Source organism: Salvia splendens, chromosome 8 (genome assembly GCF_004379255.2).
Source record: "Salvia splendens isolate huo1 chromosome 8, SspV2, whole genome shotgun sequence".
Classification (NCBI taxonomy): domain Eukaryota; kingdom Viridiplantae; phylum Streptophyta; class Magnoliopsida; order Lamiales; family Lamiaceae; genus Salvia; species Salvia splendens.
Genome location: NC_056039.1, coordinates 5125153 through 5266288, shown reverse-complemented (window position 1 = coordinate 5266288; position 141136 = coordinate 5125153). Strand labels below are relative to the sequence as shown.

Genomic DNA, 141136 nt, shown 5'->3' with positions numbered 1-141136 from the left:
GAGGCCTTGTGTTACCTTTCCCGGATAGTTCAACGTAGTGAAAAAGCTTTACTTCCTCTTACGACTCCGATTCACGACGAAGGGGGGTATCACCTTGAGGAATCCAAGACGATGATGAGAGGGAGTGAATGAAAAAGATGAGAACCGAGAGGGAGAAGGAGAGAGGGAGCTTACCGGTGTTGAGAGCAATTGCAAGAGAGAAAAGAGAAAAACCGATGTGGGGAGAGATTGGAAAGGGGATGATGTATCGGTTAAGAGGGAGTGGGGAGGTTGAGAAAGTAGTGGGGAGGGGGAGAGAAACCGAGAGAGATAGAGATTTAATTTTAATTAGGATTTTTAAAAACATGGCTTAATTAATTATTTAATTACATTTTAATTTGCCTAGGTAGAAAATACCACATCCACAACAATCAAATAAACACAAAATATTTTCCACACCATATTTTAAACACAAAAACATAAAGAAAATTTCATCCTTAATTAAAAGAATAAAATTCCACAAATTTTCGGGTATTACATTCCTCCCACCTTAACAAAAATTTCGTCCCGAAATTTGTTAGATTACTCAAACAGTTCTGGAAACTTCTCTCTCATCTTATCTTCTGATTCCCATGTTGCCTCTTCGGTTCCATGATTCCTCCACCGTACTTTCACCGAAGCAATTGACTTATTCCTCAATTCTTGCACTCTTCGATCCAAAATGGCCTCGGGCTTCTCCTCATAGCTTAGATCGGGATTTAGGACCATCATCTCTTCTTGGTGAACTATGTGTGTGGGGTCAAACACGTACTTCCTCAATTGTGACACATGGAAGACGTTGTGCACATTTCCAAAGCTTGGTGGTAGGGCCAATCTGTATGCCACCATGCCGACTCTATCCAAAATCTCGTATGGACCGATGAATCGGGGTCTAAGCTTTCCTTTCACTCCAAAACGAGTTATTCCCTTAGAAGGGGAAACTTTCAGAAAGACCTTTTCTCCGACCTCGAATTGTAAATCGGTCCTTCGAACATCCGCATAAGATTTCTGTCGATCCTGTGCCTCCTTGATCCTCCCACGGATTTGTCGGACAATCTCTATCATCTCTTCTACAGAGTCTGGTCCGAGAATTCTTCTCTCACCCACTTCATCCCAATAAAGTGGCGACCTACACTTCTTTCCATACAATGCCTCGTATGGGGCCATCTTGATAGTCGCCTGGTAACTATTGTTGTACGCGAACTCTACCAAGGGCAACACTTCTTCCCAACCTACGCCTCGATCTAGCACCACGGCTCGCAGCATATCCTCTAAGGCTTGAATTGTTCTCTCCGACTGCCCGTCGGTTTGTGGGTGGAAAGCTGTACTGAAATTCAACTTAGTCCCCAACTCGCGCTGCAGGCTTGTCCAAAATCTAGAAGTGAATTTAGCATCACGATCAGATGTGATTGTCGCTGGAACTCCATGCAAGCGTATAATTTCCCGTACATATACCTTAGCCAACTGCTCGGATCCATAAGTGGCACGAACCGGCACAAAATGGGCAGATTTGGTGAGACGATCTATAATCACCCAAATCACCGTGTTCCCTCGCTGGGATTTTGGCAGTCCTATCACAAAGTCCATTGCAATATGTTCCCACTTCCATTCCGGAATCTCGAGGGGTTGCAATTTCCCATAGGGCCGTTGGTGTAGCGCCTTTACTTGTTGACATGCCAGGCATCTCTCCACATATGCCGCAACATGTTTTTTCATACCGTTCCACCAAAACTGTCTTTTCAAGTCTTGATACATTTTGGTGCTCCCAGGATGGGCAGCGTATGGGGTTTCATGTGCTTCTCTCATGATTTCCATCCTCAAGCCTTCATCCTTGGGCACACACAACCTTCCCTTGTAGGTGAGACCGTTATCCGCTGCCTCACGGAAACTTCCGGGTTCACCCGTCCTCACTTCTGAGCGAAACCTTTCTAGTAGCGTATCTCGCCGTTGAGCTTCCACAATTCTGGCTCTTAAGTCGGGTTCCATCACCAACGTGGCTACTATCCCTTCCACAGTCTCGGGCATTCTCACCACTTCCAAGCGCATCTTACTGAACTCTCGGATTATACTCTCCTCGATAGTAAGAAAGGTGGCCAGCTGAGATTGAGACTTCCTACTAAGAGCGTCGGCCACTACGTTTGCTTTTCCCGGATGGTAATTTATACCACAATCGTAGTCCTTCACCAACTCGAGCCACCTACGTTGGCGCATATTCAGCTCCTTTTGCTCAAAGAAGTACTTTAGACTCTTATGGTCCGTGTATATCTCACAACGGACTCCATAGAGATGGTGTCTCCAGATTTTCAAAGCATGCACCACAGCTGCCAGTTCCAAGTCATGCGTCGGATAATTCAGTTCATGGGGCTTCAATTGTCTCGATGCATATGCAATCACTTTCCCCTTCTGCATAAGCACACATCCTAGTCCCACCTTCGACGCATCCGTATATACCGCATAGTCAGTCTCTGGCTCCGGCACAGCTAGGATTGGTGCGGTGGTCAATTTCTCCTTCAACAACTGAAAGCTCGCCTCACATTCTGGCGTCCAAATCATCTTGACTCCCTTTTTCAGTTGTTGCGTCATTGGCCTTGCTATCTTCGAGAATCCCTCGATGAATCTTCGATAATAGCCCGCCAGTCCTAAAAAGCTTCGGATTTCGTTTTGCGTAGAAGGTGACTTCCACTCCTGCACCGCTTCCACCTTGGCCGGGTCCACACGAATTCCATCTGAAGTTACTACATGTCCCAGAAAATTCACTTCCTTGAGCCAAAACTCGCATTTACTGAACTTGGCATATAGTTTCTCGTCCCTTAGAGTTGCTAGGACGGTTCTCAAGTGCTCTTTGTGCTCCTCTTCGTTCTTCGAGTAAATGAGCACATCATCGATGAAAACCAGGACAAACCGATCCAGAAATGGATGGAACACGCGGTTCATAAGGTCCATGAACACTGCCGGGGCGTTCGTCAGTCCAAAAGGCATTACAACGAACTCATAATGACCATATCTTGTTCGGAACGCCGTCTTGGGTACATCTTCTCGCCGAACCCTCAACTGATGGTACCCAGACCTCAAATCCATCTTAGAGAAGACTCCTGCCCCTCGAAGTTGGTCAAACAAGTCGTCTATCCTTGGTAGTGGATACTTGTTCTTTAGCGTTAGTTTGTTTAGCTCCCGATAGTCGATGCACATCCTCATCGTTCCATCCTTCTTCTTTACAAACAACACTGGTGCTCCCCATGGTGACACGCTAGGTCTAATGAATCCCAATTCCAGTAGCTCTTGCAGTTGCACCTTAAGCTCCTCCAACTCTTTTGGCGCCATTCTATAAGGTGCTTTGGATATTGGTGCCGATCCGGGCTCCAGATCGATCGTGAATTCTACCTGCCTGTCGGGTGGGGGTCCCGGCAATGCATCGGGGAAGACATCGGGATATTCACTCACTATCGCCACATCTTCTATCTTCCTGTCTTTCTTCTCCTCCCCATTCAAATAAACAAGGTACGCTGGACATCCCTTCCTAATCATTGTAGTGGCTTGCAGCGCAGAGATAATGGACTTGCGTCGGCTCATTGGGATTCCGTGAAACTTCGTCGGCTCTTTTCCGGGGGTTTCAAACGAGATTTCCCTATCTCTACAATGAAGGGTAACGTGGTTCTCCGCTAACCAATCCATACCCAAGATTATGTCTACGCTACCCATCGTCATTACTTGCAAATTATAAGCCACTAAACTGAGTTCACCTATTCCAAAGTTCACACATGCACAAGATCGGGATATATCTATAGTCCCGCCTACCGGTGAGGTCACACTCATAGTGGGTTCGGTCTTAACAGTAGGTAATTCCAAAGTATCCACACAAGACGTTGATATAAAGGAATGCGACGCACCCGTATCAAACAAGACAACTATAGGCATATTGAGAAGTGCGCCCATACCTGCCAAGTTTCCTTGCCCAAAGGTTTCTTTCCCGTTTGCCGGCTGCTTCCCCCTCAAGGCGTAGGCCCTTGCTTGCGATGGTAATCCTTGGCGGCGTTGTTGCGGTGGAGGTGCAGGTAGTGCCTGGGATTGTGGACGGAAACCTAGCTGGTTCTGTCTCGTTCCCGTTCCCATGTGCTTGTTTGGGCAATTTCGGATGTAGTGGCCACTCCCACCACAGTTGAAGCACCTAGGGTCTCGACACTCCCCGGTGTGATACTTGAAGCATCTCCCACATTGAGGGTTCCTCGGCGGGAAATTTGCCCTCGGTTGAAAGGTATTCTGTCTTCCGCCATTGTAGGGTGCGTTCCTCATGTGTTGTGGCCTCTTGCCACCATACTGAGTTTGATCACCATCCCACCTCCTCTTCTCTTGATGACCTGGCTGAGCTTGTAGAGGTGTCGCGTTTGTTGTCGCCACAACTCTTGGTTTAGGGAGTGCATCTTCCACGTCCAGTGCACAAGTCAAGATCTCCGAGTAGGAGAGTTCTCCTCGACAGGCCAACGCGGCCTTTATCTCATCTCTGAGCCCGGCCCGGAACTTCACCGCCCATTTCTCATCGGTGTCCATCAACTCGGGCGCATATCGTGCCATCTGCGCGAGGGCTCGGTCATACTCGGTCACAGTCATTCGGCCTTGGCTTAGCGTGTGGAATTCTACCACCTTGGCCCGTCTGTACGTCTTTGGGACATACTTGTTGTCAATCTCCACCTTAAACTCCTCCCATGTTAGCGCTTCCAGGCGTGCAGGATTCATAGTCCTTTGCCGAGTCTCCCACCAATAATCGGCATCACCCGATAGTTGAAAGGTGGCGCAAGCAATGCGCTCCTGATCTGTGCACTCCATAACCCTGAAAATACGTTCGAGGCTGCGTATCCACTCTTCGGCTTTTGATGGATCTCCTTGTCCATCGAATTTTGGGGGATTCTGCCTGGAGAACGTAACTATGAATCTTTCCTGCTGAGGCGGGGGTGGAGGTGGTGGTGGCGGTGGTGGTGGAGGTGGTGCCTCCACGTTGGGTCCTTGTCGTGGTTGGCGTGCACGTCTTGGCGGCATTCTGATTCAATATCCAAAAGTGTTACTACAATTCTCATCCAAAATTACCACTTTCTCAAAATTTTCTTATAAAATCTTCATGTAGTATAAGATGCAACACATAGGATATAAATCAAAATCAAATTCTCATTAAAAGAAAGAAGGCCAACATTGTTCCCGAGAGTAGATCGTACTGAAAGCAAAAACTGAAAAGACAACGAACTATTCTAATTCTAGACTACGACTCTATCATCCTCATCCATAGGTCCTTCCTCTGGGTCTTCGTCATCGTCCTCCTCGGGGTTCTCTTGCTGAGCCTCCTCGGGTTCTTCCCCGTAGTCATCTTCAAACCCTTGCTCACCCTCGTACATGCTCACATACTTGTCCTGATACACGACCCTCTCTTCCACATCCTGTGGGGGCTGTTCCTCTCGAGAGTCTACCAGTGCACAATACACGGCCTTCCGAAAGCCAGCCATGTCACCCACCATGTCATCGGTAGCGGGCTCATGCCACGTGTACCTCCTCGCCGTTCTTTCGGCCCACTCTTTCCAGCTGTCGGGGAGCAATTCTATTAGCTTCTCAATGCCGTCATGCTCTGTCACTCCGAACTCCTGAGCTGCCCTCCAGAGGGTGTCGAAGTGTGCCACGAACTCGATCAGCGGTACGTGATCCTTCTTCCGGTACACTCTATAATCTCTGAGCACCCTCTGTGCCCTAAGTCTATCGCGATCACTCCGTCGCGGGGTTCGGAACATACGCGCCATCTATAGAAAAACAGAAACAACCGCCTCGCGTATAAAAACAGAGTACATAACCGAAGAAGAGAGGGAGATAAGTGTATACAGACGTATCGATGTTCTAACTCCAAACCTGCTGGTGTTCAAAGGCCAAACGTTCTTATCTACTATAGGTCCAAAAAGCACTAGTGAAATCCTATCACGTCTAAGTTCAAACATTCAAAAGGCCAACACATTCTCCCATAAAAGCTCACATCTACATTCACGTCATCATATCATCACACATCAGCCACATGCTTTCATATAAATTCATCATACATCAACAGTTCATAACACCATAACAGTTCACAACTCAAATAATTTCCAACTTTTCCACATCACTTTGTACCCTTCCACATGTCTCAACATTTACTTAAACTTTACATAAAACATTTTCAACACCAAAATCACAATTTCCTCCACTTCCATATACTTTCCAAAATTTCGAAATTTTCATTACCTCATTTCAGGTTGAGTGCGATGAGTCGGATGTTGAGCCAATGACACTTTTGAAAACTTAGTCAATTATTTATTTTGACACAGGGATACAAACTAAATCAAGACAGAAGAGACTCTTAGGTCCAGAGCAGAAAGAAAAACCTAGGCTCTGATACCACTCTGTCACGCCCGCATTTCCTAAGGATAGGAAGTACGGTGGACCGCGACTAGGGGAGGAATAAAGAAGCGGGGAAGAAAGGGGAAAAACAGGAATATTTGACCCAAAGACATTTGATAAAAGGAAATTCATTTTAAAACCAGGTACTGTAGCGACATTTCTAGAGTTAATGTAAACAGAGTTAAATAAAACATTGTATCGGATTACAAAGCAGCGGAAAAGACCCAAAGACAGATGATGCCGGGTATGACGACACGACACCATCCAAAAGACCAAGTAAAACACTCATTTGGCTTTCACTGCTCAACATCCGTCATCCCCATCGCCGCTCAACCTGCACATTAAGAAAACAACATGCAGGGCTGAGTACTTATTGCACTCAGTGGACACACGCCAAAATCATAGTTTGTCATGCCATAACAGTGTAACCTTGGGGTTTTAAGTGTAAGAAAATAACCCAAGTACACAAAAATATATTTTCATAAATTCGACTGCGCAGTCATTTTCCGATATTGCCACCCTTATTCCCTCAATCATACACTATCTGATCCCAACGGTGACAAGGGGCGTGGCCACACCCCAGGTCACTAGACCGGCCAACTTGCTCTCAGATGGCACCCAGTCTCGTGTACACTAGCCTGAGGGTTCGCAGCCCAACAGACCCGAATTCGATTAAACATATGTGGTAAACCACTTCAGATAGGTTTCAAATCAAAACATTTGGCAAGACAAACAGTTCACCTCCATAAACAATTCCGGAACAGAGTCCGTATTAAAAACAACCCACGTAAAAGTAGGGTAGAAAAGCCCACCTCGATTGCTTAGCTTTTAAAAAGGTTCCCTTCAACCACACTTTCCTCGTAAAAGATCACCCTTTTGAAAGATAAATTGTATCATGATTAGAGTCAGAAAAGACGAGACTTTAAACGACAATGCATGATTCCTACGTGGACGACTTCAATATCTAGCACGTTACACGTACATACACTTAACAACATGTTACAAAACAAACACACAAAGTCACACGTTCGAAACACACCCCGCATGCAAACGACGTACCCAAAACGCGCACACGACACACGAACACAGCACTCCAAGTCCTGGCATACCCTTACTATGCAAACGGCTCACTTGGCTCGGAAAAGGTTCGGAAAAACTCGGAAAAAGGATCGGCGTCTCGACATGGCTCGGTGTCTCGGCCGGTGGCTCGGCACCTCGGCCACCTGTTCGGCACCTCGGCCGCTGGCTCGGCACCTCGGCCGCCTGCTCGGCACCTCGGCCGCTGGCTCGGCATCTCGGCCGCCTGCTCGGCCGCTGGCTCGGCACCTCAGCCGCCTGCTCGGCACCTCGGCCGCTGGCTCGGCATCTCGGCCGCCTGCTCGGCACCTCGGCCGCTGGCTCGGCACCTCGGCCGCTGGCTCGGCATCTCGGCCGCCTGCTCGGCACCTCGGCCGCCTGCTCGGCACCTCGGCCGCTGGCTCGGCACCTCGGCCGCCTGGCTCGTTCCGTGCACACTCACTTTCCTCCAACTTCCGATTCTCAAACCCTATACAACATTCACACCACACATTCTCGGTCCCAAAACACACCCAGACACCTGGGATCATCCCTTCCAGACTCTCCACAAATCTGCCCTAGGCTGAACCCTACAACTCTCGGCCAACACACACGAAACCCTCGAACCAAACACTGATTTTCCGAGCCATCTCTTGGCCAAACACACCCACATACATCACAAAAGCACAACACTCAGAAACCCAACCATTGCACATGAAAACATCTCCCAAAAACACACAACACGCAGAACTGCGCAGTTTACTTGCAGAAATCATAATAAAATCATACGACCTCCAAAGAAGCTGAAATTTACACACCACACAGAAGACACACCAAAGTTTATACAGCTAAAAAATTCGTACCAAAAGGAGATCGTTTGCTCAGTCAAAAAGGGGTCGGAACCCACTGTCAGTTATCACCGAAAACATGTTCAACACAAGCACATAGCCACAAATCCTATTCAACATCTAACCCATCCAAAAACGTCCTACATGCATGTTTTTCGAATTAAACGAGAGTTGAGGCCTTGTGTTACCTTTCCCGGATAGTTCAACGTAGTGAAAAAGCTTTACTTCCTCTTACGACTCCGATTCACGACGAAGGGGGGTATCACCTTGAGGAATCCAAGACGATGATGAGAGGGAGTGAATGAAAAAGATGAGAACCGAGAGGGAGAAGGAGAGAGGGAGCTTACCGGTGTTGAGAGCAATTGCAAGAGAGAAAAGAGAAAAACCGATGTGGGGAGAGATTGGAAAGGGGATGATGTATCGGTTAAGAGGGAGTGGGGAGGTTGAGAAAGTAGTGGGGAGGGGGAGAGAAACCGAGAGAGAGAGAGATTTAATTTTAATTAGGATTTTTAAAAACATGGCTTAATTAATTATTTAATTACATTTTAATTTGCCTAGGTAGAAAATACCACATCCACAACAATCAAATAAACACAAAATATTTTCCACACCATATTTTAAACACAAAAACATAAAGAAAATTTCATCCTTAATTAAAAGAATAAAATTCCACAAATTTTCGGGTATTACATTTGATGCTCGCATATATTGGTGAAAAAATTCACAAGGCCGAGCACTTTCGGTGCGCCATAGTTCCCTAACTAAATTGCCAAGCCGAGCGTGTTGACCATGCTCGTATTGCTCGCAAGTTAACGCACCCGTTGTTGATATTTCCGAGCACCGTTAGATATGCTCGGTATTTTTTCGAGCACAAGTGAAGGTGCTCGCTATTTTCTGAATTCTGAGCCTATTTTTCTGTGCTCGGTATATTTGGTCAATAAAGAGTGATTTTTTATAAAAATAATGCCATAAAACAACACAAATTTGGGGAATGATTTTTTGGTGATTTTGCAATCAACTCAAGAAGTTTCCAGACACAAACTCTGAGTCAATATATATAAGTGCATGGAAATTGGGACAAGTTGTATTAAAGTTAGTTATTATTAATGAATATAATTGGATAGTGCATATTTCGTGGTCCTACGTAGAAACGTAGTAATGAAATAATGTTGACATGAATGGTGGAAAGAACAAATAATTAAAAGTCAATATCTATTGCCAGCTCTTACTACTTTTGTGTGAGTGAGTTCGACACTATCAACATGCTCAGTGCTCACAGTGATTTCATTTTATTTTATTTTACGAGTTTTTAAATACACTATAGTGCGCATATATCTTTAAATGTCAAAGAATAAAAACATGTCACAAAATATAGCATCATTTGAAAATGAAACTAATTTTGTGCTATGTCTAAGTGTACAATTTTGTACATGTGACCATTTTTAATTACAATATTATATTTATGATTAGTTGTTGAGAAATAATATATTAATAATAAAAGAAACATAATACCAGAATCTTTGTCAGTATGTGTGTGTGCATGTATATAGATGTGAGAGAAATATATTTGATTGTTTTAGATAAAATACATTTAGTTACATAGATATAGATGTTAGTACAATATTCCTATTGTGGTAGTTATTTTTTTTATGTGTGAAAAAAATATACAAATACACCCATTTAGATGGTAGTCTCTTCGTTTTAAAATTCGTGCTGAACTACAGTGATTCATTTTTAACAGAGTGGATAAGTATTTTTAAAGTATAAATTTGTAGTGAATAAAATGTGAACTATAAATTTACTCCCTTTTAACAATCATTAAATGGGCCAGCCAGTATTGTAGCCCAAACCATTATAGGGTCGATTTGTTTTTATTGGGCTACCCCTCCCTCAAAAGAAAAAGTACCCATACAACATATGTGAAGCAAAAACATTTCGGCTTATAGTAAATATTGAATAACCCAAAGAAACTTTTATTATATTGAATATTTCACGCCTCGTGTTAATTGTTTTATTACTATATGTTTTCTTTTTAATTGAGTTATTCAGTTTCATGAGCATGAATGGATAAATACTTTGTTCGAATGTAGTTTGGTTGATCAATCATCAATTGAGGCATTGAGCACGACTATCGATCAGTACTAATTCAGAATCGAGTATAGAGATGAATCTGTGTGTGATGGGAAACACTAATGTAATAAGACCAAAAGGAATGTTAAATTCTCTAAATTCTGTCCCACTTGGTGAAGATCCCATCTAATATAGTATAAGTGTGGATAACTCTTCCCCTTATAAAGCCTTTTAAGGGTGAGCGGCCCATTTCTAATATGATATCAGAGTAGGCCCAAGCCGATGATGGATTTCTCTTTATCTCTTATCTATCTACCTCACGAGTAGAAGACCTATGTTCTTTCCGCCCACATCGACGATGGTTCTCTTATCTCTTGCATTGCCTACCCACATGATGGAAGACCTATGTCATTTCTAATAAGGAATGCTATATTTGTTTGTTTTGATTCTCCGTGTTAAAAAAATATTTTGATTCTTTTTATTCTTGATATATATATGCATATATTGATCAAGCATCCGGTATAGGAATGGTTCCGAGATTATTGAATTAATTCAGATGTTCCGCGTGACGAATTTTTTATTGTTGCTCGACAGAGATTTGATACCCCTCCATCATCCTCGACGATTACAATGTTAAATATTCCAATAAATATTTTAAAATAGAATTGATACTGTATTATTAATTTCAACATACACAAGTAAATATACATGAATAAAGCTGATCAGGTTATGGGTACTGTTAAGTGAGGAGTGTAGATGTAGGGCATGAAGAGTAAAAATGATTGAAGTAGTTAATTAGAAGGGGTTTCGTCGGCAAGTAACCGGTGGAGCTCGTTAGGGCGGCAAGGAAGGTTGAGGGCGGTGAAAGCCGTATTCTTGGGCAGCTTGCTCCAATAGCCGCAAGAATGAGGGGTGTGTCAGGAAACTCAAGGGCACAATAATCCGCTCGTCCACTGCCACCACCGCAAAGTGCCCTTCCGGAACCCTCATTTCCTTCTTGCCGGAAAGTAGACTCTTTTGTAGCTTCTTCAGGTTTAGCACCTCAACGATTTTCTTCTTCGTGTTTGGCATCATTCCCACAAGATTTTTAACTATCATACTGATTTATGTGGAATCATTTATTCCTTCTATTTCTTTTCACAAGATTTATAATTAATTCGTATCTAATTTTTTCGGTTCATTGTGCGCCGACTGTATTGCAAGAGGGTTTATATTTAACCAATTACTATTAGGTCCAAACTCAAATCATTTTTTAATATCTCACACCAAAAATAATTTTACTCTAATCATTTACATTAAACTTAAATTTTACATCATTTATGAGTATATGTCTCACAAAATTTTTGCAATAGACCCATATTTAATGTTGTTACATTGAAAAAACGCAAAAATAGGTTTGGATTATAATTGGAAAAGTTTACCACACCAAAAATGAGATTAGATGACATTATTTTTCGAAGCATAGTAGTACAAATTATTTATTTCAAAACACAGAAAATTAGTAATTAGCCAGACAATTGATACGACGGATTAGGAGATATTTTATAAACTTAAGTAATTAGCATCGAGAGAATCTCCATTTTTGTGCGATTAGTTAATTTCAGTTAATTGGGAATCAAAAAGACTCTTCTTAATATCTTAATTTCAGTTAACTATTTAGGATCGTCCACTGCAATATTAGTTTGATATTGTCCGCTTTGGGTCAAGCCCGCACGGATTTGTTTTTGGGTCACTCCCAAAAGGCCTCAAACTAATTGGGGTTGGACATGAATTATATACACCTTCCAACTTCCCCCCTCATCCGATGTGGGATGAGTTTGTAACCCAACAAACCTCCCCTCAAACCGAGACCACATCGGGAACGCAGTCGACACGAACATGGGTTGTTCCAGCCCTGGCCCCTGGGTCATCCTGTGCCCGACTCTAACCCGAGTCCTTCAGGGCCCGACCCTAACCGGGGCTCATCCAGGCACAACCCATAGCCACCTGGGCTCTGATACCACTTGTTAGGATCGTCGACTGCAACATTAGTTTGATATTGTCCGCTTTGGGTCAAGCCCGCACGGATTTGTTTTTGGGTTACTCCCAAAAGGCCTCAAACTAATTGGGGTTGGACAGGAATTATATACACCTTCCAACTTCCCTTACTCATCCGATGTGGGACGGGTTTGTAACCCAACAAACCTCCTCTCAAACCGAGACCACATCGGGAACGCAGTTGACACGAACATGGGTCGTTCCAGCCCTGGCCCCTGGGTCATCCTGGCCCGACTCTAACTCTGAGTCCTTCAGGGCCCGACCCTAACCGGGGCTCATCCAGGCACAACCCATAGCCACCTGGGCTCTGATACCACTTGTTAGAATCGTCGACTGCAACATTAGTTTGATATTGTCCGCTTTGGGTCAAGCCCGCACGGATTTGTTTTTGGGTCACTCCCAAAAGGCCTCAAACTAATTGGGGTTGGACAGGAATTATATACACCTTCCAACTTCCCTCCCTCACCCGATGTGGGATGGGTTTGTAACCCAACAAACTACAGCTTCAAATAAATATCTTAGTTTCAGTTTAATGTGCATTGGAATAAATTAGTTTAAAGTTTAATTAGGTCCCGATAAATTTAGCAAGTTTTAATTATAAAAAATGAAAGAGGAGGTACATGTTTACCAAAATGAAATAAATATCGAGACAAAATACTCTATGGCCATGTGGCCAGGTATGTAGACAAAAATGAGTTTAAAAAGTGAAGTAAAGCTCCAAAATAATGTCTCGTGCAACATTATTTATTAACAATGAACTCACACTACAGATATATGACTAATATGAGCTGGAAAGGGCAAAAGGTATCACAAAAGTTGGAAACCAAATTAATTCGGGAGAGACATAAGTCTCCTAAATGGGAACACATATAATCAAGCAGCCATTGGTAACTAACTAGATGAGAATAACTTGTTGTGGCAAGTTTATATAGGTCAGTATTTCATTTCATACAAATAAAATAAAATAAAATAAAATAAAAATCTATATATAAAATCTATATATATCTGTTTGGGTAGATGGACTGGAAATTAGAATGGTTCCAACACATAAGTTGGACATGCATGTCTGCCTCAATAACATGGCATGAATGAAGGGTCGGTTTTATTTGCATTATTTTGAAATTAAGCCTTGTCAAGCGGTTTAACCATTAACTCTTCTCCTTTCTTTCTAACTTTTGAAGGAATACGAATTTTAATGAACAATTGATAAAGTAAAAACTGAAAGGAGAAAAAATACTAGTAAAAATAATGTTAGTGGGCAGTGAGGTTCACATTATTAGTAATGTTTAGTTGGACTAATTTAGAAAGTTCATAATTTTAAGAGACGGTTTAAAAAGAAAATATTTCAGGGCAGATGTAATAGTATGTAGTTGGAGTAATCGCTCTAACTTTATATTCCAGTGTGTTACATATATATGCCCCCTTGATCCCTTGATGGGTTATCGTTATTTATGGCTTACAATATGAGCCCTACACTTCAATGTACCTAAATTTTTTGACAATAACAATTAATTCTAGGGTGATCCAATGAGTCCTTGCAACGTGCCTTTCCTAGAATCATGCATATCTAATGTACAGCATTTGAACTAGAATTGTATGGGGCCTAATGATTTTATGCCTTTGTCGTAGTTTCATGACTGAACAAACAACAATGATTATTGCACATGCCATATTTTAGCTCAGGTCGAATTGTACCCTTTTTAAGCAAGAATCGAATTCATATCACATTATTCAAGAAAAAAATAGAACTGGGTTCATACAAATTAAACTAGGTTACATCCTCGGACGTCATGTGCTAATTTTGACTCGTATACTAAATAAACTATTGGTACAACATACTCATCCCATCTATAGCTAAGATGGAGGGAAGTAAGAACACTTCTCTATATCTATGACAGTGATACTATTTTGTTACTTATATACAAGAAAAAATGAGCAGCGGACTTATCTGTGAAGTCATGTATGAGCTCTTGCAAGCCGAGTGTAATTTCTTGTTGCATTTATAAACACAGCATGCTATAGAAAACCAAAGGTATGAAGGCATTATCGAGCTGTGCTGTGTAGGCCTCTAACAGCCCGCTGGTGGTCACCGCTACGATCAAAGAAAACCAGTGCTGCACCAACAGTGCAAACGACCATGAGTGCATGAAAACACAGGGAGCAAGACATATATACTCACGTATGAGTGAGTGAGAGAGAGAGAGAGAGAGAGAGAGAGAGAGAGAGAGAGAGAGAGACCATAGTAAAAATGTAACCAGTTGCTGCTAAAAGTGGAAGTATAACAAAGCAAGCAGCAAGAACAGAAGTAATGCCCGCAGCAGTGCCTTCTATTGTTTTCTCTGGCAAAAAAAAATCACATGAGGTGGTAAAGAAAAATTAGTTATTAGTTTTGCAGAAAAGATATAACATAACATAGGAAAGGGAGATGAAGAAAGTACTTCCAGTCTTGCTCCACCTAAGAACTCCATACTTGTGTCCTACCATGGATGCCTGATACAACCATCAGACAAAACATTTAGCATAAGCAAAAGAGTGGTGAGAAGTCATTCACACTATAACTCGGTAATTGAATGAATCTTCATCTCTAATTCTTTGTTGGTTTTTACAATTTACTTTAGATGAAAATATTTAATAGTATGCAAAACAACATTCTAGATTCAGGAGCAAATCCACCAATAGATTTATCGGCAGTTACAGATGTGGTGGTGAACATGGGCTTGCTTGAAGGTGTAGCATGAGTTTCTATGCCCACAGGCCACAGCGTCTTGGCACTTACATGAATCATGCCCTTCATCCCAAACTCCAATTGCTTTTGTATTTTTTTAGTTATATAAAAATATATAAAGGCTTATTACTTGTAGTATTATTATGATTTAATTATATAATTATTAATAACTAATTATAAAAATACTATTATAGGAGTAGTATTTATTTATAAAATTGATCTGATTAAGTGTAGTATTTACTATATTTATTTAAATAAATAAATTTATTTTGTTGCTAAAATTAAAATTTTATTCATACTGGCGTTGGCATGAGGAACTAGTTCAGTTTATCACTTGATTAGTTGTATCATTTGAGTAATCAAATTGCCATATCAAGTTATAAATTAAATGTAGCCTAAAAAAGCCATAGGAGTTTACCATTGTATCTCCAATACCAAGACTCAGAATTCCAGCAAATGGTGCAAGTGGTCTATCAGTAAAACCAGAAGCCAACCAAATAGGAATTGCGCATCCCAACAACAGAGAGAAGTGGCTGCATGAGAGATAAGGCAGGAATTAAATCGATCAATGTGGGACACATCTGGTATAACAAATATGCAATGTTGGCAATAATCACGCACCTGACAACAAGAAGATCAGAATCACGATGATCTGTAAAAGCGTTCATGAATTGATGAACTAGATGACCTAATGGCCAGATTTTCCATATCTGCACAGTAACATCAAAGTTAGTAAAAATCAAGGTACGTCAATAAATGATACTCCATATGTCCCCCAAAATAGTGCAAGTGGCACAGGTTTTAGTAAATGTCACGAAGAATGTGTTGTGAGCAGAGTGGAGAAAGAGCCACACTTCATTAGGTAGACATGTGTGGTAAAGTTGTAAATAAGTGGAAAAAGTGAGCATAAAAATAATGGAAATGTAGGCAAAAATGGCAAAAAGAAGAAGTGAGCACTATTTTGAGTGATGGATGGAGTATAATAAGCATAAGTAGAATTAATTACAAATAAGCCAGAGGACCAACACATAATAAAAAACAAGAGTCAAGTAGTCAACTTCTATTCCCTCTTTGCTGAAAAAGGATCAGAGGTGAAAAGAACTAAGTTGTGAAAATCATAGAGAGGTAGCTCGAACAACTCCACAATCAATTATATATTGGTGTATTAAGAGATGTAGATAATTTCTGTCATCTATGATTTATAGCCGAGTATCTTTCCCATGAGATTTGGCTGAATATTTCTAGTTTCCAAGGTGAATCCATCTTTACTAGTATGTCATATAAGGAAAAGATATGTGATAGAGAGGGACAATGCAGAAAATAATCCAACGCCACATCCACATGTGAAAGAGTCAAGTTTCTACTCTTTGCACCATCACCAAACATCATGCAACCAAAGACCTATGCAAATTACAAACTGCTTAGAACTTAGAAGGAAACTATGTAGCCATACATTGTATGTTAGGTCAAGAGAGACGTCCCAGTAATAGTTTCCTTTATAAGTGTACTTAACATATAGAAAATGGTAGTTTGATGAATGAGTTCCTGACAACAAGAAGTTTCTATATAGGCTAACTTAAATATTTCAGATTTCAGTAGCTATTGAACTCCAACCATAGGATTCAGCATTTCATATGAATAATAATAAAACCCAAGAAACTGGAAGAAACAAGAGCTGCTTTCATCAGGACTTACTCGAATAGTTTCCAACAAGAGAAAAACTGCCAAAGCTGCACCAAAAGAAAGGTCAAGAAACTTCGGCTGAAAAACAAAATAAGGCATTAGCAACGATTAATTACAGGGAATTAGAGATGCAGAGAATGACTGATAAACCCATTGTTTGAACCCAAAGCACCTGGAATACAAGGGCAGGAACAAAAATTGCAACAGCCATGAGATGATAATATTTGCGAAGAAGTATTCTCTCGGTTTTACTGTTTTTTGATATGCTGTAAAACCGTCTAACGGACACAGATATGATGACCAGCCAATAGACACATAGAGTAAGTCTCTTTAGCGGTTCGGATAAAACAAAATCAATGACCCTGATTAAAAAAGAGGTTGAGGACAAGTGTTATAACCAAGCTAATTCAGTAAATTAAGTCAATACTTGCAATTATCCAATAAGAGAAAATAATTCCTAGTGAGCAAATAGAGATAGCATCTTTGCTAAACTGCTAAACTGCCCAGGTCCGAACACAGGTCAGAGTATATCATAACTTCTGGAGACATTATTGAATCTATCCTACGAACGAAATATATCACAGCCAAGTCCATTATCAGAAAGTTCAGAAGAGCATTACAAGAAAAGATTGAGTTTTCTCAAGAAGTTCCTTACACTTTAAAACTGAACCATTGGCAACTTATCTTAAGTCTGCAATTCAACTTCATCCTTTCAGAAAATTCTAACTACTTTCCATTGCAAGTTTCTACTGTACACGCATGCTTTTGCAATTAAATAATTGCCCCCATATTTAGATTGGAAAATTAAGTTAACTATGCAGACCATCTTTCATTGTCAAAGACTATGAAAATCGACCTTAAAACAATCAAGGGCAAGCAAACTGGGAGTTAATTTACCCCCTTGAATGTTTGAGTATCATCTTCAGTTCTTCACCAATCTCAACTCAATTTTTAGGATACCAACAATTCTTCTTATGATGCCCTAAGTAATAATTGATTTAGAGCTATTACAGTAAATTGCTGAAGACTAATTCTGGGGTTCCAACACATAGGCTTTATATCAGTTGTCCACTCTGTCCTTGTGACATACTTGTCCACTCTGTCCTTGTGACATACTTTATACTTTCATTCAATACGAACAAAACTATGGAAGAAAAAGCAGCAGCATATTGAAACCAAAATCTGTGGGTTACCCACCATAAAAGAGGATGCATGTGGAAAGCATGCACAAATTGCATCCATGACGGAACTACCGCTACCAACACGAAAGTGAGTAAAGCATAAAAAACAAGGGATCTTCTCTTCTCATGATTTCCCAATTCTGTGGTCTTTTCTGAGCTGACACAGTATTCCCCCATCCGAAGAACATATTTATAGAACACAGGAAAGAGAAGGAGGCCAAAAATCATTCCCTGCAATAATGAAGCAAAAAATTTGCCACTGAACAACTTTCAAGATTGAATCATTCCCTGCACAAAGTACAGCAATTGCTATTTTGATTGTCAGTGTCAGAGAATAATACCTGAATAATGGTGCTTATCTCGCTTCTGTTGATTCCATTTTGAATGAATACTGCATTGGATGACGCCAGATAAGAAATCTGCTTGAACAGACTTTGATCAGTCAAAAAAGAAATAACTGGTCACATGGTGACCATGCACTAGGAGAACTGAAGATGGTGAAACCAACTTTTGAAGTAGTATATGCCATCATGTCTCCAAAATAGAGTACAAGTCCTGTAGTCACTAGAAGAGATTCTCCTGCCAAGAGGAACACATACAATTGCTTACAAGACAATAACCAGCTGTTTCTCGGGCAAACACACTCTTAACACATGCACTCACAAAAGAATGGAACAATCCTAAGAGCACAATCTCAAGATTTTCTACCTTCCATCAAAGCATAATTACAACATGTTTAAGAAATCGGGACTATCTAATTTTGAGTTACTATTATTGGTGCTTATGTAGCCTAAACAAACAGCTAAGGTACCTATAGAAGCGCATGCTGGAAATGTTTCAAGGATCTTTTGAATTAGTGTTACTGCTGCCCATCCATGGCCAAGCACCCATAACGATATCAAGACTGGAGCCCAGCCTACAAAAGAAGCGCATCAAAAAGAAATTGAGGCGTGTATGACAAATTTGTTCATCAAGTAAGTTCTTGAACAAAAATACATGTTCCAAATACTGGAATAAGTGTGTTAACAAAAAACTTGCTCACTTACCACCGTATAATTTCCCACATAAGGATACCAAGCCGGATCCAACAAAGAATATTACACAAATGGAACTACATATTTGGTTCCTGCTGGAAAGAGAGCAGATGGAAGTCTTGCTCTTGCCCTGACGCAGACAGACGAGGGAAAGGAAAATTAGCACAGCAACACAACTGGATGATGCAGCCCAGTACTGTGACTTCAGATACTCAAACTCTGCAGTAGACGGAAATATACAGAGTGAGCTAGACGATCATGTATCTATGGCATCTCAAGGAAAAACTGAACAAACTATAGAATATATGTATAATATAAATGTGGGGAAAATAGAGGCGACAAGGAGGCACTATGAAGTAAAGAACGACTATCATGCTTTATTATTTTGTAGTAGTATAATTTATTTCTTGGATTCAGCAGCCCTACAGTTGCTGGAATGTTTAGTTGCAAACCCCTTCCAAACCCTCTTCAGTAATGGAACCCCAACAAATACAAAAGAAATTAAAAACAGGGGGAGAGCTAGAGTGTTTCAAGTGAACATTACACATCATACCTTCAATTCCAACTTCCTCTAATGTAATTGCTCTCGAAGTTTGTACCAGCTTGGAGACTAGGAGACCGGGCAGCGTGACTGCACCCAACAGAACTCCAGAAGAAGCTCCAGGCCTGTCATAAGCCATCTCCAAATCAGCTCCCAAAAAAATGAAAAGATAAGCTTTTGGGTAAATTAAACAACGAAGCAACAAAAGTATCTCAGGCCTTATAGATCAACAGCTTCAACCTAGTATAAAGTTCATAACATATTCAGAGACGCCAAAATAAGCACAGAACCACTCATCAGATTGAAAAAAAAACAATTTTGACATAGTTTGATCCTAACTTCAGCCTAGAGCATGATCCTACATTCCTAACCATATCATAAAATCCTGCAACAAGACACACAACAATCACCGATCAAAAGGTAAACTCGAACCCAACAACAAAATGTCCAAACAGGTTCTATCCTAACTCAAACCGAAAATTCCCCAAATCGAAATTACTATTATTGACCTGGTTCTAAAGAAAAAAGAGAGCGGATTGGAGGCGTCGTCCACGGAGATCTCAACGCAGAGAGCGAGGAGGGAGAGGAGAGAGAGGGAAAAGGCTTCCGGCAGGAGACCAAAAGGAATGGAGAAAAGAATTCGAACAACATAGAGCAACACCACCGCCCTCTCGCCGTTGAGCTGCCGCAACAGCTGCGGCGCCATAACTATTATCGCCTGTGAAATATTCCGACTAGATGCTAATTCCGAGAGTGGGATCAGTGGGTAGAGATTTTGTTGTTGAAGCAGATGAATTTTTGGGGGGTTTTGAGGAAATCGAGGGATGGAATTACGCGCGGGCGGACGCGGTCAGGTTTATATAGCGGTTCCAGTCGTTGAATTTTATGCCTGAATTTGGAAAACGGTCATCGGGTGACGGGTCGGGTCAATATCGACTTCGTCTCATGAATATACTCGTATAAATAAATTTATACCAGCGGTGTTCATTAACATAATTTTATTAGGTTGGGAGTTGGTAGGAAGAAAAAAAAATTGTTACTCCATAATGATTGTTGTTTCGAAAAATATATTGTTGGTTGTTACAAAATTAAGAAAAGTTGAATTTATTTCATCAATATAAACTAATATAGTTATTTTATATTAAACCATGGTAAATTCCATTTCATTTATATTTAAAATTGGGATATTGGTCTCCAAAACCTTAACGTTATCCAAATTCAAGTGTTTTCCACGATGTTTAGAGCATCCGCAACGGTGGCGCTGCTCGCCACCGCCGTCCGCGCCGCTGGCACGGACGCCACCCGCCGCCACTGCGCTCGCGCCGCTGGCTTTAAATAAATTTTTTTAAAAAAAATCGGTTTTTAATTAAAAAAACCGATAAAAAAAAAAATCACTTCCCAAAAAAATTATATCCGTTTATAACCGTTTTTTCCCACTTTTTAATTTTTTTTAATTTATTTTACCCCAAAAATACACACTTTCATCTATAAATACCTCCAATTTCACTCCCAAAAATTCACATCAAACTACACAATTCTCATCATCATTCTCTCATCTCCATTCTCATCTTCAATCTCTCATATCCATTTTCATCTTCATTCTCTCATACCCTACAACATCACTATGTCTGGCCAAGACGATAACCCTACGGGCTCCCACGGTTGGAACCCCGAATAGTTCGGTTCACAACCGTTTCCTAGTCCGGAAACGGAATATTCGGCCCCTCCTCAAACCCAAGATTCGGCCGTTCCGGGTGGCTACTGTCCATACCCAATCGACGACCAAGGTGCCTCCGAAGGACGATACGGGTGGACACCGGAGCCTAGGCCGACCGCCCCCTCCCAACCTCCGCAAGCTCCTACTCGCGGCAGCGGTGTCCGCACACCGTACACGCCGGCGGAGATGGATAAATTGTTCAAGGCGTACTTCGAAATCTCCGAAGATGCGGCGGTTGGCACGAACCAATCGGGCGATCACTTTTGGTGGCGCGTATCTCGCCGGTACAATGCAAACCGGCCGCCGGGAACGATCGAGCGCAACGAGAGTATGGTGCGCAACTGCATCGGCCGAGCCAACGACGAAATTGGCAAGTTCAATGGCTATTTCCTCCAGGAGTCGCGGAATGCCGGGAGAGGCCGGAGCGAGGTCGACATCATCACTGCAGCGCTGAGCACATACCAATCCATGAACGGTAAGTCGTTCAAGTACCTCAACGTTTGGCAGGAAACGCGGTTCCACCCGAGGTATCTGGGAGGCGTAACATACTCCTCTAGCGGCTCCTCCAAGCGGTCAAGGTCGGTATCCCTATCCGACTCCGGCTCCGAAGAAGTGGCTAGCCAACTCACCGGAGCTAACTTGGGTAGCCCCGACGCCGGACCAAGCGGTTCCCAACGCCGACCGCAAGGAAGGAAGAAGGCGGCAGCCGAGCGCCGGCGCTCCGCGACTCCATCGGCCCCCGACCCCGAACCTGCACCCTATGTTCCACCTCCACCCCGAACAACTCGTTGTGGGCCCTTTTGGCCCAACTCAATATGGCCGATAGGTCAACTATGACCCCCACGCAACTTCAAACGCACGAGGGCATGATAGTGGGTCTCCAAAAACAATTGGGGTTGTTGCCGCCGGATGAGTAGTCTTCCTCGGGTAATATTAGCCAATAATTATGTAATTTTTAATTTTTAGTATTTTAATTATGTAATTTTTAATTTTTAGGATTTTAATTATGTCTTTTTTATTTTATTTGTATTTTGTAATATTTATTGTGATTTTTTAATGAATTTTAGTATTATGGAAATGTTTATGTTTAATTGAATATTAAATTAATTGTGCTCATCCTTGCGGAAGAGCACAGTTGTGGGTGTTGTGCTCTTGCAAGAGAGCAAGCATGAATAGTACCGCCCGGGCCCACAACCGTGCCGCTGGCAAGAGCACGGTTGTGGATGCTCTTAAATTTAGTCTAAAATACTTCAAACTTTACATTCTTTTTTTTTTTCTAAAACCGGCCTAAATAAAATACTTTTGGCAAAAACTTTTATCAATGTGGGCAGTCATGAACGTTTATGATATTTTAATTATTTTTTTATGTTTGTGATTAGTAGGATAAAAAAATACAAATCACGTTAATTTAATCGTGCCGGGTAGAATAAAAAAAGTTATGTATGCCAGTTAGTTAGATATGGCGATTGATCTAATGTGAGAAATAACAAAAAAAATTGTGATATTTTATACTACCAATTTTAAGTTTATGAAAAATTTGATCAAAATTCATTATTTTGAGAACTAATACAAGTAAATAAATGAAACGTCTTTACTCTTGTAAATCTACTGCATCACTACCTTAAACTTAGGTTAACACTAATTCAGTTTATATGGAATCTTCATCAACAGTGGAGTAGTAATTAGGAATTGAATCATGTTATGGTTAAAATGTCACGCAGTCTTATATTCGCAATATAGAATTGATGCGAATTTCAATTTTTTAACATCCATGCTTGTGATTTAGAGTTTGCAAGACAATATCACAACTAACAAGTTTTATATCCCCTCGTTTTCATGTTTCGACTTATACTACACACTCCACGAGTTTTTTGTATTCGATTTTCAAAACATAAATGATTTGATGTTATTGATTTCATTCTTTAAAAATAGAAACCACCTTCTTTATTCCAGTATATCTTTTTTTAAAAAAATTATATTTCAGTAAGTTATTTTTTAATCTCTATTAACAACATTTCAATATCTATTACTCCCTCCGTCCCAGAAAGATTGTCTCATTTCCTTTTTTACATTCGTTTTGCAAAAATAATAATAAATAGTTAGAGCAGAGAGATAATAAAGTAAAAAGAGAGAATAATATAGAAAATAGTCTTACATACATTATTCTTTCTCTTATTTTACCCTCTTTCAACTTACCTATTTATTATTATTTTGCAAAACGAGTGCAAAAAATGAACTGGAACAATATTTATTGGACGGAGGGAGTAACTCTTATCATTTCAAATAGTACTAGTATGTTAGAGTCGTTGGGTGTTAGGAGGGCATATTTTCACAAGCCCAAACAATATCGGCCCAATAAATTAGTTTTCAAATTCAGCTCTAGGGTTTGACATAGTACTCTATATAAATGCCCACTCCCATCTTCAAATAGCATCGCACAACAATCTCGCTTTCTAAGTTACTGATTTGCTCATTTCCTTTTCCTCTCACGCTTCATTCTTCAATTGGATTTGTGTTTTTTCTTTTCTCTGATGATGTATTCAACTAATGACCTTTTATCTCCTGAGATAAATTTATGTGCTGAATACATGTAGGCTGAAGAGATTCATTTCTTGTTATGATTTTAATTTTTTTCTTTTGCATCGTGTTAATTTTCCGATGACTTTTCTAATTATTTTTTCTGCGTGTTGGCATCTGATGATGATTACAACATAAACTTTCGTTCTTCTGAGAATTTTTTGTGCGGAAGATATATGGAGACCTGAACTGAAGATGCTTTCAATTTTAATTTTCATTTCAAAATTTATTTTTTTAAAGTCATATAGATTTCGTTTTTGTTCATTAGATTCTAGAAATTATGTGTTGGTTTCGAAGGGGTTTTGTTGGTCTCAGTGATGATGAACCATAGATGACGAGTCTGATATCCATTCTTAAAAATATTGATGACAATTCGAGGCATTTGTCTGAGAGGTTCAATATTACCCCATTTCATATCCAACTGTTGTTTTAATTATCTGCTTTTGTCATAAATTGACTATTTTATTAAAAAATTGAACTCTAATCACGGTGAAGTTTTGCAATAGGAAATATAATCCCCAATCTGTTCAAAACCACAATGAATTGGAGTTCCTATGATATGCACGCAGTATAGTTTTGGAAAGCAATACGATTGGAAAAAACACGTCTATTAGTTGTCGAGTGAACTACATTTTAGGTTTTTGGACAATCAAGATCTAACGTTTTCTAGTAATTGACTATTTTATTTGTACAATTAATCATTTTATGGTTTCATCTTTAGACCATCTCCAATTTTATCCTAAAACCTAAAATTGGATAGGTAATTAGCTTCAATAGTACTCCAAATTCAATCTCATTTTTTGGTTTTTTGGAAAAAATTACATATTTTTAGTTTTACACCAAAATTTTAATCCAAAAGTTTTTCAAATTTTGTCAGTAAAAAAAGCCTAATGTAGAGAATATTATTCTGAGTTTGAGTTTTATGTAAATGGTTGGTGTAAAATAATATTTGTTGTGACATTTATACTAAAACCTTACTAAAATAGATTTGAAGTAAATATGCTTTAATAAAGATTTTTGCTTATTCGAAGATAATTTCACCTTTTTTTGCCACTATTGACTATTAAGTAATATATGTCATTCAAAGTTTATCTGAATTGATAGGGGTATTAAATAATTCGTCCGATACCTTCTGTGTAATTGTGGAAATGATAGGGGTATTAAATAATTCATCCGATACCTTCTGTGTAATTTTGGTTTCAGTTAATTTTCGCTTACTTTGTTTTCTTTTTCTTATATTATATTTCACAAATGTGTATTTTAATCGAGTTAATCTGAATGTTAATTATCAATTGAAATACTGCTATTTAATTAGTTGCTGATTCACCTATTTATTGGTTATATTTTTATAATTATTCTAATTATTGGTCGAATTTAATTAATTGATTTTCGATTTTTAATTTTAATTAATTAATTAAATTTATTTTTATATTTTGTGAAAAAAAAAGATGAGAAAAGGAGGAAAATTAATAAAAATAGATATTGGACCCCCAAAATCAAATAGTTTTTGGACCGGATACCCAAATTGTCAAAATTGTCAGTCTTAGGCTATTATCAAAAAATTATTTAGATTCATAAATATGTAAATAGTATATCATATAATGCCAGTAAAAATTATCTTAAAAACTTTCTTCTATGGTCTAAAAGAAATCTGTTTGCTGGATTCATTACTTATCTGCATTGATTGTTTTGCGTTTTTTGATTAAAGATGGCTTAAAAATTTACCAAGAAAATATTTTGAGATTGTGTATCATTACAATAGTTGTGGATATTATGGAAACAAAATATGTTATATTTATAGCATTTATTATATGGATATTATGGAAACTAAATACTTTCTACGATCCCACAAGAATATGCACTATTTTCTTTTTAATCAGTCCCATAAGAATATGCACTTTCTAATTTTAGAAAGTATTTTCTCTCTAAAGAGGTTGTACTCATTCTCCACTTACAATACTTTAATTACTTATTATCTCTACCTCTCTTTAACTTTATCAATTTTCAATTAAAATTCGGAGGACGTATGTTTTGTTAATAGTAGCACTTATTAGTCGCTGGCTCACTGCTACTTTCTTAGGCCTTGTTTGATTCTCATGTTAGGATATGATTGAATATGATAGTCTTAGCCTAATATGCATGATTGATATCTAGAATTCTTATCTTATTCAATGTTTGTTTGTACCGATTTATATCATGAGTTTGTTTAACTTCTATTTATTTTGGAGACTAAAAACTCTACATATAAATGTGTATGGACAAAAATGTCCTCATTAATTTTTCTAATGCACAATTGCTTGGTGCTCTTTGCTCTTTCATGACATCTTTTCCTCAGCAAAAACACTTGATGAGATGATGGACCTCGTCTCTATTCCAGTCAAACACTACAACTAATCTTTCTTGAACCAATAATCACAAAATCCATCATGTCAAACAATACACAACAATGAAACAAACAAGAGGAAGTACAACAGTTAAAAAAAGCATTGATCCATCTTGGAAGCGGTCCGGATGCAGCGGTAGAGTGGCGAGCACAGCCCCCCATCCCATCCAAAGACTTTATTCTCAATCACATCCAATTTGCTTCAAAGGACAACAACTTAAATTGAGTTAGAACATAGTGTAATTGACATCTCATCATGGAGAAACATCACAACCTCCAATTTTTTGAGAAATAAATGAATCCAACTAAAGGCGCTCCCTAGCCTTCATTGATTTTGAAATCTGAATTACAGAAAAATTAAATTGTCACACAGCAAATGGAGCAAGTCTAATGACATCCAAATTAATTGAAAGGAACAACAAAAAACCAATTTAGAACATCTTCTAATTTTCATCTCAATCAATTGCAAACACACAAGCCTATCAATTACCGGAAAGAAGATAACAGAAGAAATCTCATAGACGTACGCTCAAATAAAACCCTAACGATTTGAATCTTGCATACGTTTTAGTCGCTCTTTATTGCCCAATTAATCAAAACAAAAAAACAAGGTCATACCTGAAAATATAATTCGCCGTTCCTGATAACTGCCTTGTGAGAAAAATTGAATTTGGTGTGAGGAATAGGGATGTAGATAGAAGAAGGTGGAGGGGTAATAAGGTCACAAATACTTGGTAAAGCTAGATGGGAAAATTGTGATAATGCCTATCACTGGCTTTTGCTGAGTTAGGGTTATCTGAAGAAGAGTAGTTAACTAATATGATTTGAACCGAGTCACCTTTATTTTCTCTGCTCATGAAGATTCCTTAACATGGCAAACAAACAGAAGAAATAAGAGGGATAAGTGGGCTTATCAATGCCTAACATGACAAACAAACGAGGCCTTAGTTAGCTGTTCAATGATAGTCACAGTTTGTTCTATTCACACCTAAATTATTTTTAACTTATATAATCCTTAATCATCAATTTTTTCAAAGCCCCCCAATGCTGACTAGTTGATGTTTGCGAAGAGTGCTTTTTCGGTTTTTTGATGCGAAAAAAATATCTGGCCATCTCATACTAGTAGTACGTACTAATTGAATTTTTGGACTCGCCAATTTCAAGGAAAAAGCCAAAATTTTTCTAGATATTTTGAAAATTCCACTCTCAGCAGTGTAGATAATGGGTCATCATGTTATCGAAATCGTGTTTAATGTTAATGGAGAGTGGAAATATTGGGCAATGAAATACTCATGTACATCACCTATGATGATTCTATAATCCTACTTTTGTTTAAAATAAAAGGTTACAAAAAATAGTTCAAACTTGCAGATATACAAAATACTAACAAGAAACTTGCCAAAATACAATTATTTTGATATGGTAGGAGTAGATAAGATAAGGTGGAAAGTCCAAAATTAAGTATACAATTTATACAAGTGAGTTGAATTAATAAATTAAGTCGCAACGATATACGTACGCACAACTCGTATCTCTATTTCCTCTCATTATCCAACTCACTGCTCTCATTCTTCCCTCAATCGAAGAAACTACAACACTCGTCTCCAATTTCTCCAACACCGCAATTCTCAGATCATGACCAACCAAGCTGACTCCTCCGATTCGTAAGTTCACCCAATTTATTACTGCCTCTGAATCAGCTCTTCTTCGATCGGTTGCAGTTTTTCCTTTTCTCTTGCTTTTAAAGTAATCGCCGCCCAAATCTGAAGCTTCTTTGGTTGTTCTGAGTAGGAAAGGTGCGAAGAAGGACTTCTCAACCGCGATTTTGGAGAGGAAGAAGGCGGCCAATCGCCTTGTCGTCGATGAGGCGGTCAACGACGACAACTCCGTCGTCTCCCTCCACCCCGCTACCATGGAGAAGCTCCAGATTTTTCGTGGAGACACTGTTTTGATCAAGGTTTAATTTTTATTTGCAAATATTCTCAAAATTTCTGGATTTGTGAGAGCAAGGTTTAGGGTTTTTTGTTGATGACTGTTTTATCTCTGGAGATTAGAATGGATTAGGAGTTCTTAAAAAGGAATTGTTTGGTGATTATGCTTAAGAATTTGGTATATCCCTGTATTAACTTGATGGGAGTCTATGCTAATCTGTCTATTAGGCTCCATCGCTTTTCCCGAGAACTATGACTTCTGAGTTGAGAATCGAAGAATTTCTTCATATAAGATTTATTGGATGATTTTAGTTTTATTAATTACAGATGTGAGTGATCATTCAACAACTTAAAGATGCTGAGTGATTTTTTAATTGTCTATTTGGTGGTGGCATGATCTGCTATTGACCTTAGATTTAAATCTTTCGACTGTGTCTATTTGGTAGTGCCATGATCTGCTGTTGAATATTTATGTTCTTTTGATGTTGTGGTTGTTATTATTGTGTTCTTGTATTCACCTTTTGAAATATTCCATCGGTGCACTAAAACTTGGAGTCTGTTGTTATTTTGGTTTCCAGGGGAAGAAAAGAAAAGATACTGTCTGCATTGCCCTTGCTGATGATGCATGTGAAGAGCCAAAGATTAGGGTGAACAAGGTTGTCAGGTCAAACTTGAGGGTTCGGCTTGGGGATGTTGTATCTGTTCATCAGTGTCCAGATGTTAAATACGGAAAGCGTGTGCACATACTACCCATAGATGATACGATAGAAGGTCTCACTGGGGATCTTTTTGACGCATATCTCAAACGTAAGTCACTAAAATCTTGAGGGATTTGTATCTCTTTCCTGATATAGAGTATTTGAAAACATATTTGATTTTTGATATTTGTCCATGCAGCATACTTTCTTGAAGCATATCGCCCTGTGAGGAAAGGAGACCATCTTCTTGTGAGAGGTGGGATGAGGAGCGTGGAATTTAAGGTTGTTGAGACAGATCCTGGGGAATATTGTGTTGTGGCTCCTGATACCGAGATCTTCTGTGAAGGGGAGCCTATCAGGAGAGAGGATGAAGATAGACTAGATGAAGTTGGCTATGACGATGTTGGTGGAGTTCGGAAACAGATGGCTCAGATCCGTGAATTAGTGGAGTTGCCACTGAGACATCCTCAGCTATTCAAATCTATTGGTGTGAAGCCTCCAAAAGGAATTCTACTTTATGGACCACCTGGTTCTGGAAAGACTTTGATTGCTCGAGCTGTTGCTAATGAAACTGGTGCTTTCTTTTTCTTGATTAATGGTCCAGAAATTATGTCTAAATTGGCTGGAGAGAGTGAGAGTAATCTGAGAAAGGCATTTGAGGAGGCTGAGAAGAATGCTCCATCTATTATTTTCATTGATGAACTTGACTCAATAGCTCCTAAGAGAGAGAAAACACATGGAGAAGTTGAGAGGAGGATTGTTTCTCAACTCCTGACTCTCATGGATGGTTTGAAATCTCGTGCGCATGTTATCGTTATGGGCGCGACTAACCGACCAAACAGCATTGACCCTGCTCTTAGGAGGTTTGGTAGGTTTGACAGGGAGATAGATATTGGTGTTCCTGATGAAGTTGGACGCCTCGAAGTTCTTAGGATTCATACCAAGAACATGAAGCTTTCTGAAGATGTATGTCCTACACCTCTTACTTGGAATTTACACATAGTTATACATTAACCATTCATTAATATTGACCAGATATCAATGAACTCTCAGGTTGATTTAGAAAGAATCTCAAAGGACACCCATGGCTATGTCGGTGCCGATCTTGCAGCTCTCTGCACAGAAGCTGCACTACAGTGCATCAGAGAGAAAATGGATGTTATCGACTTGGAAGATGATTCAATTGATGCAGAGATACTGAACTCTATGGCCGTAACAAATGAGCACTTCCATACTGCTCTTGGGATAAGCAATCCATCTGCTTTGCGAGAGACAGTAAGTGAACTTGTGTTGTATCCATGTTTTGCCTCAAGGTATTCATGTTTTGTGATATTTACTCACAATATTCTGTTGAATTTATGAACAGGTAGTTGAAGTACCCAATGTCTCTTGGGAAGATATTGGAGGGCTTGAAAATGTTAAGAGGGAGCTTCAGGAGGTACAATAACTATGTAGTCATATTTTCGTATTCAGCTATTATATTTAAATGTACTAAACCTGTTCATCTTCTTCTAGACTGTTCAATATCCTGTGGAACATCCAGAAAAGTTTGAGAAATTTGGCATGTCGCCTTCAAAGGGTGTTTTATTCTATGGTCCTCCTGGGTGTGGTAAGACACTGCTTGCCAAGGCAATCGCAAATGAATGTCAGGCCAATTTTATCAGTGTGAAAGGGCCTGAACTGCTTACCATGTGGTTCGGAGAGAGTGAAGCTAATGTCCGTGAAATATTTGACAAGGCTAGACAATCCGCTCCTTGTGTTCTCTTCTTTGACGAGCTTGACTCTATTGCTACCCAGGTACTTATGAATTTGTATTTGTAAGTAATTAATATTTGAGTTGATTTACAATTCAGAAATTAGTATTCATTATGCTAAATTACAAGTATGGCCTACAGTCATTAAATATTGTTATGTGGTGCAGAGAGGAGGCAGTGTTGGTGATGCAGGCGGTGCTGCTGATAGAGTTCTCAACCAACTTCTCACAGAGATGGATGGCATGAATGCCAAAAAGACTGTTTTCATTATTGGGGCCACTAACAGACCTGACATAATTGATCCCGCGCTTCTTCGCCCAGGTCGTCTTGATCAATTGATATACATCCCTCTGCCAGATGAGGATTCTCGTCATCAAATCTTCAAAGCCTGCCTTAGAAAATCGCCCCTTTCCAAAGATGTCGATCTACGAGCTCTGGCCAAGTACACTCAAGGATTTAGTGGGGCAGACATCACAGAGATTTGTCAGCGGGCTTGCAAATATGCCATAAGAGAGAACATCGAGAAAGTATGCGTTCTTCTTATTCTTCTTAAATTATAATCATAAACCTATCTTCCTGGGGTAATGGGTGTGAGGTTTCTGATGATGTTGTTTTTGCTTATTCAGGACATAGAAAGAGAGAAGAAGAGATTAGATAATCCTGACTCAATGGAGGAAGACGAGACTGATGAAGTGTCCGAGATCACACCCTCACATTTTGAGGAGTCAATGAAATATGCTCGTAGAAGTGTGAGCGATGCTGATATACGCAAGTACCAGGCCTTTGCGCAGACCTTGCAGCAGTCTCGTGGGTTTGGGACAGAATTCAGGTTTCCTGAAGCCACCGGGGGTGGGGCATCTGGATCCGACCCATTTGCAGCCCCTGCCGGTGGAGCTGCTGATGACGACGACTTATATAGTTAGGCTTCCTGGAGTTCCAGATATATACTAGTAATTTGCTGTAACTTATGTTTCCAGAGTCTTGAGTATCTTCACCTGACACCAGCAATGGTTTATCTTTAGATTACCTTTGTTTTTTTTTACTTTTTGAGGATTTATGGAGTTAGTTACCTCTACTACTAGTACTATTTTCTGTCTGTTTCCACTGATTGGCATCTCTCTATCTATATATCTGAGTCATTGCGTGTGAACTAACCACATGTGTCCGATTTGTTGCACATATTTTTCAAGTTATGACTCATCACTTGAGTAGAGACAGGAGAAATTATTCTTTATTTGTCACACCTATATCAATCTAGTTGCGATTTACTTAGCTATTTTCTCACAATATATCATACCCCTTGTGGCCTGGATAGTAAACCATGAAATGACTATTTTCCAACATGTATTAGCATCCATTTGACTAGATATTCTATATGAATAAAATTATTGAATTAGTATTATATTAAATGGACAATAACCATTGATTAAATTTGATTAAATTCTGGTTTAGTATTATATTAAATGGATAATAACCATTGATTAAATTTGGTTAAATTTTGGTTTGTTCTATAAATTTTGAAATTGGAATATTTATTCATAAAATTTGAATTTTTCTCAATTGTCTCATCCATGCACAAATCAACATCTTTTTGTGTTGTTATAATTTACAATATTTCAACAAGATAAGAAGAGAAATGAGAAAATAAAAAATTGTATAGACGTGACAATTGAAAATATTTGAAACTTCGTGATTTAATATTTTAATTTAAAAGTTCATATGATATGCAAACTTGACATGACTATTACTCATATATTATAAAAATGAAGTTGGTATTAGTATACATAGAAAATTTTTGAAGATGAGATTTAATAAATTTGCTAAAAGTCAAGCAAACGTTTCTTTTAATGTTGGGTATCGAATTGTTCCTTGTAGTGTAAACTTTAAATATTGCTTTTAATATATGATATATTGAAAAACTAAATATACCAACAAGATAATCTATCCCTATAAATAACCCGCGAAATCGTTGCCAAGAAAAAGGATACGTTTGCTCATGAACTCTTCATTTATTTTAATCTTAAACTGTTAATTTTTTTAAATATAAATGAGATCACTCAAGGAGGGGCTGAAGTTCCATGCCTATGCCGTCAAATTCGGTCTTCTACCAAGAATCATCACGGCCAATCATATCATCGATCTGTACTCGAAACACTATCTTACCAGAGACGCCCATAAGCTGTTCGATGAAATTTGCGACCGAAACGTCTACTCTTGGAACACCATAATAAACGCTTATGTCAGAAGCAGAAACCTCCCCAAAGCAAAGGATCTTTTTGATTCTTCTCCCTTTAAAGATACCGTCACGTACAATCTGGTGATATCGGGCTATGCGCGCAGCGATGGTTACGAAAGTAATGCTATTGAATTGTTCATTCAGATGCAATTTGATGAAGTCGGAGCTCGGATTGATGAGTTTACTCTCACCACAATGCTTAATTTATTGGCGAAGCTACGGGTTCTGCGCTATGGCATACAAGTTCATTCATTTATGGTGAAGAGCGGGAATGATCGGAGTGGTTTTGCTTTAAGTTCTTTGGTAGATATGTATTCGAAATGTGGGAGCTTCTGGGATGCTTGCAGGGTTGTTGATGGACGAGGAGGCGAGGGCGTGGTGGATTGTGTCGTGAACAACGCGTTGATAGCTGCTTGTTGTAGAGAGGGGCAGCTGGAAATAGCTAAGGAGATTTTCTTGAAAGATCCCGAGTTGAATGATGAGGTGTCGTGGAACACAATGATCACAGGGTGTGCTCAAAACGGGCGCGGGGAGGAGGCAGTGGAGCTGTTCAGGTGTATGGCGAGGGAGGGGTACAGTTGGAACGAGCACACCTTTGGTAGCTTGTTGGCGGCTTGCTCTGCATTGAAGAGCTTGAACCTTGGGAAGGAAGTTCATGCTAGGGTTTTGAAGGATGGAATGTTTTTTAACCCATTTATTTGTAGTGGCGTCGTTGATATCTATTCGAGATGTGGTGAAATGAGGTATGCTGATTGTATTCTTAGAGCAACAGGGATGAGGAACGTGTTTGCTGTTACCTCAATGATTGTGGGATATGCAGCAAGAGGTGAGATGGGGGAGGCACGGAGCCTTTTTGATTCGGCCACTGAGAGGAATTTTGTGATGTGGACTGCTGTTATCTCTGGTTATGTGAGGCTGCAGAGATGTGAGGATGCTTTTGCTTTGTTTCGTGAGTATGCAGCAGTGGATGCGACGACTCCAGATGGGGTGATCCTCGTCAGCATGCTTGTTGCATGTGCTGTGCAAGCTGGAGTTGATCCTGGGAAACAAATTCATGGATACATATTGAGGGTTGGGATTACGCTGGATGAGAAGGCAATGAGTGCTTTGATTGACATGTATTCGAAATGTGGGGTTTTACTCTATGCTGAGAGATTGTTTGAGAGGGTAAGGGTTAGGGATACCATCATGTACAATGTGATGATCGCTGGTTGTGCTCATCACGGCTTTGAACACGAAGCTATTCGTCTCTTTGAGGATATGGTGGGGTGGGGGCTTCACCCTGATGCTATCACGTTCATTGCACTTCTATCTGCCTGCCGCCACAGTGGATTAGTCGAAGTGGGTGAGAGTTATTTTCTGTCAATGAGTAGGGATTATGGCATACAGCCTGAGATGAATCACTATGCTTGTATGGTTGATTTGTATGGAAGGGCTAATCAGCTAGAGAAGGCTGTGAAGTTCATGGAAGAGATGCCTATTGAGCCCGACAGTGTTGTGCTGAGTGCGTTTTTGACTGGTTGCAGAGCGAGCAAGAATATAGAGCTGGCAAGGATGGCAGAGAAGAAGTTGGTGGAGATCGAAGGGGATGAAGGGTCAAGGCTTTTCCAGCTGGCAAGCCTGTATGCATCTGGTGGGGAGTGGGAGGAAAAGGGTAGGATGATGAGGAGGATGAGAGGGAAGGAGGTGAAGAAGGTTGCAGGGTGCAGCTGGATACAGTTTGGTGGTGGAGTTCATAGTTTTAGATCAGGTGATAAATCACATGTTGAAGCAGAGGCTGTGTATTCTACTCTGGGGTGGTTGATTAGTGAACTCTATTATAAAGGAGTTGATGAGAACTATCCTATCTTGATCGATAACGAAACCCTCGTCAGCTGATAAGATGCTTCCTCTGTGACTGGTAGATTGAGTTTGAATCGCTTCTAACGAGGAATCATCCAGTGCCAAGAATTGTTGCTTCAGACAGAGGTATAATTCAGGGGATTTAGTGTCTTGTTTATCTAAATGATTTGATGTTTACTTGCAACTCAATTGAGAAATCAACATCTATGGGATTTAATTATGAATGCCCATTCTGATACTTGCAGGCTATGTGGTATCTGCTAAGCTACAATGAAAATGAACAATCAATAGTGCCTCAGTTAAATGTAATATTTTTACAGGATCAAGTGAGTGTTGCTGGATTCTATGTTCCTCTCACACCAGAAGTTGCTGGATTTGATGTTCCTAACTCACCAGAAGCAAGTTACAACAATGTTTACCCTGGAAGCAAAGATGACGAGCGGCAACCACCTATGCTACCCCCACATGCAGCATACCTTGTTAAACTATAACAGGAATAGTGATCCCCTGATCCTTGTGCATCGCCACAGAATGTCACTCTAAATCCTTTGTATATTGAGAACAGAGAAGCTCCAAGATCAATGGTGGTGATGGGTGTTTCTCATTGCTTCGTTCAAAATTTGTGACTGTTGTGCTCTATAAACCTGTTCCAAGGAGGTGAGAAAGGCGGCGTGCATTTGAATTACCCATGAAGACTAGTCCTGTATCTGCATTGATTATAGCGTGCTGTAGGAAACTAGCAAAGTTGGAATTCGATCCGTAGAAGGTGCATATTTTTGAGATTCATTTGTGTTCTATATGTTTATATTTACTTACAAATGACATAAATGCTTAAGTTATACATTTAGTTGTGTAGTTTCTTGCTCGAACTTTACTGTCCTTTCCTGGTTAACTTTGCATTACATAATAGTATATGTAGAGATCTTATTTGTTTATAAGTTACAGTACTAGCTAATGCAATACACCGTTTTCCTTGAAATTATATATCCATTATTTACAAGAAATATGCAGACAGTGAAAATGGACTCAGAGAGACTGGGAATTGGAAAAATTGGATACATATATAGTATATTGATCAGTGGAATGGTTGATCATTCATAGGGAAAATGACTATGAAAAAGGAGGTTGTGAGTTGATCAAACATAGTTGGGAGTAGCATTAGGTGGGGTGGGGGCAGAGGCGATGCGGTTGCCACGCTCAGATCGGCTGTTCTCAGCGAACTTGAGGCTGTTGTGGTGCATTCCCTTCTGCACCTCCTCCTCGGTGTACTCGGCGGTGTAGTAGTGCTCTTCGGAGGCCTTCTTGGAGGCAGGGAGGAACATACCTCCCCACTGCGGGAAATGCACTAACATCACCGGCAGAGTGCAGCATATTATCATTATCCCCATATACTCCAATCCCTCCTCTGTCGTGTATTTTGAAGTCGAGAAAAACAGCAGCTGTGTCAATCCCGATCCAAAGTTTCCTCCGGCCCCAGTGAGCCCGGATATGATTCCGAGGGATCTCCGAGATACGAACGGGATGACTCCGAAGGTGGCTCCGCAGGCGGCCTGCGCTCCGATGGAGAAGATGATCATAAAGGCGACAGCGAGAGGAAGAGAGTCTGCCCTTCCCAACAGAAGGCAGAAGACGCCACCGAGCGTCTGGAGGATCCAAAGCGTCCACAATCTGCCCCTCATCCCGAAATATCTGGCTGAGTAATCAGAAGCGAAACCACCAAAGGGGCGAGCGAGGAGGTTGGCCATCCCAAATGTGGCAGCGATGATTCCGGCGAGATGGAGCTTTAGATCAAATCTGTCGTAGAAGTATTCAGCGATGACGTTGTCGGTGGAGAGCTCGACTCCCATGGAGTAGCCGTAGAGGAGGACGAAGATCCATGTGCGGTAGTTGGTGACGGCGTACCACAAGACCTTTCCAAATTGGTCCTTTGCAACATCTCCTTTCTTCTGAAGAGCGCTGAGGTTTCCATCAGGTAAGTCTTGCCCTAATGTCATCACCAGAATCCCCATTATGATGTGAAGCCATCCCGGAATGAAGAAGGCGATTCTCCACGCGGTGAACGGAGTCGACCCCGTCTTCTTGATGATGTCGAACAGCACCGGCATGATCAGCTGAGTCGCGCCGCCTCCCATGTTCCCCCATCCGGCCGCGGTCCCGTTAACAGTGCCGATGATCTTGCTGTTGAACATGGTGCTCATCCAGTACTGGCACGACACGAACGTCGCCAGTGAGAATCCGATCATGAATCGCACCGCCACGTACCCTCCCGCCGAAGACACGAACGACATGCAGAATACAGTCGGGGCAGACAGCATCACCAGGAATGCGCACCCGTAGCGCGGTCCCAGGAGATCGCAAACTGCTCCCATCACCAGCCTGGAGAATATACTCCCCGACACAGACGCCACTCCCGCATTTCCGATGTCGCTCTTTGTCAGGTTCAGATTGTCGCGAATGATCGGCACCAGAGGCGCCGCCGCAAACGTTGAAACGAAACAAGTGAAGAAGGAAATCCACGAGAGGTGGAAGGTTCTCATGTGAGGGTTTGCAAATGAAAACAGCTTAAATTTTTTGGCCTTGTGCTCCGAGTCCACGGGAAGGTCGAACTTCGCAGTCGTGTCGGTCGGAACGATTGGGGACGCCACTGAGAAGGCGTGCACCGGCTCTCTGCCGGTAACTCCATGCATAGAGCTGCCAGGAGACCCTTCAATGCCTGCCATTGCGATTTTTAGTTGGGAAATGTTTGTGTTGAAGGTGATGAAGAGGGGGAGATGCAATGAGTTTATATAGGGAGGAGGAGTTGACAAATGCAATGAGCCGTGGGGTTAGGGAATAGCTACATATGAATCCAATAGTATATTTCGGAATCCAATTTGCCGCATCTTAACCCTATCGTATATCCAATGGATCAAGTAAAATTCAAGAGGGGCCCCACAATCTCCAATTTCTCAACCCTAGAATCATCAGAATAATTGATGTCTTACTATTTTATAGCAACTAAACTCAATCAGAAGCTGTCTCTGTAGATATTTTATTACTGCATATCTCTCTCTTTTTAATCCTAGCTTGTTTCATAGTTACGTGCACTAATGAATATTGGGAGAATTCAACTTTTGTTTTCATTCATATGATGTAAGTGTGGAGTGAGGTTAAAGATAGTAATATCTTACCTATCTGCCCAATAATATTGGTAGAAGAATACGATCCTTAAAGGTATAAAGCTAAAGATTAGAGATCTACTTAATATTTCAATCTTCCCATGTTGTTAATTAAGAATGCTTCTTCTTACATGTGAGCTCGTATATTTGCTTATAATGAAACCAAAAGCTAAAATAGGACACAGGGATAGTTAAGTAGTGGTTTCACAGCATGATGGTTCTTTTTATTTTATTTGTATTTTTTCATGGACTACTGTTGAAGATACAGAAAAGTATGCAATAGTAATAAAAATTATTTCAGCAGATCACAGCTGCACAGATAGTCTCTTCACCGCTTCCCAGTTTAATTTGAAGGGTGATAAGGAGTATTACTAGTATTTCTTTTTATTTAAACAAAATTTCAACAACTAGACAACTTGCAAGTCAATAAGGCCTGAGTTGCATCGATGTTATATATTCTTCTTCCTTCCACACTGGAAATATTGACTGCTAATATTTTTAAAACCTTTTAATTAATATCTACTGTATATTAGTATGATTTACACAACCCACACGCTGATAATACATGAGGCTTGAGACTATATTCATTCCTATAGTATTATAGAGTTAAGATAAAATTATTTAACCATATAATTACAATGGGTCGATGTGGATAAAATTCTGAGGATGCAAAGATGTTGATACATTTACATGCTTATTATGATGAGTGATCACATATGATTAAATATGAACTATATAGTAGTAATTATTTAGCTAAATTATAACATACTGAAAAGTTCTAATGTCAAATGTTGCGATATATTTTATTTTCATATGTTGGTGACTTTCTTTCCAGGAAGATTGTGACAATAACTTTAATAAATGTGGATTAATAGCTCCTTCTACCCTTTCAAAAGCTTTGAGAGTCTAATTAATACTACAATGTCAACTAATATATACACTTGCGTGTGTGAGCGTGTTCATCTTATATACATATATATTCTTCATCGTGTATTAATTTAAGAGGAATGTTCCCATAGTTTCAGATTTTTGTGAATAACTGTCCGTACATATTTAATTTGCTTATTTGATAAGTACTTGTTGGCATGATCTCACAGATTAGTTGGATGAAATTTATATAAGCAGGATGTTTGATGATCATCAAACGGAGACCATTTCAAAGATAAAAACTAAAGTAGTTAGTACTAATTAATTATGAAATTTTAAGTATTGAGTTATTATCGGTTTATTTATTAATGGTTAAAATAAACAATTGAACTGGGATATGCAATCATAAATTTCTATTGTACCAAAAGAAAACAATATCATCTCTCCATTGAAAAATAGAAAACCAAAAGAAATCAGCATCATCTCTCTGTCCATTAAAAATAGTCCTCATATTGGACGGTGCAGATTTCATAAAGCGCAATATAGGTAAATTACATAGTGTTTAGCTATATAGATATATGGTCTATTGCAAATGTTATCATAATTTATTGTCTAAGGAAGTTAACTTTTTTTATTTATACCTCAATAATGGAATTTAATTGATCACATAACCAAGTTGTGATTGCTCCATCTTGAGAATTTTGAATTTAGTTAAACTCCAACTTCAATTAATACATAATACTATTTCACTATACATATATATTATTTTTGCATTATATATTTAACATGCGAAAATGGATTAATATCATCTTTGTTAATATGATAATCCTACACAGCTGACAAAATTACCTCTAGACCATTAATTATTTGTACAACCTTGCCCCACTGAAATATTAAAATTTGGTATGTGTAATTAACCAGCTTAGAAACTACTACTACTACTACTATATCAATTAGTATATGCAATGGTTGACTTTGTTTTTGCACACGAATGCACCGTACAATTTTGTTCTTATAAGTATATGCTCAACTGGATAAGGACAATCTTAATTTAGGGTCTTGGTTTGTTTGCTTTTGTTTTGGATATTTTTCAAAAGAATATATTGTGTTGCGGAAAATTTAGTTTTTCTGCAATAAGCCGAAAATGGTTGGATATATTTCTCGAAATATTTCATTTCTCTTTGCTTTAATATTACTAGTATCGCAACGTTGTGTGTCAATTGACCTCCAAGAATGATTGAATCATACAAGAATTCAATGAAATTCTAGTTTTTAAAACCCTAATTTTTATTCACTATCGAAAACTGTATGCAAAACAATTATTCCCATTATTTATAAATGGTCCAAAAATTCTAGCAATTGAAAAGGAAATTAAAAATTACATAAATTAAAATAGAATCTGAAAAACAATAAAATGACATTTTCACCCATAGCAATTGATTCATCAGCATGTTTCGCAATCGCAAGTCTCATGCGAATCTCAATTCACTCTAGGTTGTGCTCTATTTTTGGTAACGTCGGCTGTAACTACATCAAGTTGGTTCTTATTATTTTCTTATTTTACAGTATTAACATTAAAATGGCACAATAGCTTCAAGAAAATAAGGGAAAATTTGTTCAATTTCTTAACTGTCTAATTTGATTTCATAAAACATCCATATATGAATTTAATTTGATAATACTACAAAATACCATATTTGGAGATTACTACAGGTCAATGGATTATTCGTGATTTCTAAATAGATTTTGAAAATAATCGCCAAATTCATGAATCGTGACAATAAAATAAAGGCCAACCTTTTAAATTAAACGCGAAAGAGCTTATGTACTCTTTGATACGTATTAAGACCAAATTGTATATAGTTTTACGGTGATTATGTCTTTTCTTGCTTATTCAAAGTTTACTCCAATAAATTAATTTTTGTATTGACGCAGAAATACATGATAATTTGAAAATATGGAGTACTTTTTTTAAGAAAAAATCTCATGCACAGATCATCAGCGAAATTAGTTTCCCATTGAGATAAATCGAGCAGCGAAATTATATACTTTTCTTTGTCACCTTGAAAAAAACTCTCATACAACTGATTTCAAGTTTTAGAAGATATTGGATCTTTGTCTCCTCATATTTCTTTTTGAGGTGATCAAAGTAAAACTTAGTTTGTTTTTGTCTCATAGCGTTATATTAAGACAAATTATTGAGGTATTATGACAACACAATTTTAGAAAGTCAATTCCAGTACGGTACGATATCACAACATTCTTAAATCCTTTCTCTCACATAACAATATATTTTGAGAGAGAGAGATGATTAAATAAAAACCCTCTTTCTTATTTTTTTTAATCTTCGACTCCTAAAGTTCAGTTTGGACCTGTATAATCTATAATCCTATATAGTAGAGTATATATGAATACGTTTTGGTATAAAATTTTCATCCCGTAACACCGTAAAAAAAACTATTTTTTCTATAATAATGCATGACTGAGATTTTTTACAACTATAGTTCAGTGGTTAGAATTTGGTTTTAGATATTTATGCAGTTAATTAAAAAGATTTGAGCAAATTAATAAGGTCTCTTGTGTTAAAGAACTCTAAGAGATTGTTAGGCCATCCGCAACGCTGTCACTTATCCGTCTCTTAATCGTCCCTTAAATTACTATTCATGGGCCCCACTGTACTTTTTTACTCCATCTCTTAACTAAGGGACGAAACATGCAACCCTTCATCCCTTAAATTACTATTCATTCAATTTCATTTTTTATTTTTATTTCCAACCAAATTCAATTAAAAAACACACTTCATTAAAAATAAAATAAAATTACAACATAAAATAAAAATACAACTTAAAATTCAAAAAAACAAAAAAAAAACACTTAATTAAAATCCTAAAAAATAAAAATGACATAATTTAAAATACAATTTTAAAGAAAATAAAAAAAACTACTCCGTCGGCGAATCATCCCATGAAGGCGGTGGAGGTGCACTGAAGCCATGAGGAGGCGGAATGCCATGTTGTGCTGCCATAAACGCAATTCCGTTAAGATATGCTTGGTATTGGGGAGGCGTCATGCGGGAAGTGTCCGCCATTGTGGCGGTCATGTACATGGACATAAGGGAGTTCGAGGGTCCCCCCGAGCCCGAGCCCGCCTAGCTTGATTCGGCTCGGCCCCTCCTCCCTCTAGCCGCCTTCGCCGCATTTCTCCCTTGCGGCCGACGGCGCCCACGGGAGGACCTCTCGGCATCGTCTGTCGGGGCCTCAACCTCCTGCGAGGCAAACTCTTGTAGGGCGCTGCCCGAACCGCCCTCACTAGACGAGTATTGGCCACCCGCCGCGTGCTTCGTGCGCTTCGAGGTCGAGCCCGAGCTAGACCGGACACCGCCGGCCCACCTTTCCTCGTCTTTGACGACCTCCCAAACATCGACATATTTGAATTGTTTGCCAGTGTCGTCGAAGTAAACTCGCAAAGTCGACCTCAGAATGTCGGCTCCAGTGGCTCCGCTTTGGTAATGAGCCGCTTCATTCTTGTGGATGGCGCAGAATCTTTTGACCTCTCTGTCGACTCGGTCAAAGTGAGCGCGGAGCATCTTATATGTGCGGCGGCGGGACCCCTTCGGCTTAATCTCGTGGTAGGCCTCAGTGACCTTTTCCCAGAAGCACTTCCGGGGTTGTTGATTCCCGACGATAGGATCGTACGAGACGCTGATCCAGGCGTTGTACACCGCCAGCATTTCTTTGGGGCCGTACGGATGCCGGCCTAGATCCTCCTCCTCCTCGTCCGCCTCCGCCTCCGCCCTGGAGCTTCCACCGCCTCGGCCTCCTCCCCCGCCCCGGCCTCCTCCACCGCCTCGGCCTTCTTTCGGAGTGGGATTAACAGAATAATCCTCTCGAATTTGGGATAATCCCTGCGAATACCTCGTGGCGGAGGGACGTGCGTATGCATCCACATCAAAATGGAGTGGTTGGTACCCCCGGCGTCGACGAACCCTGGGTGCCCGACGTCGACGAATCGGAACCACCACCGAGGACATTGTACATGCCCCCCAGTCGCCGAACGCGTTGATGTCGAACCCGCCGGAGCCGCCACCGCCAGAGTTTCCGTCGCCGGACATTTTGTGATGACAGGTTAGATGAAAATTGGAGAGGAAATGGAGATGATTTGAGAAGAATAGATGTGTATTTGTGTGTGAAATGAGGATGAATTAGGAGTATTTATAGAGTAAAAAAATTAAAAAAAAAACGGTAATATAACGGTAATATTACCGTTTTTCATTTTTTTTTTATTTAATTCGATTTTTTTAAAAAATGAATTATTGTGTCAGCGTGACGATGCTCACTCGTGGGCCGGCGAGTGGGCGTCACGCATGGCGCCGGAGCGCGCCACGCCGCCTCGGCGCGTGGCGAGACGTCTCGCCATTCGTCACAGCGGGACAGAACGCGGAACGGGCTGGGGACGAGACGGGGCACTGCAACGCGTCACGCCGCCGTCTCGTCCCTTCGTGATAGAATACGGGCCACCCGCGTGACGCGTTGCGGGTGGCCTGAAGGGTTAAGTGGGAAATAAAACACTCAATTGACTATATTTTGTCTGCATCTACATGACAACTTGTTATGTATAACAATAATAGATTATATATGCCTAACAATCATTTGACTTAATCATTATAATCATTAACACATTAATGTGTATTAAGGGATGCAGACTTTTCGCTGTTTATTTTTTATTATAAATCAAGCATCATCAAATTACAACATTCTTGCATTATTATAATGGCCATGTAGAATGGACAAGTTAATACCATGTTTTTGAACCCTTCTCTCTAGTTAAATTAAGAATATGATCAATGAAATATGCACCTTAATGTGTTGCAATAGAACTAGTGAATAACCAAAAGTTACCTTAAATAATCTGATTATATATCAGAATTATGTAAAACTTTTCAATACAAATTTTGTTGAGGTGTGGAATATGAATAGGACTGAACACTAGAGCCAGCTGATTCTGGTAATCCCACGTTTTCTGGCTGAAGTAGAATTTTAATTAATGGATTAAGGAGGGCTTGATTGATTGCTATTGTATTTAAATAAATATGTTTTCCTTGTGTTCACTATCCGAAAATCATATAACTGTATAGTGAAAATCTTTAGCTTTGCATTGGACGCACAGACATAGTCTCGAAGGAACGAGTAGAGTAACCAATTTCAGCGTTATTTATTACTTTTCATGATTGTGTATTATTTTCCAGGATGACTTGCATGCATCTCAAATTTTGGAACCCTATTCTTCTTCAAGATAATAATCTGTCATGTCATCTCTTAAAGTATATATATATATATAGAGTCGTGATCATATGATAACCCCTAAATATCGTAATAACCCTATAACCAAATCTGGACTACACATATTTCTAATCATGCGGTTGAGATTCAAACTTAGATTTACTTCATAAAAAAAAGCGCGGGGTAAAACTGTCATTTCTCTCATTTAATTTCTAAATTTTGCCAAATATCACGTAAAATGATAGGTTTATTGCATGGAATGATAGTTTTGAGATTCAAACTTAGATTTACTTCATAAAAAAAAGCGCGGGGGTAAAACTGTCATTTCCCTCATTTAATTTCTGAATTTCGCCAAATATCACGTAAAATGATAAAATGATAGGTTTATTGCATAGAATGATAGTTTTGCCGGATAGAATGATAGTTTTGCCGGATAGAATGATACTCTGAGTTGATAAAATGATACTTTTGACTGACTGATAAAATGATAAAATGATAGGTTTATTGCATAGAATGATAGTTTTGCCGGATAGAATGATACTCTGAGTTGATAAAATGATACTTTTGACTGACTGATAAAATGATAAAATGATAGGTTTATTGCATAGAATGATAGTTTTGCCGGATAAAATGATACTCTGAGTTGATAAAATGATACTTTTGACTGACTGATAAAATGATAAAATGATAGGTTTATTGCATAGAATGATAGTTTTGCCGGATAGAATGATACTCTGAGTTGATAAAATGATACTTTTAGCTTATAAATGTTAGGTTTACTGCATAAAATGATAGTTTTGCCGGATAGAATGATACTTTCAGCCGATAGAATGATAGTTTTGCCGGGTAGAATGATACTTTCAGCCAATAGAATGATAGGTATTTTGGTGTATAAAATGACATTTTTGTTTAATAAAATGATACTTTTACCTGATAAAATGATAATCTAAGCGGATAAAATGACAGAAACCTTATAAAAATGATACTCCGAGTTGATAAAATGATACGTTTACTGCTTTGTAGGTTTGTATATTATGTATTGTGCCGATTATACTAGGTTTATTGCATAGAATGATAGTTTTTCCGGATAGAATGATACTCTGAGTTGATAAAATGATACTTTTGACTGACTAATAAAATGATAAAATGATAAAATGATAGGCTTATTGCATAGAATGATAGTTTTGTCGAATAGAATGATACTCTGAGTTGATAAAATGATACTTTTAGCTTATAAATGTTAAGTTTACTGCATAAAATGATAGTTTCGCCGGATAGAATTATACTTTCAGCCGATAGAATGATAGTTTTACCGGGTAGAATGATACTTTCAGCCAATAGAATGATAGATATTTTTGGTGTATAAAATGACATTTTTGTTTAATAAAATGATACTTTTACTTGATAAAATAATAATCTAAGCGGATAAAATGACAGTAACCTTATAAAAATGATACTCTGAGTTGATAAAATGATACGTTTACTGCTTTGTAGGTTTGTATATTATGTATTGTACCGATTATATTAGGTTTATTGCATAGAATGATAGTTTTGTCGGATAGAATGATACTCTGAGTTGATAAAATGATACTTTTGACTGACTGATAAAATGATAAAATGATATATGTTAGGTTTATTGCATAGAATGATAGTTTTGCCGGATAGAATGATACTCTGAGTTGATGAAATGATACTTTTGACTGACTGGTAAAATGATAAAATGAGCGAAATTCAGAAATTAAATGAGCGAAATTTGGATACGTAAATTTTATCATGAGCGAAATGACATATTTACCCCCGCGCTTTTTTTTATGAAGTAAATCTAAGTTTGAATCTAGACCACGTGATTTTAAAAATGTGTGGTCCAGATTTAGTTATAGGGTTATTACGGAAATTGGGGTTATCATTATAATGCACCCCTATATATATATATATATAGTTCCATTATTCACAAATCCACTCTTAAAGACCGAACCACCGAACCATACCAAATTAGGGTTTTTAGATCTAATTTTTTATGGATGAGAGACACAAATTTATCAATTATTTTCGCCTTCATTACGAGCCTATTTTAATTCATCCGAAGGTAAATAAGTTATACTAACATGTTACGAAGATTTAACTCCATTCCAGTAGGTTTTTACTTCATTCTTGTAGGTTTTTACTTCATTCCAGTATGATTATTACTTCATTCCAGTACGTAAATGCGGTTTCGCCGTCGCGTGCCGTTCTTTCTCTCTACAATATCTATCACCACCGCCACAACGCTGATATGATGTAATAAACACATGGAATGATGTAATAAATTATTAGAATGAAGTATGTGTAGAAGCATTTGAAGTCCTACTGGAATGAAGTATAAACCTTATCCAATGAAGTAATAACGTTTCTGAATGAAGTAATAAACGCACTTGAATAAATTGCATTTTTTAATGTAAATAAAGTAAAAATTCAGGTCAATGAATTCAAATGAAACATATGTTGAATCATTTCAAAACTTACTGGAAGAAAGTAAAAACATGTTGTAGTTTCAAGGTATTACGTACGGAATGAAGTAATAAACCTATACAATGAAGTAAAATGAGCTTGTAATGAAGACCGAAAAATTTACACAGCAGCACATCTCATCAAATAAACTTGATCTAATGGCCCAGATTTGGTCTCTAGTTCGGTCTTTAAAATTGGTTCGACATTGATCGCAACTCTCTCTCTCTCTATATATATATATATATATATATATTCTTCTTAATATGGGCCGTTAGATCTCATTCATCAACGGTCCAGATGATCTGCATTATTACACTATAATGGTGCATTATTAGTCGGTGTGCATTATTCAACTGAAAACCTGCATTATTACACAATAATGATGCATTATTACTCGGTGTGCATTATTCAACTGAAAATCTGCATTATTAAATGACACGTGGCACCAATCTAACCGTCGGATGACAAAATCGTGGGACTGAGATTAAAAAGAACAAAGAACAAAAGATACAAAAAAGAAATGAATACATCCCTATAGGTATATAAACATCGATTGACCTATTCATTCACCATACTTGTAAATCAACAAGTGCTGTATATACTAGCTAGTTGATATTAATAACTAAGAAAAGAAAAAAAAACTCGCATCAATTCATATACATAGATTTTTTTTAAATGAAATAGAATATGTAATTCCTCCTGAAAAATAATAATGAAGGCAAAAATGATGAATAAAATTGACAGAATATGTAATTCATCAATTAGAAGAGCACAAACAGAGAGAAGAAAGCATCATGTAGTAGTACCCCTAATAATTATGCTGGAAGTTTATAGAAAAAGCTTAATCATCGTTTGAAAGAATCAGTTAATTTCAAAGTATATAATTCAGGCAAGTCTGTGTGCGAGTGCAATGTGTGTACGTATATAAATGAAATTTAAACTCCAATTTGAAATAAGTACTCACATTTGACTATACTTCCACACATATTACTTGGTGAGTCCAAGAGGCCCAACAGCTTGTTGACATATACTGTAATTGCTGTTAACCCTAAATTATAGGATATTTAATTCATAAATATCTGACCAAGTACACCTTTGGTATATGCGATGGGGTCCGATGCGGCGAAATGCATCTTTCTTTTACACATCTGTTGCCTGTTTGAATCTCCAGTGGTTAATCTATCTCAATGTCAACTCTTTCTGCTTTCTATCTATTAAATCCTCCCTACACATTAACCTATTTTCATCAAAGTCTACAACAATTAATTCCTAAAAATGGCAGGCATTGAAGGGTCTCCTGGCAGCTCTATGCATGGAGTTACCGGCAGAGAGCCGGTGCACGCCTTCTCAGTGGCGTCCCCAATCGTTCCGACCGACACGACTGCGAAGTTCGACCTTCCCGTGGACTCGGAGCACAAGGCCAAAAAATTTAAGCTGTTTTCATTTGCAAACCCTCACATGAGAACCTTCCACCTCTCGTGGATTTCCTTCTTCACTTGTTTCGTTTCAACGTTTGCGGCGGCGCCTCTGGTGCCGATCATTCGCGACAATCTGAACCTGACAAAGAGCGACATCGGAAATGCGGGAGTGGCGTCTGTGTCGGGGAGTATATTCTCCAGGCTGGTGATGGGAGCAGTTTGCGATCTCCTGGGACCGCGCTACGGGTGCGCATTCCTGGTGATGCTGTCTGCCCCGACTGTGTTCTGCATGTCGTTCGTGTCTTCGGCGGGAGGGTACGTGGCGGTGCGATTCATGATCGGATTCTCACTGGCGACGTTCGTGTCGTGCCAGTACTGGATGAGCACCATGTTCAACAGCAAGATCATCGGCACTGTTAACGGGACCGCGGCCGGATGGGGGAACATGGGAGGCGGCGCGACTCAGCTGATCATGCCGGTGCTGTTCGACATCATCAAGAAGACGGGGTCGACTCCGTTCACCGCGTGGAGAATCGCCTTCTTCATTCCGGGATGGCTTCACATCATAATGGGGATTCTGGTGATGACATTAGGGCAAGACTTACCTGATGGAAACCTCAGCGCTCTTCAGAAGAAAGGAGATGTTGCAAAGGACCAATTTGGAAAGGTCTTGTGGTACGCCGTCACCAACTACCGCACATGGATCTTCGTCCTCCTCTACGGCTACTCCATGGGAGTCGAGCTCTCCACCGACAACGTCATCGCTGAATACTTCTACGACAGATTTGATCTAAAGCTCCATCTCGCCGGAATCATCGCTGCCACATTCGGGATGGCCAACCTCCTCGCTCGCCCCTTTGGTGGTTTCGCTTCTGATTACTCAGCCAGATATTTCGGGATGAGGGGCAGATTGTGGACGCTTTGGATCCTCCAGACGCTCGGTGGCGTCTTCTGCCTTCTGTTGGGAAGGGCAGATTCTCTTCCTCTCGCTGTCGCCTTTATGATCATCTTCTCCATCGGAGCGCAGGCCGCCTGCGGAGCCACCTTCGGAGTCATCCCGTTCGTATCTCGGAGATCCCTCGGAATCATATCCGGGCTCACTGGGGCCGGAGGAAACTTTGGATCGGGATTGACACAGCTGCTGTTTTTCTCGACTTCAAAATACACGACAGAGGAGGGATTGGAGTATATGGGGATAATGATAATATGCTGCACTCTGCCGGTGATGTTAGTGCATTTCCCGCAGTGGGGAGGTATGTTCCTCCCTGCCTCCAAGAAGGCCTCCGAAGAGCACTACTACACCGCCGAGTACACCGAGGAGGAGGTGCAGAAGGGAATGCACCACAACAGCCTCAAGTTCGCTGAGAACAGCCGATCTGAGCGTGGCAACCGCATCGCCTCTGCCCCCACCCCACCTAATGCTACTCCCAACTATGTTTGATCAACTCGCAACCTCCTTTTTCATAGTCATTTTCCCTATGAATGATCAACCATTCCACTGATCAATATACTATATATGTATCCAATTTTTCCAATTCCCAGTTTCTCCGAGTCCATTTTCACTGTCTGCATATTTCTTGTAAATAATGGATATATAATACCATTAAGGAAAACGGTGTATTGAATGAGTATATTCAAATCAAACGTTTAACTTATGATCATTATATTGATTATGCAATGCAAAACAAACGAGAAAGGACAATAAAGTTCGAGCAAGCAACTAAACAACTAAATTCATAACTTTAGTATTTATGTCCTTTGTAAGTAAGTAAATATATATGGGAACAGAGGAATCTTGACATAGCAGACATGAATATGCAACAAATTCCGATTTCCGCTAGTTCGCTACAGCATGCTATATAATGAACACAGATACCGGAACAGTTTTTATGGGTGTAATAACGGGGATTTGGAACCCACCAATCAGCAAAAATATGGGGTATAACATAAGATTATTACTCTTAACTCAATATAATTTTTACTGTAACAATGCTAATATGATATCTAGAAAGAAGATTCAAAGTCAAGTTATATGTTAGTCGTCCAATCTAGTCTTAGATGGAGTGTGAAATACGTCCACATAATAAAGTAGGTATAACTTTGAAAATATTCCACAAAACTCCAATATAACTAATCAAAATTTTGATGAAGATAGGAAGAATCTATTGTGCCAAAAGAAAATTCACGACAACTACTAGGAAACTTTGTAGTTTAAAGAAGAATAGTATCACATTAATTTGGACGACTTGAGATCTATCTATAAAGCCACAAATTCATTTGCATAATAGTCTCATCAACAATAACTACAGTATGACAATTTATTTGCTTCCCCAGTTTCTCATAATCTCTCTAACTTTAATTACTATCAGCATAACAAATTTCACTCTTGCATACAATCACTGCCTAGATGAGCAGAAAATATTGTTACTTGAGCTGAAAAACAACCTAATCTTCGACTCTTCTGTTTCAAGAAAGCTAGTGCAGTGGGATCAGATGGAAGAAGATTGCTGCAAGTGGCAAGGCGTGGAATGTGACGCTGCAGGTCGTGTTATCACTTTGCAGCTCGACTACGAGGGTCTTTCAGGTACCATTGAGGATCTATCTATGCTTTCAAGCTTTATATACCTGAAGAAGCTAAACTTAGCATACAATTCACTCAGTGGGACCATCCCACCATCTCTTTTTAGTCTTCCCTCACTGCAGCAACTTAAACTTTCCAACAACAATTTTAATGGCCATGTTGATGAGTTTCACTCTCCAAGTTTCCCTCACTTGGAAGAGCTAGATTTGAGTGGAAACCGCCTTCAAGGGCCTATTCCCAACTCTTTCTTTAACCTGGCTAGCCTTCAGCTTCTCTATCTCGCTAACAACTTCTTCCATGGCACTTTTCGACTCGACAAGATCAGAAGGCTTCAGAATCTTACAACTCTTAATCTTTCTCACAATAACTTATCTGTTGATGCAAACAACATCAACTCAACCTTTTCTTCATTTCCCCAACTCTACCAATTGAGCTTAGTTTCTTGCAACCTTTCCGATTTCCCTGATCTTCGCAGCCAGTCTAGTTTGCGATTTTTGGACCTATCAAACAACAGACTTGGAGACGAAATTCCTAACTGGATATGGGAGATAGGGAGTGGAGAGTTTTGGCAATTGAATCTTTCTTGTAATCACTTTGTGGATCTACAGAGGCCTTATAGAATTCCTGATTCTCTTCAAGTTCTGGATTTGCACTCGAATCATCTCCGGGGCGAGTTGCCCTTGCCTAAAGATAGAGCTCTGTACATAGATTACTCAAACAACAAGTTTGACATGGCCATTCCAATCAACATTGGAACCTACCTCTCAAATCTCATTTTCTTCTCTGTTTCGAATAATAGTTTGAGTGGAACAATTCCATCGACCCTCTGCGAAGCTGCGTATCTTCAAGTTGTTGATTTGTCTTTTAATAACTTGAGTGGCGATATACCTCCTTGTCTGCTTCAAAACACTGAGAATCTTGGGGTGTTCAGCCTGAGGAGCAACAACATCAGTGGGGATATTCCAGATGAATTCTCTGAAAATTGTGGCCTAGAAACTTTAGATTTTAATGGCAACAACTTAGGAGGAAAAATTCCAAAGTCCATTGAATACTGCACTTCATTAACTGTGTTGAATGTTGGAGACAACAACATCGATGATGGATTCCCGTGCATGCTTCCCTCTAGCTTGCGCGTGCTTGTCCTGCGCTCCAACAAATTCCATGGAGAGATCACATGCACCAAGCATTGGCCTGATCTTCAGATCATGGACATATCTTCCAACCACTTCAGTGGCTCTCTTTACCAAGTGGGATTCTCGAGCTGGAGCCGAATGGTGCTAGGCAGCGATGGGCAGTCGAGGCGAGAGCAACTCCACTTTGACTTTCTAAATCTGAAAAACTTCTACTACCAAGACGAGGTGACAATAACGATCAAAGGCTCGAAGCTGAAGCTTCCCAAGATTTGGACAGAGTTTACATCTGTTGATTTCTCTGATAATGATTTCCATGCAGAGATACCAGAAGAAATAGGTGATTTGAGCTCGCTTGTTTATCTCAACTTATCCCACAATTCCCTCACCGGCACAATCCCAAAATCGTTGGGGAACATGGAGGAGCTTGAAGCACTTGATCTCTCTGTGAACCAACTAACAGAGATGATCCCGGTGGATCTTGGACGTATCAATTACCTTTCAGTCTTCAATGTGTCCTACAATAAGCTGGTGGGAAGGATACCATATAGTCCTCAGTTTGCAACATTTGATTATTATTCATATGAAGGAAATGCAGGGCTATGCGGTTTTCCTCTGGACATAAGCTGCAGTGACCGTGATCCACTAGAACATGAAGACCAGCAGCGAGACGGAAAGTCGAAGATGGAGGAGAATTATATATCTGCAGAGGTTGGATACGTTGTGGGGTTAGGAAGCACCATGTGGCTACTTGTGTTTTGCCCATGTTTGAGAGAAATGTATTTTGAAAAGGTAGATGAGGTTCTTGCAAACATATCTGAGCGCCAAAGCAGGAGAAGAAGCCATCATAAAAGAAGAAGAATAGCAGCCATGAATCAGGTTAGGAGGAGACAATAGCGATGCTTATCGATGTTTTCAAATTTCTTGTTTCAATATTCTACTCTGAATTCTATGTTTTCAAATTCTAATGCCAATTTTAAATCAGAGCATGCTTATTATCATTATCTCATCAGTTATATAACACTCCATTGCTCACCAAAATCTGATAAAACCAAATACTGTAATCAATCAAATTCTATAATTCTTCACCAATAAAACAGATTCTAAATGGATGCGATCACAACTATAAGAACAAAAACCAATAATCATTAAGAAAACAACAATTAAAAGCTTCTTACCAAGTGGAATCCTCTAATGGATTCTCAAGATTCATCTGAACGCTTCCGTTTACGATAAAAAATCCCATTTATTTTGCGCTCTGATTCTAAGTTTCTGTATTTAATTAATTAAAAAAATATTTTTTGTTGCGGAGACGACATTTTGGGCCCGAGAAGTAGGTGACATGAATAGCGGTCATTAGATTGGGCTGGTATATATATGAGCCCAAACAAAATTGACAATTGACAAAATAAGTTAAAATTACAGATTTTATTAAATTTATTAATCTTAGTGAAAAATGGACAATATATTCTATTGAAATATAGAAAAAGGGTTATTTCTATACATAGCTATCATTTTACTCACTATAGCCTTTTATTAAAAGAATATATTAATAAAATTAGTACTTATTTATCATCTCATATCCCAAAATTAATTTCATTATAACAGTATAGTTATCTGTCATATCATAGTCCCCCAAAATGAATATTATTCTCGTTCTTTTTCGATATCATAACACATTACGTATTCTATTTTAGATGTGGAAAACCCATTAGGCAGACTTTACCTCGGCCCATTCCCTAATAACAATTTAAATTTGTAAAAAAAATATCCTTTCAAGTTCAACCAGGTCCAGCATAAAATTAATAAGTATTTCTTGAAAAAAAATACAATATCTCATCTAATAGTCAAGACAAAGGGATGATGATGTGAAGGGTACTAAAAATAATCATCTTCGATTAGAAAAGGTACACATGCTTATCATATTGGTTTGGACTGGAAGTTTTTTATGTCTCTACCACTCTCATAATCACCTAATATGAACTAAAAATGCATTACCCTGAATAAAATCTTAATTCGATATTATCCAAATTTATATACAGTACTATATATATAGAAAACAGATCACATAAAAATTACTGTAAAAATCTAATACTAGTACTACAAGTTCTTCGCAAAAAATACGTCATAAATGATAAAACCTAAAAAAGACTCTCTACTACTGAATTTAATAATTATATTGATATATATAGACCTAAGGTACTCCATATTTTTTATTTGCGGGAATCGATATATTCTTAACTATGTTTTAACAGACACTACCTTTTAATTATTCTTTTAATTCGTTGTTACGGAATATTATTTTAATAAATAGCTTCCTTCTTAATAAACTTTTTTTCTATTTTAACTTTTCAATATATTTATTTCGATGCTCCTGTATGTCACGCCGGCTTTTATATATAAGTACTTATTTAGTAGGATGAATAAAATTGTAGGAGTGGTTAATTTGCTATTCCAACAACCGTGAAGAGTTCACACACTTCACAATTCACACTCAAACTAAAACATAGAACTAATTTATAATCAAAATAGATAATAATATAGATTAGCATAAAGAAATAAAATGTGGGGAGATAAAATTCTTTAAAAAAAATTGATGATATTTAAATGATATTCCGCACTAAGATAATTAAATGCTTAATCATCACACTACAGTAGCGGTCTACGCGATATTAATTTTAAGTGGAACGCCTTTTGATGGAGATAGTATAGTATTAATTAGCCTAATTAATTAAAAATCAAATGGATTATGATGGCAAACTTCAGTAGTTGGCCGGCTCCATCTTTTCTTGTACACATATCTGTCTTATCTCTTAAATAATTCTTTAAAGAAATAGACTAGATTCTGCAGTTGATCATGATTGATTATATCCAATTATATGTATATGTATATGCATTTAGATAAAGATAGTCATAAAACAATGATGAATCAATATTAAATGTCTAATTCCCATACATTGACAAGATATATATAAGTCATGTTCATGAATGATTAATATCCAATTAAATCAATTATGCATTTGGACTAACCAGCCATGGTGATCCTACAAATAAGTTGAGCTAAACTTATAAATGTAAATTCAATTTTAAGTGTTGCGATTAGCATTCTCGATTTGATAAAAGTTTATTAAATCTCTGAAAATTGATGACGCAATAAACATGTGGGGGTTTAAATCAGCATGATTCATTTAGAAATATCGTGTGGAGAAAAATAATGGAACGTAGGTGCATCAAAACCTGACGATTTATTGGTCATCAATTAATAGTGATCGTCCCACACCAAGATTGTGGATGTACTTGGAAATAGGTTTAATTTAATATCATACATAAAATAGTTTTTAATACTCAATTTTATTGTATTATTGACAATATGTCAATGCAATTCTCTAACTGTTTACTTATTTCAAATTGTAAGATTTCACTAACTACAAAAAGTTGCTTTTAATTAGAAATACCATGACATGGGTGTAATCAATTACTAATTTTTTTAAGTTGATAACTCTGCTAACTTATTAACGCAATTTATTAAAATATCAACACATAATTTTGTTGACATTTCAATATATTGTATTGAATTTATATGTTAAAATTTTAATATTATCATATTGACATTTTTTATATACTATATTAATGAGTTAATAAAATTAGTAACTTAAAAAAGTTAGCAATATTATATAACACACCCCTGCTACATCCGCTATAAGATATATAGGTGAGATGAATATGCATGTGTGTGTTTAATTTATTTGTATATTTATAGTCATCCTACAATTTCCAGTAATGTAGATGGTGATCAGTCTTGATCAATTGATTCCCTTGGGACCACTCCTACTCCAACAAATTAATTATAGTACTCCATATTATATATTCCTTCCATCTCATATTACTTGAAGCTTTTCTTTTTAGCATTAGATTTAAAAAAGTTGTATTTAGTGAGTCAAATAAAATAGAAGAGAAAATACAGTAAAATAATAAAGAGATGATAAAGTAAAAGAAAGAATAAAGTATATAAGATTAGATGTTTTGTTTTTAATTAAAAAAGGAAATAACTTGGGGCAATTCAAAAAGGGATACTATTTAAATAATTTGGGACGGAGGAGGGAGTACGTCAACTATCATATTAAGTTAGTTTATTGATCTCTGCCCAGTAATTTATAATGCATAATTAATTAATGTTCCTTTAGTTGATAGAATTGTTTTATAGAAATTAATTAGAGATATTTGAGTACGCTCAACCGTTTCAACTTGAATAATATAGGATCTTATAATCAAACTAAGTAATGTTGATAAAACGGAGTTTAGAGCATTAGCAATGGGGCGCCCTAAGGCGCGCCCTATGTCGCGCCACGTCAGCAGTTTTATCCTCCTACCTCCCCATCTGCAGTGGGGCGCCCTAAGGCGCGCCCTAAGGTGCGCCATATGACGCGCCACATCATCATTTTATTGTTTTGTTTAATTAATTTAACTGTTTTCAAATAACAAGTAACGAGTAAATAAAAAACGGTCTAAATAACAAACGGTGAAGTTTTAATAAAAAAAGTTACATCATTGAACTAATAAAAAAAAAACTAAGTCGGACCAATTCCCAACTTCCGACGCAGCTCATCGTGTAACGCCCGGAGATATTCGGCTTCGTCGGGGTCGGTACACTTCTTGAGGGCCCTGTGCGTCTGCAACATCGTGCTTGCCATCGACGCTGTTGCTAACGACTCAAACGTGGTGGCCGTCTGGGTCGGGAGCTCTACCGGGACCGGAGTTTGGGTTGCAGCGGTCGACGATGAGGTCGCGGTCGCCTTCCCCTTGGCCTTCGCAGCCTTGACGCCGGGAGGACGCCGGAAGGACACCGGTGTGCCGGAACTCCCTTCATCCACGCACGTCCGGTTGAGGTCAACCGGGTGGTTGCCGCTGCCGCTGCTCGTGTAATCACCAGCTTAAGTGGTCTTCGTCCTCTTCGGCGCACCAGTGTGCAGAATTCCACCATGGAACTTCTGATTGTCCCTCAAGAGCACCCAGATGACCTCGTGCTTGAAGTCGCCGTACATCGACCGGTACGACAACAACGCTTTAGCGCGCACGTCGCTCGGGCTCTCGCCGCTCCCCTGTGAGCGCGTGAACTTCTCGAACTCCGCCGTGTACAAGTTCACTTGCTTCTTGACTTGATCCTAGTGCTTGCGGAGTTGCTCACGCTTGCGCTTGTACGCGGTCGGCGGCTTCACCGAATTGTAGAGGTCCGCGATGCGTTCCGAGTACGCGATCTGTCGCTGGTTGTTCGCGAATATCGGATCTTCCATATATCTACCCAACACCGGGCCAAGGTGAGAGTTTCGGCGTCGTTGTAGTTCGTACGGCCGGGGGCGTACTCATCGCAATCACCGGGAGGCGGCAACTTCTGCGCCTGCTGCCGGTTCCGCTTCTTTCTGGCTGGGGCGGAAGCGGTCGCGGCCGGTCGGGATCGGCCGCTGCGGTTGGGCGGTGCGGAGACGGCTCCATGTCAGACAACCCATATGATTCCGTACTGAAATCGGGATCGTAATGGGCGTTGGTGTCGAACGAACGATAATCGTCGGGTTCTGTACCCGGCCAATGCGCCCCTGCGCTAAACGTATGACTATTGGGGCTTGAATCCATTTCGTAGTAATTATGTAATTGTAAGTTTTGAAAATGAAATCGAGTGAAATGAAATGTTACAAATGAACGGTATTTATAAAAAAACGAAACCGCGTGCCATCGTCTGCGGTTGATCGTCCGCGACCTCCACAATGGGGCGGACGATGGCGCGGACGATGGTCATCGTCGTCCGCACTATCCTCCGCGACCGAAGTATAGGGCGCGACTATCATCCGCGCCCTATGGCGCGCACCCGCAATGGGTGCAGACGATGCGCGCCATCGGGTGTGCCATCGTCCGCCCATTGCGGATGCCCTTAGGTGACACTATGCATGTTATCACAAGATTATCACCACTCATGATAATTAAAAAAGTTTTTTCTTCCAAAGATTTTGATGTTGAACTTTAATTTAAAAAAGATAAATTTAATTTAATAATGGGAAATTCGTTGGTCAGGCAAAAAACGGTTCCACTAAATCACCTACTTTAGGCTTTAGCAATGAACAACAAAAGGTAAAGGCCTACAGTGACGAAACAGTGGGCCCACCCTTTTCAAGTTTATGACGTGTTTGGCTATTATAATAACTCCGACTTTTTCAAAGGGGACACCGGGCACGTGGACATCACGTGGCCTGCATGGGATGGACCAAATTCGTACATCCTCTTTCTTTCACCATGCTTGTGTTGTTTTCACCTTAAAGACTCAATTGATTGCATTTGAGTAATCCTAAATGGGCTTAGGATTTTAATTTAAAGACCACTCTCTATCTCTAGGAATACGAGTTTCATTCTTTTATTTTGATTTGTGTGTGAATAAGAAGAGTCTTGACTTATTTATTAAAGAAAGCAGAAAAAAGTGGATCATACAAATAATCGACGCAGGTTCCCAAATAAATTCGGGCCACATGTATGTAATATTGTACGAAAATGGGTCCCACCTTCAGGTGGAGTCGTAGTTGAGGATGAAGACCTGGCCCACAAAGAACTGAAATTAATAATAATCCCTCCGCGCCCCTGTCACAATTTTTTCATTTTCGTCCTTTACACAGTTTACTTTTTACTATTTTTGTAATAGACTTCACATTCTACTAACTTATTTTCACCCACGGTACATTATGAAATCAATACTTTAAAAGTAAGACTCAAATCCTACTAACTTTTTCAACTATTTTTCTATTACATTTTCTTAATATTCGTGCACGGTCAAACTATGACAGTATTTAAGAGACGGAGGGAGTACTACTCTACTAGTATTATGAGTTTATAGAAATACGGAGTAGTAAAATAGACATACTTTTGTGCACCTAAATTTACAAAACAAATTATCTCTAGCTAGTTTACTGTTTCCAATAAATATCTCATAGTAGTATTTAATTGAATAGACATTTAAAAAAATACTGTTTAGTTTTATAAGTAAATAAAAGTTATAGGAATATCAACCCTACTTTATTATATCTCTTAGGTCATGTTTGGTTGACGGGAAAGTAAATTTGACAAGGAAAATGATTCCTGGGAAAATGAATCCTGAAAATATGATTCATAATAACTTTACTTTCCTATGTTTGGAAAATATCAAGATTTTAAATTTTATACTATTTGATTTAAACACCAAACTAAAAATATACTCCTACTTATTACTATTTTTATTTATAAAAAAGAATAATAACATAAACTTTTTAATAAATTATTAATTACAAATCATAATAATTATATTGTTATATTTATTATTAGTTTAAATATGCACTATTTATCTTAATATATAATAACATAATTGTAATTATAGTTACGTGGAGTATTATAATCATAAATGATTATAATAATAAATATGATTATTATAATTATAATTATAATATTTACGGATAATATAATTGAATAAATTTTATAATTTAAAATTTCACTACGACTTTTTTGATTAATTATTAATTTATAAAATAATTATTATTAATTATTATCATATAATTTGTACTATTTTATAATTATATTTTAATTATTTATTAAATTATTAATTATTATTATGATAATTACAAATATATATAAATATTGTAATAATGTAGTTATGATTAGGATAATATTAATTATAGTTATTTATTATACCGAAATTAAGTATGATTTATAATTTTATGTAATTTTTAATACATTGTAGTAATGATAATAATAAAAATAATAATAAACAATTGTAATAATAAAACTATACTTATATTGCATTAAATATGTAAGAATCCTAAAACATGGAAAAAGAATACCTAAGAAAAGTTAGGATTCAGAATCCTGGAAAATTGTACTAACTTTCCATGTTCTTGGATTCTGATTACTTTCCTAGTTTAATTAAAAACTGAAACAAACACAAGAATTTAAAATTTAAAGAATCAGATTACTTTCCCAGACAGAATCCTGGCAACCAAACATGACCTTAGTATTTTATTCTTTTTTTTCTTTCTTCTACTACATTATAATCTCTCTAAGTTTTACAATTAAAATTTGTGAAAATAAGACCACTAAGCAGTAGTCTCCATCCCCATTTAAAATTTAAACTTTTGATTCTCAAAACTACTTTAACTAGTTGCTAATTTGAATTAATAACGTGTGAAATTTTCAATTAACTGGAATAAATCCCAACAAAATTAGAGCATCCACTATGTTGTCCCTCCACCGTCCCCCCACATCCCTTAAACTACTATTTGAGTGCCCCACTGTACTTTATTCCTCCATTCCTTAACTAAGGGACGGAACCTACAACCATCCATCCCTTAACCGTCCCTTATTCCGTCCCTTAAATTACTATTCATTTAATTTAATTTTTTATTTTTTTTTCCAACTCAATTCAATTAAAACAAACACACTTTATTAAAAAAACACAACATAAAAAAACACACAACATAATTTAAAACACAACATAATTTAAAATACAAATTTTATTTTTTATTTTTTTTAAAAAAAAATCGAATTTTTTTAAAAAAATATTTATTGCGTCAGCACGTGACGACGCCCACTCGCGGGCCGGCGAGTGGGCGTCACGCACGACACCGGGTCGCGCCATGTTGCATAGGCGCGTGGCGAGACGGCCCGTCGCTTGTCTCGTCGACACGGGATGCGGGACGGGTCGCAGGACGGGACGAGACGGGACGGATGCTGCAACGCGGCGCGCGACGGACCCGTCTCTCCGGCAAGGGTCGCGGGACGCCGGCGCGCCGCGTAGTGGATGCTCTTAGGACATAATTTGACTTCATCATTCATGATTGTCAATTCCAACCATCAGGAAATTCTCCGTTGAACAAGATGGGCGAGCCAGAGAGGTATCCGCGGTGGCAAGACTGGAGTACGACTTTAAAAAAAATCTTAAAACACCGTTGTTTGATGTTTTCTTAAAATGAATGTATATGTTGGTGGCGTTCGGTTGACATGACTAATATCATGAAACTATCCATCTAGGATTAAGTTGTGGGATTATTTTAGTTGGAGGGGGGAGGCTATGACTAATTATCATGAGACTATCCATCTAGGATTAAGTTGAAGGGTTCAATCTTATGAACCAAACATGATACATATTTAATCATGAGATTTAATCTTGCCAACCGAACACCCTCATTATGTATATAATCTATCAGGGGCATATCTAGAAACTTATTATAGATTAAAAAGAAATGTACTTTATTTTTAATGAGATGGTGGCATTATAAAAATAGAGAAATGATATGCTACGTGGGCTCCTTATGTGAGCACCACTCTCGTTTAACGCATGTTTAGCGTTGTTCGTTTCGATTTATATATTTAGTTTGATTCTAATACATTAAAAATGTTATTGCAATTTTTAATTTCACAAAATTCATAAAAATCAAAGATCAATTTGTTATTTTATTAATTTATTTGAAATTAAAGAGAAAACGAGCAAATCGGGGTTTTTTATGAATTTTGTGAAATTAAAAATTGCAATAACATTTTTTAATGTATTAGAATTAAACTAAATATATAAATCGAAACAAACAACGCTAAACGTGCGTTAAACGAGAGTGGTGCTCATATAAGGAGCCCACATAATGTATGCAGCATATCATTTCTCTATAAAAATACAGGTAAAATAAACGTTTTAAGATCATTAAATTTGGGATGTAAGATAAGAGAAATACAGAAGTATGAGATGTGATGTAATCAAATGCAAACTCTAAATATTGTACAAACTCCAAAGTATGATCGAACCGTTAGAAAATGTCAACAGATGACAAAATACCAGTAATAAAAAATGTCAACACAGTGTCAACGGTTGATGTTGTATTGACATTTTTTTTGCTATTATTTTGTTATCTGTTAATATTTTCTAACGGTCCAGATCATAATTTAGTTTGATGTTTGTATAATATTTAGAGTTTGCATTTTAATACTATCATGTATGAGATAGATATAACTTGATAACTAGTTAGCCTTTCAATATCTTCACATTAATTGTGTGTGAAGATTATTTTCGATGCCTAAAAGGCTAATAAAATCTTGTTGGACGTTGTTATTTTGGACCCACGTGGAAAATATCAAACGATGAATGTAAACATGTTTTTCGCTTAACTTAAATCGTGCTAGAAGAGTGTTTAGGTGTCAATGATAGTATCTCGACACATAATTATTGACATCTAAAATTGTTGGAGGTGAAGCTAAATGAATGGAAGAATGGTATTGTTTGGAACTAACCATTGCAACGGTTGAAGTAACAATGGCTTGATCAAGCTACAACATGGCTTGATCAAGCAACAGCAACTGACCTAGCGGTTGAAGGTAACGACTGACCAAGCGTTGCATCAGTTCGGAACGGTCGCAAGACGCGCAGCAGTTATGCGTGACACTCTATACAAAGGAATGACCGAGTAACAACAAATACATCGAGATCTGAATAGCGAGATTGAGACTATTCATTATTACAAGAGATACATTATCTTTGTGAGATTCACATCGTTATCGGTTGTGATTGTCGAGGGAAAAACGTTTGAATGTGAGTTTGAGTGTTCTTGATCGTGTTGATCAAGTGTTGACTCTTGTAATCACTTTCTGAGTGTTTGAATAAAATTCTGTGATCATCTTCTCCGTGGATGTAGGTCATTCGACTGAACCACGTAAATATTTGCGTATTGTGCATTCCATTTCTGTTATCTTCGGATCTTATATATATTGAAGTTGATTCACAAAAATATTGGGTATCAATAATGCAGTGATGAGAAATGCACGGAGATTGGGACAAACTTACATTTTGCTCTAACTAAATTGTATATTTTCAAAGGAATTCAAACTGAAAATAAAATAATTTATTGAATTTAATGATAAATGGCGACCTAGTTATAAACTTAATGTAAGGGTCTGCACTCTATAAACAGAACTAGGGTTTGTAGTATATTGTGAAATATAGGGTACGTATATGGATTTAATAAATAGTTTTAATTAGATTGTAGTAGGAGTAGTATATATATATATATATATATATATATATATATATATGTGATGTTTTGGATGCGGAAAGGGAAAACTAATAAAAACTTAATCAATTCCTACCAAAAACATAGTTATATATTCTGCGGTTTCAATATATTGTTGTGTTAGAGTTTATAAAACGAAGGCCTTTGACAATTCTATATGGTTCAACTATTGACAATAAGCAAATGAGTTCAGAAGACAGAAATGGTTAAGCTTATTTTTTAATTTGAAGGTACTTGAGAGATGGGTGGGGCTGATGTGTTAAATTTCAAATTATAGATTTCGGTAAATTTCGGGGGTTTATATTTATGTACACAATTATTTGCACAATAATTTAAAAAAATGTGATTGGTGGGATTTTAGAGCTATATATACCGGTATGAGTTCCCTAACTATTTAACCCGGCTCCATTTTCTTCTTTTCTTAAACTCATAACACTAGGACTATGCTTTTGAATTGTGATAGATCTCACATCTCAGATATTCCTCTTACTATTTTTTATTAAACCAAAAAAATTACATTTTTTATAGAGCAAAGACCATTTGCTTCACATCCTGTTCTTGATTACCAAGTTGGTGTATTCCCTCTTTCAAAGATGCCGATTGCACAGTAGTATTTTATATATATATATATATATATATTCAAAGTCAGCATCAGAATATCAATCACTCGTTTCTTGATTTTTGGGGGGTTTTGAATGAAACAAGGAAAACAAGGTTTTGTGTGAAAATTGGAGATTCTGGTTTACAGTAGGGAGTAATTGTTATGTGTGTAAAGCGCCTATATATTATATTTGAGGCTTGAATGATTGAATCTCTCAATTCCACATCCACATCCACGCACTTTCCACACACACACAATCTGAAAATTGAAATAGTACTCATCAGGGATCTGAAATACAGATAAGAGTTGTTGTTTTCTGATGTGGCATCATCAAGATTCACATGCAAAAGCAAGTAAGTTGTATGCTATCTGCTTTGGAAGGTGAGAATCTTGATGATGCTGCATCGGCAATAAACGACTACAAATGGTCGCTTCCAATTGCTTTTCATTTTTATTTTTTTTATTTTTATTTTTCCTATTCTCCCTACTCTCTTTCTCTCTCTCTCGACATGATTGACTGGCGATTGAACTTCACTCTGCAGATGATGAAGCGTTTGCATAGATTTGTGATTATTCTTCTGCTCCGCCCAGATTAAACTTTAATTTGATGCAGCACAATAATACTGGACTAGTATTCCTTTTCCTCCAAAATTTAATCTATTTTTCTGTATTTCAGTACTATTCTGGTTGGAATTAGAGGTGAGAAGATCTGGTTATCAATTGTTAATAGTACATTGAAATATGTTATTGACTTGCTTATGTGTATATGTTTATCAATCTTGGCTCCTCTTTACTAGTACCATGTTTGAGCATTTTATGCAAATTTTGGGAAATTGAATAATGGTAGTAATAGTAGTAGGAATAATAGAAAGATGATATTATTGTACGTAGTGGAAAGGAGATATATGCAGTTGTGAGGTGGACCTACACATGATCTGCATTTTGCAACTTGCTTCAAGAAATGTACAATTCCTCTTGATTCTACTTAGCTACTTGATCATCATTTATTACAAGATCATGGTTATTCAGTTAGACCTAGCTAACTTTGTTGTTGGATTCAAGATCCTTTTTTACACTTGCTGGTGGGATTTCCACTTTTCTCCATTCACTTTCCCCCTTAAATTTGGCCCTATTCTAGCTGGTTGGTAGTTAATTAATAGCCTGAATTGTAGACTTGTTAGGATATATAGAGAGTCAAGTCCGACTTCCTATTTCATTCTATAAATGGGTCGTCCCATTTTTATTACTTTTAGGAGGCTAAAATCTACTGATCACAATAATTTGTGAACCAGCAAGTAATTGAGGGTTTAACCAATATGGAAGACAATTAGTCATAACCAGATGAAATGGCTTGGCAATTCATTTGGCTTTTGATCGATGCAATTTACACAATATCAGATGAATATATGTTGAAGGAGACAGCATAAATATCTGAGTGAATATGGTTAATTACTTGTGCTGAATTCTTCTTTTGTTGTTACAGATAATCAGATAAGTTTGCCATGATTGAAGCTAGTTAGGAGAAGGAAGAATGTATGATCACAACTTATATGTCTCACTCTTATTATTTGGATGTGAGAACCAAAATTTTTGTTTCCTTCTCTCGAGGTAGAGATCCTCTCAATTAGTATACGAGCTTACTGTTTGCCCCAATTGATTGATTGAATTAACAAAGTTCAACATATATATGTGAATACTAACCCTAATTAATCAGCACACCCTCTTTCAATCTCTCAATATATGCAAGAAGATCAGAGTTTGTAGCCGTTGCTCGTTAATATCCTAATTCCTAATCTATATTTGTATGTATATATACATTACTCCCTCCGTCTTATTCTTATTTGATACTTGTCTCGTTTCATTTTAGAAATAATGACTTTTAATTGTGTAATTAGGTATCTTATTCCCTTTTACATTCTCTTCTCTCATGGTCATCCAGTAGCCAATACACTTTATACTGTATTAAAACCATATTCTAAATATTTGTACCTAGAAAAAATGCTCTACTTTCAATGGTAGTAGTATATTTTAAAATATGTTCTTACGTACTTGATGGAGTACGGACTAAACAAGCCCAACAGCAGTGACGGCCCATCAGCCCAAAGCCCAAGGAAGAGTATCAGATCGGCATTACCAAAGAGTTCGGCCCCAGCCTACAGCTCGGTAAAAGCCGACCAATCAAGCTCTACTCTCAGACCGGCAAAAGCTGCTCGGCAATAGTTCAGCAGTTCGGTCTCAGTATTTGACCGAACTGGGAGATAGTCAACTCATGTCAGAACCTCCACGATCTCCACTACACCCACGATCTATTTAGTGGTGTCAAGCAGTCATTAACTCATGCAGGATAGTGGGCCCATGCAGGATCGCATGACCTCCACGACATCCACAACCATCATTAGTGGTGATGCAAGCCACGATCTTAGTTCAATGTATAAATAGAACTTAGATCAGATAGATTACGGGGACTCTCTCTCTCGCTCTCTAGAGATAAAATATCAAATAGCAAGTTTGTATTTGTAAGCTGTAGAAAACAGATCAAGCAATACAACTCTGCCCTCTTTTCTTCCTGTGGACGTAGATTTACTTCAGTAAATCGAACCACGTAAATTCTTTGTGTCGTGATCTGTATTTTCCTGCATTCACTAACATCAGAAATTCGCGGATCCATCACTGGCGCCGTCTGTGGGAAACAGAGAACCAAATTTGTGATAAAGCGAATTTTTGACCCTTTTTCCACCCCAAAAAAAAAATGCATACCAGATCACATACTACCCGTAATACCGTTCGTGAAAACCATGAGGAAGCTAGTCCAGCCCGCAGGTCCGGAAAACAGCCTCGGGAGACATCTACTTCCAGTTTTCACGATGAAGGAACAAGCCGCTCAAAAGGTCCACACACCGAGTCTTCCCAGCAGCCTGATTTGAATGAGGCTGTCAAGCTGTTCTTGGCTGAGAAGCAGGATGAGTTCTTAGCCTTCCTGCAAAAGAGCCAAGAGCCGAAGACGAAAACGGTGGATTCTCCTTCCTCATCCAGACACGAAAGTCGCTACCGCAGTAGTGCCGTGTCTTCCAGGAAGAAGAATCCTCAACCCCGACATGTTCCTGTTCCTCCTCGGTACCGGAATCACAGGAGAACTCCATCTCCTCCATACCGAAGAGGTGTCGGGTTCGCCATGTACGGAGCATTGAAGACTCCGTTCTCGGACGATATCACCCGAACTTCCTTGCCACAGAACTACCGAACTCCGTCAATGACTTATGACGGGTTGGTGGATCCTCATGACTTCCTGGGACGCTATCAGTATAACATGGCGAACCAGGGTCTCAATGAGGTCCATATGTGCAAGCTGTTCCCCGAGCTGCTTATCGGGAACGCGAGAAGGTGGTTCGATAGCCTCCCCCAAGGCGGCATTAGATCTTACCGAGATCTAATGGATGCTTTCCACAGGAGGTTCTTTCAGAAAGCGGAAGCCCGGATCACTTCGGCTCAGCTGCTTTCTATACGTCAAGGTCGCGACGAAAAGATCAGCGACTTCATGACGAGATTCCACAAGGAATGCCTACAAGTAGATGATCTCAACGATCTACTTGTCATTTCGGCATTCCAAAATGGAATCCTGCCCGGAGCTCTCTACAGAAAGCTCGTGGAATGCAGTCCGCAAACAGCTCAAGAGATGTGGGACATTGCGGACAAGTTTTCTCGTGCCGATGAGGCAGACCGTCGAAAACGGTCTTTAGACAGCTCATCTAGAGAAGACAAAAAGAAGCCCGATCATAGCGATCAGAGGCTTCCTCGCCGAACACCTTCCCCACCAAAAGAGGGATAGCGGTCATCCGAGGTGATCGAAAAAGAGCAAGAGTTTGAAGATTGCGCTTAAAAGTGCCGAGCAATCAGCTCGGCACCATCAAGCATAGCAATCACAGCAGCCGGAGTCAGAGGCAGGCGAAATGACCGAAGTCACACCGGAGCCGAACTCGATGGTGTACGGCACTGAAGCCGTGATTCCGGTTTAGATCGGCATACCCAGTCCCCGAACTCAATTTCTCCTCAGAAATGAATGGTGACGGACTGAGAGCCGAACTAGATCTTGCCGAAGAAAGAAGAGAATTGGCCTGCATAAAAGCAGCCGAGTACAAGGAGCAAGTAGCCCGGTATTATAACCAAAGGGTGAAAAAGCTGCAATTTCAAGTGGGAGATCTCGTCTTGAGAAACAACGAAGTAAGCCGAGCAGAAAAGCTGGGCGAACTCGAACCCACATGGGAAGGTCCATATCGGGTGCCAGAAGTCCTCGACAAAGGGTCTTACAAATTGACTCACATGTCAGGAGAACAAGCACCCCGAACATGGTACGTTTCCAACCTCGAAAAGTTCCATTTGTAAGAGACAGTCCGGTCAGTCTTGTGTCTAGTTCGGTCCTAGGGGTATGTGCTTTCTTTGTTTTTTACTTACGTTTTTGTTTGTCTATGTGCGTTTTGTCTGTCTATGTGCGTGTCGTCTCTTACAAATGTTACTGAGGTATCTTGTTCTTCGAAGGCTGATCCCCTTCTTAGAACGTATACAAGCCAACGATTGTGAGTCCAAGCTTCCAAGGAGGATACAAGACCACAATTCAGCTTAACAAGCACTTCGTCTGAAACGAACTGCAATAAGCCAACGATTGTGAGTCCAAGTTTCTCAGGAAGATACAAGACCACAATTCGGCTTAAGAAATAAGCACTTCGTCTGAAACGAACTGCAATAAGGGAAAGTCCGATCCACGCGATAAACCTCGCCGAATTAGGACGACCAAGTTCGGTCAAAGAAGTTTACCTCATAAGACCGAGGACGACCATGTCTAGTCAAAGAGGTTTACTGCATAAGACCACTTCGGTTAACTGGGAAAGTCCGATCCACGCGATAAAACTCGCCGAATTAGGACAAGGGAAAGTTCGATCCCGGCGACAAAACTCGCCAAATTAGGACACAAAGACGAGTCCGGTCAAAGATGTTTATTTCATCAGACCAAAGACGAGTCCGGTCAAAGATGTTTATTTCATCAGACCAAAGACGAGTCCGGTCAAAGATGTTTATTTCATCAGACCAAAGACGAGTCCGGTCAAAGATGTTTATTTCATCAGACCAAAGACGAGTCCGGTCAAAGATGTTTATTTCATCAGACCAAAGACGAGTCCGGTCAAAGATGTTTATTTCATCAGACCAAAGACGAGTCCGGTCAAAGATGTTTATTTCATCAGACCAAAGACGAGTCCGGTCAAAGATGTTTATTTCATCAGACCAAAGACGAGTCCGGTCAAAGATGTTTATTTCATCAGACCAAAGACGAGTCCGGTCAAAGATGTTTATTTCATCAGACCAAAGACGAGTCCGGTCAAAGATGTTTATTTCATCAGACCAAAGACGAGTCCGGTCAAAGATGTTTATTTCATCAGACCAAAGACAAACATCAACTTACCCCGTCCCTTTATCCAGAATGCCGAAGTGACTCGCTTCGCCGAAGTAATTCACTTCGCTTTTCGGGGGGGGTAGTGATGGAGTACGGACTAAACAAGCCCAACAGCAGTGACGGCCCATCAGCCCAAAGCCCAAGGAAGAGTATCAGATCGGCATTACCAAAGAGTTCGGCCCCAGCCTACAGCTCGGTAAAAGCCGACCAATCAAGCTCTACTCTCAGACCGGCAAAAGCTGCTCGGCAATAGTTCAGCAGTTCGGTCTCAGTATTTGACCGAACTGGGAGATAGTCAACTCATGTCAGAACCTCCACGATCTCCACTACACCCACGATCTATTTAGTGGTGTCAAGCAGTCATTAACTCATGCAGGATAGTGGGCCCATGCAGGATCGCATGACCTCCACGACATCCACAACCATCATTAGTGGTGATGCAAGCCACGATCTTAGTTCAATGTATAAATAGAACTTAGATCAGATAGATTACGGGGACTCTCTCTCTCGCTCTCTAGAGATAAAATATCAAATAGCAAGTTTGTATTTGTAAGCTGTAGAAAACAGATCAAGCAATACAACTCTGCCCTCTTTTCTTCCTGTGGACGTAGATTTACTTCAGTAAATCGAACCACGTAAATTCTTTGTGTCGTGATCTGTATTTTCCTGCATTCACTAACATCAGAAATTCGCGGATCCATCAGTACTATATACTATCATTCAGATTTTGATTTTTTATTACTTACCATTCTGATTAAATATGACATTATGAAAATATTATATCTTAATTAATAATAAATCAAGATCACATAATTTTTAAAGGGTAATTGGGCGGAGAGTATAGCAATAAACCGGTGGTGTCGCACCTTCAAGCAAGCCCCAGTATTTAGTATTTGAAGGGTTTCCTTATTTTTTTCGGAAGATGTTTAGTGTCTCTTGGAGTATTAATTTCTTGCTTGACTTGCTCCTCTATGCGGACTAAACATTGTTGTAATCTTGTAGATTGCCCAATTGGGTTTTAGATCATATGGCCGGTGCTTCAATAGTGCCTTCGGCCCCTACCTCGTTGTAGCGATCAACAATCTTTCAACAGAACGTCGTTGTTCACAAATGTCGACGTAACACTCAAAAATCCTTTTGGTATTCTCCCGTCGAATATGTCATGCAAGCTTAAGTTTTTGGGAGCCTACGCTCAATCTGAGAGCATCCACAATGGGGCGGACGATAGGCCGCCCGATGCTTCGCGGACGATAGGGCATCGTCCGCGCCATCGTCCGCCCACTGTGGGCGACGCGGACGATGCAACGCATTTTTGTTTTTATTTTTTAATTCCGAAAAATTTATTTATATAAATACCCCCTACCCCACCTTCATTTGTAACCTTTCCATTCACTTTTCCACACTCAAATTACGCTATAAAATGGATTCCGGTGAATACCTAAGTCCGAATAGTCCGATGTTTGGGGGTGGTGCACGTTGGCCGGGTACAGACCATGACGAATATTGACCGTTCGACTCCAACACGCAGTACGATCCCGAATTCAGTACGGATTCGTACGGTCTGTCTGACATGGAACCAAAAGCAGGTTGCGTACTGGGCGCCGAGCGCTACAATGCGCCGCAAGTTGGGACTTTTGTAGAGTAGTCAACTTTTTTTTCATTTCTAACTCGTGTAAAACTTTTTTTTAATCAATGTAGGATTTGCCGTTTTTAATTAATCGTGATATTTTTTAATTATTTTGCATTGACATATTTGAAAACATTTAAATTAATTAACAAAACAATAGTGAAACCTATAGAGCGGCCTTTAGGGCGGCTTATAGGGCGCCCCACTGCAGGTGGAAAGGTGGGAGGATAAAATGCTGACATGACGACTTGGATGGACTCGATGCCTTTGGGGAGTTGCAACGACCCAATTTTGGTAGAGTAGTAGTGTGAGTTGAATGGATTAGTGTTGAGCTTCTATGGGTAGACAGCAAGACTTTAAAGGCAAGTTTCGAGTTGTTGTATATATTCACTTGAATCCATTGGAAGAGAAATTTGAAGGAAAAAACGGAAGAATAAATGAGAAATGAAGTGTGGATGAATGTTTACATGGAGTGGAAATTAATACAATGCCACTCTAGGGAGTAGTTTTTTACCTATTTATATATTTTTAATTAATAAATAGGAAAGTAGTTGCTAGCACGCGGTATTAAATTTGTGCCTTTCAAACAATGATAGCGGAGCTTGATTGACAGGTGATTGGGCACCATTGCTAGACTAAATATCATTGAAAATGTTGTACTACTAATTAATTAGACATAATATCTTAGAAACTAATGATATAAATGTAGGGTTGGTAGTACGTTGAGATTTTAGAAATAGGTAAAGAAAAAAAATGGGAATTATTACATATTTTGGTGGTCCATGAACAGCTGCATGTGTTGTGTTTGTGGACTGACATTGGCTTCAACTTTTTAGGACCATTTTTGTCCATCATCAATGTTTTGAAAACGATCATCCCTGCACTTTTCAATCAACAAGTCCTGAGAAACTTAATCGTCTCTACCCATCGTTTTTTTTCTCATTCAAATGCATTTGTTTACATTCCTTAAGTCCATCTATCTCAAATAATCGAGAATTAAAACAATCAAAAAGGAGGCTAGGGGTATGGTAAGATCTTTATTTTATGATTTTATGTAGTAGTACTATATAGCATCTAAATTTGTCTGTAAAATTACACACATCAATATCTGTATAACATAATTGAATCACTGTGGACAGTGGTGATTGCCATATATAGTACTAAAGCATATAAATAGCTGACATAATAGATAGCATCAGTGGTTGATTCCACACAATATTTGTAGGCTTTTACTTTTTCTATTTTAATTGGTCACCTCAGAGAATTTTCAGTAGGTCCAGTTGCTCAACAATTATGGGCTTTTTTATTTAATTAATATTATTTTAATTGTGTGTTCGTGGAGATCTTAGTCATCAGTCCAACTTAACAAAAGTTTTAGCCATGAGTTTAAGAAAAATCAGACCATGTGATGATGATGGGTAAATTCGTTGATTGTTAACTGTGGGCCTTGTTTATACCTATCATAATTTGACTTCTAACTCCAAACCCATTGTTCTTTTAATAATGATTACTATATGTTTGAACTTTTTTTTTTTTTACACTATATGTTTGAACTTAGTAGTAGTATTATTTACAGAATCAATGCAACTGGATTTTGAACAAATTGAAGAGCAATCCTTCTTGTTTAAAAAAGTATTCTGATATTTGAGCTGCTTGGATCTTGATTTCTTTACTCTTTGTATAAGACGAAAAACTCGTCGAATTATAGTGCTCCAAGAACTCGTCCAATTTTATCACCCCAAGGGCGTAAAAACTCGACTTATTGGCTATATATAGTCAATCAAAAACCTTAGTATGTTTGTAAGGCACAAGACATTCCGACTAAAAATTGTTGTAAAATAAAGTAAATTTAATAATAATAATTTCAAGTGGAACATTAAATAAAAAAGTGGTTTGTCTCTCAAATTTAGTTTCAGTCTATTGAACCTGACATCGCTGCCAGGCTTGTAAAAATTGTTACGACAATAGTAACATTATGTGCTTAATTGTCAATTTCTTATTCATTCTGTCATTATTCCACTAATAATTTAGTTTTTCCACATACAGGGAGTAAATTTTTATACCATTAAGTACTTATGTTAATTCATTGTAATATTAGGGATAATCAGGATAATAAAGATATTACAGATTTTTTTCATAAATTTCTCTATACATGTAGTATAAAGTTCATAGTCGTTGTCAAACTTTTTAAATGGTGAAAACGCATGCGTTTTAGAATCTTTAATTACATATCTAAAACCATCAAATATAGAGGGATTATATACATCAACCTCTGAATTTCTTCACAGATATACCCCAATGTATATTGAAGAAAAGAGTACACTATGTGTGTCTTCTCAAATCTCAATTGCATCGAAAATTCAAGACAGTTGGAAGATTGCAGAAGAAACAGACTAGTAAAAGAATATACAAAAAACACAGATGCCAACATTAGTAGTATTAGTTTCTGAAGAGTCTGGAAGATTAACATAGAAACTGAAAGACACCGACTCTCTTAACGATTTATGCTCTGACCACGCTTTCTTAATCTCACGCTACCTGATTTTCTCTCTCTAAAAGGTGGCAAAGCACGCATCAATTTATCCGGCAAAGGCTCACTTTTGGCTCTCTCAAAAACATCCATTTTTTGTGTTTCACGCGTTTCCTCTTTCGAACTATCATTGGACTTCATTTTATTGTTCAGCTCTTCATCATCATCTGACATATAGCCATTTTCTTGCATCGCAAGGTCGTCATACTCCTCATCCGACTTGGTGGATCCTTCGTCCACAGAGCCTTCCAACTGGAATAGGTACATCAGATACCGAGTGAAGTTACAGGTGGATAGCACAGATAAACAAGTTATTAGCTAGTGCGATTCTTTGACAGAAATAGGCATATTCTTACAACTGACTAATCAAAACAAATAACTTACCTCTTCGTGGAGTTGCTTCTCTCCATCACTAAGATCCTCATCACTGTCAACTTCAGGTGGCTCATCGACCTCTTCATCACTACCATGCACGGAGAGTTCTTCCATGAGCTGCACAAGAAACAAAGGACAGTCACAAAAACGAATAAATGCAGTCTAGTATTAAACAATATAAACCAAAAGCTGAGGCTGAAGTACCTCTTTGGCAGGGCCATCAGAATTTCTAGGTGAGCTGCAGCAAGACGACAAGTATCTGCTACCAGTGTCGGTGAGCTCACCCTTGGACTCATCCACACTGCTGGCATGGCTTGTGCCCCCAGTATCACCAGGCCAAGCACTAATACCAAAGTGACCAAACTGCAGGTTGACAGGCTCTGATTTACCAATCTGCAAGGGTCCATACATAGGGGTTCCGATTCCATTCCATGCAGGATAGCTTGCAATCTTCATGCCATTATTAACTGGGATGTCAACTGGCCATGCCTTGGCCACAGAGCCATCATCATTCAGAAGTGCCATCAACTGTCTTGTGGAACCTTGCCTCTGGATCAACTGAAACATTCCCTTGGAGCTCAATGAATTGGCAGTACACTGATTTCTGTACTCCTCATCGATAACGACAACTTTGTTTGTGATCGGATCATAAAGATGCTCACCTGCCTCACGCCTTCTCAAGCAACTGAACACCGTTGCGTGAATGGATGCCACGCTTTTATCAACATTAGTGTTGTTAATCTTTGGGACCAAGTGCTTATCTGCTCGGTTGCAGAGGTATTCCTGGATTGTTCTTATGTTCCGGATATATTTAACATACTTGTTCCTAGCAGGGTCTAATGTCATGTATTTAGCACGGACAGCAAACCTTTCCAAGTGCTTCTCTTCATTTGCAATGTAAATCATGAACGGTATAACAGATGGATGTTTCTTCATGAGCCCCATCTGCATGACAATTAAATTATCATCCACTGTAATCAAACCAGTATTCTCAAGGTCAAAGGCAAATTGGAGCTTAATAAAAAAAACATAAAATCAACATCTAGCAATATGAATAATTACCACAAAATTGAGACTCAGGTGAACCCCTTCAACCACAACAGATTCTTTTCTTTCTTCCCAAGCAGTTATCAACCGGTCAAGGCTATCAATAACCATCTCACTTTGTGCTTTGAACCCTTCGATTGCCATCCGCTTTGGACTTATCAAATCACAAGTGGTTGTACTTCCATCTGATTTTCCAGTTGAAGAATTACTGGGAACTTCATCCTTTGCTAGTGAGGCAGCAGAAATACCAGCTGTCTTTTTTGCTTTCTTTTTGGCCTTAGCCTCTGCAACTGCAACCGGATCTAAATACTCGCCAGCATGGTAAGTTGAAGCCCAGAGCAAAGGGTTTTGTTCTTCATCAACAAAACTTCTCATCATATGCCGAATTGAGTCCGTAGATAAAACAGTTGTGATACCCAGCCTGCTTCCCTACGGTGATAATGTGTGAAAAAAAATTTAGGACCAACCACTCTCTGAGTATAACTCAAGGCCAATATACCAAGATATCATTCAGAGGAATAAAATTTAGGCAGCACAATAAAGATTAAAGCCACCAAGATACGTAAGTGGTAGTCAAAATAGTAATAAGAGTTTTCTTTACATAGTAACCATCATCAAATATCTATTTCAACATGAAATTTGGGAACTCAAGTCGGTAAAATAAGCAAATATCTTAGGAACAATAGACTGAGCCACACGAAGACAAAGGAAACTATCAGGGCACCATCATGAAAACTAAATCATGAATAGACTACTATGGATTATAGAAAGTAAATCCACGCATAAGAAACTTGAATGGAAAACCCACCAGCAAGGCAGATAATGTAGATTTTCCACAGCCGCTTGTGCCACAGAGTAATACAGTCACAGATTCCTTTCTCTCTCTGATTCTGAAAGGGGAATGAGATTTTAACAATAAAATGAAACAATATTCATTCAAAAGAATGTCCTTGAGACCAAAATGAAAAAAGACATGCGCACAATTTATTTCAACAAAGGAAACTTTACTACAGAGAAATTAAATTTAAGGGACTCTACATTCGATATTGTTACACTCAATTCCCAAATGATAGTTCGTTCTACCACAAGGAACCCCCTCAATCATTATTTGAAGATGCAGTACAAGATGACAAAATGAATGGAAAATGAGCAATTTAACATACAACTGTAGAACAAGAAAGATGCATCATCATTAACCATCAGTCCTCTGGTTTGGATTTCCTTTTTGCTAATGGAGAATGGTTTTAGTCAAGCATCAAATACATTACCTGCAAGCTAAAACTAGATCAGCCCTCTGGTTTGGCCCCATATACTTGTATTCTGTTAGAGCTTCACAAACAACATCCAGAAATACTTTCCTTCTGACAACAATTGTTGTGCGTCTTTTGTATAACTCAAATGGCTTGTTGTTGCTTTTGCTTTTATCTTCCTCAGGTATCATTTTATGATCATCTCCTTTGTCCGAGCATGCATGAACACAAAATTCAGAATCGCCATGAGGATGTACTTTGACACCCCGTGCTAGTGACACTTCTATACATTCTGGAGCCAATTTGTCCACAAATGTCTCACTTCTGAGCATTTCAAGTACCCTTTGGCTAATCTTAACAAACAGAAAATTCAGTATTATGAGTGATGTGGGAGAGAACATGATGCATTCCATTAGCTAAATAGCAGAAATTCAGCACATATATGAATTTTTAACTTGTCAAACACAGATCAAATCAATTGCGAAAAAACTACACAGCTCCTCTAGTTCTATAAATATTATCAATTCAGTTGAAAAGGGTCAGAGATCAAACATAATTACAGATCAGCATGGGAATGCATACACTCAATAGTCAATACAGTCACCTATTTCATTGTTTTCATAAATGTCTTTTCATTCGATCTTATATATTACGAAATACAGAAAAATAAGGAATCCCAAGTCAAATACTCCCTCGTCTACCAAGAGTGCAACATTGATGAGAGACTGGTTTCAATAGTATTAGGTAATTTGATACGTGGAGAGAGTGTCCCTAATTAAGATAGTGGCCTTATAGTTTTTTCATAAATAAAGAGTATTATCAAAGTAAATTACAAAGAGGCGTCTCATACGCTTTGCGGAGGCCTAGGCAATGAGGGAGTAAAAAATTCGGAATGACCTCCCCCACCATACCCTAAAACCAAAGACCAGCAGCCGCCTCAAGAGGCAAGAGCTGATGTCTTCCCTAAAGGACTAGCAAGGCATAGCAAATCAAGAACATCGAAAGAATAAAATCAGAAACGGGGCAATTGCTCGGTTTAAAGTTTAAAATTCTAAATCACAACAAAACTAGAGTAGTCTGAATCTTGACGGGAATGCATGTAAGCAAAAACGACAATTGCCCTCATTTATGAGAAAAAAAAACCGACAATTAAAAGCATTCCAAACAAAAAATTTCTTTTAAGGCAATCAGAAAGATACCTTAAAGGCATGACGAGCCTTACAACCCATCAGCTGCAAAGTGCTTTGGAGAACCGAACGCGTGTAGCGGAATGACGGCGGACCACTCTTCTCTCCCTCCGCCGTTCCCGCTTCATCCTCCAGTACCACTATGTACAGAAGCTTGGCTACTCCCTCCGCCGCCGCCATTTTCGAAACCTTAAAATTGACAGGCACAATAAAATTAAAGCTACAAATCAGCAAGCCAAAAAAATCGAATCAACCATCACAATCAAAACCACAAAACAGAATAAACAAGCAGTCACGATCGCCAATGTAGGTACAAACCTGCACAGTACGAATTGAGAGGAGAAATTCTGGTGCCCGATTTAGGGTTCTATAAGTGGATGCCGTAACGATCTGACGGGAAAATAGGAAGGTAGAGGATCAAGGGAGAGGGAGAAGGAGAAGAAGAAGAGCAATAGCATGGTTCCCGATGCAATCGAGACATTTGCACCGCCAGCAGCTGCCACGCATCACGGCTAAGACGGCGCCACCGAATTCGTCTGCCGCTCCGCTGAATGTAGTCCGGCGCGTAGTGCAGAAGAGACAGATTGAGGTTTAGTTTTATACGGTGTGACTAAATGCGGGGCCCATTTACAACAAAGGGCAATTTATAAGGGTAGATTGCAGTAGTGGCATTAGTCGTAATTCTGGGAAAGATGGGGGTGGAGTTCTGCCCAAGGTAAAACCGTCACACGTTGGAAATTGAAGTGTACCCAAAGTCAATACATTATTTAACAATAATATTACTACTACTATATTTATATTCATTATGACAATATCGGTGCAATTCTATATTGATTATGAGAAATTGTAATTCTACATTGATTTATGAAAAAATCGGGCCAATTCTATACTATCGATTATGACAAAATCGGGTATCGTATAGAAGTTATAGCGTAGATTATGCATATTTTTCTAATATACTTACAAGTTAGGGTGATGTTATGGTTGGAAAAAAAAAAGAATATTTTTAAAATATAAAAAGTGCAATACGCTCTTATAACACGCAATGGATTTGAAGTTTGCCGGTTTTGAGTTTGTTTATTAAGTATCGCATGGATTCTTCCCCTTAAAAGAAGTGTTGTTATACTTATTTGGAATAAATTGTTAACAAGAACACGTATTCATAAAGAGAGATAATAATCAATTGCTAATATTGAAAGATATAAAATTATTTATTTGTAACAGACATTTTACCCGTTACTAAATTATTTATTTTTGTAATTTTATTTTCTTAAATAAAGAAATAATTAATAATAGCAGATGTGTCTGTTACTAAGATATTATTTGTTTGACGAATTTTATGATTGACGAATTTTACATATTAAACCTTAGTAACTAAGATAAGTACATAGCCTCAATGATAATTGAATATATTACGCTTATAATATAAAATTAAATGAGGGCATCAAGTGCACGTGGAAAGCTCAACAAACGCGTAAAAAATATAAAAAATTAAGCACAAAAAATAGAAGTGGTGGTCCAATCTATAACCATTTTGTAGATGACCCACACCTCAACGGCACGCAGATTAAGGAACCTCCATTTTAATAAATCCTCTATATTTTGACTTAGACTTTTGTATCTATAGCCTTTAGTATTTTTAATGATATATTTATCTATTTTTTCCGATGATAAATAAATGCATCCATGCATTAGCATTACTACTCAACACAACAATCCTTTCGCACCAAATACATCCCACAACTACGTTAACTAGAACAAGTCAAAATTCCATCAAAAGAAAACTATATATTCGAGAGTAACAACCTGATTTTTATAATACTATTCAACCATATGTATATAGAACTATACACGAACGCGTTGGCCGGTTCCGTAGGAAAATTTGAATTCATGTTTATTCACACTTGGTGTTTGAGAAGATTTTCACTTTAATTTATTGAATATCCACTTTAATGGTAGCCTATTAAAGTGGGACGTTCAAATAAGATAAGATACGCAGAAAGTAGTATATATTGAATTAATTCGAGCCGGATTAACCCTATTTTTAATTTTTAATTTTTCTATTGCTTTTAAGCTAAGCTCATCATTTTGTTATCATAAATACTATATATAATCATTCATCTCCTTCATACTATTGTTAATTAGGAGTAGAATACTTTTAAATTTAAAAAGAAAAGTTCAAATGGTATAATTCATTCTAATATGGGTCCAAATCATTTTTTTATACATGCACAACGAAAGATCTGGTGGGGGAGCCATCTATTTTTATAAATAAAAAGCACTAATGGATTGGCGATTTGTAGCTAAAAGTGAATCTTACTTATATAACCCATTTATAAAAAAAACACTCTATTAAAAATATTCGACCGACTGCTAATCAAATATATACATTTACTTATTTTCTTTTCTTTTCCGCCAAATACATCAAAATAATATGCTTTACACATATAAGCACAAATCTTCTCTACCTAGTCAAAATTTAGAATTTTAATGAATTAAGGGCATCATCAATTCATGCATTTGTCGGCCATTAGAGCATTCACAATTGGGGGCGATCACCAAGGCCGATTGATCGCCCCCCGCCTCCGACCGGTCACCATTGCAGAGGGAGGGCCGATTCTCCCTCCCCCTCACCTCCGCCCCCGCGCCGATCAATGGCCTCAGCCGATGGCCCCATCGGCTCCACATCTGCCTTGCATGGGCATCCATTGCGGAGGCTCGGGCCGATGGCGGAGCCGATTTTTTTTATTATTATTATTTTTAATTTTCTTCTCCTATTATAAATATCACAATCTCCTCTTCTTCATTTCACACATCCACATCCTTCTCTATTTCACATTTTTTTGTCACTAGAAATGTCTATTAATTTCGCCCCATATCGGATTCTGATTCTGATTCCGACATCGCGAGAGCAACCCAATCAACACATTTTTTTGTCACTAGAATGAATTTATTATGTAATTTTATTTATATTATTTAGACATTTATGCTTTATTTAGTTTTTAAAATAAAATATGTTTTTTGTTGTATATTTCACGTTGTCTTTAATTATTACTTCAACAGAAATTAAAAGAGTGAAATAAAATAGTGATGATGTTGAAATGAGATAGACTCTGAGATAGGCTCTGGGATGGGCTCTCATTGCAGGGAGATGGGCTCTGAGATGAGTCTGTTGACGTGGCAAGAAAAAATGGAGATAGACTCTGAGATAAGCTTCAGAGATAGGCTCTTATTGTGAATTCTCTTAGATGTCACGGCTTTGCATGAGTTTTAAAAATGTAATGGAAAATGAACTTAAAAATTTAATAAAATTTGGATTCTACTTTTATATATTATTTTTATAATAAAATGTGAATAGAAATGAATTAGTTGAATGTGTGGTCCATTATCGAAAATAATAGTAAAAGGTAGGTGTGACAACGATTGGCACACGGACCAAAAAAATTAATACTCCATCCGTCCCTGAAATTTTGTCACATTTTCCCATTTCCGTCAGTCCCACAAAATTTATCATATTTCACTTTATACCAATTTTGGTAGTGAACCACACATTCCACTAACTTATTTTCACTCACATTTTATTATAAAATTAATACTTTAAAAATAGGACTAACATTCTACTAATTTTTTCAACTTACTTTCCATTATATTTCTTAAAATTCGTCCCTGAGGGAGTAACGTTTAACTGTGAACGAAAAGTTATTACAATGTGAAACAAATTAAAATAATTAGTGGTATCTCTCTAGAGTTTGCTCAATATAGGGGTATCTTACTATTTCTAGCTCAATGCGTGCTCGTATGAAAAGAAAAGTGTAAAAAGTAGGGGAAAAAGTAAAAAAGCACAGAATCAAATGTAATCTTGATGCTTTCGATTAGATTTTGTGCTCAGCTACGAAATCTATTTTGCCTCAATAGAAACTTTTTAGTTTTTATATAACTAGTTTTTATATAACTAATGTTAGAATCGTGTTTGATCAAATGATTTTTGACTAATAATAAATGTTATAAGACATTTAATTTTGTGAAATTAAATGCAATAACGTTGATCTACGTTCCGAGTAGATGACCGTAGTATATTTATTTTCTCAAATCTGATTTCCGGTGAGTGAGAAATAATATATTAAAGTTGTTACAATAAAGCTAGAAATGAGCTATGTGAAAAAACTAAAAGATTAATTAACTAGGTGTTAATTATCCTATATCGGGGATGATAAACTTCTTTGATGAAGTATTTAATCAGATGAATTATCATGTGTAATAATTATCTTTGAATAATACGGGTGACAGAGCTCACACGCGCGTGCCGCTGCCCGCCCACGACCCGTGACCCGTGCACCGGGTGCCTTGGATCTTGGATCTTGGTCTTTGGGCTGTTCTTTGGAGCTGGTCGTTGAGCGTGGTTCGAGCCTCGCTTGTTCCTTTTAGATCACCCCAAACTCCACGCTATCCTCGAATGGTCAAAAGGTTCCCGCTGGACCCCAACGCACAACGGGAGACAAAAGGTCCCCCTGGACCCCGACGCATAACGGGAGACAAAAGGTCCCCGATGGACCCCCGACGGTCCATGGTGTATCCCGTCGTGTAGCTGCTGCTACTTCAGAGACGAAGCCGTTTTATCTTTGGGGACGACACGCCAAACCGTGTGCACTATCGGGACGTATCTCGTCTTGCGGAAAGAGGACTCATCGACTCGGCTTACCACTTTCCATAAGTTTTCCGTGTAATTTGTTCAGTTATTTTCCGTATAATTTTTCCTTTATTTTCGTATAATTTTTCGCCAGGTAAATTTGTATCTCATTTCCTCAACAACTAAAACTTTTGTTTGCATTCCGGTTCCAAAATTATTGATGGAGAAGTGGAAATCTATCAAATTAGATGTTGGTATGAGAATCAGAACTATTCAGAAAGTTGCTGACAAAATTTATTCTTTAGTTTTATTCCATACACATATAGTTTAAACGCCACACAATAATGGATAAATTAATGCGTATACGCATTAGTTCTGGGCCACATCTTAAGTAAGCAAAAAAAATTGTGGCTGCTTTTTTCACTCCCATCCTCAAATTTGAAGCAAAGATTATGTTAAATTGACCAAAAAAGAATATATGTATATAGATAAATACCATATTAAAAATAAAAAAAGTTAATATAATTGTCATTACAAATTTACAATAATGCTACTCCCAAGATTAACTAAATAATGAATGGGTCCAGTGCACATAAAATTATTCCCGTTGGTTTAGTTATTAGAATAAATAATAGCAGTAGTAGTATAAAAATAAGAAAATTGCATTTGTTCTTCTAAAAATGTCAAACAACGAATACAGAATACATGCTCTTTCAGCACCGGATGCTTTCCGTCTGACTATTCTACAAAACTCATATATATATATATATATATATATATATAGGGTTGTGATCAAGATAGAACCATTCTTAAATGTAGAACCAATCTTAAATGTAGAACCAAGGCCAAATTTGAATTGAAAACATGATTAGTGGGGTGGTTAGTGGGGTGGTTATAACCGATGCATTGTGATTATGTATGAAATTTGATCTTGACCATCCTTTTCCTCATCCAATGGATGAAATGTAGTTCTAGGTTATACATTTTAGATTGTTTTGTATATAAGACAACCATATATATATATATATATATGTGTGTGTGTGTATGAGAGCGTTATTCTCCTATTCATCCCTTAGATCCTTTATTCTTCTTAATATGGGCCGTTAGATCCTATTCATCAACGGTCCAGATGATCTGCATTATTATTGCACTATAATGGTGCATTATTAGTCGGTGTGCATTATTTAATTGAAAATCTGCATTATTACACTATAATGGTGCATTATTAGTCGGTGTGCATTATTCAACTGAAAATCTGCATTATTAAATTACACGTGACACCAATCTAATCATCGGATGACAAAATCGTGGGACTGAGATTAAAAAGAACAAAGAACAAAAGATACAAAAAGGAAATGAATACATCCCTCTATATATATATATATACGCGTGAAAATTAATTAATCTAGCCATTAAATTTTTTTTAATTCAATTTATTGGCTCGGCTCACCAAATTTTTGGCAATGAAGCTGCCTAAAAGTACTAACTTATCTATATGCTGCTCTATAGCTAATCTTCTTGCTATATTGGCCCAACAAAAAAACCTTAATTTTAATTTTTATATGTTTTTGGAGTTGACAAAAACCTATCCATAACGATGATTGTATGCCAAAATTAGGTTATTATACATATGTGAACGCCTTGGTTGAATGAATGTAAAGACAAAATTAGGTTGATATGCCAAAAAGAACACCTTAATTACTTTTAATGTATGCAAATATATTAGGCTGTTATCTAAAAAGAGTATATTATTCTAATAAAAGAAATCGACATACCTTATTTTATTGATTGAAATTAATCTCAAAGAAGTTATTAGAGGAAACATACCAAACAACCTCTAAAATAACAGCCACGGCTAGAGTATCATTTTGTCATAATTAAATGGTCTCTCACGGTTAAAAATTTCATTTCACTAGATTATTACATTCATATTTTATAAAAAAAAATTAAAATAAAAGTGTAACTAGTATTTCACTAACTTTTCTATCTAAATTTTTTCACATTTTTTTTAAATTTGTGCGGGGCAAAGTGGGATTTTATACGGAGGGATGGGAGTAATGCATATGTTAGTATTAATTTTTATACATGTGGATGTGGGTAGTGTAGCCTTGTCTGTCCAAATTTAATTAGTTGAAAATTATGTAGCATGCGTCAAACCAATTTATGTTTTCAACCGGACATCTATTTCCATATCAATTCGTATAGAGTCACAAGAAATCATTTCTGGACCCACATAAAAAACCAACCAGTAACATTACTGATGGCCTTTAATTGCATATTATTTTTTGTTAGTGATTTTTATCAGTATTAGTAGCTCTTATTATACTCAGTAGCTAGCATATAGTACAAAAATACACACTCCTTTGTTTTAAGCCTAACTATTACTATATCCAGCTCCCATATAGTAATTTATGCTCAATTTGAAAAAAAAATGAAGCTTTACATTTTTTTATAGCAGAATGGACGGAGTGTCACTGATAAATTAAAAATTAATCAAAATATTTGTTCTCCAAACACAAGGTATGATAGATTTACAATAATACTTAAAAGATCAATTGATAGGATCATTAAGATGGGAATTGAAAATAATGGGGACATGGCATTCAATTGCCGTAGCTTTCACACAAACGTGACTCTTTAAAGTTTTCAAGTGTTGGCTTCTCCATATGATTCCCACGCCAAAAACATTCTAAATAAAAGTAGGGACCGTTATTCAAAACAAAAGGATAAAAATATATTGGACACATCACACATATATGACTGATTTTTTTTGGATATTTGGTAAAGTTTCACATACATAATACTCAATATAAACTTGATATTGTATTTTGGTAGTATGATGCGATATTGTATTTTGGTAGTAGTAATTATTAAATTTTGCACCAAGGCGTCAATTCCAGTGCTTTAAATGAAAACTTATTGCTCGCCCATACTGATTATTGAAAGAAAGTGACAGGTAAATAAATGATTGTAAGCCAAAGATTCAAACAAATAATACTATGCGAGTGGCTCCCACTTCAACAAAATTAGTTGACAAGTTACTTCCTAGATTTATGTCTCCATTACACACTAGAAAAGATTCAAAAGAGATTCCACGTGAAATCATTTTCTGGTCGTAAAGTTGGAGGAAAATAATAAAAGATGACATTCTTTGGGTTTTGTGAAGAAACAGTGCTTTTTTTTTTCTTCTAAAAGAAGCATATTATTTATTTTTAAAATTGTTTAATGGTAGATTCGTATCCTAACTCCAAAGATTATAGTTTGGATTCAACAAAAAATATCATGAGACTTTCACACTTGAAACAAAATGGCTCATCACTAGTTTAGGTCCACTTGTACCATGTTAGAGAGGGGGTAATCACCTTCTTAAAAGGCCTCATTTGGTGGAAGGATTATCCACTCATTTATAGGATTTAGAATCACCAATTTGTTGATGTGGGAAGAGAAGATATTTCAATAACTAGCAGCTCGAGTATGCAAAAAGGAATTTTATTAGGAGTATATAAGACTACAATATGAAGTCAGCTAAATAGGTTGATTGATGTGGAACAACATACGAAATTCAGCTCACTTGAAAAACACACCAAAACAATCCCTCTCCTCACCTAAAAATTTCCCAGATTAGACTGAGTAGCTGCCTGCCGGTGGCTGCCCGGCAGCGACTGGCGCTTTAGGCTTCGCTTTCTCGACGACAATGGCTTGTGTGGTGAGCACCATTCCAGCAACTGAAGCTGCATTTTGCAGCGCACATCTCGTCACCTTAGCTGGGTCGATCACTCCCGATTCTACCAAGTTCTCGTACGAATCAGTCAGCGCGTTGTAACCAAACTCCCATTCATTGGCCCTCACTTTTTCCACGACTACCTCGCCTTCCACCCCAGCGTTTTGGGCAATCAAAGCTGCTGGCGCTACTAAAGCCTGCAATTACATTGCAATACATTCTCATTTTAATGACATCTAACAAATATGAAAAACTTTCTGTGTCATATATATTAAAAAGTGAAGCAGTTGTCACCTTTTGTATGATATCAGCACCAAGCCGCTCATCGGCATCTTCAAGCTTGTCCTTGATCGCAGGGACGTAAGTCGAGAGATGAACCAGTGCAGCTCCGCCACCGGGCACGATGCCTTCCTCAATGGCAGCAAATGTTGCATTTTTGGCATCTTCGATGCGGAGCTTGCGGTCTTCAAGCTCAGTCTCTGTTGCAGCACCAACTTTGATAACAGCAACACCACCAGACAGCTTGGCAATTCTCTCAGCAAGTTTCTCAGAGTCATAAACAGAATCAGTCTCAGACAACTCCCTTTTAAGCTGAGCAATTCTAGATTGCAGCTCATCCTTGGATGCAGCATCTGCGATTAGAGTTGTGGAGTCCTTGGTGATGGTTATCTTTCTAGCTACACCAAGCTGGTCGATATCAGTGTCTTCCACGCGCAATCCCAAATCAGTAGCTTGATACTCGGCTCCTGCAACATAGGAAAACTGAATGAAAAGCTTGCACAAGATCCTCAGGGGAGACATGAAATGATGTTCCATGCTCGACTGCCTGTGGAACCCCCTTGTTTTTTACTACACAACATATTCATCTACATGTGACATACCAGTCAAAATAGCAATATCCTGGAGAAGCGCTTTCCTCCGTTCTCCGAATCCGGGGGCTTTGATGGCAGCCACATTCACAATACCTCGGAGCTTGTTTACAACGAGAGTTGCCAAAGCTTCTCCAGTGACATCTTCAGCAATAATGAGTAAAGGTGCCCTTAACTGGGTAGTTTTCTCTAACAAAGGAATGATGTCCTTGATTGCTGAGATCTTCTGGTCTGTAACTAATACCCTAGCATTCTCAAACTCAACACTCAGCTTCTCAGGGTTTGTGACAAATTGCGGAGAGATATATCCTCTGTCAATCTGTGGTTAGGAAATACCAGCATTGGTAAAGCAATTTTAACAAGATAAAAAACACAACACAAGAAAGACACAGCACATGCTCACACACAAAAATGAAAACCCCCTGATGCATACCTCCATTCCTTCTTCTACATCAACAGTGGTCTCAAATGAGGAGGATGACTCGATGGACAGAACACCATCCGGCCCAACCTTGTCAATTGCATCAGCAATCATTGTCCCAATTGTCTCATCATTCCCAGCAGAGATGGAGGCAATGGCTGCAACAACAGCAGAAAAAAGTCAGCATAGGAACCACTAGTTTTTATATGTAGTGACATCATCCGAAGAACACCATATGAACTTGACAGGTGCAACCTCATGAGTCATGAATGCAATACCTTTAATATCATCCCGGCCCTTGACAGGCCTAGCCTTCTTTTCGAGCTCATCAACCAAACCCTGCACGGTTTTATCAATGCCTTTCTTTACAGCAACTGCATTAGCACCAGATGTAACACTGAGGAGGCCAAGTTTGACAATTTCACGTGCAAGAACAGATGCAGTAGTAGTCCCATCACCGGCAGAATCATTCGTCTTGCTAGCAACCTTGACATGAAATGCAAACTCAGTAACAGATTCAATAACATAAGCAGGGTCGTGATATTTATGTCAAAGTCAACCAAACAAATGGCTTGCTCTGAATCCCCTGTGTAAGAATGGCAGAATGCTAAAAATGGTAAACTGATTTTCCAATAACAGAGAAGACCAAAGATGAAGAACTAACCTCCCTAATCAAAGCAGCGCCAGCATTTTCCATAGCATCAGGCAACTCAATGGCGCGTGCGATTGTGACCCCATCATTGACCACCTTTGGGGACCCAAACTCATCCAAGACAACATTCCTTCCTACACGAAGTTATCAAACTTAAACTGGGTGTAACAGCACAAAGAACCAAGTCACACACCAGCTTAACCAGCACCCAGAAAGTGCAGAACACTACTAGCCAAGAACACAAACAAACAATTATAATGGTAGCTTATATGGTCTAGCTCCGTAAACTCTGCAGCACAAATCATTTGCTAGATATTTAATTTCAACTACACTAAAGGACAATTAAATTTGCATTGTTTAACATCATCGCACAATGGAACCTACACTGTCCACAAAAGCTTCACAAGACAAGGCGATTCACAATTCTTATCATTCCCACACAGACAAACCACCCTAACAAGAGTCTGCTATGCAGTTAACCGTAAAACATATACATAAAATAGTTACAGTCAACTACCAAATCATCACCAAGGTGAACAACAACCATGTAGATATCAATCAAAGACATGATTTTTCTCTCACCCCACCTCATAATAAGGCCGGAAAGAAAGTCAAACAACAAATACCAAAACCAACACCGCCATTGGTCAATTGATTTGACAAATTTACAGATATTGAAGCAAACAAAGATGTGCTAACAACACCAAGTTATCCAGAAATTACCCCTGGGACCAAGAGTAAGGCCGACAGCGCTGGCGAGCTTATCGATCCCGGACTGCATTGCAGACCGCGATTTCTGATCAAAAGCGATCTCCTTTGCATTGGCCCTCACAACAAACCGATTCCTGGACTGCTTCTGCCCCTGCTGCAATAACTGGTTCACCTTCCTATTCTTCAATCCATCCTAAAACACCGAAATGAATAAACAAATTAACATACATAGAAAAAAAACAGAGGTCAACCAATTAAAATAAACAGAAAAAGTGTGCAAGTGCGGCACCTGCTTAGAGGAGGAAGGGAGGATGGAGGCTGTAGAGATTGCATTTGCCGACGCCATTTCTGCAGATTGAGAGCTTTGCGGAATTAGGAGATTGAAGAAGAAATGAGGGTTCTGTTAGGGGTTTGGTGGGAGTGAGGTCAGACAAACTAGGGCTTATAGAGAGAGTGAGGTGAGATGTTCCAGAAGATACTTCTAGGGATGCCAAAGTAGCCCGCAACTCGTGGACGGGCCCGAATAGGCTGTCAAATTTATAGGATTAGCACTGAAAATTTCTAGCCCGATAAAATTAAAACTCGATTAGCCCGCACCCGATTAACCCGCGACCCATTAGGGCTAGACCCGAAAACCCGATAAAATTTCTATTATTCTATTTTTTACTTCTAATTCGACAATTCATTGATTAATTTTATAATATAGATAACTACAAAATAACTTTCAATTTTATATTAATTATACAAATTATATATTAAATTTTTATTAATATAATAATTGATAAATAAATTAAAAACTTCAAATTCACTTAAAAAAATATTTAAATTTCTAAAACATGCATTAAAATTTCACGAAATATCTCAAATATTAATATTTGATCATGTTTATGATTGAGTTTGACCATATATTTCAAATTTATCATAATTAAATATTTTACATTTTATGAATATAACTAATTTTCATCATTATTTATTGGATTGACCCGATTAACCCGATGGGCTAGCCCGTAACCGAACCTTTTAGGGTTAGAGTTGAACTTTTACAACCCGAAAGAATTCACAACCCGATTAGTCTGCACCCGATTGACCCGCAACCCGAGTAGGGCCGGCCCGATTGACATCCCTACTTCTACCAATATTCAATTTCGAGAACCATTCAGCCATTTCTATAATTCTCGCACAGTGCGTTTGATTTTTCATAAAGTATAATTAATCTTAAATTGGTGGACCTGTTGTAATTTCTGTAATTTTCAGGGGTTAATATGCTATACCTTCATCTCAACTAATTTCCACCGGCATTCTCTAACCATATGAAACATACAATCTCTTTGATCATTGAGTGTCTCTCCATCGGATGGCGACGGCATTCGTAGCCATCTCCTAACTCTATTTTATCTTCTCTCACGCATTTCAAATTCTGAGCTACTACTATATGATATAATCCATTCCTTTTTCCGTATCATAGGAGTATTTTTCTGTTGAAATTTGTTTCTGTTTCTTATGCATCTGGGGCTTGTAGTGATCGATCTTCACAAGGATACGGAATTCGGAAGGTATTTCGGTGTTTCCCGTGATAATCTAGGCTCATTAGTGACACTTGAGTTTTCTACTGTATGTTTGGAATAAGAAGCTTGGGTTTAAGATTTATGTAATTCGTAATGCTGCTACGAGTCTAAAAAATCAACATTCCGATCAGTGTCGAGTGTGTTTGTGTCACTGTGTCGATTGATTTCTGATAGCGCCGGACGGTGGTACCGTACGTACTGCGGCAGCAGCTTTTGGAGGAGCAGTTTCCGGAAAATAGAAACTTGAGCAATGCTGTTGTTGTTTTGTTTTGATAAATGCTGTAAATGAACATTTGAGGTTACTGTTTTTCCTGCTTTTTGGTGATTTGTTGTTTTGTGGTGACACCTGCTAAATGATTGGAAATGATTCTTCTAGGTCTCGAGTTTAAGAACTATATATGAATGTCTAATGACTCATGATGCAAAAGTTTGATACTATGTAGGAATCCAATTTGTATGGAGCAAATTCAAGTTATTGAAGAGGCAACTTCAGTATATTCTGCTTGAGTTTATTGAATCGTAGGTTTTTCCTTACCTTTGAGTTGTGCGACTCTTTTCATCATAATGGGAACCTCACATCGCAGGTTTGTGTGGATGTTGATGTTGCTATACGAAGTTGTATAAACTGCTACATCTGGCAAACGGGTAGCTTACATATTAGTTTCTTTGCTTACGCAGTGGGGTCTTAAGGAGATCAAATGACACTGCGCGACTTCTATTAACAACAATCATGGGAATGGTCCTGGGATATTTTATAGGTGCTTTGTTTCCATCCTTTTACTTAAGTAAGGTATGCTCTAAATTACCAAGTAACTTGATGTGTGTCACCATCACCAATTAGGTTCATTATACTCCGTCCTTATTGTCTGTCTTTTTTCTGGCAGATTAATCTACCTTCAAGTTTAATGACATCTCTAGACATAGCATTTACAGAATATCCTCATAGTTCTACTAATAGCAGTTTTCCAGAAAACCATGGTACCAGAAGTAGTCATTCAACACCTAAGGTCAGATTTTTTTTGTAGTATGTTCTTCATACTCTTGTCACTAAATTTCTAGTTTATTTGAAGATTAGCATTGGCTGTATTCATTGATCTATTTTCAGCTGCCTGTACTAGTCTACATGAACACAACTAATCTTTTGGACAGCACACAGTGTTGCTTCCCTGGCTTGTAACAAGTTAAAAGCCAACACGAAGTGGCTATGCTTGTCATTGTAATATTGCATTTTCATTTGCACTGATTAAAACCTAAGGTAAATCGTTTGCACCCTTATGTTCGATCACCTAATTTACCGGGATTACATGCATAAGCTTGCTCTTTCCATATCACTGAAATTGGTGTTCAATCTATTTCTGAAAATTTAAGGTGTTGTAGGTGCAAGAGTCTGTTGCCATAGCTTGCACCAATTGTTTGATAATGTTCATATTTATTCCGCAATTGGTTTAATATTCACGAGGGGATATTTAACCACCATCTTTTTGGATTTCAGATTTATGTTCCTACAAATCCCCGCGGTGCAGAGTCTTTGCCACCAGGAATTGTTGTCCCAGAATCCGACTTTTATTTACGGAGATTATGGGGTGACCCTAAAGAGGTAATTAAAAAGTTGAAAATGATGATAGCCCAAAAAGTCTGTGAATCTGTGTTTTTACTGGATAATAAATGTTTCATTCTGAACACACTGAGTATTTAGATTCTCTCAGCCTTGGGTGGCTTCAATTATTTGTTGAGTTGACTAACTTATTGGTTGCTGCGTACTTGCCGCATGGGATGAACTGGTAGACAATCACTGATGGCTTCACTAATTATGTGTCCTGATATTGATGCAGTTTTATGGTTGTAGTTATTAAATTGCTGTGATATAATTTTCATTCGTAGGTGGATCAACATATATCCACAACTTCAAACACTTTATCCATCTATCTATCTATTAATAATGGGAGAGGTTTAGACGAGAACCTATTTAAAATAAGAACATAGAACCATTTTCAACCTTCGATCGTGAAAATTGACGTAGGATGCATCTCCTTGTTAGATGAGTCAGCACAGGGGTTTGAATTTCTAAAGGAGAGAAAATTATGTATAGATAAACATATAGTAGAACATATCTTGCACTAGATTTCATGCAATAGGATTTTGCTTACATCTACATGCTGGAATTCTCAGGATCTGAAAAGAAAGCCAAAGTACCTAGTGACATTTACAGTTGGTTTCGAACAGATGTACCATATTGATGCAGCAGTGAAAAAGGTTAGTTTAGAATGTTATCATGTTACAGCATGTCTTTTCTTACCCTTGAGAGCAATTATTTTAAATTTTAGTTTTGGTATAACTCTGCAGTTCTCTGAGGATTTTCAAATATTGCTTTTTCATTATGACGGTCGAGCCAGTGAATGGGATCAGTTAGAGTGGTCACATCATGTCATACATGTCAGTGCAAGGAAACAAACAAAGTGGTAATAATCTCCATGTTTTTGCAAGATTCTGTGCCTTTTCTATTACTGTATCATTTTGGAATAGAACCTATGTGGTGTGTTCTGATGGGATCACACTTTATGCTAAAATAGCAAGTTTGTTGGTGCCTGTCAATGTTTAAACTCACTATAAATATCTTTCTGACTAATTCCATTACAATTTTGTAACCTGATAGAGGAGATTTAGCATAATCTGATTAGCTCTTGTTTATTCATTATTAGACACATCTGATAAAATTAAGAATTATAGTAGAGGAGATTTAGCAAAATCTGATTACCTCTTGTTTTTTTTTGGAAAGTTAGACTAAATTTCTCCACTTTTATCAACTTCCATGTTCCGGCTTATACAGGTGGTATGCAAAGAGGTTTTTACACCCAAATGTTGTATCAGCTTATGATTACATTTTCATTTGGGACGAAGATCTTGGAGTTGAACACTTCAATGCTGATAAGTAATAACCTTTTTCTATTGTTCCAAAAATTTCAGGTCATGTATATGACAACCTATTTCCCATCAATTTATCTGTTACTTACCTGACTTGGTAGGTATATTCAGTTAGTTAAAAAACATGGGTTAGAGATATCCCAACCAGGGCTTGAACCCAACAACGGACTTACATGGCAGATGACTAAGAGGAGAGGTGACAGAGAAGTTCACAAGTAAGTACTCTGATTAAGAGTTCAGCCCCAACCTCCCCTTCCCTTTATTTTCTACATTAACCTCTTTCCTAGCAAAGAGGAGATATGTATTTGTGAAATGCAAGTTGATTGATAAACAGGGATACCGAGGAGAAACCAGGGTGGTGCAGCGATCCACTCTTGCCTCCATGTGCAGCGTAAGTACTTTCAGTGAATATGCATTTCTATATTTCTTTTGTTTCTGCATGTATCTGTACATGCATTGAGCCGTGTCTGTCTGGAATTCCTGGGTAATACCATCAACTGTGATATTCTGTACCAAATCGATATTTAAGGTATAATTTTTCATATAGATAATGTTTGGAAATTTTCTTTGAAATTCTGTTATGGTGAGAGAAAAGGGTGCCTCTTAATTCAAGAACATCCCTCACTACATAAAATTGCGAAGGGTTAAAAATTAGACTTCTCTTTGAACCATTTTGTAAGCTGTTAATTTCCCTTGCCGCGTAAAGATTGACATATTTACATATCTTTATATATTAATTTAACTCCTGACCTAGGCATTTTCATCTGGTAAGTGTCACTAGAATAATTTGTATTTTACCATTTTGCAGCTTCGTAGAAATCATGGCTCCAGTATTTTCACGTGAAGCTTGGAAATGTGTTTGGCATATGATTCAGGTGTTTGTCCCAATTTGCGGAATACCACTCTGCTTCTCAAGTCTTGTGCACATGATTTTCTTGTTTATCTCAGAACTTCCCAGATTCCTTTTTTTTAACATAAAAAAAATTAGTCGAGATTGTTATTTAACCCTAACTCTTTATAATCTTGCTCGCAGAATGATTTGGTACATGGATGGGGATTGGATTTTGCATTAAGAAGATGTGTTGATGTTAGTTTCTATCTCTGTGTGTGGGCAATCACTCCTGTTTTATGTTGCATTTGTTTTCAACATGGGTGGCTCTCAATTTCCACCTCCTTGGTCAATCTAATTCTCACTTCTGTTTTGCCCTGCAGCCTGCACATGAAAAAATTGGTGTCGTTGACTCACAATGGATTGTTCATCAAGTGATTCCATCACTTGGAAATCAGGTTTAGAAATATACCTTCCTAACAGTTTAATCTTCCAACCTACTTGCTGGATCTTTTTGTCTAAATCAGTTTTCTTGAATGTGTATATTAGCTCTAAGGTGTATTCTACCATCACATTGGAACTACTATTTATATTCAGTAGAGATAAGTTTGAAACTACAACTAAAAAAAATAAAAAGTTCGAAACTACTACTACTACTATTTATATTCAGTAGAGATCAGTTTGATAAGGACATTACTTTTTGGGTATTTTGTGTGTAGGGGAGTTGGATACAGACCAGATTTAATGCTCAATAGTTTGGATGTGACAGTTTGTGATTAAAATTTAACAGTAAATCAGGCTTTCAAATGTTTAGGATGTGTGGGATGCTTTTGCTCCTTCCAAACTTTTGTATGACAATAACTATCCTCTGTACCCTTGCCACTTGTTGATAAGCAATAGTCACTTGCTTTTCCTTTGGTGTGTCATATCATATGCCATTCTTTCACTACTTACTCAGAATTGTCGTTGGAAGTGTCACTAAATTCAAATTTATTACAATCCGCAGGGAGAGTCTGATAATGGAAAAGCTCCATGGCAAGGGGTATGTACATCCATAACTATGTATAGCTTGGTTTGAGTACCACTATAATCTTGCAGTGTTTTTGTTTCGTTTCATCATATCATAGGTACGAGAGAGATGCAGAAATGAATGGAGGATTTTTCAGGATCGGCTTTCTACTGCAGACAAGTCATACTTACTCCCAGGTGTAGAATAATGCGACTGCCAGCCAACCCTGCCCTATAGTGTGTATATCACATGTCATTTTCCTTTACTTTTCTATCATCTCGGATTCTCGAGTGCTGTTTTGTAGCCTAATTCTTTCTGTGGGATGCAGCTTTTCACAAGGCGTAGATTGCCCACATTAAGATTAGTGTAAAATAACCATTAGAATTAGATGATGTTTAAGAGCACGTGTTGGGAGCAGGTATGTAGAATTGTTTACCTGAATCTTATTCCAAGTGCCATTCTATATATTTCTGTTCCAGCGATCGATATTAAACCAGGGGATGATCCTATATTTTCTATTATACTCCGTATTATAACTACACATCAAAGTTTTGTTATGTGCATCAAATCATTCGTAAGGATATGGAGGAAGAATCACTTAAAACACCTTCTGAACACTCAAGTCTTGTGGGATTGAATGATCCACCAGATGAATTATTTGGTGTCTCGGAACCTCTGGATTATGATCAATCAGAAACTGGTTGGCAATCTGACTATGACCCAGTCAAGATTAGGAGATTCGACATGGCATATCATAACAAAGTTTCAGGTGATTGGGTCCCAGCTCATTTCTGAGGAACCAAATGAAATAACTTTCCCCCAATATTGAGTAACAATTACACTTGATAGATGATATCATGAATCTCTTGCCACAATATGGATAATCAAGCAGAGCGTTGGGAAAAAGGCATGCCTGGTTGGTCAAGAACTACCTCGAGGTATCATATAAAAGAGCTTACTTATGGGACACTGGTTTAACTTTTCTGCTTCACATTCTCTTTCATTTCTTTCGCTATCCATTCATTAGCAGAGAAAAGTTGGGAGCTATGGGGTCCTTGAAATTTATAATTCCGTGCGACTTCGGTATCTGAGAGAAGATAATAAATATAAATAATAGTATCAAGTAGTTCCAGTTGTCTTATGTTATGGTATGCTGTCATTCAAGTTGGAAAGAAATTTAACTGTGCATTTTACTTGGTCTCCATCATGTTCTTCAAAGTGTGCATAAACAGAACAGTTATGAGCTTGTGAAACTAGAGTTTAACTGACATGTACTTTTTTATTTAAGAAGATATAGTAATATCTGTGTGAATGTGATGATGGAGCTCAATTTACTGTGAGTAGGACTTTCAAGTAATTTACAGCTGTGTGTTGATATTGGATCCTCAACTGTTGCGAGTCCGAGTGATCAGCCTTGTTCTGGGTTACCTCGGCAACTTGATCATTGAGATGGCATTCTTAGTTCAGCTAAAACTCATTGTTTTATGGTCATTCACATGACATTCAAGCTTATTAATTTGATTTGCTATCTCTCTCTCTTTCTCAATGACTCTTACAATATTATGCAGGCCACTACACCTGAAGAGCTACCGGAATGTCCAACTGGAACCTGCCGCCTTAACCATTTGGACATCACTAAATCATTACTAGTACAACGCAACCCACGGCGATTCTCTTATAATACACCAAACATGAAAATTCATGTTGATAACCACGATTGCTATGATATTTACGTTCAACCGACTCAAATTCGCATTATGTTTTTGTTGTGAAAATACTTGCTGCTTCATCATGTAACTACTATAGGACAGAACTGGGACATGAAATGGTCTTTCAATTTCTCTCAAGCTATCTCCACTTCGATAATATTGAAAAAAATTTGAATTCAAGCTCAAGGCAATTAGAAGATGTCGAACAAGTTTTCAAATTATAATAAATGACAGTGTATTTAAAAGTTGTGATCTTGAATTTTTATTCTTTGTCATTCCCTTAAGTAACTATATTACACAGGGAAAATGGAATTTGGTGGATGATATATTGCATTATAGAAGAAAAGGGAACAGTAATACTTAGAAATAAAGGATCGTGATTAGAAATGATTGCCACCTAAAATTTCAAAATTTGCTCTTAAAATATTGCGTTTTTTGTTGAAGCAATAATGTAATAGGGCCATCTGTAGTCCTTTACAGAATTGAGAGTAATAGGGTTTTTGAGCCAATGCCCAACCCTACTACCTCTAACTTGGCATGTGACATGTTGGAATTTTATTTAATTCGCCCATAAATTATTGTTCGTATTTTCAGAGATATATGTGTGTGGCTGTCTCTCCCCTACATTCAATTCTAGCCCAATAATAGTACTCCTACTATGCACAAAACATCACATATCAACACTCCACTCTCTATTATACACCGATCAAATATAGTTCTAGTGAATTTTATCTGTAGATATTTTTCTACGATAATTCTCTTTTCCACATATTATAAATATTTCTCTACGTACTTTTTAACATGTAGTCTGTAATATGGTTGAGTGTATTTCAATACACTTGAACACATGATAGCTTGGGTTGAAATTAATAGATTAAGGATGATTTGCAATGAAAGTTAAAAAAAAGTGTATTTAGTGAGGCACAAGATAGTAGTGCAAATTTGCTATCAGTTAGTTGTGATGATTGTTGCTTGGTAATGATTAATTCAAACCCTTATATCATGAGTCATCCATCACACCTACAAAATTATTATTGCACCATGCCAGCCCCAAAACATTTTTTCAAGATTGGCAACTATGCTTCCAAGGATCTGAGTTTCATTCCTCTACATATATTACTAAAATTCATTATTATGATATGCACTACAATAACCATCCAATAATCCTTAAATAACCTTAGTTGTGATATTGACCCATTTCAATTATACGCCACATAGATTCCTTCTATCAATAACAATTAGTCATGTTTTCTTAATGTAATTTAGAGGATCCACAACCGTGCTCTTGCCAACGAGCACGGTTGTGGGCCCAACTCCACTTTTTATGTCTGCTCTTAGGCAAGAGCACAACACCCACAGTCGTGCTCTTCCGCAAGGACGAGCACGAGAGCCCCACCATTCCATTATTAAATTTAAATAAAAACATTTCCACAAAATTAAAATTCATTAAAAATAACCGAAATAATATTACAAATTATAAAAAAATAAAAATTACATAATTAAAATCCTAGAAATTAAAAATTACATAATTAAAGTGTTAAAAATTAAAAATTACATAATTTAAATCCTAAAAATTAAAATTTACATAATTAAATTCATGAAATTAAAAAAACCCACTACTCGTGGCCGAATTTCGCCCAAATGGATGATGAATGTGTGTAATTTATAGATGATTTTGGGATTAATTTTTTTTTAAGAAAATAAAAATAAAATAAAATAAAATGGTAATAAAATCTGTATATTTTTTGGATTCCGAAAATATTTTTTTTAATTTTTGGTATTATTTTTTATTTTTTAAAAAAAGAAAAAAAAAAGAAAAAAATGTCAACGGCCAATAGAAACGCGCCATGTCGCCCTGCTCGCTGGCACGGACGTGCTCTTAGCTAAGAGCACGTCCGTGCCAGCTGCAAGAGCGCAGCGGCGGACAAGTGTGTCCTTGCCAGCGGCAAGGACGGACGGACGGCGTGTTGCCACCGTTGTGGATGCTCTTACCTATAAATTTTTAAACTGTTATCAAATTTTAATTTTACTTTGATTTTATAGATTAACTGTTGATTCGTTATGATTTCCCCATCAATCAAGATTTAGAACTAACATAGTTTGATGACTTACTTAAGTCACAATGTTAGACATCAACTAAAACGATATTTTATTTTAGCCAATGAAATAATTTAGTATTATAATACTAAATTAAATAATTTTATTTATTGAATTATGTTTTATGTCAACTCATGTTAATGCTAAAATCTTGATTGGTTACAAAATCATAAAAACTTAATAATTTACAATTAGATTTTAAAATTGATAAACACAACCAAAATTTGACGAAAGGTTAAAAATTTACTACCAAATACGCCATTGGTGTATGGAAATTTTCTTTTTAATGATAATGTTTCTATCATTTAAAAAAAACATTTTGTATACTAGTAGTATGGAGTGTGATCAATTACTAATTATTTAAGTTGCTAACTCTGTTAATTCATTAATGCGGTGTATTAAAAATGTCAATACAATCACATTAAAATATTAACACATATGTGTTGACATTTTAATGTCACCGTATTAATATTTTTAATACACTATATTGATAAGTTAACAGAGTTAATAACGTAAATACCAGTTAGCAATATAACGCAAAATATATAGTAGGGTATTAATTTTGTAAATATTGGTATTAAAATACTTCCCTCATTTGTCTTGCAATTGCCGCAGATCACAGCGATGACCAAGCGTGGGCCCCGTGTTCACCGTCTGTCCCATGCACCATCACCGCAGAGGATAACCAACACTCCTCATGAAAAAACCTTTTCATTTTGACTAAAGTTAACAATGCAAATGTACTTACTTTTTTTTTCCATTAAAGTCCAATTGTACAGTTCAGACACAAAGCCCACATTCTATCTTCTTTACCCTATCTCCCCCACTGCTCAAAACCCTTTTTCCCTTTTTTTTCATTTTTCTCTAAAATTGAAACTGATTCCCTCTGCAAAACCCCCCAATGACTTGAAAAGTTTTTTAAGGTAACGCGTTCGTCCCACCATTTCTGAGGTGCAATCTATTTTTCATCTTCATTTCTGTGTTTTTTCTGCAAAAGTTGACATTTTTTTAAATTTTTTTGTGCCCTCTGCATGTTCGTGCCTGTGTATCTTCTTTCATTTCGAGTTATCTGTTTCATTTCAGAGGCTGCGGCTGAATGGCTTTTAGGTTTTGTGTTTGTGAGTGGAGAAATGGATTTTTGGATTGTACTATATTTTTTGAATTTGAATATTCTATTTCCCTTTTTGCGGTTTTCTTTATGTTTTTTCGTGAAATATGTTAGGCATTTGTTATTACTATTAGGTAAACTGTCCTTACTTTTCCTCCTAAAATTCCCATTTTTATTTTGTTTTATTTCCATTTTATTTTCTAAGGCAAATGGGGCTAGTTTTCATTTATTTTCGAAGGCTTATTGTAGATTAGCGTTAATAAGAATTTAAAGTTTTTTTAATCCGTGAGCTGAGACTATAGGATTTTTAATTTTGATGGTAAGGCGTATTTTTAATCCTTTTTTTTAGGAAAAAAAAAGTATTGTTTTTAGTAAAAGGAAAGAAAAATAATTCTTTTAGTACTATTATTATTGATTTTTAGCGCTTTTAAGCACAAAGTTTAAATCTTGTGTGCCGCCTTATATACATCTATTTATCTAATTTTATAATCTCCACATCCATGTTATAATAATAAAATAATAATAATAATAATAATAATAATAATTTGGTCATACATTGTCGACTTATGTCTCACTCTATTATCCACAGAATTAATCTCATCCATTTTAAGGATAAATTTTGCCCAAATTTGTCTTATAAAATCTTGAAATATATTTTTACTATAGAATCTTCATAGTTACCATGTCTGTATTTTCTGTGTCTGTATTCTTGATATTGACAATATATGGGTGTGTACTTTTGTTTTTATAGTGTTGAGCGTCGGCTTAATAGATTATGCTTATGAATAATAGTCAGAACATGGCTAAAGTTGATCCTCATGGCTGCTGGGATGGAGCTATCGATGGAGACGATGAGTTGGACAATATGCTTGGTAGCATCCTGGACTTCCCAGATTTTCCGATGGAGGGTTTGGAGGGGGCCGATTGGGATGCTAGCAAGTCGCAGTATCTAGGGCCTATTCCGATGGACGTGCTATTGGGGCAGCCAACGGTTGCTCAAACCAAAGTCGACACGGGACCTCCAGTTTTCATGCAGCCTATTCCCATGGACGTGCTAATGGGGCAGCCAGCGGTTGCTCAAACCAAAGTCGAGACGGAGCCCCCAGTTTTCATGCATAAACCAGATGCTCTTGTGAGTTGCTTTTCATTCAGTTCTATCTTTCGTTTCACGAATTGGTGAATTGTTTGATTGAAGTTTTCGATTGCTTACACAAGTTTTTGTGCATGCACGTTGTATAATTAATATAATAGTAGTTAATTATGCATACGATGATGAGTCAAAAGCATGAGATATCCATTGTTATATTCATTTGGTTTACCTAATCTCGTTGGGCTCGTTTTTGGTTTGTATGCATCCTACACACTAATTTTGGGAAAAAATTATTAGATATCACTATTTTTCTAAGTAGCTCTAAGAGTTGATGGGATCTGTTTACTTCCCCTGTATCTGATATTACAAATATATAACCTTGATTTTTCTACTTGGTGGTTTTTTTCTTGTTTGGTTATTACATCCTTGTTTTTCCCCGAATGCTGATCACGTAAAGATTGACGCTACTCCCCAGGAAAAGCAGCATTCCTACTGGTTCAGTGAAGATGCCTCTGGCTCGTGTATTTCTCAACAGAACAAATCCGTTGAGGTGCAAGAGACTGTCACATTTCAGTCACAAAGCCCAGTATCCGTGCTTGAAAGCAGCATCTCCTCGTCGACTGGGAAGAGCTTGCTTAAGCCTCATCCAGCCAAGCGAGCAAGATCCAAACGGGCTAGACCAACGGGCATGAGTCCATGGCTCGTAATATCGCCCATCCTCCCCACCTCTTCCAGAAAGACTTGCAATGCAAAGAAAACAAAGGAGAGGAGAAAGAAACCAACTCATCCGCCAGTCGCCCCCAAGCAAATGATGGAAGACTCATCTCAGTCATCTGGTTATTCACAGCCAGCAAATGCAGCTCAACAGCGTCCCATCAAAAAATGCACTCACTGTGAAATAACGAAAACCCCACAATGGAGGGAGGGCCCATTGGGGCCAAAGACGCTCTGCAATGCATGCGGTGTCCGTTACCGATCCGGCCGCCTATTCCCAGAGTACCGTCCAGCAGCGAGTCCAACTTTCGTGTCAACTCTGCACTCCAACTCCCACAAGAAGGTGATAGAGATGAGGAACAAAGGTAAGAAAATGGAGCAGCCCTTGATGTCTCCACAGCTCGAGTTCATCCCAGTGAGTAGCTATCTGCTTGATCCAATTTGCTGAAACAGAGTGCTCTCTCTGTTTTAGTTAGGTAACCAATGTAGTCAGTCCTAGCCTTTGTTTTAGTTCTCCTCCGGTTTCGAGGTTTGTTTTTCTTGCTGCGACTTGGGTAGAATCTTGTAAAAAATCGAGTCGAGTTGAGTCCAGCCTAGCTTAGGATAATTTTCACTGTATTAGTGTCGTGATGAAGCTGGTGGTAAGAATAGAGAGTTTCATTATGTTATGATGATACTATTTGTCTTCTTTGAAAAGTTAAGCCAATTTTCCTTCTTATTAAGATTCTTTCACTTTCTTGTTACCAATTTATGAACAACTAATTCATACTCTGCTTAAGTTTGTTAATTATGTGTATTTTCATTATCAATAGTCCATTGCATTTTATAATATTACTCCACAGAACATGTTTAGTTACTTAAAATCAAGAGTTGACAACCCTACAGTTGCTCCTAATCTCTCCATCCCCTCCGGTTAGAGGGGCGATATTTCCCATCTTGATCATCGCGTTCGCGAAGTCACAAAAGAAAACCGCAGAGTTGTTACTGTAGAGCTGCGCAATGGCTTTGGTCGCCGAATCGTTGGCAACCAGCACTTGATCAGACTGCAGAATTCCTCTCCCTTTCAACAAATTCCCGAAGTAATTTCTGTCGAATAGGTCTCTGGATCTGTTGTCGAGCGCCACAGTGTTGTTGCCGTCGCTGTTGGCGGGGCATGCGGACTGGAGCTCCGGGATCAGGATGCTGTCCAGAGTGGGGTCGGGCGCGCCACTGCCGCTGAAGTTGGACAATCTGTCGCTGAAGAGCGCGCACTTTGTTAACCCGATCGTGTGACCGCCTGAGATCATTATCTTTTTTATCGTTATTGTAGATCGCAGTGAAATAAATACGAGATCGAAAAGTAAGAAATTGTTTGACCTGATAAAGCAACGACGTCAGTGATGTTTAGGCCAAGCGCGTCGAATTTGGAAATGATTGAATCAAGAGACTCGAAGGGGGAAGGAAGATCATTGGCTGCTGTTTGGTTTGCAAATACTCCGTCTCTTCTTCCCAATAGTACCTTCCATGTTGGACCTCCACTCTACATGGAGTCTCAATTTTCTCATTCGTACGTACAAAACATGATGTTCAAAACGATATTGTCCCATAAACAAAATAGAAAAGGAAAAAAGAAAAGAAAAAAGAAAAAAAGTACATTACTGAAAAAACGTTGTTTGAGCATCACCAAAAGACGTTTTATGCGAGGATAGGATAATACTGGAAATATAATTTCATGATTTAATATTTTATTTTCACATGTTTTGAAAATGAAGAATTTTCTAAAATTGTCTTATATTTTTATCAATTTTGCGTTAAAATTATGTTATTGGACTATCAAGTAGTACTAGAACTATTGGTAGTCGATCGGAGGTAGTATTGTACTTTAATACTATCAATTAATCACATTAAATAATAGTTGATGTGACATCACATGTGATGATCCTGGTTGATTGATTCATAGATGATTGGTGGGTGGTTTACTACCAAATTATATATAGTTGTGTGTAGAATACTTTTCATCATACTTAGAAAACTTGGGCACAATTACTCACCAACACAACCGAGTCTCGTGCAGCTATGGTGAGAATATCTGCACACGAAACGACGCCGCGACATGCAGTCTCCACTGCACTTTTGATTGTGTCGATCACTTCATATCCTCTAGCCGAATTCAAGTTAGGGAGAGCAAACTTCTCTCCCTCACTTCCATCCAACAACACCGATCCATCGCACCCCTAAAACAACATCATCGATATACATTTAACAAAAATAATAAGACACTTGTACAATGAGATCAATTCAATCGCTTACTAACATTGACAAAGCAGTCGTGGAAATGGAGGCGAAGCAAAGACGCAGCCATTCTCATCTCGTTCTTTATCGCATTCCTAACCTCTCGTCGCACAATGTTTAGCAGGTTGGGGCAACTTCTAGAGTAAAAATCTGAACTTAGCTGAGACCGGACAACCACACACAGCATTAAAAGGGCCACAACCCTAAGTTTGTAAGACTTGCCCATGATGTTTAAGCCACCTATCTTGGTTTATTTCGTGTTGATTAATGGTGTCAATTTATAGGCAAAAGATTTTGTTCCGTTAGGGTGAGATGACTTCAAAAGCTAATCCTAATACATTTGATTTATTATTACATAAGATGGAAGATTGACAAGACATTGCATGTTGCTAATGTTCGTTATACTTCACTCGTGTGTGGCGGCCGGCGGCAAGTGCTCCAACTAGTTGACTAATTATGAAATCTTTTTTATGTGATGATAACTTAAATTATCATTGTAGCATCATTGTGGGATTAGATTTTTTGTCTAAAGAAAACAAAATTACAGCATGCTTAATATATATAGCATGCATGAATAATGGAGTGGATTTTTAATATAGCAAGCTGAGACAATTCGAATTTTGCACGATTCTACATTTGATTCCACTTGAGGCCAATCAGTGTGTTTTCCATATTTTCTATGTTATCGTTTTACAGTTTAACTTCCTTATTTTAGTTATACTACCTTTTGAGAGTGGGCATAGTGACCAACTGAGAATATTTTAATTGAATTGGTACATTGCATCTTTCTACTAACTTATTGTGGCATCCCAACTCAAAATTATGAGTACATATTTGTGTAATAGTATCGACATGCCTTTGTGCATAAACATGTATGATGTCATATTTGTTACAACCAGTTTATTTTCATTGATTCGTTTATTTTCATTGATTGCCTAACTCACATTTGCTAAAAACTGTAACAAGTAACAAGGCTGAAAGTTGAAGCAAAAGATTCACGAGATAATCAACTTAATAATACGTTTCCGTAAACAGTCAGGACAATTCAAATGAAAAGTCCACAGTTGAAAAGAATAGAGGCATTATTCAACAGCATTGTTAGAAAAAGCACAACATATATGTCCAATCAGAATGGCATCATCAGACGACAATCTTGAAACCTGAAGACCCGAAAACCTGATACTGAAACTCAAGAAACAGCATAAAATATTCAGCTTCACCTGAAATATGATAGTGGTTTCTTCTCTACACCTGAAATACTGTTTGAAAACGAGTATCGTGTTGATATTAAGTACTAAGAAACTAAACGTGCATATATTATATAACCTGAAGACATCATCCACTTGATCAAGAATTCTATGACATATAGTATGATGTTACACAAGGATGAATACTATGTTTACTTTTGCGAGAACGAAGGAACTAAACAAGAATACTAGTATGAAAGAGGAGAAGAACCGGAAAAAAATACTAAAACAAACTTACAGAACTGAATTGACTGTGACAATAAATAACCAATGACATCAATGTCGTAGCCTGTCTGTCTATTTGATCCCGACTCTAACAAAAATATACTGTACATACTTTCTCCTCGTTAGCACTTGAGTACAGGATGGATGGGATCACTGTAGTGTGGCTGCAGGTTCAAGATTGACAGTAACTCATCCTGTACTTACTCCAACACAGCAACCTCCTGGTCAACTCTCCAATAGTTGGCGTCATTGAATTCCTTCATTCCAGCACCGTCATCTACATCCTCCTTTTCTGGTTTCTTTGGACTGGTGTTCCTTTTCAGCGGCCCAGCTTCACCGACAATGCCTTCCTTGAGAGCCTGTTCCATAGCCTTCTCAGTACCCTCCATTTCCACACCCACAAATTCAACATCCTCTTCAAACAAAGAGGGCACACTTTTCTGACTCGAAGTGGTTTTAGCCAAACCATCACAGACATTTATAGGACTGATTCCATTGGGTACAGGTTCTCCACTTGAAGTGGGGTAGACAGAAGCACCAGAATCTTCAACTGAGTTCATAACATTTTCTGTGATGTTTTTATGGTCATCAAATGGATTAACACCAGATCCACCAACTTGAAAATCAGACCCCTCTCCCCATGCTACCCACTCAGGTATTGGTCTGTCTCCAAAAGGGTCGTCGTTGTCTGGTGACTCAAAGCGAAAGAAACCCAAGTCATTAGAAGCACCAGTTTTCTCAGTCATGGTAACCGAGTCCCCATCATCCCTGGAGTTGTTTGCACCAAATCCATTGAAGCCATTAGCCTGAAAACTAGACGATCCATTCGGAGAAGACCTGCTCTCTGTCATTTCCTCATCCTCTCCAACCATAACCTCATCATCACTGCTGCTGTTACCACCATTTGTTATTCCATTCAAATTAATATCATCCATCATGTCAGAGGATGAAGTATTCATTGGCACATCACCACCATTTCTGTCATCTTGGAAGGCGAACCAGTTGGAATTTGTGAACAAGCTGCTGCAAATTAAAACTTCATTTATTAACAATCCCTCCTTAAATTTGACTGCCAGGTATGGCCTTATAATGTCGAAAGCTTTTTCCGACCATTAATGTATTCTAAATTCCTTATACGTTTGAAAAGCTTTTTCCGACCATTAATGGATTCTAAATTCCTTATACGTTACAATTCACAAACACCTCATGAATTTGTATATTGCAGAATATTAAGAGTATTGACTTAAGACAAGCAACAACCAGTGGAAAAGAAAATTCCAAAACTAACTGCCACATTTGAGCAACCCAGGTGTATATAGAGATTTTATCAGGCCAGTGCTACTAAATTTACCGAGACAAAAGGTTAGAAGACTACTAACCTCCCTTGATCATCACCCAACCTTAGGGATGAGATTACAACCTCAGCAGATTCATCATCAAAGTAAACCTACAAGTCCAAATTTGGAGATATGAGCACTGAGAAAATCATTTAGGCAAGCACAAGAAAAATAATAAAGTACAAGCCTGATTCCATAGAACTAGAGACTTGAAATAGAAGGGTTCATCTTTCCAGCTATGCAATGTGAGAATACTGAAGTAAACGGAATGCAGATTACCTCATCATCACGATCAAAAGATCCATGACCCTGTAAGTACGAAAATCATAAATAGATTTTAAAGACATTCTATAAGAATTTTAGATAAAATATTAGTAACTCCCTGTTTACAAATATACCTCATTATCATCATTGTCATATATGCTGTATCTAAATGCCTGGCTTAAATTGTTTGCAATGGCTGCAACATCATAATCTCTATCCTGAACATCTTCATCGTCACTATCCCTAGTTCTGTCCTGCAATGCAGTTGGTCTCCTGCAAAGAGGTAAAGAATAACTCATTCCGGGTAACAATCTAAAGACACTTTCCTAGCAGAGGGAGTTAGTCTCCAGGAAAAAGGAAAATAATCATATTATGTCTTTGAGGGCATGCAATGTCTAAAACCTGCATGCAGGTAACTTACGGCAACCGAAGGTATTCAAAGAGACGAGGGTTAGACTGATGCGCAACAGTGAGAATTAAATACTTTAACAAACTATTAGAGAGCAGAAATTTGTCATTGCTCTTAGTCATATAAGTTTGACCTAAAGATGCGGTTAATAAATGGATAAGACAAAAAGTAACATTGTCGCAGAGTTAAAGCAACTGCAAAACATGACTAAAGAGGCTTACCCACAAGCCCATCGATATACATTTTCGACTACATTACGCTCGTGTAAGATAGTACTCTGCCACTCACTCCACTCATTGTTTTCCTGAAGCAAATAGAAAACATATTGATTAAACACTCACAGAGCATATAAGAAAAATGAGACAGTGTGTCGAGCATATTTGTGTTGAACAGATTTAGTACAAATGTACAATGCCTTGGAAGTTGGAATTGGTGGTCATCCATCTAAAACGAGTATTAAATATGTTACTGACCTGAAGATGCTTAAGAATGCGATCATCGGTGTTTCCCAGATGAATAAGTTTATTTGATATCCGAGTCAAATGTCCAAAATATCCTGCTCGAGGGGCCCATTTTCCGGGTGCTGGTGAAGTTGGCTGCATTATCATAGCATCACCACAGCAAATCACACATCAAACTCAACATAAAAATAATAAATATCGACAGAGGCAACATGAAAAAGGTCCACACTCAAATGGACGGTCCATTTGTCATGCTAAACAAAGCATCGAAACATGACAGGAAACTTGATGGTGGTGTGAAGTTGCCTGCATTCTCATAGCATCACCACAGCAAACCACACATCAAACTCAACATAAAAATAAAAATAAATAATAAAGACAGGCAACATGAAAAAGGTCCACACTCAAAAGGACGGTCTGTTTATTATGCTAAACAAAGCATTGAAACATGGCAGGAAACTGGATGGTTCTTTCAATAATTACATAAGCACAAAACACCCCTAAAAAGTGGATGGTTCTTTCAATAATTATGGATTACCTGATTATGTGTGCCAGAAAGTGTTGGAGTTTTTTCTATATTAAGAATTTTTCCAACCAAGTTACAGTCCACGAGAAGATGGTCAACAATCACATCATTTTTGTTTTCCAAGCAAGAATATATGATGCTTTCCACATGATGATGCAAAGCATTATTATATGGATACCTGTACCAAGACACACCAATGAAAACAATATTAATGTTGAACTACTGATACCTAGTTCTGCTAATGATGAGATTAAAGAAACTACGGTTGCATAAAATAGTGTTTGCTACTAATATGGTACAAACAAATAGCAGTAAATAAGATTCTTACTCAAAAAACAGATCAATTACTCTCTGAATAGTCCCAGAGACTACCAATTCCTTCTCTGCAACCCCACTGCCAGTTTTTAGCAGCACCGCAAGAAATTCTACAATCTAAAGCAGGAACTACAATTTATCAGTTAATCTGAAAAATGACCAAGCAAAGGAGACAAAAGGGGTAAGTGAAAAAGAGAAGGGAAAGCAGTAGCTTTATATGTCAAAGAAAACTACATTAACGTGCCTTCTATGAAAATGAATGATATTATGCAAACAAAAACCACAAAGGTAGAGCCAGAGAAAGTTCTTGAAAATCTATCAAGAGTAGAATAATGTGCCGTCTACGAAAATGATTACAAACAATGAAACAAGCTCCTTATATTCAAGCGTAATTTAGGGTCAAATGGAGGAAATATATATATCAAAGGCAAATATTCATTAAAGCATGTCAATTAACCTTCAGACGATGTTTTCCAAGAGGCGGCTTCAATTCACCATATGTTGTGGGCAAAATATTCTCATCAGATGTAACATTCAGAAGCATCAACAGCTCACCTGAACACAGATAATTACATTATGGAAATTCAGAACTAGAAGCATGTGCCAATAAAAGTTTAACTGGCTAAGATATGGTAATCATCCACACTAACAATGCTGGAAATTCCAGGTTAGAGAACTTGGGATGACAAAAGTCCAATCCAATAAAATAATTGAATCTCAAAAATTCTAAAGAAACATTGGTCAAAACTGTCATAAAAGTACAGACCCAGATAAACTGTAACACTCATGAGTCATGACCAATGACGAATGACTAATAGCCATGACAATAGCGACCAGAAGAGCACGGCTAATGAAATCCTAGTGATTCACCGATCTCTCAAGGATTGTACATCAGTCAAAAAATAGAGAAGGAATAAAACCAATGAGTTAAAATAGAATGCCAACTGGATATCACGAGAACATGTGAAAAATGTTAAATATTCCTAGATATGCTACAACTGACCTAGTTTTGGTAGCATGGCGCATACAGTATCAGGATCCGCATTTATTGGCGATTCACATGCATGTTGACCTCTGAAAGAGTACATTAGTGGTGAAGGAAGTGATCTTTTCGGATCCAGTAACGAAATACAAACAGAGAGTGAATGGACAAGAGCAGATTTCGACTGTGAATCTTCAAGCGCATGACCAAAAATCCTTGCCACAAAACTGCATGTTCAGGAAATTATTTAATGAACTTTTTTTTATCAGACTAAGTAATTGTTCCGATTGTTGGAGATATTCGACTAAGCTCTGCTGACCTTGGACTGGATAGTTTAGTGGCCAGAGGCGATGGTGCATTCCTGGTTATAGAACATAATGCTTCAGCTGCATTGGCATGTACTTCGGGTGGGTTCTGGAGGAGACAAAATATATACAATAATCAGATATTACAGCATCATAAAGCAAAGAAGAAACTATGCAATAAGCAAAAAAAATGTACAACAAGCAAGGATCAAGCTGGCATCAGACCAGTTAAGTCTATGGAACATCACCAAACATTAAATATCTTAAAAGAATGTATATGATGCATAAGATCTGCTGCAACAAACAACATGAGCAGAACCTGATATCAAGATATTAGCCAACATTTAGAGAGGTGGAATAACTAACATGAGCATTAGAACGTAGTAATCTACATGATAGTTAAAATGAAAATAATGTGAAATTGGTTTGTTTGCTTAAAACCAAGTAACCAACTCCAGGTATTTTATCGTAATGAAGAAAAATAACCATTAGAAATGAAGGGATTCTTGCTTGAGGAAAATTTATAACTGCAGTGCAGCTAAACAAGAAATAATCACAGAAGCCAGTGGAGCAGTATATTTAAGTTCTATAAGCATATTGGCCCATAACATAGCAAGTATTTCCCAATCAAAGAAACATGACCATAGTGTACCTTGTTTACTTATTCCAGACTGTAGCAAAAAATTTTGATGATTGATCAATTTAAACATGACAGCTCAGGAGAATAGAAGGGCAGCAGATACCAAACTAACTACTCCATATTGATCCCAGACGTCATAATTATAGCTAGGGACTCACCGAACTGGCATCATTTACTACATCACCAGAAAACAATTCCTTTTATGGCAGATTGCAAGTTTTGAACTTACCAAGGTATTGAGCTTGTCCACAATCATTTCTAACAAGTTGCTATCTGTCAACCATTGCACAATATCCAGAGAACTTGGATATAAATGATCGTCTGCACTTACAAGTCGCACCAACACCTGATAACAAGGAAGCTGATGAGACGGGATGATAACCAACAAGCAGCAAGAGATAAATTGTCCACAAGGGTAAGAGTATCTAGCAACCACAGTGTTCTAAGCAGAAGACAAAAAATAAATGAGAATCTACCTCCATGATGGATGTGATACCGATCAAATCAACCAGCTGCTGAAGAACTTCTTGGTGGGCCTGCAAGCACATTTGCCGCAATTCATTTTCAAAAAAATACAAGGTGGAACAAGTCTCATAATGTAACAGCAACATTGTTTAAGCAATCTACTTATAAGGATACTTTGCATTAAATGATGAATTTTATTGCACCCAAAATCCACTTGAATTGGCTAAAGGAAGCCCTTAGAATCAGTATTGCTGTGCTGAATTTGAGCATCTGCCATCAGGCTATTCAAAATCATTATAAGCTACATCAGTTTTATCAAAGAGTGACTGGGATCCTGATGTAGAAACAAAAAGTCATCAATATACTCAATAGTTCTTGCTCTATCAGCATAGCACCATTTAACTTTATGTTCCCACTTACAGAAGAGGGCTTCGAAACTAAAGTTAAGAAAGCAGATTTCTTCCTCAAATCTCACCATTTGACATGGTTATACAATGTTTTTGTGGCCTTCATCACTTGAATATATCAAGTCAGCTATCAAAGTGACAGATCTTAAGTAATCTCTCAGACATGTTCTGTCCATAATCCATATAAGTAACTTTTCAATATTTAGGACATGGAATTAACGAATCAAAACCTACATGAATAATGTAGGAATGAAGCTGCAACAGAAAGGCAAGCCACTTCTCTCAAAAGAATCTTCCCCGGGCATGCAACTTCATTTATATCATTATACATTTATATGTTATATTTCTAAAATACTACCAACTTGATAGAGATAAAGTGCATGCCTGACTTGGGTAAAATATAAAATCATACCAAATATAAAATGGCTGTGAACATTAAGGTCATATCACTGAACTTCCTACAAACTATGCAACAATTAATGGAAATTCAGTTTTTCACTCAATAGCCCTAAATGATTAAAGAATAGACAACATATTTATGGAAATATGGTCTGTAGCAGACCATAAAGAATTCAATTTGTAATGTTTCATGCCCCCGTCAAAAGAAAATGGAAAAGCAAATAAAACTGGAAGGAGGAAAGGTTGCAGAAGAAACAAAATCAGGCATTTTGCTTTCAAAAATCAGATGCGTGAGTATGACTAGCATGCATAACTTTCAAAATGCACAGTCCATTACCTTAACATAATTCATTAGTGGGATGGTCTTCCGTACCATTAGGCATACTGCAACCTGCAAGGCCAGATATCACATTAAACAAGCTGGTTGGGTGTGGTTAATCCACAGTAATTAATAAATTTTAATTAAATTTATAACCGTAAATTCCCACCTTGCTGAAGTATCCAGCCAACAATGCACTGTGAGGGCGGTTTGGTTCCAGAAAAGAGAAGAGTAAATGCATAAGCTGCAAGAAAAGATTACATTGAACTATCATCTACATATCAACTCCAAGGTGGAAATTAGTTATATATTTTCTTATATTCAGAAGGACTATCTAACCTCCTCTTCCTCTACCAAAGTCTTCAGGATGACATCAATTTCACATGTGAAAATTTCACACGCAACAAAAGGGAACCTAAAGCATGGGGAGAAAGGATTTAGTCACAGATGAAACAACTGATGTACTAGAAAAAAATTGCACCTGTGTGTGTCAAACTTCTATTTACATCTGAGAGAAGAACCAAATAAGAAGATAAATTATGAATTATTTAAAATTTGTTAGTATGTGAACTTACTTGAAAGTCCGTTTGCTATCTGCATCCTCTGGGGATTCTTCAACAATATATCGCACCAGCTGCTCAACCTGAGCTCTATCTCTCAAACTGAAACCAAAGAAGTTAATGCATAATCAACAGGTCAATATTTCCAACGAAAGGTGAACATGTGCATTAATTTTATGGTAAATGAGTAAGAGAGACATGCAGGGTCATACAAATTTATGAGGCGGCTGTTTAATGCTTTGCACTCCTGGATTATCTCCTCTTCATCCAAGAGCTCTTCCAGTGTAAAGTTTTCCTTGTCGAGCACAGACTCAACCTGAAGCAAGAAGCATTTTGTCAACACAGGTAAATGAAGACAAACAGAAGGACCAAGTGTACATAAGAATTCAAGCCGTGAAAGCTTTTTCCTAAAGAGACTTAAACTAAACGTTGAGCTTCAATTACAACTAAACGTTGAGCTTCAATTACAATCTCTCAAGCCAATAAGTTGGAATGAAGCAAAGGTACAAGGATAGAGTGAGTAGCCACTAGAATACTAGATAGATGAGCGCAAAGCAGAATCATCGTGATTCTTATATATGCAGCATAAAAAGAAGAGGACTTTAGTTCTCGCACAGAAAACTTGAGCTAATACATTATGGTCAGATTACTAAGAATCATATTGGCAAAATTTTGACAGAAATAATTAGGTTGTACAAGTGCTAGAAATTTTGTATAGCCTTCATTTCAACTAACTGTCACTAACCTCTTCTTTATCATGCTCACCATTTCCCATCAAAATGATGTTATGCATACAATCAAACAGGCAAGCATCTCACTGATTTCAAAGTTCTATTATTGGTTAGCAGAAAATACGGTTATATTTTTATTATTTTGCCATTATATTGATTGTTTGACCTTGTGATAAATAGTGTGTTTAAAATTCCTTTTTTTGCTAATTCCATTTATTAGACGTATTTCAAAGATAAGAGTAAGACCAACTAGATTCAGCACCTTTGACAATAAAGAAGAATTCTTACTGCACTCCGCATTAGCATACAACTTTTTCAGGACACAAATCCCATCCTCCAGACCAACCTTAAGAGATTAGAACTAGAATTTTACTCCCATTGATGAATAGCAGAATAGGAAATCAGGTCAGTTTCATATTTTTCCTTTTAAGCTAGCAAACTTCTGTATCATCCTGTTCTAGACCCATTGTATAAGTTGATCAGAATTGCATTTCAGGCTTCCCCTCAAACGAGCCAGGTAAGTAAAATTGAAAAATGATTCATTCATCCCAGTTCCCACAGCTATCCACTTGAACAGATGACAACTTGAGTGGTTTTGAGAAGATTATTTAACATTCCTTTGTACTGTTCTATTAGCATTTAGCAAGCAGGGACAACAGAGGCATATTAGCTCATTAAGAAACTGCAACTAATGATCTCCACAAGGTTGCCATCGACTTAGTTTTTGCATGAGTTCTATGAGAATCAGTCAAAGTAAATTATTAATTGGATATAAAGAAACCAAGAAAGCCGTTTTGGTTCAAAGCAGAACCAGAGGAGCGGTCTCTACCATCGAGAAGGTAAAACATCTCTCTGCCTCTACTGGAGGTGGTTAAGGTCATGTAACCACATGACGTAATATGATAAGTGGTTCATAGGCAAATAAAGAAAATCAATAACTTAATCTACTAGTCAAACAAACACAAATGTGAAAGAACAAGTAGCTGATAACTAGGCCAGCAAAAGCTTTAAGTTCCCCATCCAGCTTGGATTTTCCACTAACCAACATGGAAAAGGTAATTCAACACCAAAATCACTTCATGAATCATGAATCCAACAACTGCGAATCCGACTTAACCGAGACAGGTAGCTGACAAAAAAAAGCAACAACTCGTCCTGTTGACTTACAGGAGAAGAAGTAGAAAGAGCTGCGTGCTTCCAAAACATGTTGTCTACGCATAAACACGCGGGGAAATGACCGTCTGAAGGTAAGAGCCGGAGCAGCGGCGACGGCGAGCAGCTAGACAAGCAGAAGAAGCTGAACAGATCTGTAAACCAGTAATTGTGAGTCAGTAAAGGCAAAGATAGGAAGAGAAGGAGATGGTGTGTGGAGATTTGAAAGGAGGGGTTTAGGGGAATTTGGAGCGAAAGAAGTGTGGTGGGGGCAGGAAAACCCTAGTTTTGGGAGATTGAATGTGGAGAAGAAGCTTACTTGACTTCTTTTCTTTCTTTTTTCGTTTTCCGTTATTATTATGCACTGAAATATGAGGGTAGCAAACAATTCATCGTGTCTGTTAATACTAGCACTAATGTTTTGAAAACTGTGGTCCGGCAAGCAAACCGGTGAAACTATTGGTTCACCGTTCGACTGGTCAGACAATATATATTATATAAATATATCAAATTTATTATATAATAAAATGTAACTTTGATCAAATTGATATATGTAAATATATAATTTAGTGAATAATAAATATTATTAAATTTAATTGTGGATAAGTATAACTAAATTTTAGTGAAATATAAATATAATTATATAAATATGCACCTAATATATTAAAATTTATATTTAATTAGATATATATATATATGACAATATTCATATTTAGTGTAATAAATTACTATTAAAGTTTATTAAATAACAAATATATAACTAACCTATTTTATTTACAATTGGTCATAACTAATTAATCAATTTATAAAAATAATAATTAATCATAGACTGAATGAAATTTATTCATTGATTATAAGAATAACTAAAGTTATTGATATATCACAACAATTGAAGTGGTGGAGTGGTAATGGAGTTGGCCTCAAATTTTGAAGAAATCATTGAAAATTTTGAAAAAACGGTTCAACCGATTGGCGGTTCTCGGTCGAACCGCCCGGTTCATCCGATCCAAAACGGCTCAACCTTCTGGTTGTTTAAAGTGGTAAACCGGATTGGACTGAGCACCGGTTTACGGCCGAATCGGTCCGGCCGATCCGGTCCGGTTTTCAAAACACTGACTAGCACTATTAGCAAGTGACAATTAGTCAAAATGACTTCAATTTATTTCATTTTTAAGCTTATTATTATTATAAATAATACTAATGAGTTGTACAAATCGCATGATCTTTTGTAAATACTTACACAAAATAAGATGAACAAATAAAAGAAAATATGTTTAAGGTAAAACTTAAAAAGCATACACAATTTTAAGTGACAATTAAATAATTGTAGATATATTCAGTGGTATATCTATAATTTTTTTGACATAATTTAGCATCAATTTTTATCTAAATGGTGTATGTAAATTCGGCATTTAAAACCAAATCGAGCCTCACAAATCACAATAATTTGTATTAAGAGCATCCACTATAGGTGGCCTTCCCCAATAGCCCCGCCCCCTTTTTTTGTCCACGGCCACAATTTTTTGTTCATAGCCCCAATTTTTTCCTCCACTGCCCCACTATAGGCGGACACTTTCAATAGCCCCGAAATTTAATAACCAATTTTCATTTTAATTTTTTCGTTTCGTTTTTAAATCGGCTGAATTGAAATAATTATAAAATGAGGTAATCGAGACCGAATATCCCGACGGCTGGGAAGGATTGCCTCCATATCCCGATTCGTGCGAGCCAGGGGATTCGTCGTCTCCACCGTGCATTTTTTTAGAGTGAAAGTGTAGATAGTGAATGAAGGGAAAGTGTGTGAAAATGAAGGGTGGGAAAGTGTGTAAAAATAGATGGTGGAGGAATAGTATTTATTAGTGATTTTCGAAAAGAAAAAAAAAATTCAAATGGGGCGGACGCCCATCGCCCCACTATAGGATCGCCCGCCATCGCCCCCCGCCACCACCACAGCCCCGTCCTCGCCCCCTAGTCGCCGAAGCCTCTACCGCCCTAGCCCCGCCCCCTTTTTTTCTGTCCGCCCCGGGGCGGGCGTCCGGTCCACTATAGACCGCCCCCTCCTCGCCCCGATTTTCCATCCGCCCCCTTTGAGCCTATAGTGGATGCTCTAAGTGTTGGGATGAATATCAACTACTGCGAAGATAATGATACGGAACAACAACCCATACCAATTATCAAGCTCTTGCTTACTCAACATTGGGACAAAACTCATAAAGTAGTGTAAAATTTTAGACTATGTATTCGTATGATTTTAATTTGATCATTTAGGAATTGTAATTTATAGTACTCCATATTTTTATGCATTTGACTGAATTGATTTTTATTCAGAGTGTACGAATTAGATAATCATTTTTAATAAATAAAAAATTATATTATGCTCTAAAAGCACAAATCTAAGAACTTTAGGGATTAAAAATAATTTGAAACAATTTTGAGTAGCGAATGAATATTTGTAGTTATTATATGAGGAGTGTGAACATGAAGCAAACTTTATTTGGACATAGTTTAACTACAACCAGAAGAAGTTAGCGCAATCAACCAAACCAAACATCTACTCCTACTACCCAAGTGGGACCCCCACTCAGCAGCCGTGGCCCACCTCACCTGAAAATCGCTCCGCCGATTCCGAACCTCAGTTCAGGTGACATCTCATCGCCGCCGGCCTAGATCGGAATCGACGGCGTCATCCGTCGTAATTCCTCTTTTTTTATAGGTCGTCCTCGAAATCGTGGATTCAATTGCGCCGTTGAATTAATTGCGAGCCAAATGAATCTGAGCCAGGGAGCGGTGCATCCAGTGGAGGCGCCGCCGCTGCAGACGGAGGGTGCGGGGAACGTGCCGCTGCCGCGCGTGCGGATGAAGGATCTCCAAGGCATGCCGGGGACGGTCGGCGGTCTGGTGTTGCGCGTCTGTCAGTTTCTGTTCGCGGCGGTGGCGCTCGCCGTTATGGCAACCACCAGTGACTTCCCGTCGGTCACCGCCTTCTGGTATATTAGTAATCCTTTCGCATATACTCCAGATTTTTTATAATTCGGTTACTGGTTATGGAGTGACTGTTGTTTGATCAAATTTTTTATACTACTGTATGTTTATATCTTACCTTGGCTTTGAGGATGGATGCGATCAGAGTTGTCATCCCAGCAAACTAAAGGAATTTCTTAATGCCTGCTGAGCTTCTGAGAAAGCTATAACGCTGAATTTCTTTACTTATTTTATCGGTATTAACATTAAGAAAATACTCAAATCATACAACTTAAATGTAATTCTCTAAAATTTCTGATTAGATTCAGCTCTCTGCACGCTATGTAGTTTTGTGAATATAACTCTAGCTGCCTTAGATTAAAGGTACCTGTAGAGTATTAGTTTGACTGGACTTATAAAGTCCATGTGTTTGTTTATCTTGAGAAAATATTTTGTTTTTGTTGGTTGTGACTTGTGAGAAGCCGCTAGTTCGATTAGAGGGTATACGCTCTTTCATGAAATCTTTGGACATCCATGATAAGATTAGGCTTTCAGATAATATATCAGAGCAATGTTATTCAGGATATTAAGTCCTAACAGTGAGAATAAGTCCTTCACGAAAATACCTATAAGGCAATATGAAATTTTCCCACATACTATGTAATTTTAAGGGAAAAAAATGACTAGTGTGTAAATATCCACCAGCAATAAAAAAAGTCAAAATGTCCCACCTCTGTATACATCTATGATCCATCGTAAAAGTTAAGTAGTAGTAGAATGTTATGTCCTTTCTCCGTGCTCGGCAATTCTGTACCACTTTCTGTTGGCAAGGTGTATTGTTTATCTAATCTTGCAAGCTTATGGTTTACATCTGACTGTACCCAGTCCTTGGACAGTTGGACCTTGAATCTGTACTTTAAGCTACAAAACTGAATCATGTAACCAACAAAGTAGAGATATTTTCAACTGGGCAGCTTGGTCTCCTACATCTTTCTTACTGCTCACAAGGTAAAAAAGAACACAAAGTTTTAAGAGTCAATAATTCTCCCCAAACTTAGGGCATGAAGTGAAAACCTTAATGTATTAGCACCTTGGAGGCACACTACTCAGTTAAGGTTTGCACCTTACAAGTTTACAACATGACCAATATGGCAAAAGAAGGGGGTGATTGCTGGAATTAGGTTCTTTAACTTACAATTTGTATAAGTACATTCTTTAACTTACAATTTGTATAAGTACAACGGATATACTTAGAGATGAAGACATTGAATCTATAGAGAATGATTGAGAAGATATAGGAAGTGTCCATCTGGAAATTTTAGAATTGGATTAAGAAGAGGATTAGGTATTAGGCTGACTTGTTGACCATGTGGATCATCCTTTTTTTGGTAAATGCAACATTAAATTTAAAGACCATGCACCAGTGGACGCAAACCTAATATCTTTGGCCTTAGTCATTAAACACTCTATTGCTAGGCCTACGCACACACACTAACCATGGCTTTAATGATGATAAGAAGTAATCTAACAGGTGGATAAAGAATTATAAATATATTTTTGAGAATTAGTAAGTGCATGGTTTCAATTTTCCTTCTCTTGACCATGTACCTTTTTAGCTCTTTATAAGGACTACAAAAATGGCATAAATAAGTATATAAGTTTGTACTTGTCCTTTATTGGGAACATTTGTCTTAGATTTACAAATCTTTGACGTCCGGAATATGACTTCTGATGTGTTATGAGGCTTATCAACTTTATCATATGGATTATGGAATTGTATTTATTTTCTTACTTTGTGAACTTTTTCAAGAAGGTAAGTACCTGCACCTAGTTTCCAAGAACCCTCTGAAGCTTACACCTTAGTAACCAACATATATTTTAAGGATGATGTGGAACTTGACTCTGTATAGATGATGTTCCACTGCAAAACTAACTTAGTTTTCCTTATTCTTTTCTCTCTTAGCTACCTTGTTGCTGCTACTGGTTTGCAAAGCATATGGAGCATTTTATTAGGAATTACTGATGCTTATGCACTTCTTGTGGGACGCCGTTTGCAGAATCCTCAAGCTGTTAGGTTATTTGCTGTTGGTGATGGGGTAAGTGTCTCCAAGGTTAAGAAACCATATACTCACAGATCATAAGTGCGCAAAATAGTTAAAAGTCAAGCACCTTTGTCTTAGTCTTGGTGGTCTCACTATGTATCTGCCCTTTTATCTTTTAAACGAAGCAATTTGTGTATATTTGAATTATATTTCTTTGGCTGTCTGGTAAAATTTTTGAATTCAGCATGTAGTGCATAGGGCATTGAGCATTATAACTTATAGATTATAGATGTGAACAGTAATGTGTAGTTTTATCCCTGCCACTTGACATCTATCTTTGTTTGCTGACAACCCTATTGGCATTTGTTTTGCAACTGACTATGGTGATGCTCATTTCAGTCTATCGGAATCATGCACTAATACTTATCACTGTATTCACAACTTCCATAAGTGTTGGCTGCTAAAGTCCTGCAGAAAGTTATACTATCATTAATCGATATTGTAGCCCCTCATTTGCATATACTTTGTTTGTGACATTTTCTTCATGGTAAAACCAGACTGACAAGGGTGGGCAGATTGAGATATGCTACTATTGAATCCAAACTAAAGGTGTGCATGAAACAATTTCATATTCTTAGAAGAGAATCTGTTAATTAAAAAAATGGCATGTTAGGTATCTATTATTATTTGCATAGATTGTGATGTTTGCTTTGTGAATTATTTTATTAAGTGACTTCTATTGATTTCATCCCGGGTTAAATAATTTTCAACTGTAATCTGCAAAAGTTCTCATAACATTGGCACTCTGTATCCCATGCTCAATTTGAGCACAGTGCACCATTTCATCAAGAATGCACTGTTGGTTTATGAACTCAGAAGCAGGACTCATGTTTATTAAATCTAAACCACTTTTTTTTGTTGGCTGCTGCAGGTTACTTCTAACCTAACGTTTGCTGCAGCATGTGCATCAGCAGGCATTACTGTTCTGATTGGGAACGATCTGGCCGCCTGTAGTAAAAATCATTGCACAGAATTTGAAACTGCTACTGCTATGGCCTTCCTCAGTTGGTTTGCCGCATTGCCTTCTTTCTTGTTAAATTTTTGGTCATTGGCATCCAGATGAAAATAACTAATATCCTGTGATCACAGACATAAATTTTGTGTTGAAGAACTCTATCATGTGTAGTAATAGTGATATTTCTCTTCTTCATTCTCCAGTTCAATGTAATCAATCAGTCATGCTGTGTGTGATTATTAATGTGTACAGTACAACTCCAAAACCAGTGCTCTCTTGTATATAAACAGTGCTAGTTGAATGCTATCTTGTGTATGAGCATTGGTTTGGCTTTCAAGTCAAGTAATGTAGGAAACAGATACTTTCCTCATTCAATAACGCAAATCAGATTTAGCAATGTGATTTAGCCTTTGTTTACTTGCTTCGTTTACGAATTGGACTTGCAAACAAGAAAAAGATACCACCTATAGAGAGTAGAAGAATTTACATTGAAGGATCACAATTTTGGAACACTCTATAAATATAGATTAGCAAAAACAGACATACAAAACTTTTTGATTCCTCCATTTTCAGTTTTAGTTTTCATCATGGAATTTACATACTTAAACGAATGACCAGTTGACGAAAGAGAGCGCGAGGCAGTGAACAGAGGAGTTCTCTTCTGCAGCAAAGACCTTCCACACGATGGCTTGTTCATACGAGATGTGCCGCCCCATCGTCGACATGCAAATGCCACCAGGCAAGTAAGCAAATCCCTGAAATAGGTAAAACCAGTTCAATCAAAACCATAGGAAGAAATGCAAGTTAAATGTATCAAGTTGTCACCTCTTCCATGATCTTAGAGAATTCCGAGGACAATGCCTTGCGGCCGGCGTCATCAAATATCTTATCCAATGCGATATCTTGCAGAGAAACCAGTGTGGTCTCCAGCATGTCGAGCCCAGCCTGATTCGCGAATATAAAAACTGGCTGAGCCTGCTACAACGGGAGAGAGGGAAATACAATGTTACAAACACATTCATGGCCCAAACAGTGTATATAAGTACTTCTGAGAAACGACTTAGGGCAAGAATAATTGAGAAATGTAGATGTACCTTCAAGGAGCAGCATAAGATGGCATCCTGATGATGCCAAAGCGTCTTCAATACTGAGTCACCACCTATGGAGTCGGATCTTAGCAACTCGGTTCCCACATGGTAGCTGCAAATGATACAAAATATATCTCAAGATGTAAAACCATCAAACTGCATCTCATTTTCGTGTTTACAAGCCTATGTGTGAAGGTGGTGTGAGATTTTATTTTAGCAGTACCTATAGCTCTGGCATATCCAATGTGCAAGCGTTTGAGCTTCAGGAGAGACTGGAGACACCTTTGGACCTGCTGTCGGGCTCAACCCTGATGGAGATATAGCTGTGGCAACCCTCTGTACCGAGGAGATCACACTACGGACGTATTGACATGCCATTGTAGCAACGTTGTCATGTAAATTGCTCTCAAATGGGAATTGGAAAGCAATAGTCAATACTGCTCGTGCGCTGTAAGACGACCCTGTATTTTCTGCACCATGGCTGGTTGCTGGGCCAACTTCAAGACTCGATGTCAAATCTAGTGTCTTGTGCAAGGTCAATTCATCCTGTGCATCACCCTGTTTGTACCGATAATTAGTTTAACACAATTCACTAATATTCAGCTATAGGCTAATAGCTGAATAAGAAAGGAGTAGATGCAGACACGAATATGTGATATAGATAAACCAGACAAAACTCAACTGATTTTGAATCAAGTGGAATTATGCGGAAACCAGAAGGTAGCAGCGGTGCATCATCTGGAAACATCTCGTCAATGGGTGCAAAAATAAGTTCCGAGCAGGCTCCCACAGCATTCTCATCGACTCCACTGCACATCTGTTATAGAAAGATGCATTCAAATATTCAAATTGCAAATTCTGGTAATAAGCTTGAGAGCCATCTATACGAGCAAGAGACTAGAAGACCTGTAGAAGATGAACGTCCCTGGATGAAAAAGCATCCCCATGGCCTTCCAAACGAACAACTTCGAGCATCTGTGACACCGAAGAACCAAAACAATCATGAGACTAGGAATTGATATCTTCCATGCAGAAAAACTAAAATCATGTTTAAAAAACAAGCCGTGTGGCGCGGGATAGCACAAGTTACAAAAGAAGGAAAAGGCATATACCTCCTCATGTTCAATCGTTTGACCTAGAGGCATGATTATCTGGGTTCCGGTGAATCTTGTAGGCCTTGTTACAGGATATGAGCATGTGCTCGACTTCAATGACATGGCAGCATAGGCATCAACAGTAAAGTCTGCCCACTCTGATCGATGCTCCCTCAAAAATCGAACCAACATTGCTGGAGGGACGTTCTAGTAAGAGATATAGGGCTCAGGTTAGTACAATAAGTAGTTGGCACATGTAACCTGGTGGATAAAGAAAGAAGAGAACCTGAAGCAGCATAGATGCTTTTGCACAAAGAACACCTCCGAGCAGCGGAACAACGCTTGCATCAGCAGTCAGATTCTTGGCTGAATTAATGGCAACTACTACATCTTCAGCACCATCACAGTTTAATATCGACCATCCATCGCCGTTGAACCCGTTGATGGCATCATTAAAGCCTCTGCAAGGAACAAGACATAATTGTAACAATTCTTAATATCTATGACAGAATTTAAACCTACACAGCCATATTTAGTTTGCAAAGGAGTTCGGTTGAACAACTATTACCTGCTTAATCTCTGGGTGAAGGTCCGCAAAACAGCTGGCTGGCGACCAAGACCATATACTACTTCCCCACTTGTCTCCTGGGCTATCTGCCGAATATATCTTAGTGCCTGTAGGAGTAACATGTAAAGAGGGAAATAGTAAACAACTAGCCACATCAAAAGAAGGAATAAATTAGAAACCACTGTTTTGCAATTGTCTCCACTTCAATAAGAAACAAAAACTAGATAAGACAGCTATATCAAATAATACATGAAAGCCTTTTATATGCTGTACAGACCGAGATTGTCATTTTCTGCGCCACAACTTTTGACGATTCATAAAGTGGCCGCAGCACCTCTGGCACGCTCCACGCCTGGAACAGTGCAGTCAGACTTGCTTTATTATGTTGCATCCATCAATAGAGAATTTGCTGAGCCAATTAAACTAAAAAGGGGAGGGGAGGGGGGTACCTGGAGATTAACGTGGTCCACGATGTGAATAATTGATCCTCCACCATCACATGGCCGAATCAAATATCCAGATGGAAGCATTTCAGCTCTAACAAACTGTGAAGCTGAGGTTGCACATGGACCAGCTCCAGTGCCAGAAAGTGATGTCTCACATACCTTCACAATTATAAGAACAACTAAAAATCACATACATAGCAGCACACAGAAATCATCAGTTTCTTCTTTCTGTAAGACTCTGAACGCAATAATGAGATTTTCCATGCTAGCTAAGTGAAGACGACATTGACATGGGAGACTGAGCACATATATATTCAGTCAGAAAAAGAAAGCATTTTTACAATGCTGGACCAAGCTCTAAGACATATTTAAATAGTTCATAGTTCATATATCATGCTAGAGGCCTTGTGTAGCACATCATAAATGATGAAAATAGTACTTATAGCATACACAATCTTATTCAAAATCATCACACATATACCGACAATAAGCAGGTAATACTAAAAGATTACTTACCACAAGGCTGCCATTTTCCAATGAGGTTGTGTATCTTAGAGTCCAAAAATCGCGAGCCGGAGCCAGAGTAGTCGGTGCATATGTCTGAAAGCGATAACAAGTTATAAGTTTTTGATATAATAGCCTGTACTAGTGACATATCATCCTATCAACCTGTGTATGCAAGAGCTCGATGATTCCTCCATTTCCAGCAGGAAACATAGTGAAAATCTCTTGGCCTCGACAGTCACGGAACCAAGACAGACGATCTTTAAGGATCTCAGCAATCTGTAAAGCATGAAATCCTCTCAGGAAAGAAGCTAAAATTTGCAAGTCGAGATATCTAATAACAATGGACGTTATTCAAACAAAGATATAATCCAATTATTACTTTGATTACCTTAGAAGGTTCTAAACTAACAAGACCACAAGCTCGAGCTGCCACTCCACCTCGACGTTGTGAGATGGCAAATATTCCAACCGAATCCGGACCAGGCTGAACAGCAAAATCATAATCACAAATCTTTATATTTGAAAGGGCCTCCTCACTATAATTCAAACAGCCACAGGAAGATTAAAGAAATAAGATTGAACCTTCATCCCAGGCATCTGGACCCAATCAACAGCCGTTCCTGTAGCCTTTGAGAGGAACTCTGCCAAGGTCTCCTCAGCAATAGAGAGGAGTCTGCCAAAAGCATCATATATATGCAAATATGCATTAAAATGGTAAGAAGGCCAACAATTTTGCATATGTAAGAATTCAAAGGATCAGATGAAGTACCCAGCAGGATTGTTAGCATCTCTAAGAGAATGCTGTGGGGTCGTGACCGCTGACTCAGAACTTGCATCAGCGGTCGGTACAGCCGCCTGGAGAAATTCCCTTAAGAGTAAGATATATGTTTCCATACTCAGAGAATTCAAGTGATTGATACCATAGACATTAGACACAGTGCAATCTCGTTTTGGCAAGTTATTCGATGTAAGATTGGCATGAAAAGAATAAAACACAAACAATGAAAGTAATGGTCAATTTTGCACTACTAATATGTCGTTAAAGAATGATAAAAATTGCATCTTGGGGGCGAGAAGATAATAGATCCAAGTCCAACAGCAGTAATCTAGAGGAGAGGAAACAATGAATTACATACAGTTTGCAACTGTTGCCTCATATAACCATTCTCGCAAACCAGGTGAGAAACCTGCTTCTGCAGGCGATCGTTTTCCTCCATCAACAACTTATTCATAGCGCTCAATTTTCTGTTGACACTCTGAAGCCTCGTGGATTCTTTCCGCTGCTTCTCTCGACACCTACATTCACTCGCCACAACCCAAGTACCCTCAATCAAATTCATACAAAATGCACCAAATTGAGGAATGAAATGAAGACTAATTGAAAAAAGTAACAAAAAAGACCAAGATTTGTGTCCCTCACCTGCGGTTCTGGAACCAGACTTTGATCTGTTTAGGCTCAATGTTGCAAAGAATCGGGCATTCCCGGATCAGCTGCTGCCGGCGCAAGGAGCTCGGCTTAGGGCACTCGGAGTAGACCCTCTCCAACGCCTCCACCTGCTCCGCCGTGTACCTCACATACTTGCCGGAATCCAGATGCTTATTTATGCTCCCGCTGCTATTCTCCCTCTCTCTATGATGCTGCGCCACCATGGCCATCCTAGCAATTTCTCCCAAAAGCCAATTCTTGAAAACTCTCTGCAGCTGACAAAGATTCTCCAAGATTGCTTCTTGCTGAATAATGAGAAAAGTCGGAGGTGATAAGATGAACGATCTTGATTGAAGCAGAAGATTCTATAGCCCTTTTGGGTTGGGTAAGGAAGACACCTCTCACACTTACCTTATGAAAAAAGGTAACAGCTCAAGAAAAAAGCCAATCAGCCTTGCACGTATACTATCATCACGCGGACCGACAATACGATTTTCTCCCTTTTATTCAAGCTAATTTCAGAGCTATTGGAACAAAACCGAAAAAAAAATCTTTTTTTTATTGGGTTTGCTGCGCTACAGTGAAATGAATGGATATAATTAAATTTGAGGGGAACGAAATACCGTGGAGAACCAGAAATTTTGGTGCCTAATTGAGGGTTGCTCTGCCTAAATTACAAAAAAAAAAGAGATGAGCTTGATTGAATTGGACAAGTGGCGCAGTAGAAGGGATTACTAAAAATGCTTGTGTAGAAAGAGGAAGAAGTTCTCAAGGCAGAACAGCAGTTGTGGAAGATCTAAGAGGAGAGAATAGAATTGGAGAGGAAGAAGACATGTCAATAATAATGTTCTTTTTGGGCTGCGGTGAAGTGGAGAGAGAAAAGGTGACCAGAGACCCAGAGCTGATTCAGGGATTCAAGAATCAGGAAACATATTATATTGAGTTGGAGAGAGAGAGAGAGCTGGCTACGTTTTGTGTGTGTGACAGAGAGAGAGGAATGGTGTGAATTGAAATGCTGGGGATGGTTGCTCCAAAATCCAAAATTGCAGAAATCATATGTTCTAAATATATCTATCTTCTCTGAGTATTTCTCTCTAAATTATTTTCACTAAATATTTCGGTGTTAGTATTAATTTTAAAATTCGTTTTTAAATTAACTCATACTTTCAAATTATATAATGCTGAAAATACGAGTTTGGCTACTAAAAAGAATGGATCTCAAAATGAAACAAAGACACCTAGTTTGAGTAAATTCCACGAATGTACGTCATTGGAGATGATATCCGCCATTTATACCCGGAAAAAAATATTTTCAGTGATGGGAAAGACGCGTGAGCCTCTTGCGTGTTTTGAAACACGAATTTCACCCGGCCGGGTGATTTGAAAGTTAAAATCACCCGACCGGGTGTTCTCTCTGGACTCCTCCTGTCTTAAATATTTCACCCGACCAGGTGTTTTGAAACTGGAAATTCACCCGATCGGGTGTTTTCAAACACGCATGAGCTTGATGCGTGTTTAATTAAAACACGCATGAGAGTAACGAGTGTTTTGTATACACGCAAGAGACTGTCGCGTGTTTGGTTTATCAAAGACGCGAGAGCCTCACGCGTCTTCCCATCACTGAAAATGTTTTTTTTCCGGGTACAAAAGGCGGATATTATCTCTCACGACGTATATTCGTGGAATTTAGCCCACCTAGTTTCTCTGTTTAATCTAGAAAGCTTATTTTATAACGAGTTAAATTTTTCGAAAATGTGGAGTAATTTATAACGAGTTCAATTATTCAAGAATGGAATAACCCATAACTAGATAACTAGACTAAGCGTCATATGGTAATAAATAAAGTGACACGTATTAATATTGAGGTGATTAGATGGGTTATTATATCAGATTGTCTTTTAATAACCAACTCCACCCATAAAAAAATAGTGCCCGCTGCCATTTTCAAGTGTCTCATCAAATAAGTGCATATTTCTTAATTTTTTTGAACATCACTTTATCTTTATTTTGACAATACATTTTATCAAACTTAAATAGGACATATCATTATTAATATTGATTGGCATATAAATAAAATAAAACGTGTCATTTTCTTAAACTCACAAAATACATCACTAACTTTTACTTCTATTAAACACGAGATACTTCTAAGTTTGTGCATTATTTTGTGAAATCAAACGAGTATAATCGTGCGTGAGTTGACCAAGTGGTAAGAGTAATATTTTAGGCTAAAAATTTCAGGTTCGTATCCTTTATGGCGTAATCTTTAAAATTACTATTTTATTTACCCATCCAAAAAAAGAAGTGCATATAATTTAAAAATAAATGGAAAAGAGAAAAACTTACATACCTGCAAAGTGCAAACTCAGTATGCGCTCAAGTTTTTCTTCTTAGCAAACCCTTCCTCTCATACTCCCTAGAACCGCCTTTTGAAAGATGAAAAAATTAGTGCTAAATCTAATTTATTATTGTCTTTCCAATACAACATTTTAATTGCTAGTAGTATGTATTTCCATTGAGCATCAAAATACTCTCAAATTTAATACTCTCAAATTTCCAGTAATATCAGTCTAAGGCATTGTACAAGTAGCAGATGGGATTGTGATTGTTGTTGCATGTTAAATTAAATACTACTGCTATATCTGTAAAAAGAGCGCCTAGCATAGGTTTTAGGGGTTGGAAATGGTGAGACAGAATAGGATAGCTGTAGACTGTAGCATCGTATCTTGCTGATGGGATTTCACCTGCTCCATCTTTACATTATCTTCTTTCACCTCAACTCCCCATTAGAGCATCTCCAATGGCGGCGTCAGCGTAGGCACGCCGATTTTTCACGGACGCCGGTGTTGACGCCGAACCATTGCAGCCGACGTCAGCGAAACCGGCGTCAAAATCGGCGCGCCTAAGCCGATTCTTAGACTGACGCCGACTCTCACGGCGTCATTGTAGGCCCTGAATCGGCGTTAGACCGGCGTCAGAATTTTATTTTTTTTTAATTTTTCGAAACACTATATATACGCACTTTGGACGTCATTTTCATTTGCACCACTTGTATTAACGAGTACTCTCTCTATATTAATTTTTGTATAAGATCAACAACGAGAAATGGAGAACAACTACGAAGGTACTCCAGTGACGACCGGGTCTCAGACTCCCCCGAGTCCCGGGGGAGGGTCTCAGACTCCCCCGGCTCCCGTGGGAGGTGGTTGGCCTCCGATGACCGGGTACTACAACATGTACCCGTGGCAGCAGATGATGCCACCGATGGTCGCCGGGGGAAGTTTGCTGGCTTGGCAGGGGGTACCGCCGATGCAACCCCCTATGCAGATGATGCCGGGGTGGGCACCCGGGATGCAGCCACCGGCGCAGCAGATGATACCACCGCCGCAGGGGACGCCCGAGGGGGAAAACGTCTATCGGCCGGCTTTTGATTTTTCCACCGGGTCTTCGCACACATCGACCCCAACGGATGCACAGTATACGCTGTTTGAGAGATTCTCCTTAGAGGAGTTGGGTTTTGATATTAACGAGGTTCCGAAAACCCCCATTCCAAGCCGGGGAGTAGGGCGGGGTCGGAGCGCCCCTAAAAAGAAGGGCAAGGCCAAGAAGGTCGGTGAGTCGTCGCAGCCGGTTGAGGATAGCGTGGTCCGAAGGAGGTGGACGGACGCGGAGAACGTTGCGCTGGCCAAGGCGTGGGTGAATGTCTGCGATGATCCTCTCGTTTCGAACAACCAGAGGATCGTCAACTTGTTGGCCAAGGTAGCCGTAGCCTACAGAGCATTTTGCCCTGAAGGGAGACCGCGCACCGGGGAGGAGTGCCGGAAATGCTGGGACCGAATCAGGTCTGCCGTCTCTCAATTTTCGAGTTTGTACGACAACGCCCTCCGCATGCGGACTAGTGGCCAAACAGAGAAGGACTGCAGGAGGATTGCGGAGAGAGCCTACCCGGATCCCGGGAAGTACTACGACTTCACCTACTGGACCTCCTACCTTGTGCTCCACGAGTCGGAGAAATTCCGGGCAGGTGTCGAGGTTGGCTGGCCGAAGAAGCAGAAACTGAACTATACCGGTGAGTATAGCGGCAGCAGCGGTGGTTCCCACGACCTCCCCGAGACGGCCCAGGAGCTCCCGACCCCTCGTTCGTTCGGTCGTCGACCTCGCCCGGTTGGCCAAAGGAGGGCGCAACGGGAAGCGAGGGGGGGCACTCCGAGTTCCCAGGAGGTCCAGTCGGCATCCCCCCTCGGCAGGTCCATCGATGAGCTCAAATTCTTCACGCGCCAACAAACGCGCGCTCAAATGGTGAAGACCTTAGCTGACTTCCGGACGGCGGTGGACCCCGAGGAGAAGACTTATCTTCGTGTATTGCTCCGGAGCATGCGTGAAGAATTGGAGGGGTTTCAGAGGGATACCGACGTGAGGCGGCGGCGGCGGCGTCGACGACGAAGGGTTGGGCGAGGACGGAGGCGAGGAGTGATTTTTTATGTATTTTTTTGTACTTTTTAATTTTTGTATTTTTTTAAATTAATGTATTTTTTTATAAATTATTGTACTTTTTTATAAATTTTAATATTATTATTCAATTTTGCTGTATTTGTCTCGTAAATTAAATTCCGTATGTTGCTACGATTGTAAATTAAATAATATAATTATTTTTAGTGATGTGGATAGGCTATGAGAGGGCTATGGGAGGGCTATTGCATGTCCAGTTGCATGTCCAGATGACGTGGCATGAGGATTTTAGTACAGATGATGTGGCAGTGGTAAGGCTATGGGAGGGCTATTGCATGTCTAGAACCATTGGAGATGCTCTTAGGGCACCCGCAATGGGGCGCCCGATGGCGCGCCGGCGTCCATCGTCCTCGGGCGCGGACGGTGCCCCCATTGTGGGTGCCCGCCATCGTCCGTCCCATTCGTCCGCGGCCGATCCATAGGGTGTGCCCTATGTCGCGGACGATGGCCAATCGTCCGCGCCATCGTCCGCGCCATTGTGGGATCGGCGGACGATAGGCCATCGTCCGCGCCATCGGGCGCCCTATTGCGGGATCGGCGGACGATGGCAAGTGTTTTCGATTTTTTGTATAAATACCCCTACCCCACCTTCATTTCTAACGTTTCATTTCACGATTTCACTCTCGAAACTTGAATTTTTATTGTTACTACGAAATGGATTCAAGTCCCAAGAGTCCGATGTTTGGGAGGCTCGTTGGCCGGGTACAGAACCGGATGAATATCGACCGTTCGACAACAATACGCAGTACGATCCCGAATTCAGCATTTAAATTAACAAAAATAATAATATAACATTTAAATTAATAACAAAATAATAATATAACATTTAAATTAATAACATTTAAATTAATAACATATAGGGCGCGTCTTAGGGCGCCCCATTGCAGGTGGGGGGTAGGAGGATAAAACTGATGACGTGGCGCGCCTTAGGGCGCCCCAAGCAATGGCCTTATAAATACTCCAACAAAATCATAAAAAATTTACTACTCCACTTCCCTACTATCCAATTACTCTCTACAATACAATCTTCTACATAAACAGAAATAACCTTGTAGGCTTGTAGTAGCAACCCCCAGAGTTCACCACCACATTTTCTTAAATATAGTACTACCTCTGTCTCACAATAAGAGTCACATTTGGTATTAACACGAATTTTAAGAAATGTAAAAAATAATGAATTTGAAAAATTAGTGGAATATGAAGTCTACTTTTTTATATTGATTTTATAATAGAATGTGAGTGAAGTGAGTTATTGGAACGAGAGGCCTACTTACTATTTATGGTAAAAATGCAATGTGACTCTTATTGTGAGACGGACAAAAATGACAAAATGTGACTCTTATTGTGAGACGGAGGTAGTATTTCTTTCTTTCCTTATTAATTAAGTATTCTAGAATTGATCGGTGTAGATTTAAAAAAAAACTGATTTATTTTAAAAATAAAAGTAAAATTTTTAAAAGGATGCAAGTATATTTATTAAAATAACAAAATTAAATGAGATACTTCCTCCGTCCGTGAATAGTAGTCACGTTTTTCAATTTTGATTCATCTGTGAATAGGAGTCCCGGTTCATTGTTACTATAAATGGTAAAGAGATTTCACATTCCACTAATTCATTACACTCACATATCATTTAAAATTAATATATACAACTATATTCTACTAACTTCTTTTCACCTATTTTTCTTACATTTCTTAAAACTCTTGCTAGAATAAAATGAGATTCCTATTTGCGAACGGAGAGAGTAATTTATAAAACCTGAATAAAAATAGTAAAATGAGATGGTTTTAGGAACTAAAGGAGTAACTTTTTACTTTCAAGACCTAAACACATTCTATTCTACTAATTATTTACATTACTGAAATAATATAGTACTACGAATTTTGAAACCTAGAGTCGGTCCCTCCTTATAGCTGATTTATTGAATCTCTAATCCTTTTTAGTTTTTTTGAGGCTAAAAATCTTTTAGTTTGTGTTAACGACTTTTGATAAGGTCACTATTTCATTAAAATTAGTGGCTTTTTAATTCTAAATACATAAAGTCATACCATCCAGCTCGATCTGCGCATGATCGAAATGTTAAATTAAATTAAATGAAATTGGTTAGTAGTAGTAGTAATTAATACTCCATACTAATTGGAACTAGAATTTTAGTAAAACTTGATTGTTAAGCATAAACTAAAACCTGATGCGTCTCCTTTTGTTTAATAGCAAATCAACACGAATTGATGAAGAAATAAAATTTGATGGAATTATTCGTAATTACATCAAATTGATAGAACTGAGTAGATACACACGACAAATTAGATGTAACCAAATTCGACCAACATATTTTTGGATTGCGCTTAAATGCCAACATTTCATATTCATCTCTTAATTAAAATCACGTGCCGGTGTCCTAATCCCATAATTAATTACCCATTTCATGACAAGACTGATCAAACTAACTTCACTTTAAATTTTTGCAATATTTGTAAAAAAAACAGATGCAGGAAATAGTAAGGATCTGTTTGGCGCCTGATTTTAGTGTTAAATCAATGTGAAGTCGTAATCACATTAAAGATGGAGAGAACAGTTTATGGTCTGAAGATAATTTTCAAGGGTTAAGGGATCATAATTAGGACATTTGCTGTACCAATTATAACGATTTTTTTGATTGGTTATTCCTATGTCTATTACCTTTCACTACTTGTTTGGTTGTTAACTAATTAAATTTGTAATTTTCTTTTCATGGTAAAGTCATTTATTGCCCTTGTCCTGTCTCCTCATCATGAAAGATGCTAAACCAACACCCTATTTTTGCTCTATTGATTTCTAATTAGATGTATTTCTATTTGAATTGTCGTTTATGAATAGGTTAATTGAGAGATAAATCCATCATTTTTGACTTATTATGTTGTTTCACCATCATAGTTTGAGCGTTTCAATGTAACTACACATTTTGACTTTCTATAAATTTCACCACCTCAGTTAAAATTTAGTTCGAAACGACGTTGTAATGTCTACTAGTACTACACATCGTTGATGTAACATACAATGATTACTTTAATATTGAATTAAATGTAGCATCTAAAACTGAAAAAGAAAAGAAGTTATGCAACATCCTACGCCATGTATTTAATGAAGCAAAAATGAGGGATACGTGCGAAAATTGATGACAAAGAAATACGAGAGGAAATTTGATATTGTTATGATGGATATGTGTCGAAATGGAATTAAATGAAGCCTGACGTTTTTTTACCAAATTAATCAGTGTACAACTATCCAAGTAATTTTCATGTTTAATTGCTGGAGAATAGTCATATATTCATATTCTTGACAAATTGATACTTACTAATTTAGGGTGTGAAGTTGAGTGGTATGAGATTAGTTTATTTTTAATTAAACGGACAATAAATCAATCTCTTGTCTTTGGGTGTTAAACAATTTTAAATTCTTTCAAGCATGAGTAATAGAAGATAGTGATTGAGTTGGTCAATGAATATAACACAAATACATGCACCAAAATTTGTAAGAAAATGATATGCTTACTATACTAAAAATTGAGAAGTAGAAAAGAGATGCTAAGATGAAATTTGGTGGGGCCCAGTGGCAATGTGGGAACTGCGCATGTTAGTGGACAAGCAAGGCTCCGCGCTCTCACACATAGCGGCGCAAAGTAGCGGGTGGGTAGTCAAAGAATGTGATGATACACACAGGTGGTGAGTGTATAATTTAGAGGAATCGTATATAATGGAATTGCATCCCCATAGCCTTTTTCGCACGCGCGAAAAGATCACGTGCTCTCACTAACTATATCTATTTTATTTTTGAGATATACTATTAAAACTTTGGTAGTCTTTTTTGTAAACATTATAATTGGTCTTAAAAATTATTACAAACTTTTAGAAACTGTACAATTTTATCAACCGGACTTAAATATAACAATTTTGGCAGATTTTGATCTAGTCGGCGTAGGCTTAGTGTGAATTATACATTAAACGATGTCCTTTCGACATTGAACAATATGAGTCTAATTGGATAAAATATACTACTAGTATTTAGTAGACCCGCAGTTTGAAGAATGACTCATCGTGAGAAATTAATAGTATCAATTTTAAAGTTTATAATTTTAAAACGACTTTCAAAGTTCGTGAAATGCAAGAATTCTCTCAAAATTTATAGTAGTTTTTAAGATCAAGATGTTTTATTTTTTGAGATATAATTATGTGACGTTAATAGTAATAAGTCATTCCATTATTGATAATAATATTCCTATGATCTTGTTTGCATAGATTGGTTATGTAAGATAATACTATATAATTATTTATTTATTTATTTTATATGGATTTCGTGACCTCTTTATTTATAAATAAGATTTTCACAGCTTGGATGTTTCATGGCCACAAAAGGTTGAAATTACTTGCTTACAAAATATTTAACCAAATTTTATAAAGATGATTTTGCAACACTCACAAATACGATACTCCTACTAACTCTTAATTAAGGATGGAATAAATCTGAGATTTTTGGTATCGTTTGCGATTATATAAAAATCAGTAAAGTCCATAAACAATTTTTACTTATCCTTACTTGGAAAACGCTGGAAATGCTTAAAAATCTAGGATCAATCATACATATTTAATTATATATCTATACTTTAATAAAGTGAATAGAATCTCGTAAAACCACTAAATTATTACTTGATGATAAGCGATCACCCAAATTCAACAATAAAGTAAAACCTTTCCACAAAAGAAGGCCCAACTACATAATTAAAATATTAATCAAGAACTAATAAAACATAATGCAATTTTATGCTTTTGAATAGTTTAATATAAAACGAGGTTATTTATCTTTCTATAAGGTTATATGAGTCGGATGCAACAAAGGAAAAGCCAAAACAGAAGGAAATAATAATGATAAAATAAACTAAAAAGAAGCCTTTCAAGAACGTCGAGTTAAAATGCACCTTTGAGGAGCAATAATTGTTTAGTTTATTGACTATATGAGATTTGTTTAATTTTTACATCCAATCTCGCAATCACACCACTTATGTAAAAGCAGAGATTAGGTTAGGTAAGGAAATAAAGTGATATCAAATAATTTATATCTCTTGAATTTTATATTATCTGGACAAATTTTATGTGGAAAATAGACAGCGAATCGGATAGTAAAAATCATCTGTTAAAGTAAAAATATAGCTTGTGAAATCCCACGATTTTGAGGTTTTTTTTTTCAACGAAATCACATGATTTTCACGATTTTTATTATCTCATATATTGATAACCATTAAAACTTTTTTTGCAACAATTAATATGTCCAATTTTTTCATTTGTTATATTCTAGTGTTTAATCCCTAAGTTTCGTTAGAGAGAGTTTATCATTATCTAAAGTTTAAGTTCTCTTTTATTTTTAGACTTTTAGTTTAATACGTTACACGTCTTATTTCACATGCTAATTGTATTTACTATTTAGTTAATAAAGTATTATCAACGCTGAAAAAAAATTATGGGCTTCTTCATGACTCAACCCCACCGCCATTGGTTAAAGTGGAAATGGGGAATTATACTCAAGTCTCAAATAGTGAAAGTAAAAAAAGTTTACACTTTCTTTTGCCTTATAAAATTTCATGCTCCCATCAAAGGTAGGTTGTCGGATTTAACATCTTGTATGAATTATAGTCGACACAAAATTTACCTTACATGCATGCTTGTGATTGTGGCGACATCTACGTATATAATTGATTTCGAAACATATTACAAAAAAATTCAAAGGCAATTGATGCAAACATGCAAGAAAAAGATAGTGAGTGCATTAGTGGTAATAAGTAAAAATTATGCACAATAATCTCAATTGACCAACTTTCATTATGCACACATTACAAATTATTATAATTAACATTTAAATTCGGTAACACCAAAATAACTTAATATATGTCTAATACTATTTTCGCATGAATCGAACCAACGGGATAAAAATACTTGTATTAGGACGAAAACTCCTATGCACGAGGGGGCGTATGTTTTAGTGTGAATATATTTTGACATGTCTATGTTAAAAATGTGTAGATTGTGTTCGAAAATATGAAATGAAATACAGTAGTCCAATATAGTACAAGTAGTATTGGGTTGGTAGCAGAAAGAAGAAAAGGGGAAGGAAAGTAAAGCATAGAATGAAGAGAACAAAGATTGAGTAGGCATAAGAGAGACAACATAAGTTCCTTGTTCATAGGTGCAATCAAAGGTGCATGATGAATTAAACAAAGGTCAAATGCTTCCCATTACCATATTTTCATTTCATTTTCCTTTCCAAATCTATGTTTGATGGGATTAACATTCCTTCACTTTGTCCCCCTCTCTCTCTCCTTTAGTGGTTGTAGTAGGGTTCTTTTATTTGAGCCAATGCTTTTGTGCTTCCATAATCCAAAGTGGGCCAAAGGTGTGCAGGCTGGAGTGGGCCCTGGCCCACCCTAATATTTGTTTGGTTGGATCAATCAAAGAGATGATGAGGTGGACATTTGCTTTGATGGCTTGGTGTCTTTTGAGTGGAAGATTTGGCCCACCACCTCATACTACCATTTTCTCAACCTGAATGAGTCACACACATTTAGACAAAATAAGTAAGTAACCTCTCTCTCTCTCTCCCTCACATACAAATAAGTCATGTGTGATAAACAAGCAAAGGTAGAGAGAGATGGAGAGGGTCTGAAGTCTTTATTCACATGGTGGTGTATTCACATGTTTTCCTATTTTTGTGCTCTCATTCTTTTGACTATAAAGCATGAACTCAAATATGGATAAAGGATGAGATATTGGGCAGGCCTAGCCTAGTACCTATGTACAATTTATTTATTGCTTGATGGCCCAGCAATTTCTACTCTCTCTTCATCAATTTGTCATCATAAACATGCCTAACTATGTTCATATGTCTCAATACTATAGACATGAATTTTGAAGAATACATAGTACTAATCATTGAAGTATATGACTGTAAGAATTGTAATTTCACATGTTTTATATTTCTTCATATTGGGCCCAATTTTCAGCCCACACCGAAATACCCATTATGCTAATGTGGAACGAAAAGACGAAGAAAAAAGAAATTGAAATTGAGAGAGAAATGGAAACCTATTTTCTTGATACTGGGCCCAAATTTGTACAGACCACGTAGATTTGTCAAAAGTAGCTATAAATCAGACTAGATATAATGAAACCTAAAATAAAAGAAATTGAAATAGAAGAAAAATACTCCCTCCGTCCCATATAAATAGGCCATATTTCCCTTTCCGCCAGTCCCATAGAAATAGTCCATATCTATTTATGGTAACATTTTTTCTTCTTCTCTTTTACTTTACCATTTATGGTCCCACCACCCACTACACAATTTTAACTACTTTTTCTCCTTCTATCTTATTTTACCAATTACACATTAAAACACGTGCCAACCCTAAATGGCCTATTTCTATGGGATGGAGGGAGTATTTGATAATACGATGAAAGCAGACTTTAATAAAAACTCATATCATTTAAAAAGTTTGGCCCAAAATTAAGGACAATAAAACATTATGTTTGATTTAATGGATCTGAGCCCAAATAAAGTTCCAGTAAGATTATTGAAAGTTGGATTTTAATGTGCTTCAAAATTCTTTGGCGGGTAAATATTTGGAATTTAATCCAATTGAACGTTAATAAATATATATATTTGGATTCAAATATTTGATTCGTGTAACTACCTTATACTACATGTTTTCATGAGTTTAGAAAATTCCATTGAAGATTTATAAATTTAAAATGTGACTAGTGCATCAACTTCTCGATTGAAGCTATCGCATATCAAATAGTAGTATAAATTGTATAATCGACACATCATAATAATTAAGATAAGGTAAAGATAAGTTAGGCAAAATCATTGGCATCAAATAATATCTTAATTTGAGATTATTGTCATCAGCCTAATAATTCACATACAAATTTTTTAACAACACAAAATAAAGACATCATTCTCGAATAAAAAAAATGTCGTCATCTTTCTTTGATCTTAATTTAGTGTTGATCCTTTCTAAGATTGGATCGCCTAACGTCAGAAACATAAATTAGTATATATTTCTAATATTATATATTTTCATTTGTTTGTAATATATTTTTAAAAATAGAACATATTTTAAAAAATATCATAAATCAAGGGCATTATGTGAAATTGCCCTTGGTAGTGGCCAAGAGTTGGATAATTCCCAACTTTTATGGAAAAATGGATATACTTTGTCCAAAAATATGATTCTCAAAGTAACCAATAATATATCTAAGAATGGACCAACCATCTTTGGAACTTGTTTGGATTAAGATATTGGACGAATTGATATATAACTAAAATGTTTCGGTTTTATTTTGACATTTAAAGTATAGGGTCTACGATCCCCTTCAAAAAAAAACATAGCAATTTTATTTTACTCAGACTTTTGAAATTAATTAATTTTCTCAACTTCGTGATTTGTATCAAATTATCCTCCAATAAAATTATACATAAAAGAATCTCAATTATGACACAATTCAGTCACAATATTGATAAAATTTCACACATAAATGGAAAATGTAATTTAATGAATATTATTCCAAAATCCTCAAAGTTCTACTAGATCTGGTTTGGGTTGATCGGTTTCATGCTTTCAACATCAGTTGTACAATTTTGTCTTTAAATCACAAAGCTATCACAATAATTAAAATTGGCTAGAATGTAATTATAAATATATCAAAATTTATAAGAATTCATAATACACCAATCATCAATAAAAATAGACTGAAATGGATGTAACGTGTGTTTTCATAAAAAATATGGGATTAATATAAATGGAGAATGAGTTTCATATATAAATAATATTATCAATAGTGATTAGTTTATATAGATAATCAAATTCTTTATAATTTTTTTTTCGTAGATTCACTGTTTTACAATAAAAAATAGTACGAGGCTATTATCTCATCCGCAAAGCTGTCTCTTATCCGTCACTTAACCGTCTCATCTCTTCACTATTTATGGGTTCCCCTATATTTTTCATCACATCTCTTAACTAAGAGACAACACCTGCAACCTTCCATCTCTTAATCATCTCATCCCTTAAGGCCATCCGCAATGCTGTCTCTTATCCGTCTCATCCATTAACTATTCATGGGCCCCTTAACTAAGAGACAGAACCTGCAACCCTCCATCTCTTATCCGTCTCTTAACCATCTCTTAACTTACTATTCATTCAATTTCATTTTTTATTTTTATTTCCAACAAATTCAATTAATAAAAACACATTTCATTAAATAAAATAAAATTACAATTTAAAATTATTAAAAAATAAAAAAAACATAACTAAAAATCTTTAAAAAATGAAAAATACACAATTTAATTTCTTCCGCCAAATTTTACCCAAATGTGCTCCATTAGATCATCTTGGAGTTGGGCGTGGTCGGTAGAATCTTGTGTCCTTGCCCGAATAGACAACCGATCTTGCAAAGACGGATGCACTCCACTGCGAGGCGGACTACTTGCGGTAGAGCTTCCGGGGGTTTCAGGGTCGAACTAATTTCCCGCCTCATGTCCTTCGTCGGCAACAATCATGTTGTGCAAGATTATGCACGTATACATGATGTCGACCATACTCTCCATGAACCACGTACGAGACGGGGCTTTGATAATGTTGAAGTGCGTTTAGAGAACCCCGAACGCCCTCTCCACATCCTTGCAAGCAGCCTCCTACTTCTGCGCAAATAGAGCCTGTTTTTCGTTCACCGGCCTGTTGAACGTCTTTACGAAGGTTGGCCACTTTGGGTAGATGCCATCGGCAAGATAGTACGCCATTTTATACCGTCGGTTGTTAGCGATGAAGTTGATGGCTGGCGCTTTACCACCCAAAACTTCGGCAAAGAGGTCGGATTGGTTGAGCACGTTGACGTCGTTGTTCGATCCAGGGACCCCGAAGTACGCATGTCAAATCCATAGCCGGTAGTCGGCAACGACCTCGAGTATAACGGTGGGGTGGGTGCCTTTGTGGCCGCTCGTGTATGACCCCCTCCACGCCACAGGGCAATTCTTCCATTGCCAATGCATGCAAGCGACGCTGCCAAGCATCCCGGGGAATCCGTGCACTTCTTCGTGAAGGTGGAGCAGAAACTTACAATCTGCCGTGCTTGGCTTCCAGAGAAATTCATCGGTGAAGGCTGCACGGACGCCTTTGCAGAATTGCATCAAGCACATTCTCTCAGTGCTTTCTCCAATGCGGAGGTATTCGTCGAACAAATCCGCTGTTTGTCTAGTCGCAAGCTGACGGATTGCTGCAGTACATTTCTGCAGCGTCGTGTGGCTGAGACGGCCAACGACGTCGAACCCTTCTTGGAAGAACTCTTCCCGGGCTGCCAATGTATTTGAGATGTGGAGAAATAGCGGTCGCCGCATGCGGAAACGGCGACGGAAGTAGGTATCTCCCCATACCGGGTTATCACAGAAGTAGTCGCGTACTAACCTTGCGGTGGCTTCCTCCCGATTACGATGGATGTAAGTCCGGGATCGTCTTTGGGGCGGCGCGGCTTCCTCCGCCTCCCTACGTCGATCTTCTTCAAGTGATTCTTCCATTATTCGACACATTTACTCAAATGGATCCATGAATGTATTAACTTTGGTAGAAGAATGAAAGAGATGATTTGAGATGAAAATTGGAGAGGAAATGGAGGTAATTTGAGAAGAATAGATGTGTGCTTGTGTGTAATGAGGATGAAATAAGAGTATTTATAGAGAAAAAAAGGAAAATGACCGTTGAACGGTCATATGACCGTTTATAATTTTAATTTTTTATTAAATTTGATTTTTTTTTTAAAAATGATTTATTGCGTCAGCGTGACGAAGCCCAGTCGCAGGTCGGCGAGTGGGCGTCACGCATGGCGCAGGAGCGCGCCACGTCGCGCAAGCGCGTGGCGAGACAGCTCGCGTGCCGTCTCGGAGGGACGAGCGTCTCGGTGGGCTGGGGACGAGACGGGACGCTGCAACGCGTCCCGCGCCCGTCTCGTCTCGGAGGGACGAGATAAGGGATACCCGCGAGACGCGTTGCGGGTGCCGTTACTTTAAACTTGTACTCCATTAATTATATGTGAACAACACGTAACTCTTTAATGCCCAATAACTACACTCCATTTCGTCCAATATATTAAATACATTTGCACGCAAGCTACATTTCGTCCAATATCTTAAATACATTTGCACGCAAGCTACAATAAAGTTATTCAAAATGGATAGACCAAAATCAAAGAAAGATGTTGCAGTGGATAAAAAAAATGGCATTGCTCAATTCCTTCTTTTTGCTCGGGATTTAAATAGATTTAATTATTTTTTCCTATTTTTTGGATCTATCTAAAATAAATGAACTAAAATATGTACAAGCATTCAACTATTTTTTTCTACAACTATATATCCGTGAAAACAAATATAGATATAAAGTATTCACATTACAGTATCTTTCTCAATTCATATAATTTTACATTTTTTTAAGGTTTATGTCGAACATAATTGAGATTCATAATCATAGATGAAAGGAGTATCAGTTAATTAATTAAACATGTTAGTTGTTGATTTGTACACAGTATGTCCCAAATTCATTGTTTCATATTCTTTTTCCGAGACGTTTTAA

The 141136-nt window shown here is 37.9% G+C and overlaps 14 protein-coding genes, 1 long non-coding RNA gene and 2 other non-coding genes across 28 annotated transcripts; 9 read left to right on the top strand and 8 right to left on the bottom strand.

The window, feature by feature from the left end:
- Positions 1-14131: 14131 nt before the first annotated feature.
- On the bottom strand, positions 14132-20437 carry LOC121745586 (dolichol kinase EVAN-like). Its single transcript, XM_042139542.1, has 14 exons — positions 20108-20437; positions 19611-19723; positions 19070-19276; positions 18835-18939; positions 18532-18602; positions 18365-18442; positions 18040-18254; positions 17015-17204; positions 16855-16920; positions 15781-15869; positions 15578-15692; positions 14873-14924; positions 14673-14773; positions 14132-14548 (listed from the first exon to the last, which is right to left on the bottom strand). Exons 1-14 carry the CDS (start codon positions 20302-20304, stop codon positions 14435-14437), a joined length of 1713 nt encoding a protein of 570 aa, XP_041995476.1. The 5' UTR covers positions 20305-20437; the 3' UTR covers positions 14132-14434.
- Positions 20438-24005: 3568 nt separating this feature from the next.
- On the top strand, positions 24006-24091 carry LOC121746318. Its single transcript, XR_006039018.1, has one exon. It is a non-coding gene; the product is annotated as a small nucleolar RNA Z159/U59 (small nucleolar RNA).
- Positions 24092-24201: 110 nt separating this feature from the next.
- LOC121746273 lies at positions 24202-24287 on the top strand. The gene has a single exon (XR_006038976.1). It is a non-coding gene; the product is annotated as a small nucleolar RNA SNOR75 (small nucleolar RNA).
- Positions 24288-26137: 1850 nt separating this feature from the next.
- LOC121744782 lies at positions 26138-27442 on the bottom strand. Its single transcript, XR_006038662.1, has 2 exons — positions 26894-27442; positions 26138-26616 (listed from the first exon to the last, which is right to left on the bottom strand). It is a non-coding gene; the product is annotated as an uncharacterized LOC121744782 (long non-coding RNA).
- Positions 27443-27781: 339 nt separating this feature from the next.
- LOC121744780 (cell division cycle protein 48 homolog) lies at positions 27782-31812 on the top strand. Its single transcript, XM_042138419.1, has 9 exons — positions 27782-27939; positions 28067-28232; positions 28785-29013; positions 29104-29870; positions 29958-30179; positions 30271-30342; positions 30420-30701; positions 30826-31185; positions 31285-31812. Exons 1-9 carry the CDS (start codon positions 27911-27913, stop codon positions 31579-31581), a joined length of 2424 nt encoding a protein of 807 aa, XP_041994353.1. The 5' UTR covers positions 27782-27910; the 3' UTR covers positions 31582-31812.
- An 829-nt stretch (positions 31813-32641) lies between these two features.
- On the top strand, positions 32642-35579 carry LOC121744781 (putative pentatricopeptide repeat-containing protein At3g18840). Of its 2 annotated transcripts, none has more exons than XM_042138421.1 (2): positions 32642-34862; positions 35057-35579. In XM_042138421.1, exon 1 carries the CDS (start codon positions 32706-32708, stop codon positions 34770-34772), a length of 2067 nt encoding a protein of 688 aa, XP_041994355.1. In that variant the 5' UTR covers positions 32642-32705; the 3' UTR covers positions 34773-34862; positions 35057-35579. The 2 variants fall into 2 exon arrangements, with proteins under 2 accessions (XP_041994355.1, XP_041994354.1); XM_042138420.1 differs by having other exon boundaries at positions 34982-35579.
- A 45-nt stretch (positions 35580-35624) lies between these two features.
- Positions 35625-37516, bottom strand: LOC121744713 (high affinity nitrate transporter 2.4-like; the record flags this gene model as incomplete). Its single annotated transcript, XM_042138298.1, has 1 exon — positions 35625-37516. A coding segment is annotated over one exon (1644 nt), but the record flags the coding sequence as incomplete, so codon positions are not given.
- A 10257-nt stretch (positions 37517-47773) lies between these two features.
- LOC121745619 (high affinity nitrate transporter 2.4-like) lies at positions 47774-49606 on the top strand. Its single transcript, XM_042139600.1, has one exon. The coding sequence runs from the start codon at positions 47803-47805 to the stop codon at positions 49384-49386; it is 1584 nt and encodes a 527-aa protein (XP_041995534.1). The 5' UTR covers positions 47774-47802; the 3' UTR covers positions 49387-49606.
- Positions 49607-50438: 832 nt separating this feature from the next.
- Positions 50439-52553, top strand: LOC121744712 (receptor-like protein 33). Its single transcript, XM_042138297.1, has one exon. It carries the CDS (start codon positions 50439-50441, stop codon positions 52551-52553), a length of 2115 nt encoding a protein of 704 aa, XP_041994231.1.
- Positions 52554-72716: 20163 nt separating this feature from the next.
- On the bottom strand, positions 72717-77372 carry LOC121744445 (P-loop NTPase domain-containing protein LPA1 homolog 1-like). Its single transcript, XM_042137986.1, has 8 exons — positions 77095-77372; positions 76789-76965; positions 75608-75942; positions 75148-75229; positions 74355-74768; positions 73497-74237; positions 73302-73409; positions 72717-73169 (listed from the first exon to the last, which is right to left on the bottom strand). The coding sequence occupies exons 2-8, from the start codon at positions 76954-76956 to the stop codon at positions 72882-72884; spliced, it is 2136 nt and encodes a 711-aa protein (XP_041993920.1). The 5' UTR covers positions 76957-76965; positions 77095-77372; the 3' UTR covers positions 72717-72881.
- Positions 77373-84876: 7504 nt separating this feature from the next.
- On the bottom strand, positions 84877-88227 carry LOC121744810 (ruBisCO large subunit-binding protein subunit alpha). The gene is made up of 8 exons (XM_042138464.1): positions 88067-88227; positions 87790-87970; positions 87079-87200; positions 86693-86900; positions 86427-86572; positions 86006-86312; positions 85419-85870; positions 84877-85321 (listed from the first exon to the last, which is right to left on the bottom strand). Exons 1-8 carry the CDS (start codon positions 88121-88123, stop codon positions 85025-85027), a joined length of 1770 nt encoding a protein of 589 aa, XP_041994398.1. The 5' UTR covers positions 88124-88227; the 3' UTR covers positions 84877-85024.
- An 834-nt stretch (positions 88228-89061) lies between these two features.
- LOC121745581 lies at positions 89062-94641 on the top strand. 3 transcript variants are annotated; one of them, XM_042139536.1, is made up of 15 exons: positions 89062-89330; positions 89786-89926; positions 90021-90132; positions 90227-90349; positions 90835-90939; positions 91512-91595; positions 91686-91801; positions 92170-92271; positions 92366-92479; positions 92599-92655; positions 93073-93139; positions 93298-93351; positions 93477-93551; positions 94100-94135; positions 94221-94641. In XM_042139536.1, the coding sequence occupies exons 2-15, from the start codon at positions 89907-89909 to the stop codon at positions 94308-94310; spliced, it is 1155 nt and encodes a 384-aa protein (XP_041995470.1). In that variant the 5' UTR covers positions 89062-89330; positions 89786-89906; the 3' UTR covers positions 94311-94641. The 3 variants fall into 3 exon arrangements, with proteins under 3 accessions (XP_041995470.1, XP_041995471.1, XP_041995472.1); XM_042139537.1 differs by having other exon boundaries at positions 89771-89926; XM_042139538.1 differs by lacking the exons at positions 89062-89330; positions 89786-89926 and having other exon boundaries at positions 90016-90127.
- A 4033-nt stretch (positions 94642-98674) lies between these two features.
- On the top strand, positions 98675-101542 carry LOC121745599 (GATA transcription factor 11-like). 4 transcript variants are annotated; one of them, XM_042139562.1, is made up of 3 exons: positions 98675-98831; positions 99809-100148; positions 100582-101542. In XM_042139562.1, exons 2-3 carry the CDS (start codon positions 99816-99818, stop codon positions 101266-101268), a joined length of 1020 nt encoding a protein of 339 aa, XP_041995496.1. In that variant the 5' UTR covers positions 98675-98831; positions 99809-99815; the 3' UTR covers positions 101269-101542. The 4 variants fall into 4 exon arrangements, with proteins under 4 accessions (XP_041995496.1, XP_041995494.1, XP_041995497.1 ...); XM_042139560.1 differs by having other exon boundaries at positions 99768-100148; XM_042139563.1 differs by having other exon boundaries at positions 98675-98859.
- A 74-nt stretch (positions 101543-101616) lies between these two features.
- Positions 101617-103362, bottom strand: LOC121745601 (peroxidase N-like). The gene is made up of 4 exons (XM_042139564.1): positions 103114-103362; positions 102851-103033; positions 102177-102339; positions 101617-102096 (listed from the first exon to the last, which is right to left on the bottom strand). Exons 1-4 carry the CDS (start codon positions 103315-103317, stop codon positions 101684-101686), a joined length of 963 nt encoding a protein of 320 aa, XP_041995498.1. The 5' UTR covers positions 103318-103362; the 3' UTR covers positions 101617-101683.
- A 1021-nt stretch (positions 103363-104383) lies between these two features.
- On the bottom strand, positions 104384-114207 carry LOC121744441 (serine/threonine-protein phosphatase 6 regulatory subunit 3-like). 2 transcript variants are annotated; one of them, XM_042137974.1, is made up of 20 exons: positions 114155-114207; positions 113851-113990; positions 112165-112268; positions 111968-112054; positions 111732-111807; positions 111562-111636; positions 111411-111464; positions 110279-110338; positions 110032-110148; positions 109177-109271; positions 108879-109084; positions 108333-108430; positions 107889-107992; positions 107573-107738; positions 107047-107169; positions 106795-106877; positions 106299-106437; positions 106180-106209; positions 105943-106010; positions 104384-105586 (listed from the first exon to the last, which is right to left on the bottom strand). In XM_042137974.1, exons 2-20 carry the CDS (start codon positions 113887-113889, stop codon positions 104764-104766), a joined length of 2547 nt encoding a protein of 848 aa, XP_041993908.1. In that variant the 5' UTR covers positions 113890-113990; positions 114155-114207; the 3' UTR covers positions 104384-104763. The 2 variants fall into 2 exon arrangements, with proteins under 2 accessions (XP_041993908.1, XP_041993909.1); XM_042137975.1 differs by lacking the exon at positions 114155-114207 and having other exon boundaries at positions 104384-105583; positions 113851-114148.
- A 2115-nt stretch (positions 114208-116322) lies between these two features.
- On the top strand, positions 116323-120159 carry LOC121743155 (CASP-like protein 5A2). 3 transcript variants are annotated; one of them, XM_042136377.1, is made up of 4 exons: positions 116324-116476; positions 116549-116822; positions 118760-118892; positions 119770-120159. In XM_042136377.1, exons 2-4 carry the CDS (start codon positions 116602-116604, stop codon positions 119959-119961), a joined length of 546 nt encoding a protein of 181 aa, XP_041992311.1. In that variant the 5' UTR covers positions 116324-116476; positions 116549-116601; the 3' UTR covers positions 119962-120159. The 3 variants fall into 3 exon arrangements, with proteins under 3 accessions (XP_041992310.1, XP_041992311.1, XP_041992312.1); XM_042136378.1 differs by having other exon boundaries at positions 116328-116476; positions 116617-116822; XM_042136376.1 differs by having other exon boundaries at positions 116323-116822.
- A 134-nt stretch (positions 120160-120293) lies between these two features.
- LOC121743154 (homeobox-leucine zipper protein REVOLUTA-like) lies at positions 120294-126021 on the bottom strand. Of its 3 annotated transcripts, XM_042136374.1 has the most exons (20): positions 125606-126021; positions 125394-125506; positions 124977-125287; positions 124693-124852; positions 124326-124411; positions 124139-124229; positions 123945-124040; positions 123719-123832; positions 123566-123649; positions 123053-123208; positions 122881-122955; positions 122604-122710; positions 122322-122496; positions 122054-122242; positions 121848-121916; positions 121624-121758; positions 121165-121499; positions 120948-121053; positions 120679-120831; positions 120294-120608 (listed from the first exon to the last, which is right to left on the bottom strand). In XM_042136374.1, the coding sequence occupies exons 3-20, from the start codon at positions 125210-125212 to the stop codon at positions 120456-120458; spliced, it is 2520 nt and encodes an 839-aa protein (XP_041992308.1). In that variant the 5' UTR covers positions 125213-125287; positions 125394-125506; positions 125606-126021; the 3' UTR covers positions 120294-120455. The 3 variants fall into 3 exon arrangements, with proteins under 3 accessions (XP_041992308.1, XP_041992307.1, XP_041992309.1); XM_042136373.1 differs by having other exon boundaries at positions 124977-126021; XM_042136375.1 differs by having other exon boundaries at positions 120679-120828; positions 124977-126020.
- Positions 126022-141136: the final 15115 nt, after the last annotated feature.

What these genes read in the sequence shown, in the direction of transcription:
- LOC121745599 (XM_042139560.1), top strand. Translation starts at nt 99,792, where the DNA reads ATGCTTATGAATAATAGTCAGAACATGGCTAAAGTTGATCCTCATGGC. An exon ending in TGCATAAACCAGATGCTCTT is followed by an intron (nt 100,149 to 100,581) that starts GTGAGTTGCTTT and finishes GCTACTCCCCAG; the next exon opens with GAAAAGCAGCATTCCTACTG.
- LOC121744810 (XM_042138464.1), bottom strand. Translation starts at nt 88,123, where the DNA reads ATGGCGTCGGCAAATGCAATCTCTACAGCCTCCATCCTCCCTTCCTCC. An exon ending in TCCCTTCCTCCTCTAAGCAG is followed by an intron (nt 87,971 to 88,066) that starts GTGCCGCACTTG and finishes TCGGTGTTTTAG; the next exon opens with GATGGATTGAAGAATAGGAA. An exon ending in GGATATTGCTATTTTGACTG is followed by an intron (nt 85,871 to 86,005) that starts GTATGTCACATG and finishes CCTATGTTGCAG; the next exon opens with GAGCCGAGTATCAAGCTACT.
- LOC121745581 (XM_042139536.1), top strand. Translation starts at nt 89,907, where the DNA reads ATGGGAACCTCACATCGCAG. An exon ending in GTGTTTGGCATATGATTCAG is followed by an intron (nt 93,140 to 93,297) that starts GTGTTTGTCCCA and finishes TCTTGCTCGCAG; the next exon opens with AATGATTTGGTACATGGATG. An exon ending in TTCCATCACTTGGAAATCAG is followed by an intron (nt 93,552 to 94,099) that starts GTTTAGAAATAT and finishes TACAATCCGCAG; the next exon opens with GGAGAGTCTGATAATGGAAA.
- LOC121744445 (XM_042137986.1), bottom strand. Translation starts at nt 76,956, where the DNA reads ATGGCGGCGGCGGAGGGAGTAGCCAAGCTTCTGTACATAGTGGTACTG. An exon ending in ACCTGAGTCTCAATTTTGTG is followed by an intron (nt 74,238 to 74,354) that starts GTAATTATTCAT and finishes ATTGTCATGCAG; the next exon opens with ATGGGGCTCATGAAGAAACA. An exon ending in CTGATGGCCCTGCCAAAGAG is followed by an intron (nt 73,410 to 73,496) that starts GTACTTCAGCCT and finishes TTTCTTGTGCAG; the next exon opens with CTCATGGAAGAACTCTCCGT.
- LOC121744712 (XM_042138297.1), top strand. Translation starts at nt 50,439, where the DNA reads ATGGAAGAAGATTGCTGCAAGTGGCAAGGCGTGGAATGTGACGCTGCA.
- LOC121744780 (XM_042138419.1), top strand. Translation starts at nt 27,911, where the DNA reads ATGACCAACCAAGCTGACTCCTCCGATTC. An exon ending in TTGACTCTATTGCTACCCAG is followed by an intron (nt 30,702 to 30,825) that starts GTACTTATGAAT and finishes TATGTGGTGCAG; the next exon opens with AGAGGAGGCAGTGTTGGTGA. An exon ending in TAAGAGAGAACATCGAGAAA is followed by an intron (nt 31,186 to 31,284) that starts GTATGCGTTCTT and finishes TTGCTTATTCAG; the next exon opens with GACATAGAAAGAGAGAAGAA.
- LOC121744781 (XM_042138421.1), top strand. Translation starts at nt 32,706, where the DNA reads ATGAGATCACTCAAGGAGGGGCTGAAGTTCCATGCCTATGCCGTCAAA.
- LOC121744441 (XM_042137974.1), bottom strand. Translation starts at nt 113,889, where the DNA reads ATGTTTTGGAAGCACGCAGCTCTTTCTACTTCTTCTCCT. An exon ending in CTTTGGTAGAGGAAGAGGAG is followed by an intron (nt 111,637 to 111,731) that starts GTTAGATAGTCC and finishes CTTTTCTTGCAG; the next exon opens with CTTATGCATTTACTCTTCTC. An exon ending in ATGACAATGATGATAATGAG is followed by an intron (nt 106,210 to 106,298) that starts GTATATTTGTAA and finishes TCGTACTTACAG; the next exon opens with GGTCATGGATCTTTTGATCG.
- LOC121745586 (XM_042139542.1), bottom strand. Translation starts at nt 20,304, where the DNA reads ATGGCGCCGCAGCTGTTGCGGCAGCTCAACGGCGAGAGGGCGGTGGTG. An exon ending in ATGTGGGAAATTATACGGTG is followed by an intron (nt 18,940 to 19,069) that starts GTAAGTGAGCAA and finishes CTTCTTTTGTAG; the next exon opens with GCTGGGCTCCAGTCTTGATA. An exon ending in TTGGTATTGGAGATACAATG is followed by an intron (nt 14,925 to 15,577) that starts GTAAACTCCTAT and finishes TGGTTGTATCAG; the next exon opens with GCATCCATGGTAGGACACAA.
- LOC121743154 (XM_042136373.1), bottom strand. Translation starts at nt 125,212, where the DNA reads ATGGCCATGGTGGCGCAGCATCATAGAGAGAGGGAGAATAGCAGCGGG. An exon ending in GTCTGGTTCCAGAACCGCAG is followed by an intron (nt 124,853 to 124,976) that starts GTGAGGGACACA and finishes GAGTGAATGTAG; the next exon opens with GTGTCGAGAGAAGCAGCGGA. An exon ending in TGGATATGCCAGAGCTATAG is followed by an intron (nt 121,054 to 121,164) that starts GTACTGCTAAAA and finishes TATCATTTGCAG; the next exon opens with CTACCATGTGGGAACCGAGT.
- LOC121745601 (XM_042139564.1), bottom strand. Translation starts at nt 103,317, where the DNA reads ATGGGCAAGTCTTACAAACTTAGGGTTGTGGCCCTTTTAATGCTGTGT. An exon ending in CACGAGACTCGGTTGTGTTG is followed by an intron (nt 102,340 to 102,850) that starts GTGAGTAATTGT and finishes GACTCCATGTAG; the next exon opens with AGTGGAGGTCCAACATGGAA. An exon ending in TGACGTCGTTGCTTTATCAG is followed by an intron (nt 102,097 to 102,176) that starts GTCAAACAATTT and finishes TAATGATCTCAG; the next exon opens with GCGGTCACACGATCGGGTTA.
- LOC121743155 (XM_042136376.1), top strand. Translation starts at nt 116,602, where the DNA reads ATGAATCTGAGCCAGGGAGCGGTGCATCCAGTGGAGGCGCCGCCGCTG. An exon ending in CCGTCGGTCACCGCCTTCTG is followed by an intron (nt 116,823 to 118,759) that starts GTATATTAGTAA and finishes TTTCTCTCTTAG; the next exon opens with CTACCTTGTTGCTGCTACTG. An exon ending in TATTTGCTGTTGGTGATGGG is followed by an intron (nt 118,893 to 119,769) that starts GTAAGTGTCTCC and finishes TGGCTGCTGCAG; the next exon opens with GTTACTTCTAACCTAACGTT.
- LOC121745619 (XM_042139600.1), top strand. Translation starts at nt 47,803, where the DNA reads ATGGCAGGCATTGAAGGGTCTCCTGGCAGCTCTATGCATGGAGTTACC.